We start from the raw sequence: 144,179 nt of genomic DNA, 5'->3' as shown, positions 1-144,179 counted from the left end.
TTCTATCCAAAATGTTGAATTATCTAACACTTACAATTAGTCCTTCAAAATATATTTTTTTTTTACTAACATTTCAAGACTATAAAGTATGGGATCAACACCTAGAAAAGCCACCAAAATAAAACTTAACCATTACAGAGAGTTCTTTTTTCTTTAATAAATTTACAGAGTTATTCACATTCCCATGTCAAAAAAGCACAGCAATAGGAGCACGTCCAAACAGGCAGCATTTTGTTGATTACCTACAGAAAGGAAATTTTGAATTGGTAGCAGAAGTGATTTTAATCAGTAAAGTTTTATTCTAGATATAATGACTGCAGTATATTTGCATCTTGAAACTTCAGGCAAGTGGACAAAACTGCCACAGTTGCACTGATGAATGGTACTTTTAGAGATTTTCTATCCCTTTTTCTTAATTTGAAAATTAATGAAAAATGAAAATAGCTTTTTAGGGGACGAGTTCCTTAACTTTATTATCTTCCTATCCTGCAGACATCAAAAGGCAGGGAAAAACCTGCACTATTTGGTACACTATTGAATAACTAACTAGTGTACACAATAAAAAGAAAAATGGGTTGACCTAACTTAATTATTCCCTAAAATGTCTTCCAGCTATATTTTGAGTATGACAAATCATGTTTAAAACTACATAATAAGTATCTTCAGAAGAGACGCTGGGAAATAAATTCAATAGACTTTGCCAAAAGTTTAGATTTACATGTCCTCTTGGATGATTTACAAAAAAAATCTCAAATGAAAGAGCATTTGTATAAAATAATTACAGAAAAACATATAGGAGTTTTGTGTTCTGTTCTCTATTACATCTGCATTTTAAACTTCCATACACCATTTTAGTAATGTCTGGTAGAAACCAAAATCCTCTAATGAGGTAGTCAAATCCCATGGCTGGGACATTTTAGGTTATCCATAATTAATGATAATGACATAAAAACTAGTATGACTTTTATTCATTAATTATTTAAAATAAAATTCCTTAACCTAATGACACTTTGAATCAAGCAGCTGATCCAAAAAATACAAGTCCTGTGATTTCATAAAACATTGAGAGGAATTATAAGGAGTATGGAAGATGTTTTCACATCCTTATAAGCCAACATATGTTGTCTTTTCCAGCTGTAATTGTAAATGCGAAAAATAATAACTTTCAGTTAACGCAGACTTACATAAGATGGCAAAATTATTTCCATTAATCACCTTGGTAATAAATGCATAACAGTGGGAATGGTTATGAATAGCTTATCTTTTCTTTTTAAATTTGTTTAATATAGAAAGCAACTACTGATTGAATTTTCAGTTCATGGAGGAGTAGGTGGTTCTTTGATCCAAACAGATCATCACATCCCATTATTCTGACCTGTTCATAAAAAACACAAAAGTCAGTCTGAGAAGCAAAAAAAATTGGTAAATCAAGTTTTTCAAATGAGGAATAATGCAAGATGTGTAAAGCTCTAAAGAAAAGCCTTACAAAGTTTTCACTTGCAAACAGATTCCTCTCAATAATTGTTTCTCTGGTAAACTGAAATATAATTCTCTAAAGCTGAATTTCTCTCCTGTTCTGCTGATCCAGACAAAGAAATTTTGTTGCTACAACTTATCCAGTTTTTACATTGATATGTTTAGATCAGTAGTGACATCTGAAATAACTTCACTGGTCTGAGACTACCAAATATAATGTAGTTTGCTTTGTTGTATGGTTAAATTATACCTAATTAATTTATTGTTATTTCTGAGCTATTGAAGTTGCACCAGATTACAGATTACAAGATGACTTGTCAGGCATTTCCACATAGTGTATTCCAGACATAGCTTTTCCTATTCACTTTTCCTATCTGCTTTTCCTGTTAATTATTGTAGTGAGCAGAAACTGGCACTGGTGAAGACTCACTATGCTTAAATCACCCTTTAAGACCTTGCTCCCACCTAGTTCCTGTGGTGAATTAGTTATTTTTACCTCCAATGCAGTGTAGTGATAAATGAAGATTTGTTTCACCCCTAAATGTTCAATTTAAGTTTCACCAGAGATATCTGCATATTTCTGCTCTTTTGGTTTTTGACACTGCTATATGTTTACAAAACCAGTAATGGTCAAGTGAATTCTCCCAGCTGAAGACTTTAGTCTCTAAGGATGTCAATCAAGACCCTTTCATGAGCTCTGAATTCTCATACACACAAAATTTTCTGCTGACTAAAAACCTATGTCGATAATCTTTAGCGACTGCATTGCTATAGAGGTTAGTTCCCTGTGTTATTCCAGTTTTAAAGTTAAATAATTTCCATTTCAAAGTGGAACTAAATCTATAAACCCTGTTCTTCTCTGTAGCAGGTATGTTATTTTTTGAATAGTATTGTCCATCACAAGAAATCTTGAGATACATTATTGATAGCTGAAAACAATACTGCTGCCAAATGGTGTATTCTAACACTAGGAGAGGTTTTTTGGCCATCAAACATATATAATTAGTATTTGTTTGTCCTCATTAAACACTATTGCTCTTAAAAGCTATTTCTAGTATTAATACAATGTGATTGAAAATACTTTTAAATTTAGCACCTTTTGCTGATATAGTGTTTCAGATAAGTGGATTTCGACTAACAATAGTTGAATGGAAAATTTCTGAAATCTCTTATTGTAAACCTCTTATTTGAAGGACTGTAATAGTCACATATTTTCTGCTACACTCTGTATAAACACTAGCAGTGCTACAAAAAGAATACTGTTTTGAGGCCCATTCTTGGACCATACTTTTGACTCAGTTGAAACGTATGCTTTTAAAGATACATTTTAAAAATCAGACTATCTTCAAAATACTGAGTAAGTCAGCTAAATTGTAGAACATTTAATAAAACTTCTCGATTAAGTGACCAAAACAGTAGAAACATTTCTTTCCTAATTTCTTAACACTAACTCAACCTTTTTGCTGACATTTTATTTTTGTTCATTACTGAAATTTCAAATTCAGCAGCTTTCCTGCAAATTCATGCATAGGCAAGAAAATAATTAAAACGTAAATGGGATGGAGAATGAAAAAATATAGCCGTTCTCAGATTTTCAAAGTTCTTTTTTCAAAGTTTCTTTTTTTGAATGCTTCACCAAAAGCTGTTGTATTAACTAGTACCATGCTGCTCATAATACTCAGTAAAACTCAGTAGTAGCACTTCCCAAATACATTGGAAGAATTACAAGTCAGTCATGAATCAGCATATGTAAGTATGCTGTTGCCCTAGTCATAATAAATTACTCTACCAAAAACAATTGATAAGACACAGAATTATTATCTTAAATCAAGATTAAGCATCACTACAAAGCATCTCAGTTAAATGGACAGTCAGATTAGGTCTCACTCTATTTGAATCCGTTGTGTTTCTGACAGTTTCTGTTCTTTTCATCAGCATGTTTTGTGATGGAAATGGGTACGATATTTAAACCCCATCTCAGTGGCATAAATGCAGCAATTACTTTAATTGAGTTGAATCTATATATATTTATTATATCCCTTATCTAAGAGCAGCAGTAAAACTAGTGACAGAACCTTCTCTGGTGCATCAGAATTCAGACCAATTCAGACCATCCTTTACTTTGGCACTGCATGTTCAAGGGATATACATCCGAACATGTTTTCCAGTTTTTCATTTTTCTGCATAGGTAATAATAAATATCATGACCAAATATGAAAATTAATAAATAAAATAAAAGCTACAAAGGAAAATGAAGGAAAAATGAAATATGTTATCCATAACTGTAGTGTAATGCAATTGATCTTAGGAATCCATTTGATATACATTTCTCTTCCATCAGCTCAGAAAATGTGAGGCCTTTTGGATGACATTTATTGTTTTGGTAGAAGCTGCTTTGATTGTGCTCTTGCTTCTTTCAGACACACCAGATGGGAGAATTTCCTTTTATTAAACCTCATGACCTGGTTCAATACCTTAAATCTCTTTAACACATAAGCAGACGCATGATAACACTGTATTTAACTAGTTACGCTATTATAACTTTTCTTTGTTCTAAGTATTTTTAAGCTATATTTACTAGTTCATCATTAACTAGAGAATAAATGTTACCAACTGTTTTTAATAATTATACTGAGGCAGCTGCGCATTGAATTTTAGTAAAAGAGGTTGATGAATTAGTGTACTGTTTTTAGTGGGAATGGACTTCCCTTTTTTATAGCAGATGGTATGGGTCTGCATTTCAGAATTGCTGAAACAGTGTTGATAACACAGGGACATTTTAGCTGAGCAGTGCTCCACAGCAGCAAGGCCTTCTCACACCTCCACACTGCTGAGGAGGCTGGGGGTGCACAGGAATTTGGGAGGGGAGCCAGCTAGGACAGCTGACCCTGACTGACCCAAGGGATATTCCAGATCATATAGTGTGCTGCTCATCATGTTATGCTGGGGGAACGAGAGGGAAGGGTGGGGGGTTTCAGAGTGATGGCATTTATCTTCCCAAGTAACCAATAGACATGATGAAACCCTGCTTTCTTGGAGATGGCTGCCCATGGGAAGTGGTGAAAGAACTCCTGAAACTTCTTTCCTTGCTCACACAGGAGAAGGGAGTGGCTCTGTGGGTTCAGCTGCCTATTGGAATTAAACCACCACTCCACATCTCTCAACTTCAGATGATTAAATCAACTGGAGAATACATTTACTATCTTTCTATATACATTCATTGCTTTCTACTTTCAATATATTTTGCAAAGAAATTACAAAAAAACAAAATTGTTTTTAAAGTTTCAAACCAGGAAAAAGCTAAAATATATGGTTTGAATATAACTACATAGTCCAACTTCTGCAGTGTATGGTGTCATCAAAATACTACTGGACAGATTGCTCTAGTTATTCCGAGGTCTTGAACAGAAAAAATTATGTGTTCTTCTTTTCCCAATGTGACTTTCTGTCAATGATAATCATAGAACACATAATAATATGAAACATCAGGGTAAATTGAAGCTAAATGGCAAAATCACACACAGAACGTGGATTTTTAGTGTTTTGATAGTCTGCATTCAACAGAAACATTGCAGTGCTGGAGACAGAAGCTATACAGAAAGTGAGATTACATGAGGGGAGAAATCCCACATTATGCAGGTGAACTGTAGTGACTGTCTTTATTCAAGCTCTTGATATTGGTCCCCTAAGCACTCATCAGTCCAGCCACATGTGTCATCTGGGTGGCATTTATTCTTCATTGGCCTCTTCAGAACCTTTGGGCCTGGTTTGCTGGATGAAAGAATGGAAAATACTCTTGTTTTTTGAGAACTAACTTCCTTACAGCTTACAGATGTCCATGGGCCACCTCTTGTACTTACTAATGTAAAACTTTGGTACTGTATTGCATGAGTCACTTCAGTGCAGTCAGCAAATGCCTCCCTGTCTTTGAGAATGGTTCCAGAAACTATCTTACACTGAATACAGAAAAAGGACTGAATATCCAATTCTAGGTAGTAAAACTTCTTTTTTTATTTCTAGCACTTCATTTAAATTTAGATGATGCAAAAGATAATCCTTTCCTTGCACAGCAAACTTTTCCATGACAACTTGAATATTTTTTCAGCAGATTAATCTAATCTGTTTTTTAACTGAAATATCTACTTGCAAAGGCTCCTTGCTCTTGGTTGCCTCTATACTGAGTACAAGGCACACTGATTTGGAGAGAGGAAACGCTGAACCTCTGCTCAAACCTGAACAGACTGGTCTGGCCTCTGCAAGTGCAGCTGCATGGCCATAGTCGCTACATGAAAAGGAGCAAGCTGGCTGCCCAAACCACTGCACACCTTGCCTGCAGCACACAGGACAGTGTCACTAAGCTGGGAAAACCCACACATTTCTTATGGGAGGATGGGAAGCCTGGTTAAAAACATGGTAGGCAACTGAGGCTTCCAACACCTATGGATTTTGGAAACTGACAGTTACGCATTTTCATGCTAATCTTCACCTATCTTCTAGCCCCTAAATTAAACCTCTACAGATTTTCTTCATTTATTTACAGGATGAGATTGTTACCACTGAAGATCAATAGATCACACGGACACAGGTCGAGGTGTGGTGAAAAGAAGAGGGGGTTTATTTTTCCTCCCAGGATTTATAGGCTTGTGACCATGGCCAGGGATTGGATGGTCAGGATAACACTTTCTCACTACACTGGCCATGAGAGATGCCCATCACAAGACATGTAACAGAAAGAATGCACACATATCTATGTTTACAGTTACTGGCCTGGGAAAGTCCTTAGAAAACCATGTCAGCAAGCTCAGAAGTTGAGTTTTCAGGGCGACAGATGAGATAACATCTATAAGTTGATAGAATTAGAAACTAAGCTCTGAAAAAGAAGTTGCCTGGTTAAAATTGATGCTGTAGTTTCATGGTATGGAAGCAATAGTACAGATTCAAGGTGATTGATTATCATCTTTACAAAGCAATAGAAAAAAACTGATTTTGTTGATTTGTCAAAGTCATGTTGTGGGTGCTATTATCACAATAGACAATACAAATCCTGTCCTATACTCAATATCCACAGCAGCTCTGGGAAGTGCCAGAGACAATGAATGAACCAAAACAGGGAAGACACTGGCTTAGGCCAGGAGATAAGAACACTGGCTGCATGTAGGTCATGGCTGCTCTAGTCAAGGGAAAAAAACTAAAAGAAAGAAAAAGTTACAGCAAAGTTTATTTCTAGTCATATCAGTGAGAAAGAAATTGAATTTTGTTCAAGTAAATCATATTTAATCATATTTAAATTTAGTATTTTAATATAAATTTAAAATAAATGTAATCACTGTTTTAGTGAATGGAGGCATAAGATTTGATTCATCTTATAAATAATTCTGAACAACTTTGCTTGCTAGCTTGACACTTTATTTTTACTTTTTGTTTTTCTGCTAAAATAGTCTTCCTTCTAATCTTTCAAATGCTACTCATGGAACTCATAAAAAATTTGAATACCATAATGATGAAGGGGGAAGGAAATAATTTTCAAAGACCTAAGTTCATTTTTTATTGCTCCAGATCCAAGGAGACAGGTAAACATTTGCTACAGTTTTGGAGTTTCCAAAGTTTTTTAATGTTAACCACATGCCTGAATTGTTTGTTGGATCCCATGCCTACAAGAGAACTACCATCATGTGTAATTTGGTTATAAGACAAATGCAGCAATTTGAACAGAAAATTATTGTGTCTTCATGCAGTTAGGTACTACTTTCAAATATTTGACTTTATAAATTTGCAAAATATCTATTGTCTTACAATGTATTGGACTAATAGTATTTGAGATTTGAATTTCCTTTGTTCTACTTTTAGATGAGTTTGGTCAGGATTGGAAATTTCTTTTTTCACACTAATATTTTTTTCCAAAATTTAGACAGAATTTTCTTTATTCTTCATGCTTCATTTGTCTTATGGTTTTGGTTCAAGTCTTCTGATTCCTAAAAGGTCCAACAACCCAATATTCATGCATATGAGAAACTTCAGGTGGGAAAAAGCCTCATAGAAGTCACTTCCAATCCTACTGCCCAACACTTGTCTGTTTCCTGTCTGCTATCACATCAAAAGTTCTTTGTTTTATGTTCTCTATTTATTTTGCAGGTCTCTTGGGTCAATGACTATATTTTAGCATTATCTTGTTATAATGCTTAGTGTAATAAAGTTTTACTCAAATTAAGTTCAAATTAAATATAAATAATTTTTTTTTCCTGTTCTCTCTGGTCAGTATCTTTGATACAGTGATTTCTGAGAGCTATTCTGAGATAAAATTGAGTTCCTTAAATTCAATTTACAGATTAACTTAAAGAGAGTATGAGAGAAATAGCCCCTATGCACATACAGTGAAAGAAAAAATGTAATTTTTAGTAATTTAATATGGGGACTTTTTAGCAAGCCTCTTCTGACAGTGCTTACAATGTATAAAAAAATAGTAAATTGAGTATTTTTTTGTTGTGACTAGCTTGTGACAGCTCTGAGAATCTATTGTAAATACTTGTGCTGTCATAAAGCATAGCTGCAAGCAATCCCCATATATATTCATTAGTAGGTGAATGAATTGACATAATAGCTTTCACTCACTTTCTGCTTCACTTTGCATTATTTTTTCCCAGACAAATGAAAAAATATTGATTGCTACAGCCATTTTTAGAGTGTTACACTACTTTGTATTCTTAGTTAATGTGTTAGTATGCAATGAGCCATGCAAGAAAATGAATACTCTCATCATAATCTTGTTCAAATCTAATTTCCTCTTGAACAGTTTGAGGAAAATCCTTAGCTGGTGTAACTACTGCAAGTGTACTGGGTTCAGCGTGTGTTTATTCATTTATAAATACATAGAATATCCAGATTCGCTTGCATGTGTGGTATTACTGAATATTTTCTTAGCTGTTTGAAGACGATGCATTTGAGTGACCCAATACAAACCTAAGACTAAAATAATAAAAAAAAATAATAAATATAAACACAGTCTAACAGTTTCCAGGGCTAATGTTTCTTAATGCGTATTTTACTCACTCTGAAATACCAATGCTGAAATTTACTGTGACTCATTGAAATGCTTTCCTGTGAACAATGCCTTTGATTTGTTTTATTTTTGCATGAAGATATAATTTATTTTTAAAAAATATTTCAGACTGGCAGATTTTCAATTGTGATGGCATAATAGAGATATATCTAAGGTGCAACCTAAAGGTCTCCTTCAAAGTTTGGAACTAGCGGATGCAGTTTGCCTATTACATCAGCAGATTAATGGTCATGAATTTTCAACTTGCTGACAGGAACTCTTTGACACACCCCAACTACTTCCCTCAAGATCCAGGGAAAACAAGTAGTGGAATGTGTGAACAGCCTAATTCATCTGCTTTTCCAGAGCTGGAGAGAGGCTGGATTCTCTCTTACACAGTGGATATGTCTACCCTTAAAACTGTTTCAGAATTACATAAACCCCACTTATTTTTTAACTCTTTGTAATACTTCTCATAAAACTCTTAATATAACTTCTGACATGTGCACATAGGCATGCAACCATAGGGTGAAAGTAGGTAAAGTGAAAAAGCTAAGAAAACATCCTATTACCATATCCTCTCTACACTTTTGAAAGAGTGTGACAGAAAATGGAAAGTTGCCCAAGATCTTTTCTGTATAATGCTCGATATGAAATCAGACTTATGGCTCTAAGTGCATTGAGTACATTAAATAGGCAGTAAAGTAACTGTAGAATACTGACAGGTTGCTCAGAGCCTAATCCTGCAAACACAAACAGGCACATAGAGCTTTATGAGAGCTAATTTTCCCATGGAGGTAAATGAAATGATGTGGAAAATAATTTACTCCCGTGTGTATATGCCTATATGACTGGATCTTTCATTTTGTAACTTCTGAAGTCATGAACCAATAAACACAAAAGCACTGAAACAGACTGATTTGCCCTATAAAGCAGGAGAAAGTAGCTAATTATAGATTGCCACAGTGGATGTGAAATATAGAATATAGGTCTGTTGAATGGATCAATTGGCTTCTGGCTTTCAAGAGTACTGGCAGGGGTCATTTCCTGGTGACAGAGAAATAATCTGCCCCTGGCAAGGAGAATTACAAACAGTTGTGCACAGGATGTTTTGTGACTCTGTTGCATAACTGCAGGTTACCAGTAGTCACACTTTTGAGCAAAGCTGTATGTGGGTTTTTGGATAATCATTGCATTCCCCTGGCCATGGCCATGCACTGTCCGGCTTGAACTGCTGACTGGTGTAATACAATGGATGGAGCAGAGGCTGAGTAGGCTATACAACATCAATGGTGAGCTACAGCCAGCATCTTCTCAGTCTTCCTTTATGATGTTAACCTAGAAACCCCAGTGTAGGCAGGCTGGCATCAAGGACACACAACATGAACCGCTTCATTTCTTAGAGGGAAAGACTTAAAAAACATATTAATCTCAAGCAGATCAGGCCAAAGGGCTTTCACCCTTTCTTTTGCAAGCACCATATTTCCTCTGTAGCTCCCTGCCTTGTCCTACATGTGCCAGCCCATGATCAAAGTCTGTCTCTTCTGAGGCTGTAACACTGCTCTAACCCCATCATTAGGAGTGCTTGAGAATGCACACTGCCGGCAATTTCATGACAAATTCTGTACCTGCAGAAGCAGACTAAATGATGAGCTCTCAGACTCTTGCATTTTGCACTTACTTTATTATTTTTTTATCTGCTGGTAATAGTTCCTGAGTCTACTCTCCATTAACTACAACTTTTGACAGGATCATTTGCTGTTCTCAATAAATGATGACTGACAAGATCTCCGCTTTCCTTTCCCAGTCAGTTATAGAGTGAACAGAATTTAATGAATAAGAATTAATGAATAGTGGAATGTGTGAACAATATTTTGACCTCACTGGCCAAAATATTGTGCCATTAAAAAAATTAATTGAAAGTTTTACTAAACAGTAGCAAATAAGGCCTATTTCAAGTAGCAAAGACAGCTGGTAGAAAGTTTAATAATTTCATAAGTAAAATTTCCTTGTAAAAATGGCAAATATTTAACATCATGGAGAAAAACTCTGAGCTAAATCTAGAAACTACTGCAGATTTCAACAATTTTTCTTCAATCAGCAGAATAAACTACATTTAACTAGTTCTTAGTCACGAAACAGCACAACACAAAGAAGAAAACTAAAATCAGAACATACAAATATAGTATCCTTTCTAAAAAAATGCTTCCAAAGCATGCATCACAGAATTGTTAAGTTCATATATTTTAAAACTAGAAAATAACCTAAACAAGAATGAGTAGTAACTGAAATATTTATTATTTACCCATCATTTAAAAATAATAAACACATTTTTCAGAATTCATCCATAAGAAAAAGATAAAATACATAATAAAATACATAAAATACATCATCTGTGTTTTTTAAATGGTGAGATACTAGTTATAATTAGTATAAACAAACCCTGAGGTCATTGGAATTTTTTTTTTTCACTGAGCAGTTATTTAGATTTTAAAAGACAAAACCAGTCTACCATATCCTATTCATCAATGTTAATTTTAATGAAATTGCAGAAAGAGGAAAGACTGCTTCAAATCATTAGGAGTCAACTAGATGCAACTTTTGAATTGAACAAGAGCAAGAGATAAGGTAGTCAAGTAGGGTGCACCACAATAATATCAAAAACACAGAAAAAAATTACTTGAGAAGGAAATATTATTCTGTGAAGTTGAAGACAGCTGTTTTTTTTAACTTGAATTTGTGGTAGATATATATCCCTGTACAAAAAATATCTGTAGTTTATAGCACTTAGAACATAATCAACTTAGTTACAAGGAGAAAAAATAATAATTTAGTTCAACAAAAATTTCTGCAAAGTAAATATCACTTATGCTGCAGCATGCTATAAAAGAGAAAATAAAAATTACCAGCAATAATGGAGTAATTTAGTCAAGAGTAAAAAAAGTAAAAATCCATCATGGTTTTATAACTTTACATATGGTTCTGAATATTTCTTATAATGAAACTTGCTTCTGTATTTGTTTTCAAAGATACATGTAGTGCTACAGTGCTGTTTTAAAAACATGCCTTTTCATGCTGATTTTTATGTTATCTTCAAGTTCCTTGATAATCTTATCCTACAGTCTCTCTCAGTGGCTTTAGTACTGACTTTCAAAATTTTATTCACCAGTAATTACTGTCTGTGTATCATTGCTGCATATGAGTGATAAAATACTGTGAGCAAAAAGAATTAATCTCAGACCCTTTGATCCTTCTTACTCGCTGTGTGTCATGAAAGATTTATTACAATAATACAAACTCTGGTTACTTATAATCACCCAGGACACTTTCTTTTTCTCCATTTAAGTGTGCAATTTCTTCTTCTTCAGAAAGCATCTGCTAATGCCCACTGATGGAAGGATGTCAGTGAGTTATGAACAGACACTCTAGCCATTTCAAAACTAGTTGCACTTCTGCCCTGAAAAGCCATGGAGAGAACATTATAATATTAAGAAAGGTAGCTTCTTGCATTTGTCAGCAGTCTTACACCTTAAGATCCAGAGCTTTAGCAAATGAGAGGTGTTACAAGTAAGAACTGAAATGACAGGTTCTCTTTGCAGAAGGATTATCTACAAAATACTTCATAAGATTAGGGTCTGACATTAACTCTGTTGCTACATTCAGCAGAAAATATCTGCAAAAGGATAAAAAATATATTTAGTACCTATCTCAATATTAGAAAACTGAGAAATGATGACCTGACATATTCACTGACAAATCAGTCCTTCCCATCTAAATTGTCACACAGTGAAGTATTGTCCTCTGAAATGTCAATGGGGTCAGAAGACACATGGCTTCATCAGTGTCATGGGTTTGTGTAAGTACACAGGCTAAAGGGTGGCTGGGACTTAACTTCTAAATTTCCCTTTTGTATACTAATTGTTGCCTGATGTGATTTAAAAAATCCTGTCTTGGAGGCCAAAATTAATTTTTGGAATTGATTACTGTGTTTTAAAATTAGTCTATTTATAATTTCTTTTAAGTGCTAAGTTAAATATGAACATGTAGAAGTATGAAAGCCTTCTATCCTTTGTAACAGACATTGCAACTTGTTATCCAAATCACTTGATATTTTGTTTTCTTAGTTTGCAAATCTTAAGAGTCACTGAATGCAGGCTTTACAAACGCTGTTTTATTGGATTTTTATTAAATTTATGTCATATACAATTGTATATTGCACAAAGCTAAAAAAATGTATCTAAAATGAAAAATGTAAAATAAAATGAAGATACAAATCTGTAATATTTCTTGACTGCTGGCCCAGCGCTCATGTTTGTATTGCTTTTTACACAGCAAGAGCAGTAATTGGACAATATAAGAGAACATAGGACAACATGTGCAATTAAATGAGAAATACTTTAGAATTTTCATATGAAGGTACACATTATCAAATATCTTTAGTTGACATACTGATAACCTTGTCTCTTAAATATTTTTAGGCTGCCTCCTATAAACCATTGGAAAGTATTTATCAGACACTGTCCACAGCAGCAAGTTCATGTTGTTGATCTCCCCCAACATGTTTTAATGTTTTGCTATGTGTTAAATTGATTTCATCTGTATAAGACCTCTTTCAATTCCTTTAGTTACAAGTGTTGCAAGCATGTCTGATATCAATATAAAATGTGCAGCAGCCAAAAAAAGCATTGTCAATATGCAGGATATTATAGTCTGACTGAAGCTACAATCATAGGCAGTGATTTCAGTAAGAGAATATCTCCTGGGTTTTTTTCTCACTATTGTCTACAAAACATTTTGATGTTTAAAATTCAAATTGATATACTAAAACATGTATCTTGTTTCCTGCTGCCTCCAATGTCTCAGTTTTTTTTTTTTTCTGGTTTTGTTTGTTTGTTTGTTTGTTTGTTTCTTTCTTTCTTTCTTTCTTTCTTTGTTCTGGGGTTTTTGTTTGGGTTCTTTTTGGTTCTGTTTTTAGGAAGAAAATAAGAATTCTGCAGTACCAACTTAAACATATGAAGGGCTCAACAGCAGAAATAATGCAGTTCTCAGCTAAACACTCAATTTAGCTATTTTCATCTTTAAAGGTGACTTGGGCTTTAGTTGCAAAATCAGCTGGGCTCTTTGTATCCAGCTATTATCACCAGATCAACATGATACAATTTAAACTGAGACTGCAAACAGATACCATCTTTTTGCTCTGTCCTAGTTTATAACAAATCCCAATAGGAATAAAGCTCTTTATGTCATCAAATGAAAAATACTTTCCCATTTATGAAGGATCCTGAATAGCCAAGAGTGTGACCAGTGGGAAATGACCATCTTCAAGTACAACACACACACTTTTCCAAATCTTGCAAAATAAGCTTTCTGAATTTAATTCAATACTTTAAGTCTTCCTATAAAGCCCCAGTGCACTTTGGCATGCAATACAATGCAAGTCTGTGGTTTACAAAAGCATGCCATCATTCAAGGTAAAGGAATTTGTATATTTATAGTAGAAAATATGCTAAGAAGTATTTCCTTTGTACTAATTTTTCATGTAGAAAGCCTTTTCATTCTTAAAGAAGACAATGGAATTTACTTATGATAAGCTGTTAACTAAAACAAATAAATTTAAACTTTCAATGGCTTCTTTCATTGTGTCTTAATAATTTGTTTTGAATTATATGTATCCATTTAAAAATTACCTTGCTCAGCTATGTTTTTTTTTTAAAGGATAACTTTCATGTTCAGATATACCTATTTAGACATTAGTTTATCTAGCTCCAAATTTATTTTATTTTTTTCAAGAATGCTCAGCCCAATTTCCTGCCTAGGATGGCCTAAAGATCGAATTTGAATCTGCTCAATATTTTCTAGCATATTTTATGGAACTAGAAAATTCAGATGGCCTTAAAGTTGTGTAATTCCTGAATTATATGCCTGGTTTCTTTGCAGTGTAATAGTTGTTCATAATGTTCTTGGTTTTCCCCAGTGGTATTTCGTGTATAGCAGCATCCCCTCGGATGGTCTCTTATTCTGATCATCTGCAGTGCCTAAGGAAAGAAAAGAGCAAAGAAAATATTTGCTGGATCACCAGGAACATTTGGCTGCACTTTTCAATTTGCTGTCACAAGCACTCTCAGCTGCATCCTGCCAAAGACTATCAGCCAAGGAACATAACATCATTTTGGAATATGATGTACATGCTTGCAAAGGAAGGAGGAAAAACAGCCTCTTAAGGAGTTTATGCCTTGGAAGAGTATGTCTTGTTATGTTAGTTGGTGTAGTGGGTCACTGCAGAAGGTATTGAAAGAGGATGGTGTCATTGAGCAGAATTTTCACAGAGTATAACCAAAGACATTGATTGTCAAGATGTGTGTTAGCATGAAGAACCACATATACCCTGTCTCAAACTTGTTCCTATATCAGTGTGTGGTAACATGCTCAAAGCAACACCCAGTGACTGCTGGATGAATTTGGCTGATTATCTGTAATGGCAAAGCCCATTCATGTGCATGACACCACCTACAAATCTTATCTAATGCTGAGATTAAGCAACATACCTTATGTTTAACAGTCCTTTACCTGACAGTGGAAATGATTCATAGATTTGCTAATGTCTAAGAAAACCCTGCTAAACTGTAAAGACTACAAGGACAATGCACCTCACTCTGGATGAGATCTGTTTAGTGTGCAAAGTTCAGCCAGAGACTGGAAAATATCCTTAAGATCATTGAGTCCAACAATAAACCTAACATGCAAGGACTTGTCTGATGCTGCAGCAACCAGTTTTCCCAGCATCACCAGGAATGTCAGATTACTATTACCTCTTATATTGTTTCTGTCAACATCAGAAAGGTCATAAGATTATTATTAACTTCTTTACCATTTTATTTCTATCATATTTTCTACTATTTCCATGCTTTGCCCAACAAACTATTTGATTAGCCCTGGGTGTCCATGTCTTCTGGTGATCCAAATAGAACCAGTATATTCTCAGTGCAAAGGAAGGTGTGTTATAAGCAAATTATATAAGCAAACTCCTATATCTCTATGTCAGAAAAATCAGTATTAAATCACAATTTTTCCTTTGTGAAACTAATATTTTCTTCCCTTTAGATTTGAAACTAATTATTCATTTCTGTGTAGACAAACTGACATATACCAATTGTATGAGTTTTCTATACAGCACAAATGAGCGTTAACAAGTAATGATGAAAGAAAAAACAGTAAAGGAAAACTGTATTTTCAAGCAGCACTAATAAGACTTTTTAACTATGTTCTCTGTGATGTCGACAAAATAGATCAGATTGATTATGAGTCAATTGCTAAGAGGTCCTCAGGCAAAAACTGTATCAAAAAGACACTTTGCCATGAAAAGCTTCTACATATAAATTTAAGGGGAAATAGGAATACATGTGAACAAGATGTAGATTAACATTGGATTTTTTTAACTTTTTTTTTCCCCTACAGCTGTAAACACATCTATAGAACAGTTTCTGGATTTTACTCATGATGGTTATTTTGTAGTATGGTTGTTATTACCTAGGAACTGACTACAGTGCTAGCATAGAGAGAAAGTTTAACAAACAATTGCACCACAACAGAGGTTTTGGCACCAGTTTACTTAATCTAAAATTAGCACTTCTACTCAAACTGCAACATTTCTTTATTTGGAAATGTCAGGTAGCTAAAAATGTAGGTTTGCTTTATAAATGACTTGGCCCATTTCAAGAATTAGTACAAATTTTCTGAAGTAACCTGGAGAGAGAAAGTTGAGATTTGGATCACTAGTCTAGAAAACATTTCAGCTGAACATGAGTTCTCTTTTTTTGTTTTTTTAATTTTTTGATCAATAATATTAAAGTATAAGGTTGCACAAAGCAGATTACATGGAAAATGAGAATGAAATCCAAAGTCTTACCAAGAAGAAAAAAAATCAAATATAAACATTTACAGTTTTATTCTACTTTGGTAGACTGGATATGTAAGTTTATATATAAAAGTAATATATAAATATATATATATATACTTATATAAATAGATTTTGAAGTACCATCAGTAAATTTACTGGCCATGAGTCTAAAAATCTCAGACGTGTGCTAGCTTAAGTTATAAAGTCAGTTATCACCAGGAGAAATCTCAGTTTCTGTTGCTTTCCTTATTTCCCTGACCAGCAAATGAACAAATACAGTTACTATAGAGCAGAAGATATGAAGCCACTGTGGAGAAACAACTTCATGAACTGGAGCCCTAAGAAGTGCTTACAAAAAAAAGTAGATCTGTAAATAGCTGTTAAAGTTTTTTTTTTTTCTAACTAGATCTATGAAGCCCTGTATCTTGAAAGAAATAAGTTGGGTTTCATTGTTTAATAAATTTGAATCCATTACCACCAACTCAATCTTATTACCTCCCAGTGTGTTAAGGCTTCTCTACGTGGGAGGTTACTCTGATACATATGTTTTTCATCTGATTTTCCTGCTTCACTCATTGTGTGAAACCTTCAGTTTTTGGAATAAGAGATAACTGGAATAAGACATTTTCCTGAATTAGAGAAATTGCAGATAAATCTAATCAAGATGAGTTTGGTCAGTTTAAATTGACATCTTACCTTACTCTAAGTTTTCATGCATAGGAATTATGAACTTTAAGTGGCAATTTGAAAGCAATACACTGAACTTGGGTGAAGAATTTCCTCCCTCATAAGAACGTTTGATTTTTTTTGTTAATATTTTTCTCTACTTTAATTATTCAGTCTTCCCCCAAAGGAAAAAGAAAACCCAAAATCTTCAACTAGAAAATATAACAATAAAACAGGGCCAGTGGAAACTTGTGCTAAAGGGTGATGACCTATAAAACAGAGTAATTTCCAATTAATTGTTTCCACTAAAAATTCCCATCTGTGTCAAAGGTTGATTATACTACAGCAGAAGTTCATTATCTGAGAAGAAACATGTTACTATGCTTACCTCCAACATTTAGTATTCCAAGCTACTACCAGAGAATATTAGGAGTTTTTATATGTATAACAAAATTACAGATGTTAAAAAAGTTACAAAACCTTTATTCCAAAACAGATCACTTATTTCAGCTACCTCTGTGATATCTAAAGTTTTGGCATTAGAATGGGCTGCCCAGGAAGGTGGTGGGGTCACCATCCCTGGAAGAGATGGCGAGTCAACTGGATGTGTCACTGAGTGCTATGTTCTAATTGACATGGTGGAGTTTGGTCAACAGTTGGGCTCGATGGTCTTGGAGGTCTTTTTCAAACTTAATAAGTATGATTCTATGATCTATAGAATGTTTTATTCTAAATTCACAGAATCACAAAATGGGTTAGGTTGGCAGGGACCTCCATGTGTCGTCTGATCCAACCTCTCCTAGAGCACATCACTCAGGACTGTATCCAAACAACTTCTGAATATTTCTGGTGAGGGGGACTACACAGCTTCTCTGGGAAATCTGTTCCAGTGCTCTGCCACCTGCACAGTAAAGCTCATATTCAGGTGGAACTTCCTGAACATCAGTTTCTGCCCACTTCCTTTTGTCTTTTCTCTCTGTACCACTGAGAAGAGCCATTCTCTTGACCCTCCCTTCATATCCTTATAGACTTTGTCTCAGTCATCCCTTCTCCAGGTTAAAGAGGCCCAGATACCTCAGCCTTTCCTCCTAAGTGAGGTGCTCCAGTTCCTCAATCATCTTCATAGCCCTCTTCTGGGCTCTTTCCGGTACTTTCAGCTATCTCTTGTGCTGAAGCCAGAACTGGACACAGCATTCCTGCTGAGGCATCATCAGGGCTGAACAGAGGACCAGGATCGTCTCCCTTGCCTGTTGACAATGCTTTTCCTAATGCAGTCCAGGATTAGAGGCTTTATTCCAGTATAACCTACCTTCATGATATTTTTATAGGTAATCAACTTTCTAAATATTCAACATGGTATACAAGAACTAGAACTTGCCCTTTCATTACATTGGGTACATTTTCCATCATTAGTTAATTCATAACCTTGTACAATCTCCTCAATTAAACCTGTGTTTACCTCTTGGTATTGCTGACTAAAGAGACTGCTTAGATTATTACTTTCCTGTGAAAAGTTTATTTTATGAAAATACAGTTTGTGTTTACAGAAAGCTGAATGTTTAATAAAGAGGTTTAAAAATAAACTAAATATGTTAAAAATTTACTTTGAAAATAATGTGTACAATGCCGACTGGGAGAAATGAAACTACAATGAACTGGATGGATTGTGAAATGAGGACCCAAGCTAGTTCCCAGAATGTTTTTATTAATGTCCATGGCTTTTGAATCAAACCTCCTTTTCAAATAGCTTTGTGTATAAAGAAGAATTCTAGTGGATCCACCTCTTCAGATTTGCAAAGACAGAGTTCCCTGCCTTCCTTCCCAAATTTTTCTTGAAAAATATGCAAACTGATACTCAGGATGCTTCTACTTTGTTTTACATGTGAAAGCAGTTGTCAAAATGTGGATCTCTCCTACTCTCTATCATATTTATTTAAAGGAAATAAGAGAGAGAAGAAGAAGGGAAAGGGAGAAGAGACAAGAAGTCAATGAGTGCTGAGTCTTAAATGAAGCAAAACCACAGTAGCTTTGAAAAATTATGAAAAAGCTGTTAGGATGAGAAAAGGAAAGAGTGTAATGTCCATCCTGTTATCTATCTTTGATCTATTTTTACAGACAATTTAGCTGAGCTAGTGCTGAACACAATATAACTGTAAAAACCAGTAATAATAACCCATGGTCAGCAGGCATTCAATTGTCTGAGGTTAATTCCAGACCAGCTCACATAAACTGATTTCTGAAGTCTGTTTGCTGAAGTAGTGAATTTCAAGTGTGCATATAAATCTTGTCTGGTATTTAGCATTAGATTTTCAAAGGAGCTCAGCTATCATATAGGATCCTCAAAGGAATTTTTGAGAAATGCTGAGTGTTATGAAGGATTGAAATTTATGTAGTAAGCACCAAAGCAGAAGACTTCTTTTAAAAAAAGGTATCTTTACATTAAAGAAAAAAAAAAAAAGGAATTGTAAACTTAACATTAATTCTTTACTTATACTTGACTCAATCTTTGAAATGGAAAGCTAAAAAGATGCAATAAAAATTACTTGTTTCTTTTCTGTCTGATAATTTATATAGTCATTTAATTTTCTCAAAGTGTAACAAAACACTCTGTCTCAGAGTATTAGCATTCTTAAAGGCTTTAATGAGTAAGAAATGTATATGCTAGCTACAAATCACTAGAGGATTAGAACTCAAACTTCTGATATTGATAAAACAGGAGAATTACAGGAAAATATCACAAAAAGACATTGAACAACTCTAGGGAGGAGCTTGGAAAATAAAGTGTAACAAGTGTGCGGAAACCAGAAATTTCTAGGACTTATATAATAAATGTAACAATGTCCTGAAATAATCAATGAAAATTCTAGAAACATGAAAATGTTTAGTAGCTTAAATCTAACTTAAAATAGCACAACACTGATTCCTATTTTCCTGTTCAAAATAAATGCCATTTGTACAATTGTCAGTTTTATAGTGAATAAAATTTTAGAACCCCTTTTGAGGCATTTTTTGCATGCTTCATTCCATGTACAATTGTAGGGGAAATTGAAACTTTTTTCTGCACAAAGTTAAGAAAAAACTACTAAAGGATATTTTGAAATAACCTTTCTTCATAAACACATTTTCTCCTGGCTGTCTGCTCCTTGAAACTTTGAGGGACCTGAGAGATTTGCTGTGGCAAAAGGTTATTCAGGAACCTTAGGAAAGATGTAAACATTTTTTCATTTTTCAGGCACTACATACAGTCACATAATTCTCTATCACAACAAGTAAATCTCCTTTATTTGTCACTGGACAAGACAGCTATATTTAATAAGAATCTGTTTTCCCAAAGACCTCCTGGGATCCTGGGAAAGGAAAGACTTTTCCTTATGGAAAAGTACACAATAATCTCTTAAGTTTCTCTTTTGAAAATGGCCTGAAATTACAAAAGGTATGGGATTTTTTCCACCCATCTTTGTATTCTATATAGTTAGAGTATACCTGCACAGCTAGGGAGCAATAGAACCACATCATGTTACAACAGCTTTATGCAGTCAATATAATTATCCAGCTTAATAATGCTGGCAGCTGCAATGACAGTTAAAAAAAAACCGAAACAACAAAAACTCTGTATCTTTGTGCAACAGAACCATTACAGCACTCATTGATTTCAGTAAATAGCTTTCAGAGACTTACATTGTCAAGGGATATTGTTTTTCTTCTTCCTTTATAAAACATTTCACTTTGATTTCTCAGGCTAAAACTGACATTGGGTTTTAGGTAGATGGCAACATTTTGCACTTATCTTCAAGGTGGGGTTCCAGCTATTGCAGCTTCTCTTTGCAGGTGCAGAAAAATCAGTCTTATATAAAACTTTGCCTGTTTCACACTGCCACCCTTGTGCTGTTTCAAATGCTACAAAAACATATACCAAATGCTATTAACTCTGCAGTACAACCTTTGAAATAAATAAACAAGATTGTAGTGGCATAGGAAAGAAAATCTGAAATTATTCTTTTCAAACAGTTAAAATGCCATTTTAAAATGCAGAACGCTAATTAAGGGTTTTGTGGAAGTTTAATTTGCTCTTCCAAGGCAATGCAAGGAAACTGTAACAAGCAATGTTGATTCAAGGCTTTCAATAAAGTAATAAAAATAAGGCTAGTTATTAGTAAGTAGTCCAAGGCCATAAGCCGTATTTTGGTAATCTGCAAGTGCTCAGGCCCTTTAATAACTGGTAACTAAAGATTATTACTCTGCGATAAATCTGTAAAAAAAGGTTTAATTTTTTCCTGTTCATGCAAACATAATTTTCTGGTTATTTTCCTAAGGAAAGACTCTGAAAAGAGATTTTTTTTTTTTTAACATGTTGAAAAAAGGTTGATTTACTAGATCTTAGGGAAAAAAAAGAAACAGATTACCTTATACTTAATGATTGTTCATTCAATTTATTGTAAAGGAAATAACAGTTTCATATGTGGGTCCCACCACTTTAGATGAAAAGCCAATACAAGAATATAATGAGTCAGTACTCTCTGGGTAAATACAAATTGTTTACGACAAGTTGATAAGTGTTTTCATTACAGGCAAGATCTAGTTGTTAGTTTCATTTTCCATGATTGCAGAAAGGTAAAACAACTTTTAAAATAAATTATTGCTATTAAAATATAATGATTTTCTGATATTCTCATATTACTATCTTAATTTTTAATATTTAATCACTAATTTAACAGTGGTAACTAAATATTGAAATAAACTATACAGTTTTGGGAACATTCTCAGTATATAAATTAACATAAGTCAAAGATTTTTATAATCAAAAATATTATTGTTAATAAATCAACAAATTTTACTTATATACGTGCTTGTTATATACATATAAGAGCAGACTGTTCCACAGCTATTTTTGGAAGAGTCTCCTTCCTTGTTAATTGAGGAATATAAGGTCATACAGAAAGCTTAGTCCATTAAATTTTATTCAATAATACAACCAGATTTTGTTATTAAAATGTCCTTGTTGGTGATCCTAGACTTTAAAAGATGATGACTAAATTATAACACTTGCAAGTACAAATATTGTAAGTGAAATGTACAAATTCATAGGTGCATAGGGCTCCTGACAGATGTGACTGCATCGACTGCCCTGAATCTCTCTTTATATATTTTCCTAGTTATTTAGTGTAAGAAGTATTTAATCCAATTCAATGTATTAGGTATTTCTATGAAAAGCAAGAAGCTGGACTAAGAAACAGAAATCAGTTGTTTGTAACCACATATAAATAGATTTTTCATTTCAGAGGGCAAACAAGCCAAAACAAAACATCCCCCTTTCCTCGTAATTGAGGGAAATAAACTGCTTTTATTTATAAATCTTTTGCCAAAAGAAACAAATCATTTCACTGCTATTTCCCCCCACAATTAAACAAATATAAGTAAAGTGAAACAGTCAACTCATTCAGATACAAAACACTATGTTTCTTTTCAGGTTTTCTGAGTAATTTAGAAAAAAATATAAGGCCGTATTCACAAAGCAGCCAGAAGAGGATGAAAAGAAATTTTACACTCCTTTTTTATCAACAGCTTAGAAGTAAGAGTACTCAAACTGAATTTTCATACTCTAGTGTTTGAACTCTAACTCTCACTTCTCAGGTGGCCCAACAGGTTAAAAACACATTGGGAAACCAAGGGAGAAAGTCTCCTTCATCTCCCATCTCCTTCATCTCCCATCTAATCTCTTCTGTCTTGTATAAATAGTTGAATATTCATTATGTTTAGGAACAGAGGCTTCTTCTTTCCAAAAAGCATCAGCCTGGACTGATTCTCACTTTCTCAATCTTTATCCCAGTGACTATTTAGGTATTTTATCTGAAAGACAAAACAGTCAGAAAGAACAAAATAAGAGAGTTATTGGTTACCATAACTTATATAAGAAATTGACAAACAATGGACAGATTTAAGAGTTAATAAAACAAAATTCAAGTCTTTATTATGCCAAAAAAAAATGGAAATCTATGTTTCAATTCAATCAAACCCTATAGAGTTCAGTACTCCACATAAATCTATTCTTTATCTGAAGGTAATGACTGTATAAATTGCAAGTTAAAACTGAGTTATTTTAAAGTAAATAATACATTTACTTAGTGAAGTAATACTTTCATACTTAGTATACTTAGTAATTAGTTAGTACTTAGGAGAAATGTGAGGAAATCCAAAGTTATCTAAGAATCCTGGATTCAGAATAGCCTCATATCTCTAGCCCATAACATAAAATAAGAAGGGAAATAACAATATAATTAATCTATCAGACATATGGCAAAACATCTGATAGATAACCTATGGGAATTTCCAAGTGGGAGAACATAAGAGCAAGAATTGCTCCGTAAATAGTAAACTGACTGAAAAGCAGCTGGCAACTGCCAGATCTGAGAAGGGAATAATCAAGCCAGGATAAACTACTGAAAGAGTTAGTCAAGGATTAGTCATGGTAGAGATCTTGTTTCACATTTACATTACATTTCATGCAGACACTAAAAGTAAATTCAAGCTGATAAAATTTAGTAAAACAATATCAAACAAACCACAGCATAGCACAGAAATGGGTAATATGGGATTGCATACCACTAAAGGTGGAACAAACATAGAAGGAACAAAAGTAAGTTCTGATCTCAACAGCTGGAGGAGACAAAACAATGTGGAGCAGCTGGGTGATTGTTGATAATAATGTGTCACATCCATCAATTAGCAAATGCAATTCTAAGATGTATGTGATGAGAACCACAGAGTATCCAAAGCAATATGAAATAAGACAAAAAGGTCTTGTCTTGTTTAATTTAGCAAAATGAACTGAGATGTGATAAGATTATTCTGCATAAATATATAGAGTAGTTAGGCAGAAACATGAAAGAAGAGGAAAAGGTATTTAAAATAAACAAATATGTTGACCTAATAAAAATACTTCTAGATGGGTAATAAATACATTTGGGTTGGAAATTCGAAGTTGAAATCATCAGAGCCACAATACTCTGTAAAAACTTTCCAAAAGGAGTAGCAAGGGCAATAAACCAAACTAGTTTTAAGATGAAGCATGTTTCAGAAATAAAAATGTTACATATAAACATCTGTTTCAACTAATGTTTGCCAAAACACAGACAAGTATCCAATAAAACCTTGCCTAGTAATCTTGCCAAATTGCCCAGTATGTTGCAGGAGAAAAGAGATTTTTAGGATCTGTGAATGATATGACTCCTCTCTGACAACAGTTTTGTAACTGGGGACTTCAGAAGCTAGAGATGTTTATCTGCTTTTCAAAATTCAAGAGCATCCTGGTAGTCTTTAATAGTCAGTTGTGAGAAAGAAGACCATAATTGTTTTAAGCATCAGAACCTAAAAGTTACCCTCTTCTGCCTTAACAGAAGCTGAGAGTTTCTGTTACGATGTGAGATAAGATTCCTCCCCTTGGCTGCCACTCTAAGTGTGATAGAAAAGGTTGCAGCAGTTTAGATTTGGCAACTGAAGGTAATCCCTACACAAAGCAATAGCATTTGGCCAAATTTTCAGTGCGTGACAGAAATGACATCAGTTGATAGGCCTACGACAGTTTGCAGGTAGAAAAAAAATACAAACATTGAGCAGAACTTTAAATGTTTTTCAGCAAAGCCATTGCAGGGCTGATCGTGGTCCCAAGGGACAACAGGAACAAAACACTTCTGGAATCAGGTCTGGATATTTTGGCAGTCTAGATCTCCTCTCAAGGAAAAGCAGCAGAATTTTGTTACCTTGAAATTAGGTCTTCACTGACATAAGACACTGATCAGACTTAGTTTTGTTATTATCTGAGATGACCTGGTTTTCCAGAGAACTGGATGAGGTGGCTTTGCCAATCATAAAGTCAACTTCTATACCAGCTTAATTCTGCAATGGAGACCATAGCATTCAGGAATGGTCCTAAGATGTGTTCGTACAGAATGTTTCAGGAACAGCTTCAAAAGAGACAAAGAATTGCTGAGAAGTCCATACAGCTTAACAATGTGCATCCAGAGCAACACCTTGTCCATTGCTCAAGTTTTAGATGAACTGGCAAGAACTGGACCACATTTCAAGTATGTTTCCCTATGTAATATGCACATCATTGTGAAAAGAGTGCCCAAATTAATCTGTTCTGCTTCAGGCATGAACACAGCTCATTTTTTTTGAATGCAAGCAGCACTGTCTTGCCCAGATAGATCTCCATCCCTGGAGGTGTTCAAGGACACATTGGATGAGGCCCAGAACAACCTGCTTGAGTGAAAGCTGTCCCTGCCCATGGCAGGGGGCTTGGAACTGGATGATGTTTGAATGTTTATGGTCCCTCTCAGCCCTAACCATCCCATAATTCTATGATTTTTTTTGGCTTCTCATATCGTTATTTTAGATGGCAGTTTTCTAACCATTAATTTGGCTTTATTACATTGGTGTAGCACTGTGTACTCATGACATTAAAGAACATGCTCCAAAGTATGTTGTCTGAAGTTAAAAGCTAATAATATATTCAAACATAATCTCTTGAACTTTTGCCTACCATGGTCTTTCTTTTCCTGCCATAGAAAGACATTGCTAAGCTTGTTCATATTGAGGGAATTTATGACTTTCCAACACCATGTTTTTACTCATTTACATTTATTGGGGTTGCCAAAAATTAGGGCTAATTTTACATGACAAATTCAATGAAGGCTAAGTACTTGTACAATTTATGTGCAAGTCCTCAATATAATACCTCATTAAAGAATTGTTTGCAAATGATGTTTATAATAAGACATATTAAATATGAGACCAACTAAAACAGGTTAGAAGCAATTGGATCATAGTAATCAAAAATTAGTGCTTAAAATTTTGTCCCTTATATCAAAGGTGAACTAAAGGCTCAGTTTGATGATGTTTTGTGATTAGTGAATTTCAGTGCCTTAAGCAGACTTGTTTTAGCTCTCATATCAAGTAGGAGTGCTCATATGGTCAGCTGCTGCATTTCAGCTGTCTAGTAACTTGAAAAAAAAATAATCATGGACACTTTTTTGGTCTCTGCCTACAGCAAAAACACATTTTCAGAAAAAAATGGAGATGACAAAAAAATGAAGCAATAATCAACAATCTATTGCAAATGTCACATCAGAAACAGACTGCCAGTGTCCTTCGCTATGAATTCTGATTTTTTAATTCAAACCAAGGAAAACAGTGATTTAAAATGTCCAGGTGAAACAATAAGGTTTCTAATAGCAAAACAAAATAACTACACTGTATAAAGTCTAGTGCATGGAATCTCTGTTGTCAAAAGCAAGCTTTTATTTCAACATCCAATTCTAAATAATTATAGAAGATTCAACTAATAAGAGAAATATTCAACCAATTCTGTAAAGATTCAATTCCAGAGAGCATGTAAAGTATCATAATTTACAAAAAGATGTAGATAACAAGCAGGAAATAGAATATAAAAATCAAGTAACACCTAATGTAAGATCAGCAGCCATAATATACTATTTACTCACCTATCAAAAACTCAGCACATTTAAGAGGGAAAGAAAAGTGTCTTCATTCAAGAGAGCTTGAGCAGCATTTCAGCATTTGGTGGTTTACCACTGGCCAGCAGCCAGATTCCCACCCAGCAGCTCTGTAACTCTCCCTCCTGAACTGGAAGATGGAAATAAGATGGAAGAGACTGGTCAGAGATGAAGACAGTGAGATCACATACCCATTACCTTCATGGGAAAAACAGGGTTAAGTGAATTCCTTCATTCCCAGTTCCTCTACCCACTGTCCTTCATCCTGAGTAGCAAAAGAGGACGGTGAATGGGGTTTTCAGACAGTCTGTAAAAGTTCCTTCTCTGTCACTCCTTTCTTCTCACACTTTTCCTCTGTGCTAGTGTGGGTAACCTCCAAGGGTTGTATTTAAGTATTTAAGATGAACCAGCTCTGGTGTGTGTCATCCACAGGCCATCACTTCCTAAGGTAGTATCCACTTGCTCTTGCACAATCTGCTCCATAAACTGCAGGGAATTATCTGTTTCCCTGTGGCTGGCTGCAGGGGCTGCAGGGGAACCTGATCCAGCTCAGGAGCAACTCATCCTCTTCCTTCCTCTCTGACCCCGATGCCTGCAGGGCACAATTACATTGAAAGAAAGTGTATCTATATATTGCTATGATAAAACACAAAATGAAGTCCAAGAATCATTCCTTTTTCAGGATCTTTTTATTAACTATGTAATGTGCAACAGTACACTAGAGAAAAGGGTGAGCCCAGTAGGACTTGAAATTTGAAATCTGAACAGGTTTAAATTCTGATCAAGCCTATTAGGCTGATGAATCTGCCAGATGGTCTAGAAGATGGTAACGTACACTTAGAAGAACCTTCATGTGTGAAATGTTAATTTTATATAAAACAGCCCAATATGTATTTGTCTTGCATCAGTTAATCTAATTAGTATGGAGAAAAAAAAAAAGTATTATAGAAAGCATTATCAGTACAATGGTAAATAAAAGTCAATACTCTAAAAATTGCAGTAATATTCAAGTATTCTTCTCTTTCTGTGAATTAACAAGAAAAAAATTGTTAGAGCATTTATCATATTTTCATAAGAAACCATCATTTGTGTCTGATGATGAGAACATGAAATTAGGGATATAAAGAATATCATGAATCATAAAATAAATTGAGGTTGTTTTCTACAGTGGAGAGAAACACAGAAAAGCTAATTTTGTATTATCTTCACTTCTATATTCACTCACTTTCTGTAAGTGAAATTAACCGTATGTTAGACACTATTTACATTCTTTTAATCAGATGTAGATGAAAACCTCAATGGAGTGAGGAACATCAGAGCCCAGTATGCCTTATTCCATGTCACATGAGATGGTGTGTGTGTGATATCAGTCAGTATTGAGACAGGGGAAAGAGAGAGTGCTCCCTCTACTCTTAGTTTTTCTTTCCAGTAAATCTTCTGAAAACATTCAAAGTAAAGCCTCAGTGTCCCACAGATTTTGGGTAAAACTTCAGCAGAGAGACAGGTGAATGTCACATATCATGGAGAAAGTCCTCATAGAACTATTTGATGAGAAAAGCTTTCAAGGTTTAACCATTAATTATTAGGCCTAACCACCTTTAAGAAAACTGGCCTATTAGTCTTCATCCACTGCTGCTTTGAGATCTCTTTCTAGGACTCCAAACAAATCTGAAATTTCCTACATTGAAAAGAAGACACACTATGTAATAAAACTCAGAAAAATATAAATCCGGGACTATTTATATTAAAGATAGGAAGAATGTAAAGGAAGACTTGTCTTTTTTTGTCTTTTCCCCTTGTCTTCCATAACCTTGAGAAGAGGAAGGACTAGGTTAAACTGTTTGATTGAAGTCAGCTATGTGAAGTGAGAAAAATCATCTCTTTCAGGCTTCTCCCACCTGTGTGAATGAATGGGCATGTCAAGAATGAAAGCCTCACTGCACACGAAGAGTGTCATCAGCATCACTATCCTCATTTTGACAGCTGTTGCAGTGGCAGCTGCAAATGTTTCTGTTCCACAAGAAAATAGGTCATGAATTTCTGGTTTAGTGCCTGAGAATATTCAAATGTTAATTTACTTCCAAATTTTGAGCTATAAGTACAAGAAATCCATTAATCTTATAAATCTTATTATTTTTCTTGGAAATTTAATTTCATGTGTTCAAAAAAGGGCACCAACGATGCATTAAATCTTGATAGTTTTACTTTTAATTCAGATTTTTATATATTTTCTTATTTGACTTTAAGCATTACTTTTCTTGATGATAAATCCTATGAATATTATTATAATAGGAGCACAAATTACTTTGAGAAAAGATGTGATTGTGCCTTCTGAATAGTGCAGGATATTGCTGCAGTATTTTTTATTTTTTTTTGGAGGGGGACAAATTCACTTCATTTGCACTGTGTAGCAGTATGTGGATCCACCTCTGATGTAATGAAACCAGAGGACAGAAATCAACATTAAAAATCATACCTTCTGTTAAGAAACATGCCTTGTCTGACTGTCAGATCATACAAGTGCAACAAAGTACAATTTTTAGAAATGCTAAATTTTATTAAACAAAGTGTCATATTGCAGTTCTGTATCCCATCTTGATTCATTGAAAAACTCACCCATGTGCTGATCCACACCTTATATGTGAGAATGGAACCGAAAAGCAAGAGTTTAAAAGAAAAGATCACCTGCATATGAGACAGCAGGGCATATGGGAAGTGCTCTGAGGCACTACCCCCAAGCAGAGTACAATTCCCACTCTGCAATTAGTGTTATTGAATCTGACCTGACTGCATAGAGCATTATAAAATTTAAATTCCACATCTAAATTACAGAGCAGTAGTGGCCTACAGGCTTAGTTTGAAATTAAATTTACCAACTGTCAACTTTGCTTAGCAAGTAGTGCCTCCTAAAAGCTGGCTCTGGATAATCTATACTGAACAACCCAGTAAGAAGAAGGAAAAGGGAGATTGTATGGCTTATATTTCAGAATACCCTCTTGTATACATACACATCTAGAATACACAGGAAGCCCAGAATTCCATCTGACCATGCTGTCTCATGAGCCATATACCTTGTACTATTTGTTTGTAACAAGGCTGCATGACTCTCAGTAAAGAGCCCTGGAGTGTTTCCTAAAAAGTGAAAGACAATCAGGACATTAAGATAGTCAGGCATTCTTATATTAAGTATTTTAAGTTTTTCAAAATATTTTAAAATGTGTTTTGATTCCCTACAGAAATTTTTCTTTTTTTTCCCCCCTATTATTTTGGTCCAAAACAGAACCACTTATTCACAGAAATTATGAGATTTTGTTAGCTGCTATAATGGCCCCTAAAACATATCACGTTTCAGAAGGAGCCTGTTCCTCCTACCCACCCTTATCATTCATACCTAGATGTTTCCAGATGAGCTTACAGTTTGGAGCAATTCAGCAGTCACAGAGTGCCTCTAGCTCAGACAGGCTCTTCAATTACTGTGTGTTTGTGTGGCATTTCTAGGATCCACAAGGAGATCTTATTATCCCAGTGTGAAGTAAACAGCATTCAGCTTCTGCACCCATCTCATCCTCCCAGCTCCGTGTTTCATCCAGCTACAGAAATGTGCCCCTTTTTTTGGAGATGTCTTTTTTTTGGAGATGTTGTTTTTGGTTGGTTCTTTTTTTTTTTTCCTGTTGGTAGGATTCCTTTTGTTGCCATTTTCACTGCTGTCTTCTCAGGCCTTACTTGTTTTATGAGAGGTGATGTGGGTGCCATATGCTACGGCTATTCATATGGACCATGCTTCTCTTGCAAAGTTCTAGCAAATTCCAGGCCCAGAATTTCAAATGCTGGAAACAGATAAGAACATATCTTTCATGCAAAAAGATGATGAGCCTTATTATACCAAGTCCTCAGCTTCTGCTCGGTCTGTAGCACATCTTTCATAAAATTATACAGTCCTGATATGAACAGGCCAGCTCTTGTATATTATGCAATTCACTAAGTCTCTGAAAAAATTGCTCCAATTTACTTATCTTTGTAACCTGTTTAATTTTGACCCCATATTTTAGATTTAATTTTCAATATTTGAATCAAGCCTTCCCTGAATTATGTTTTTGTGACCGGTTAAGGTAATATCTTCAGTCACAAATCTGTTTTTTCATGCAAGCACTTAATTGGTCAAGTGGTTTGATATTTGAATAAACTCACTAGTTTAAAATTCCTAACACCTGATATAAGGCATATAAGGCCAGAATGTAGGAGTGTTTGCACTGGCTGACCATGCAAATAGGTTACACTGGTTGTTAGAATTTTTAGGGGCTTTTTCAGGATGTGGGAGTGGGGGAGACTCCTTATAATCTATTAACAATCTCTTGAAACTCCTAGTTCCCCAAATGACAAAAAAAAATGTGAATCATCAATAATTTTTATAATTGCACAGTATTTTAGGTATTTCTGTGATTATTCTTTTGTTTGTTCAGTCAAGGACTGGTATCCCAGCTGTCATCTGATATGTCTGGGGTTCCCAAATAATTGTAACTATTTCTATTTACCAGAATACACTCTTTCATTTAATGTTCAATGCTCTTTACAACAGACACATTGGCTTCCACTCAGGGATTATAAAACATATAAACTCACTGCAATGCAAAATACAGTCTGGTTTTTATTATTGATTTATGTCCTGCCTCGTTAATTATTCCTTCAATATATGGTATCTTAAAGTTGAAAAAAGAAAATATTTTCTTTTTTTCCTTTTGGTAGACAATAAGTGTCTGGGTAAACTCATCTGGAAATTTCTGGTAAAAGGAGTAAAAAAAAACCTCAACAAGAAAACAGCTGATTTTCCAAAATTTTATTGAATTTATCCTTTTCCCCAACAGTAGTGTCACAGGTGCTTTGACTTCTCAGGCAAATATTATGTAATCCAGAATTAATAAGTCCTACAACGTTCTTATTTCACCTAGTTTTACTTACTTTGTAACTAAACACACAAAAGCATATTGTAAGAAGTTTTCTAAAATAAAAGAAATTATAGAAGAAACTTATAATGCATTATAAAAATACATTTCATTTATACACTTCACTTAAATCATTAATTCACTGTTAAGCCTTTTTCAGCTACACTGCCTACTGTCATGAAGCTACAGTATCTATGGGGATACTAAAATAAAGTTATAACAATAGTAAACAGTGATATCAACCAACTACTGTGAAATTATGATGTGTTTAAGTGTAAACCTTTTTTTGAGAAAAGTAAAGGGATGTTCCTAACAGAAAAAAAAATACAAAAAAAGTAACATTTTCAACAGTACTGAGAATTTTTCTCTTGGAGGTAGGAACATTTTATTAACAATACACAAATCTTGAATTCTAAAGCTTTCCAAATTCTTTTCCTGCTTCCCACCACAACTCTTAATGTCCACAGTGACAAAGACTGTTAAACCCATTGTAATCCACAAACAAGCCTCTAGCCTGGCATAAGGTTGTTTGACTCATTTCAGGTTAATTTAAACCTGTGACATAAAAAGACCTGCTCCAATACTTTCAATACATTTTAGGTTCCCTTTTTTATGAGCATTGTTTATAAGTATTTGCCTATCAATATAATTCTGATTCATTCCATCACATTTTTATGTCATTGGAAAAGTAGTCATTGCATAATTCTGCCGGAAATACTTGCAATTCTCTACTTTTTTACTCATTTTACTGATTAAACAAGGCTATCACTACTTCTACTACTAATTTTTATTAGATCACTACTTATAAAACTCATTGAACAGACATACAAAAAACTAGGAATATATTATATCATTACAATCTCTCTAATTCAAACTCTAAAGCTGTGAAAATAAATGATGTTCTAATGAACCTATGCTAAGCTACAGTAGCTGTACCCTAAATTTCACAATATTTTTTTTTTTTTTCCCATTGAAGGAAGAAATAAAACCTGACAAAATTATTTGACACAGATCAAAATGAATTGCTGGTCTAGTTTTGCTATACAGTGAGGTAAAGCAGCCATCAAACCAGTTTAAAGAACAACCTAACCTAGGTTTAGTACACTTTCTCTACAGCAAAAACAGTTTTGTCTTTTTGGCTACTACAAAATAAAAAAATAAGAAAAAATAATAAACTATTATTTAAGTCCTCAAGTTTCACAGGATAACAATGTTTTCTGTTTAGAAAAGGATGACACCTTTTCTAAAATGTCTTGGAAGAGTAAGAGAGAAAAAAGACAAAATTGTAATTGCTTTTCACAGAATGAAAGCCTTTAGCTTACCACTATTTTTGTTCTTCTAAAATAAGGGAGAGTTTATCATTGTCTTTAATGGGAGAAGAGATGAGAAAAGGCTTAGCAAGTCTGAAAACTCAACCTATAATCTTGTTTGATGGTCTAAATTACATTCTAACAGATGGTACAGAGAGAAAATATTCAGGCTGAAGTAAATGTGATGACGCCAATAAAGAGGAATAATTTTGAGAATCAATAGAGGAAACCCTCTGAAGGACCAGGGAAACCATGAAGTTTGGGATAGAAATGGCTGGGAAAGATACAAAACTTATGAAAAAAAACATTCAAGAATATACAAACTGTCAGAAAAAAAACCACAAAAAAACATGTTAAAGAATAAAATACAACATGTTTGTGAAAATTATATGCAAATTAAAGCAAAAGTTGATAGGATGGAGACCTAAAGAGAGTACTTTAAGCCTTCATTTCATAAATCTTGAGTGAATAAGCTAACAAACACTCTGAAGTAAAGTAGAAAATAACATTGAATGCCACAGTCAGAATTAATTTTTTTAGATAAAAACAATTACATTTTGGTCTCTTGCTGAGGAGGTGTCTCAAACCAAAACCAGAATTTTCTAAACAAGTATAATTTGTCTCATCTAAAGTAGTAGTGTAGCTACTTCATGCTCATTGTTTCTGCTCTTCTTATAGTCAATATCTAGAAGTGAGCCCTGTGAAGAAGTGATTCATTCATCTCACCCATAACTAAGTAGCTTTCCTTGGACTAAGGATGTTCTTGACTCTGCCCCCCAGTCTGATGCCTCTGAGCAATAAAGATGATCTTGACAACAGCAACAATTCAAAATATACTTTGACTAAGTGAAGGGTAGGTGAGATGAGCCTAATTTCTTTCCAAATTTTTACTTTCATGAAATTTAGATCAAATCTCCAGATATGACATTTTAGAAATCAAACTAGTAGACAACTAAAAAGAGGGAATAGAAATTCATGGTCAGAGCTAAAATTCAAAACCACATTTTAAATTACCCTGGTTGTAAAGCAGGTACTAGATCTGTTATTTTTAATCTGTGATATGTAAGAATTCCCAGTTTAACTTGTCTTTTGTTTTGTCCAGTTAAAAACAAACCTGAGTTTAATGTCAAATGAAGATTTCCAGAACAAAAAGTAACTAGTTATCCCAGATATAAAGTAAAAAAAAAAAAAAAAAAAGAATATAGAAAAAGAACATTTTATTTTCCTTACTGGCTTACAGAACTTTTTCCAGCACTTCCATGAAAATCTATCTCATCAACAAATGATCATTTCTCTTTACTGTATTTACAGGTGGCTTATCTTCTAGGTGATCAAAAAATAAAAATAATAAAATTTATATCTCCTTATAGTTAATTTTACATACCTCTATACCTCTATTTGCCTGGATGTTTATGCAGTTATAATAAAGGAGTTTTCACTGACCTTTGAAGAATATCTTAAAACAATAATAGACTACATGTATTTAACAAATTATTCACATTAAATATCTGAAATTTATAGCTATCCTCTATTCATTAAAAAATTAGTTTAAGCCACATAAAAATGGTGCAAATTGTCTTCTGCCTGCTTATATTATAGATTTTCCCATACTACAGATTTTTTTTTTTCATCCAACTTAGTGTGTAGCTCTAGAGTTTTGGAAGGAATGAGCAGCATCAAGAACAGTGACCAAGGGATTTGCTATTTTAAATACACTAAAAAATTACTGCAAAGAAGATAATATGGGAAATGAGGTATGTATAAATATTACTATGTATTTCTTACATATCCTGTATATTTTAACACATTATGCCTGATAAAATACCTCCAAAAATAATTTACTTCAAAATATATAACATCAAAAATGTAAGAGATGATCATAAGACAAATCACAGAATCATTGAATAAACTGGAAGGGACCCATTAGGATCATCCAGCACAACTCGTGGTCCTGCACATGACAGGCCAAGAATCACACAAGGGGTTCCAGAGTGTTGTCCAAATACTTAAAAAATACTTTTACCAGAGTGTTTCCTAGGACACTTCATATAATTTACCTTCCTTTCAAGTTTACATGGATAAAAAGCTGTGTAAGTTATATATATGTATTTATGGACATGCACACATTCCACAAATATCAGAAAATCTTTATTAGTTCCCAAAGCTTTACATAAATGTTCTGCTAATATATAAACCAGTTATATTCTGCCCATGTGGCTATGACTAAGCTTGACTCATGACAATGACAAATATTTCCATAAAAACTGACACAGTCTGAAATGGGAAAATGATAAAACGATGAAAAAAATTTATCCAATCCAGCAACTTGACAAAATAAACAACAACGTGACAGAATGTTCATTTGCTTCAAATAATTCACCGAGTCCTGATTTGGCAGCTGCTGTCAACCTAGCAGAAATGGCACACAAACATTCCCAAGCTTCTTTATCAGTGAGATTTAAGCAGTCAGAGTAGGATTTTTTCACTGTTGTCTGGACATTAGTTGGTGTTTCTCACATCACATTATATTCTGGGGCAAAATAGGCTGGATGTTGAAATTCAAACAATGAAGCACACTGACTCGTCCTTTTCAAATATTTTAGACCTACCAGAAGGTTTCTAGAACAAAGCAAAACAAAACCAGTAAACATAACCTGAATTAGTATGTGGTTTGGAGGATGAAATAAACATCAGGATAAGACCTAAACACAGAAAGTTTTCTATGCTTACAGCATAGACCTTTCAAGGTCTCAGCCAAAGTCAGATTTCCCAGAGCCCGCTCTCGATGCCTCACTCTGAGATCCCAGTGCCATGTTCCTCCAGATGAGACTCGAGTCTAGGAGTGCAGTGCAATATCTTCTCATACCTTATTGTCTTTGCTTCATTCACTCTCAAGAAGAGACAAGAGGATGACACACATCCAGAGAAAATCGGGTCCAGTCACGACCACAGATCCATCCTGCACCTCTGGTTCAGGTATAGCCATAAGGACCCTTCTGCTCCCTGTCAGTTTTCCAAGCAGAGCAAGACCTCATTCACTTGGAATGCAGTGACCTCTGAGCAGTTGTGTGCATTGGGAAAGCAAGCAGATGACTGGTGAGCCTCTCAGAACTTTTTATTTGTAGTTATGAATGTGTTGAGATGCTTCTGAAGAGTCCGTGTTGTCCTTCCATCTGGAGGAAAAGGTGGCTGTATTAACAAGTTCTCATTTTGGAAAAGGAGACACCATGGCAATTGAATTTATTTTATACTTAGATATTTTCAGTGAAAATATTTCTCACAAAGTAAAGGCTGCCTGACATTTCCTCCAGTAATCCTTTCTAAGCCTGTCTAAATATCAAGATCTGGTATCTGTTCAGGGAAAATTTTGTGGACATGAGAAGGGGGAGTCAAAGCATTTCAGACTGAATGAAATTACAATTACTGAACAAAACTCTTCAATATCATGTATTTCAATGCCATTTTTTGCAAACATCTAGCACAGAATTAGCTGCATCTAGGAAGCTGAAATCTGGCAGAGACAAGCTACTTTGTAGGGGTGCTTTTCATCATGCTAGTAAAGAAGGTCTGATTTAGTCATAAAAACTGTCTAAATAGCAACTGGCATATGCAAAATAGATTTAAAACTGGAATTCTTTATAATAGCTTCTCTTGGATATCAAAGTGAAGATTTGTCCCAATAAATGTCAAATACAGCAGGAGCTTATACATGAGAAGTGTCAGACTGACTGTTGCATGAAACCATGTACAGAAAGTGTCTGCTAAATCTGTCACATTCCATTTAATAATCTGGACTGCAGTCTTGTATATAAATAACAGAAGATAACATTGATTAATATTTTAAGATCTTAAAATATGCTATGGCAAAATAGCAGTTCTTTCAAATAATATATCTTTCAACTAATATAGTAATTCTCATCTCTAGTGGCAGAAAAGATTTCCTGAAGTGTAACTACTGACTCTGGTGTGGACACTGACAGCAGCTGGTATGTCCCCAGATCCTTTCTTCTCTCCATTTACAGATGTGCATTTGTTGCCATTGCCCAGTGAGCAACACATGTTGCCTGGGAACGTTGAGAAGAAATAGGAAGATGATTCCAACAACAAATGTAATTTATCATTTAATCACAGAAAGATTGAGATTGGAAGAGGCCTCTGGAGGTTATCTTGTCCACCCCATCTGCTGACTCAGGATCATTTAGAGCAGAGTGCCCAGAGCATTGTTTAGACGGTTTTTGAGAATCTGCAAGGATGAAAACTGTACAATATGTATCTGTGCTCAGTCACCCTCACAGGAAAAAAAGAAAAAAGACATTAAATACATTTAATATATTTCTATTTTGAAAGGGAGGGAAGTTTACTTCTTTATGGTGAAGTGTTTTATCTCTGTGAGGGTTAGAGGATTGGTTGCTTTTGGAAAGAGATCAAGGACAATCTCTAGTTTCAGAGACTGAGTCAACAGACAGCACTTTAAAATAGCAGTTCAACAATTGTTTCTGGAATTTCTTGGAAATTTATTTTGGTGGTAAAATGTACTCAGTTTTCATACACATATAATGAATACAGGGTTTCAGTTATAGTTTAGCCTAAATTTAATGTATCATTATTTTACCTCCACTGATAATTATATAATACTAAATTGTATTAACATATACAGCCTGTCATTGGTATTAGATCCCAGATAAAAAATCTCTGAGGAACCTATAAAGAATTCCGAGTTTCTCACCATGATCTATCTGTATTCTGCTCTTCTGACAGGTGCTCCCAGCTCATACTTGCCAAAACACAGTTCTTGTGCCATATAATAATACTCAGCCTAAATCTGTACACAAGTGAGATGCTCAACCATTACAGAGACATTAACCATTAAAATACCTACATTAGAATTTCATGGGAATTTCTTTTATTCCCCATGCTTATTGACAAAGAAATGTAAGAAAGACATGATCTCCTGCTGACCTTATTATGTCTTGAATAATAATAACAACACACTTTTTAGGTCTGTGTCATAACACGTACAATGTCATCTTCATAAAAGGATGACATGATATAAATTTTCTCATGAAATGTATATAACCCAGAAATATTTCATTATTCACAGCACCACATCAACTGAAATCCTGTCATGAAATTCCCATGTATTTCAGTGAACTTATGTCCACACTCTTAGCGAATTGCTGCGTGATGGACTCTTAAAAGCTTTAGTTGTATCTAACCTACTTAGTTACCTGCCCATGTTCTGTGATACCAAAAACATCACATTAATGCCTAGCCAATAAATATTAGGTTAATTTTTACCATTGAAAGGTCTTGAGAATGTAATTTGTTATCTAGTTGGTACTGAAATTACACTTTGAAATATTGGTATCAATTAAGTATGGAGATAGACATAGACAGGTCTTACAATGGAATAAAAAATTCTTGCTCTGTGCCATGTTTATAAGACTGTAAATGTTAGTTTTGGGATACATAATTTCTAATAACTTCACAGATTTCTACTACCTAGGTGAAAGTCTTATCTTCAAAGCTAATTTAATACATATAGATGTATGAAGTAATTATGTGTGAAACACAAACTGCAGTGTATTTTATTCAAGCTGTCAACAAGTATCATTGTGTATAAGAAGCTAATGCTGCTTTTCAGGATTGCAATCAAAGATCAGCATAGCACAGAGCCCAAAAATGTTAGGTCTTTTTCTTGGGGAAATACAGGGGATTTCTTTCTAAAAGGGCTCTGAGCTAAAATAATTGAAACACAGGAAGGCAGAAGGAAAAAACAGACACAACAAATTATATGATGACTAGCAACAGTGTTTTAATTCACAATTCTAATAGGGTGAAGGGCACTTAGAGCTAGCTGAAGATAGACTGAAAAAAAAGGAAAAAAGAAGGGATAATTATAACAATGAAAAGGGGTAAAAGGAAAAATGTGGAAAATAAATTCTGATTGGCATTGAACATTAGAACAATCAGACAAATAAGAGTAAATGACAAGTCTAGTCAGAACTATACAGGATTTTGACTGAATAAAAGTCCAAGCTTTGTTTGAATCTGCAGATAATACTAATAAAGTTCCTTAGTGATCTTCTCAGCTGCCATCAAGATCAGTGATAATACACTATTTTGGTATATTAAGACCTGGACAATCTTCAAGATTCATCTTTATTTAGCAGTTTTTCAATTATTAGGTGTCTGTGCTTTCATTTAGTTTAAAGTTGTCATGAATTCAAATATAATAGAGTATTGAAAAATTAAATTAAGATGTCTACAGCTTCATTGTACTACATGGCACATTTTTATTGATAGTAATGTGGCCTTTCACAGATGAACAATCAGAAATTTAACAGGTAAGCATTACATGAGAGATTGTCTTAATTATCTTTTTTTTTTTCCCAGAGTACATAACAGAATATATTTGCTCTTTTGTACTACCAAATATGTAATTAAGGTTGAAACAGATTAAGTTATCAGTTGTGAAAAATTTATCACTGCATTGTCACATGCTTGAATTCTACCTGCTATGTAAGGAATAATCTTTTACTTGAATAAGCAGAATGTATTTTTATTTTTATTGTTGTTGTTGTTATTATTGTTATTTTATTACTATTTTTGTTCTTAAAATACAAGAAACAAAATATTAACTGAACAAACAGCAATGTTTGAAATGCTACAAGCTGAAACACATACACATATTTGTCAGAAGGAAAAAATGTGTTACATGGGATACCTATAACTTCTGAAAGCTGCTGAACTGAGGCTGGCAGCTCTTTGTTTTTCCCAGACAGAAGGTTGAGAACAGGATTCAGTTTGCACTTAGACAAACATCATCCTTTAGATCCCATGGTAGAGGTGAATACTGGATTGCAGAATGCCCTGTACCCTGATGTTGGTATTTTCAAGAATTACTCTGTATTCATTGCAGCACAAACAGCTCTTCCTCTTAAATGATTCTCTTAGCTGAGAAAGATTAGAAACATGCACCCTCTTCCACAAAATATATCTTGTTGTTTTTGTAGAATGTTTTAAAAGACTATTTCCTTTAAATTGCCTCACTATTTATTTATATATACACTGCTAGTACTAAAAGTTTATCCCTTTTTTATCAAACCAAATAATTGTTTCAAGCCTCCCCAAGCTCTTTGGATTCAATCACTGGTTTCAAATAGTCTGTAAATATTTTCTTCAACTTCTTTAAAAAATAATCTTATTCTCTGCCAGAAGTTTTAGAATAGTACTATTAAAAAACATATACAGAGGCAGGAGAGAACAGTTGCTTTCTCATATTGAAATTGGTTCTGAAAGTTTTCAGTCAAAGTATTTATATAAGATGTGTTATGCTGGGAATTTTTTCAAATTCCTGTAAATTGCTATATACCAAGTGCTAAGGAGTTTCCAAAATGCTGCTTCAGCCGCACCTTCTGCATAGCTGCCAGATAAAAACTCAAGCCTCTGTGGTTCTTTGTTCCCAAAGATGTTGATGAATGAGAGCTTTTCTGCAAGGAGACTGATGGGGTGCTTCTGGGAATACAGGAAAGAGTCTGGGAGGGAAAAATGTTACCTGTCTATTATTTCTTTTTATAGGCCATTTAAATAAATTGGAACACTAATAGATGTATACAATAAACAGACACCAAAAAGTATGCTGAAGCAAAATATTATTTTTTAAAATATGATTTTATTCAGCTTCTATTTTCTTAGGAGAGCACTAAAGCCTTGCAGAATAGATTTTGATTCATGAGAAACTGAATTAAGCAATGGGTCTATTTCATTAAATTGGCCTGGTTTTACTACATTTTTTATTTTTATATACTGAAAAAGATATTACTATTTTGATTCCTCAAAAATATATTCCATCCTTATATGTATCATTTCGTGACTTAGTCAATTTCAGTATGCTATATACAGAATAAGCTTAATCTGTCTAGTAATTTTGAGTTCCTTATGTTCAAATACTCATCAAAAATGTGTACCATTTTCAATGTATTCAACCTTTGCTCTCCCTAGTGTTCCTTTAAGTCTCAACTAATGACTAGAACTATTTTATGTGGTGCTAACAAAAAATTACAAGGGAAATTAAAATAATATTCAAGTAATAAATATGTAAATATTTTTAAAACTCAATTTAACAACCACAGAGAAGACCCCACTGAAAATTAGGTCTCTTTCCTGAGAAATTTTGAGACTTCAGTAAGGTTTCTTTCTGTTAAAGATCAAAATGAAAAGGAAAAAGAAACAGGTGAATTCACTTCAAGTATTTAATCTCCCTAGCTGCAAAAATTTCATGATCTTATTTTAAAATTTTATATATAACTAGACAGTACTTAAAAGTTTTATTGTGACAGGGGAGTCTTTTCAATGAAATAAGTCTGAAAAATGTAACCTAGCTGGAACATTTTGAAAGAGGATCTGCTGCTTGCCAAGGCCAAGACCATCAGCAAAGGTGATGGTACCTCTGAGGTAACAGATTTAAGAAAGGGAGGAAGTTGCTGCATTTCAATTTCCATAGCATTGGCAGGTGGAGAAAGGAGTGAGAATATGTGAGAGCAACAATTTTGCAGACACCAAGATCAGTTAAGGAGGGAGAGAAAGTCCTCCAGGCACTGGAGCTGAGGTTGCCCTGCAGCCCCTGGTGCAGCCCATGGTGAGGCAGCTCTGCCCCTGGAGCACGTGGAGGTCCACACTGGAGGAGAGATCCACCTGCAACCCTTGGAGAGCCCCACTCCAGAGGGGGTGGATGCCCAAACGAGGCTGTGGCACTGTGGAAAGCCCACACGGGAGCAGGTTCCTGACAGGAATTGTTTCCCAATGGAAAGAGGAGCCCACACTGGAGCGGGTTCGCTGGCAGGACTTGTGAGCTCATGGGTGCTCACACAAGGGCAGCCTGTTCCTGAAGGAGTGCACCTTGTGCAAGTGACCCCACAATGGAACAGTAGATGAAAAACACCAGTCTGTGAGAAGGACTCACCTTGGAGAAGTTCATGGATCACTGTCTCCCATGGTGGGGAGGGACAGTGGAGCAGGGGCAGAGTGTGAGGAGCTCTCTTCCAGAAGAGAAAGGAGAAGCAGAGACAACTTTTCATGGATGAACTGACTGCATCTTCCAATCCACACACTCCTGTGCCACTGTCAGGGAGGAGGTAGTGGAGTTGAACCCCAGAAGAAGGAAGGTGGAGTTGAGAGAAGAAGAATGTACTTTTAAGATTTGGTTTTGTTTTTCATTATCCTTCTCTGATTTAATTGATAATAAATTAAAATAATTTTCCCAAGTAGAGTCTGTTTTGCCCACAATGGCAACTGGTGAGTGAACTCTCCTTGCTGTTAACTCAATCCATGAGCCTTTCATTCTATTTACTCTCCCCTGTCCAGCTGAGGAAGGCAGTGCTAGTATCTTTAGTGGGGCTTTAGCTCCTGGCTTCCAGCCAGGGTCAACCTACCACAATATCTTATCAAAAACATATAAGAAAACTTATCAAATATTACAATTCTGGTGATAAGAACCAGAATTCCCAATGAAAGATCCAAGACAAATATGCTGAGCTTCACTAAAATCAAAGTCCTTACCTTGCTGCTTAAGGTCAGAAACATGACATCAGTGTCTTCCCGAAATAAAAATAAAAGGAAAAACCCTACTTTTTACCTAGAACCTTTACTTCTGAGACATTGGCACCAACCCAGTATTCACTGGTCTCATTTTTCTTACTGCAGACCCATTCATTTTGTTCAATGTTCACTTCATCTAATCTGACAATCAAACTTCTCTCCAAGGGACAGAAGAGAATTAACTTTCTAACTCAGTAAGTGCTCACATTCTGAGCTGTAAGAAAAACAATAAGTGCTAGTTAGGGGATGTGTCATAAAAACTTCCCAAAAAAAAATGAGACAGGCAATATTCCCATGGCCTGCTATCACAGGAAGACTAAAAGCAGTGTTTTGTCAAATAGAGCAGTAAGTGTAATAAAATATCACAGAATCACAGAACAAGCTGAATTGAAAGGGACCCATAATGATCACTGAGTCCAGCTCTTGGCCCTGCACGGCACCATTGCCAAGAGTCACACCATGTGCCTGAGAGAATTATCCAAATGTCGCTTTCAGCTCTGTCAGGCTTGGTGCTGTGGTCACTTCCCAGGGGACCCTGTTCCAGTGCCCACCCTCTGGGTGAAGAACCTTTTTCTGATATCCAACCTAAACCTCCCCTGACACAGCTTCAGGCTTTATCCTCATGTCCTGTCCCTGGTCACCTAAGATGGATCACTGTGGTACCCCACTGGTGTCAGGTCCCCAGTCTGATGTCGCCCCTTTCCCTGTCAGCCTTTGTGCCTGACCCATGAGCCAGCTGTTCATCCATCACATGATGTGTTTATCCAGCTGTGAGCTGGACAGGAGGGTTCTGTGGCAGCTGGCACTGAAAGCTTTAATGAAATCCAAAAGGATCAATTGGACTCCTTGATCAGCAAGGTGGGTTATCTTGTCATAAAAGGAAATAAAGTTTGACAAGCATCACTTTTTTCCGTGTTTAGATTGATTATATTTATCAAACTGTGCTGGTTGTGGCCAATGATTGTGTTCTCTTTTAGGTGTTTTTCAATACCTCCAAGAATAATCTTCTCTACAACTTTACCAGGCTCTGAAGGCAAACTGACAGGCCTGGAGTGTCCAGGGTCCTCCTTGTTGCTGTTCTTGAAAATCAGCCCAATATTTGTCAGGTTCCAATCAGCTGAGACCTCTCTAAATTTCTAAGACCACTCAAAAATCATCAAGAGAGGTTTTGTGATGATATCAGCCAGCTGTTTGAGGATTCTTGGATTAATCCCATCAGGCCCCATAGATTTGTAACAATTCAGATGGAGCAGCAGATTCTGCACAATTTCAGGGTTGACTGTGAGTTGATCGTATGCCACAAGATGTACACAAAAAGATCTATGTGATGAATGGCTCCTGCCATTCACTATTTAAACACAACTAGAATTTCATCTCTATGTCTGTGATGATAGATTTAATTATTTTCCAGAATAAACATTACATTTTGAAGCCCCTGTCCTGTGCTCATTTTTTTCTTTCAGTATTTTAACACATGACACACACCTCTGAATGCTTCAAAGGATATTAATATCTCCTTTATCACCTTTCCCTTCTCTCCAGATAAAATCAGCTGAATCTAACCATGAGGAGACCGGCAAATGTAAATATAATCTGTGGCCTCTTAAGTAGTTTTTTATTTCTCAGCTGTTAGTAAGTATCTCTTAAGTAGGGATCCATTGGAAACAGACTGTGTTAGTGGTACTGCTCTGAGCAGCTCCAACATAAAAATCAAGATCAGAATCTCTGGGAAGACTCTTTGCACCATCTGTCATCAGCTTCAGTCCAAAGAAAACCACGACTTTATTCTATGATCCCTATGTGGACATTAGTGTGTTTGTCAGCCTCCTCTAACTTCATCCATTCCTGGTTGGTGCCACAAAGGTGAGGAGGGAATGCACAGCACTATCCCAACACAAACCCTACCAAGAAGCTCTGGACAATTCTAAAAAGCAGCAGCTGCTGGTGCCCACAGAATCACAGTGGGAATGGGCATCTGATCTCAGGGATACTCCTCTGCTGAAGCAGCTTGAGCTGGAACAAGAAAGGGGTCATTTATGCTGTTATAGAATCAAGGACATGTTCTCACACAATTAGAAACTGTCTCAATTACCCAGTACCAGCTAGCAGCTGAGAAGCAGTAAGATCTCTCTTAGCTCTAAGTGACTGTTTCAAAGCTTAGTAAAAGCATGTTGTCTCAAACTACCTACAGGGGTGGTTTGAACTAATGTTTAATTTTGCCATGAAATGGACTGTGAGTGCTCAAAGAGCCAGGAAACAGCTGAGAAGCAGTTCTAAGAACTGCTGAGAAGCTGTTCAGGCCATTCATCCTCTGTGCCTCTGTGCCTTCAGTAGTCAGTTACTGTCTGCTGATTCAGAAGTGGTGTGCGAGTGCTACCCATATAAATGAATTTAATATGGGTAAACATGTCAAGTCTATGACAAGTTTGGGATTAAGCTAATTATGTAAGCACTGAAGATCAAGCCAAATTTTCACTGGAAAAATCCAGTTCACTCAACCTTTAATAATCAGTCTGAAATAATTTATATTCAGGAAACTTTCACAAAAAAGCATGTGAATAAGGTCTATAACAGAACACAACCTAGTAAGGCATAGAGTAACTAATATTACATGAAAGTTTTCAACAGCATTGAAAAAGTCAGCATATCGATCTCCCCAGACTTTTTTATTTTATGCAGTTATGTCTGTCACATTCAGCAAAGAGAAATGTATTTGCCAAAAAGCAAATAAATAAATACATTCCAAAAGGAAAACCAAAATGTATTGGCCCTAAAGTTTCTCAAAAGCAAACAACTTTGTATAAGTACTCTGTAGAGCTGTGTATGAAACCTTTTGACAAAAATTACTTAATATTCTGTAATGGGTTTACCTGGGCTGGCTTCCAAATGTTCACCTACCTGCTCTTTCTCTCCACCTTCTCAAAAGGAAAGGAGGAAAAACTAAGATGGAAAAGGTTAAGATAAAGAAAAGAAGATAATTTTCTACTGATTACCAACACAAACAAATCAGCCTTTCCTTGGGGAAAAATTAATTTGATTTATAGCCAATTAAAAATATATCTCAATGGTGAGAACCAAACCTTAAAACAACATTCTTTCAATCCCTATCTCCCTCCTTTCCAGGCTCTATTAATTTCTTCATTTCTGACTCCTTCAACGCTACTTGGAGGGAGATGGGAAATGGGATCAACCCCTAAAAGCTCTGTGTTGCTCCTTCCCCTGCTCTAGAATGGGCTGCAATCATTTAGGACAAACCAAGACCAGCAAGACATCTGGTCTCATTTGCTCTATAAAAATAATATTAGGCAGTGAGACAATTTTTTTTACTTATATGTCATGCACTAAATGTGCTCTCAGTGGACCTATATATGTTTGGTCCTTGAACTTTTCTCAATCTCAATACGTTGACTGCATTAGACCCCCACCACTGACTCTCTCAAGTTCTCACTAAAAAAAAATAAAAGCTCAAAAAACCTCACAAACCTAAACAAACAAAATACATCCAACAAACAACAAAAAAACCTAAAGCAGAGCAAAATAAAACAAAACACACACACACACACACACACACCAAATACATTTTTAGCTAAAATCCTTTAAAAATTGAAAGTTTTAAGGCTGGAATACACCATGTTGGTGTAAGTGGGATATTTGTAGGTCCATTATATATATCATTTGAAGACTGTGATAGCCTGCCAAGCAAATTAATTTGTTTCTAAAAACAGCAGGAAAAAGGCTCCTGTATTTCCAGTTCATTTATGGGAGTCTAGCAAGAAGATATAAAAAGAGAACAACAACAACAAAAGTAATAATAGTGCGAGTGCCAGCTTTTTCACAGGAAAGAAATTATAGTTTTATTTAAAAAATGTCTAGTTTTCTATAAATATAATCAATCCAAAAGCAAGAGAGTAGATATTCTGTACATGCAATATATGTTTTATAAGTGAGCAAAGAAATAATCAGTTGTTTGGTATAGCTGGTTTTGTGTTTTTTTTAAACTCATTGTATTACACATATTTAGAAAATGAAACACACTTTTTTACTTGGATCAACACCAAATGTCAATACCAAAAAAAAAAAAAAGGGAAGAATGAGTTTTTAATGCTTGCTTGCTATTTCTTGGAAAGGTTGCTAATCAGATTAATAATGCCCTTAACAGAAAGCAGCAATGCACTACATCATTACTGACAGAAGTTTTTTTTAAATCTTAGAACAGTGAGAAAGCAAAATTCTAATATTGGTCGTTTTTCAGTTTTGTGACAACCAGTTGAAATCTATGCTGCCATTTGTTTGATTTCTCTGGCAACCACAATCTGATATATTATTACAACTAAAATCCTACTCTTTATAATTCCCAGTGGCATTACACTAATATTCTCTTTCAAAGTAATGGAAATTCTTTGCATATGGATCTAGCAGGCAACAGTTTAGCTGAAAGTAGAGGAATCTGAAATTAAATATGTGAATTTTAAAATTTAATTAAAATAGAGAGACCAATCTGACACTGAAACTAACTTGTTAAAGGGTACAAAAAGTGACTTACCACTATAGAGGAAGACTGAAATGTCGTTAATAGAAAATATGTTTGGTGCAACCACTTGTTCTTGGCCTTGATACTGAAATAGTAAGAAAAAAATACTGAGAGTGTTTTACATAGGAAGCTAGCCAAACATACTTAGGCTTAAGTAGCTCTCAAACAGAAATTACTCATCGTTACAGTTTCCATGGGGTTAATATTTGCCCACAAATATTCAATCAAAAAAGTAGATCACCACATTTAACTTAGGATTTTGTCATTATTCACAGAACAAACTACTGTGGCTTTTGCTCTCATAAGTGAACCTCTGTATGAGAGAAATTGTGCTTTATGTTCTCATGGAAACCAGGATACTCCATGTAAATTTACAAGCTACAATTTGCATAATGAATGTGCAGGATCAGTTTTTTGATGAGAGTTTTTTTTGCTCTTTTTCTTTACCATTTAATCACACTGATGTGAACTGAGAAGATGAGATTAATTCTAAGTGAAATCAATAAATTTGTTTGAGGCATAAGATATTGACAAATTCTCTAAGATATCCTCTATGGTCCAGTATGTCCATTCTCTTCACAATATTGACTAAAGGAAAAACAGGCTCCCCACACATAAAAATATAAACTTAATCCTGTTACGGGTTGAGGAAGACAAAATTGTCAAAATGTCCAACAAAAATTTGCAACCGCTTTTCACTGATGATCAAATTCAGCAGAATAGTTGCATTTTGGTAGTTGTCTAATGCATCAAAATTATCCTATTTTTTTATATCAAACCTTTTATATACCAATATGTTGTACATAATCTTCCAATATAGTAAATTATTAGTCAACTAAACCAACAGAAAAGGAAGTATTATTGTAATGAGAACATTTATATGATAAGAATGATGCTAGAGGAAATTATTATAGTTTTTTATATACTGGGCTGGCAGAGATTCCATGCCTGTTGTTACATATTTCAACAGCTCCTTTTCTAAAAAAGGAGAGGACCACTTCCACATTCCTTACCATAACAAGGTGATCTAACACGGTATCAAAGGTAGAAAAGCTATTGAAAGAAATATCTGATCAGAAAAGAATAGAAATGAAAGATGAACACTGGAACTGATAAAAAACCCTTTATTTCTTTTTTTCCTCCAATTGAGAGAGTCCCATTAAATTCTCATTTCCAACCATTATGGAGATGAAAGAGGAGAAAAAAACACCTGATATTTCAAATGGTTACCCACAGGAAAACTCAAAAAAATTCAAGTGAATTAGAATGGCACTAGTAGTGTCCTGGCCACATCTCCCATACCAAGAATTTAGGGGTACTATGTCACATAAATAATGATCTAGACAATAGAAAAGGTAGGGAAAACAATTCCACTCTGCTTTTCCTGTGAATTTATAACCTGAGCAAAAAATAAGACAAATATTTCTTACTGAATATCCAAGACAGATGAAAGCACCTCAGCTTAAAACACAGAGACCCAAAGATCTTCAAATGCTTAATAATTAAGTTACCAACAATCAGGTCTTCAGTTATGTTTATGGACATTAAATTTATTTTCCCTGGCATCTACAGGTGGATTTTTTAGCTTTAGCATCACAGGACAAATAAATGCAAATTTCAGCCATAAACACCTTCATGATTTGCAAATTACCATTACCTTTCATCTACACTGTGAATCTTAAATACAGTAGATGACCTCAAACCACAGCAACTTGACTCCATTCCACACAAAATACCATTGCAGTTGCTTTCTTCAGCCATTCACCACTATCATTGCCAAGTTGATTGCCTATAAAAAATGTCCTTTAATTCCATCCAGGTAATCCTGAACCTGATAAAATACATCAATTTACAATACACTTCCAGAATAAAAGTCTCCAGACTTGAATAGGGAAAAGAATAAGTAAGATTTTTCCTTTAATATCGTGTCTTTTCATTTATTCTTTGTGTTTAAAAAGAAAGAGAAAGTATTTTATTCATCATTACAATTTGTCTGGCTTCTGCTTCTGGCTCTTTTGCTTTCTACAGTTGATTAATGCATCTTTTTTGTTCAATTCTTGTACGTGGACACAAAGATACAAAAACTCATATGCTTCTGATCCTTTCTAAAATCAAGGATAAAGAAAGTTACAGAAAAACGTATTCTGCCAATAAGCAGGGTGACAATAATTATTTCTTCAATTCCTAGCTCTCAGTTTGAAATTATCAGAAACTCTGTCTTGTTTCATTTCCCAAGTGCTGGTACAAAAGCCTGAAAGAAGACACAAAGAATCACATTATTGATGTGGCTCTAAGGATCACCTCCATTTACATAGAGACTGGTAAAATTACCAGAGAAAAAGAAGCAAAAAAAGCAACAAAGAATGGAATGTGAAAAAAAAAAATCAGAAAAAGGCAGACAAACATGTAGAAATTCATTAATTTTGTAAAGAGAATAATTTGAAATACTGACAAGAAGGCCAATCATGTCCTTTACATTGAAAAAAATAGTCTTACTACTGTCAAAATTACATAATTCATCTCCAGTAACACAGACAGGTGAGGGAAAATAAAGTCTCAATCTGGGTAGAATAGAGATTAAATTCAAATGAAATCTATAAATTTGTCATTGTTCAAGGTCCCGCAGAATCCAACTTATTCTGCAATACTTTTAAGAGATATTTAACTAAATATGTTAAAAATCTGCATGCACAGAAACCTAGACTACCTTAAGACCTTGAGAGGCAATAATAATTGCTTAAAAAGAGAAGGTAAGGAGAAGCATCAGATAGATAAGATTCAAATTCAACTGTATTGTATGTGAAAGTGTGGGCTTGTGATTTTTTTTTGGAATAAAGTAACTTCCTAGCCAGAAAATGTTTGCTTCCTGATCAAAAAAAAATTGAAGCTTAATTAATAAAAAGAGTAGTCTATGGCTTCTCTGTGTGCTGAGCTGGTTCGATATGACAGAAATATGTATACAATAAAAAATAATGTGGTGGTAAAACTGCCTTCAGAGTAATGAATACAATTCTATTTTACATTTCTTGTAAGACCATTTTTCCTCTATAAATGTATTATTATCAAACCACTCAGTATTTAAATTTCATCTTAGCTGCAGAAGCACTTCACAGTGGAGATAAACCTAAATACCCAATACTTCAAAACTGTTGACTTGAGGATTTTTCTCAGTTATCTTTATCTGTATTATGAATCCCAATCATCAAAGGAAACCAGAACATGCCTGAAGAAGTACATGTATTTGTAAATAGAATTTGATAAGAAAATCTTGTTTATAATGTATAACTTACTGTGTTAATTTTGCCATTATGCATTTACATCCAAACTAACATAATGGGAAGGGGACCAAATAAATAAAAATGTGAATGGATCAGAGATGGCTTTTCAAAGAGGTCAGTTCTGATAACTGTCATTTAGCTATCAAATATGTGACCATCTTTTCAGACAAACCTGTCTCCAACACTTCTTCTGCCCTTTCCCAGTCAGAAGCTCCCTGGGGGAGCCATTAAGGAGCTGTGATTTTTGAGAAAGACTCCACTCTCCGTTGCTGACAATATCCACAATGGGCTCATTTTTCCACACAAAGGTGTGGTCCTCGCCCTGAAAAAGTCACATGCCCAGAGCAGATGCATGTCAAAAGTAGGCAGAAATTGGGGAAAAGACAAGATGTGGAAGATGTTTACATCACCTGATGGCAATTTGTTTGGACACTGGAACTGACAATCTAGGGTTCAGCTCAGGCTTTGATCAGACTGGTTTAAAGTCTAAAATTTGACTATTCTAGACTTCTGATTTTCCAGTCATGCAATCATTGAAGGAGGTGTCACACAACACATGGCAGTTAACCCCAAAGGTAATTCTTCCCTCCTACCAGAGACTTTCATGAGCTATGAAAATTTTGTTTTCAGTGGAAAATATATGCTGTTAACCCTCTCTTAGATGGAAATGGAGAAGAAAGCTTTAATTAGTCCTGTCCTAAAATCCTGCTTCCAGCTGACTACAGAGCCCAAATTATAGCAGTGTGTGTTAGTTTTATTTGGCTTTCCTAGAAGGCAGAAACAATCAATAGTCACCATAGCAGTTCCATGTGTCTCCATTTAATAATTCGTTCTAATCTCATCCATAAACTGATAACTAGCATCAAGGACTGCTCAGAAGCAGTTTACTCTTTAGTTCTTCAGTCTACTGATTTTGAGAACAAAGCCTTCTAAAAGTGCATATGCCTGAACTGGGATTCATCATCAGACCAGCTGTGTCAATACAACACTTATGAGACTCTAGGGATGGTGACTGGATTAATCCTTATTACAAGCTATTCCTTTTGCAGATTTCTTTAAACTTCAATAATTTCAGTAACCTTGCTTACTGAATTGTACGGGATCCATACACAATTATACCAGCACAACTGAGTGAACAATGAAATGCAGTATGTGACAAGAGCTTTTTAAATCAGCTTTGTCATCCAGCTAGCACACTGAGAAACTCAGCTGTGACTCATCTTCTTTATGAACAGCATATTAATGCTCAGCAGCTTAGCACTTCTGATTGCAGGTCCCCCCTACAGATCTGAAGTTCTACCTGAAGAGGCATTGTTAAGGATGGAAGTGTTACTACAGTGAGTGAACCTAGGGTGCCTGATGAATTTAAGTCAGGAAAAAAACACCTAACGTCTTCATCTTATACCAATCAGTAAATGTGAAACTGCAACTGTGTAAATATTTGTGATCTTCAGTTAGACTTTTCCAGAAAACAGCATCCCATATGCCCTATAAATGATCTTCCCATCTTAACTTGAGAAAGAGATGCTCAGAAATTATGGTAAAAATATTGGTCATCACAGCATGATTCATCACTTTTTTAAAGGGTACAGTATTCCACCCCATCTCCTGAAAGTTCATTTTTTGTCAAGATACTATTTAATTACATGTCATATGTACATGTAGCTATTCTGCAGAATATGTGCCAACATCAACCAATTGAAAAGAAGTCATTACAGTCTATCACTAGGTTAAATTAGTTACTAGTGAGGAATTCAATAAAAATCTTACTCCAAATAAGTAAAGTATACTGCAATAATATTTTACATTTATACAGCACTTTACATTTGGCGTTTGACCAATTAGTCTGAGCGAGCCATGCTAAATCACAGCAGGCCCCTTGGAAAAAGGGCAGCAGCTAACTGCCAAGTTATTCTACTTCACAGTGGGGAACTTCTCACAACAACAGTGGGCAAAGTCCTATTCCCACATCATGTAACACACATTTTTTCAGATTTTGGAGGAAAACAACATGACTCCAGAATTATATTGATATCAATTCTCTTCAACAGCCTCAGTATTTTATGCATTGTGGTATTTCTTTTGTCTAAATACATCTTAGAGTGCCTACAATGGGGCTAAAATATAAACTGTATGGCTCAAATTTGAAGGGACCCTAAATACTTTAAACTTGGTTTTTAAACTAGTTACACATCTGCAATAGAATACAAAGATTTTGTGCCTGGACTCTGTCACAGTTTTGTTTTTCTTTAATCCTTTTAAAAGGCTGTGTCTGCAAAAAAATATATCCCCTCCCACTTTTTATTTATAAATCTTTGATGCTTTTCCATAGGACTCAGTAAAAGTAACAAAGTTTAATTTTTTTTAAATTAATCCTTCAATCTCAATCTGTAGATATGTGTGCTCACTTTATGTCTATTTAACTGAGAAATAATAACAGTCATGATTTTAAGATGTGTCATTGCACAAAATAATGTGTCTTAACCTGTTATGGAATGGTTAAACAGTATTTGAGAAATTGTTTAGTCAACAAAGCACATTGTCTACCAGGAATATATGGAAGAAAATAAAAGAACAACCCCATTTTATTTTCCTTTTTTCTTTTTATTTCTACATCGCACAAATACTCAATGAACTCAGCTAAATTGGAAAGGGTTAATTGCTATGGTCAGTAAATTGAAGCCACTGCAGGTGTGAGGTTTAATTGAAAGGCAGATGCACAAAGACAGCAGGTAGAGATGGAAATTAGGTTAGGAAAGGAACAGGACAAGGTGAATGCAAAATTCTGAAACCTAAATGAAACCATACACATTTAAACAATGTTTTCCTGTGGTCCATTCATTGTAAATTATGTTTGGTGGTTTGTATTTGGGAAGAAGGTCGTGATTTTGCAGTACCTATTCCCTAATAAGTGAAATTATTCTTCTCCAGATACTCACCATTTTGCAAAAAAAATAAAAAATAAAAAAGTTACTTTTTCTTATGAGTATATTCTCCTTTAAAGCTTCTGTTCAGCATACATAAGGGGATGTTTGTACTTGCACCCTAGATGGATTAATGATTTTATATGTTAGTAACTAAGCTTCTAGCAGAAATGTATCCTATTGCTCACATATTGGTAAAATTAATCATCTAAAAGGAAAGGCCAAGTGCTTCAATCACAACTACTTCTAAAAGTAATTCTACAGTGTATGTTTTCAGTGTAAAAAAAATTATTATGTTAATAGGAAGATCTTCAATCATAACATGATGGGATGCCTGGGGTTAAGACTATTGTTGCAGCACTGCTGAGCCCTAGTGGTGGGACACACTTGTACTGGGAGCCACAAGACAACATTCGGCCAAGGTTTTCACAGAATGTGCTGAGTTGTAAAGGATTCACAAGGATCATTGAATCCAACTCCCTGCCCTGCACAGAAGACCCTAAGAGTCACATCATTGTGGCTGACATTAGTGTCCAAACACTCCTTAAACTCGGTTGGGCTTGTGCAGCACCAAAAGGTTTGCTTTAAATCAATGCCCTTTCTGCTTAGCTAGAAAGCTTTAGTGAATGCTACTGCGGAGCACTAAAAGTATGCATACCAAATGAAAAGCAAAAATGTTTCTTAAAATATATATATACTAAGAAGTTATTTTGTCTGCTTGTCTAGTTCTTCAAATCTTTTTTTCAGCTGATCTTCTATTAAGGGTAGACATCCATGACAATCTTTCCCTGCATTTTCAAAGTTGAAAAGGCACGGAGATAAAAAAATTCCTGAAATGCTGCTCACTGTAGCATGATGTTATGTGTTTGTTTGACCCTGAAAATATTATTAGATTCTGTGATAAAAGTCTTGCACTGCACATGTTAAGGGCTCCAAAACAGCAAAAGAGCAGGTGGGGAAAACCCCAGTTATCCAGTTGTAGAAATAACCCTTTGCCTCAGTTGCTCCCAGGTCCATCAAAGGAGAGTCACCAGCTCTGTGGGGTGGAGATCACACCCTCAGTGAGAAGATTTCTATTTTGTGAACGTGTTTGTGTGCCTGAGTACTGCAGTCATGGCTCATAGGGTGTGAGTGAGTGTCTCTCTGGCCTGCCAGCAACCAAAGCAAGGGGTGACATGCACCCAGACCAGCTGGAGTGGGATAAGCATCATGGAAACCAAGTGTCCAAGTGGCTGTAGGTCTGGGAAGAATACATCTGTGAGTGTCTGTGACTGCTGTGGGATGCGTCATTGAATTGCCCTGCATCATGCATCATCCTTGGGTAGAGAAACATGATCTTTAAGGAAGCTTGAAAATGCTTTGGGAGCCAGGAGAAAAAACAGGGAGTGCTGGAGTAATGTGCTCTCCTCCAGCTACCCTGCAAATTAAAATTTTATTCTCCTTTTTTCACCGTGATTATTAATAATGTATTACTGATTGTAATCAGAAACCAAAATTAATGACTTACCTTCCTGCTATAAAAAGAGTACCTGATGGATAGGACTAACACAGGAATGCTATTATGAACACTTTTCATTCCTAAAAGTTATGTGCAGCTGAGAACCTGACAAATAACCACAAGCATTCTTTGTAGAGCTTACTTCTCTGTGATATAAAGCATGTGTGTGTGGAAATCCTATAACTGTAATATAAAAAAGTTTTCTTTGATCAGTGAGGCTGATCATGAATATCTACGTCTAACTCAGTTTCACTGACTCATTTGAACAATCCTATGTCCCAAAACTACAGAAGCCTTTGTAAAACATTATATTGAACTCACCCAATAAAGTAATTGTAGAGATCAAATTAGGAGTGGAAATGATGATGATTTCTAATAAGGTTATATTGCATATCCTTTATAGAAATTATAAGACATTTATTAAATCATATTTTCTTACCTAATCATTCAGACTCTGAGTGTACACACATATAAGGAATTTGATGACCATGCTGAGCAACATTTAAAACTATGCATAGGAGAATAGGCATTCTAATAGCAAATTTATCAAAATCTTCTGATAAGGTTGCTGCTTTTCCATTTTGGTGCAGATTATAAATATAATTCATTCCAGCACCAGCTAGCTGATTAAAAGCTTCTTTCAATTTTCATATGAACTTAATGGATTCCAATCTTACTTAATTACGTCTATATTGCACTCTTAAACAGTTAGAAATAATTGACAAATAGTGTAAGAGAACAAACACTTACATGAATCCTTCATTAATTATGTATAACCTATTATTTTACTCTAGATGTTCACAAAACCGACTTTGTTCTGTGAATTTACAGCCTATCCAAAAAATAAAATGGGACTAACTAACCATGGCTTGCAGGAAACTGTCTCCATTGCAAATGAGGTGTGAACTGGAGTATATACAGCTGTGCTTGGCCCTGATATCATGAGAAATTCTGAATTAATTCTTCCTTAGCAACTCCTGAATTCTTAGCAGTTTCCTGAAAAATGTTCAAACAACAACATTAGACAACATTAAAGAAACTTATAAAAGACAACATGTAAAAGAAACAGAAAAGAGCTAGGATACCAAAAAAAAAAAACAAAATACATTTTTTAAAACTTCTATGTGACAAAGAAAGTTTTCATAAACATTAATTTTATTTAAAAAAGTTTACTAGAGCACAGTTAAATCTACTAAGTGTAAGTAAATACAACCTGAGGAGTGCCTATTTGATATTAATTTTCCTAATTGTGATATTCTTTGGGACCATTTTTCTTGGTGAATAAAAGAATATTCTCAAATCCCGTTTGTGCTGCAGAAATTAAATACAAAAGCCAATTTCTGTCATTTTCAGCACAGAGCTCCTGATCCTTTGAAGTATTAAGGTTTTGTTTAGCAAATCAAATACATCTGACCTATGAAGTTACAAGATGATACTTAAAAGGTAGCAACAAAATGTCTTACTGTGCTCTTTAGATAATTTCTCACCACAGAAGATGTCTCACACATCTGAAGATGTCTCTCTTTTTCTGAGCATTTTCAAGTATCCTAGTGGAGACATAGAGCCTTGTGGAAAATAACATACTTTTACACACAAACCCAAGATACATAATGTGTTCTTGAACAGAATTTCCCATGTTAGCAATTGGTATTTTCTGGTTATTGGCCTCATATTTGAACATGGTGAACATTTTGACTGTGCAATAATTCCTTTTATTGCTAAGAGGAATATATTCCTGTTAATAATTTAAAGGGCTACAATGACACATAGATTTTTTTGTGGTTTTAACAGCTTTTATTTCCCAAAAGGCTTTCATTTGTGAGGATTCTGAAGGGCTTTGAACCTTGATCTTAAAGCCCGGAACTTTTGTTCTGTATTGTGGTATACCAGGTTAAATCCCAAATAAAATGTCACTGTAAACATATTTCAAATTCCTGGACAAAATTTTTCCTGGATGTTTTCCCTCTAGCATCTCATTTCAGAAATTCCTATTTTCTCCTAACTCTTCCTGCTTGACTGCAACTTCATGCCATGTACACCTTCTTCTGGCACTGGTGGCAGCACAAATGTTTATGGAACGTTACAGATACACAGTTAATTAATGGAAGAAAAAAAAAAAGAGGAAGGAAAAAGAGGAAGGGGAAAAAGGGGAAGAGGTAAACATGAGAGGAAAGAAGGAGAAGGGTCTCTAACCTTGCTGCCAAGGTGCAGGGAACTATATTCTAAATCAAAAAGTTCACAAGTTCAAACTTTGCTGGGGAATGAAGAACTAGAAAAACTTTTCAGCCAGCCTTTTTTAGCACTCAATAAAAATTAATTTTTCATGTCATTTGATTAGCCACAGGTAGGCACATTGCTACTAATTTTCAGTTTAGGTTAAAACTCCACAGAGACCTCTGGTTTTCAGTGCCTGAACTGGCATCTGACAATTTGTGAGGTGTCAGGTGAGTACTGATGAGGTTGAGAACTAGGTGTTGTCTTGTTAATGCGCTTGGCAGGGAAGCAGAACAAATTCACAGCAGGAAAAGCCTGCAGTAACTCGTGATTGAGGATACACCTCGGACTGGATGATGTATTTTGGAGGTCTGAATGCAGCAGTTTAAAACTGCATCTGGACTTTTAACATGAAGAAGGAAAGTTATGATTGCAATTTCAGAACTGGGTTTAAACAGTACACAGTGTAATGTAATTACAAGCTACTTCTTTTACACACTTAAGATAGGTGGCTTAAGTCTGAGACTATAACTTGAAACATAAAAAATTAAAATATAAGCTATGTGACAGATATTTCAGCTTACAAATAAACTGCTATGTGACAGATATTTCAGCTTACAAATAAACTGTAAAAAAGAAAAAAAAATTACTAAGAGGCTTTAAACTCATAGTATTGCTAGAGTTTAGTATCTTTCACTCTCAGGTAATCTTAGCAGAAAATTTAAGAATTTTCCAGTTCTCTGTAATGCTTGATTACTGGATACTATGCACTTTTGACAGGAGCATTTCCAGAGTTCCAAAACAGCTTCCTTGTACAAGTCACCAGAAATCAACAAATAAAACTATAAATATAGCAAAGGTAAATTTTCTCCTTCCTTATTTAATAAACGAATAGATTTTTTGTGTGTGCCACCACTTGCATGGATTATTTTGTATGCAGCCAAATATTTTAATGCAGTTGTCTGTGCTGAGTCTTGATGTATTTTAATTTTGCAAAACACAGACAAATTGTGCTCTTTGTCAATGACTGATATTTTATGCATTAAACATGTAATCATGTGGCAATTAAGGATGGTGAAATTAGAATAGTATTATAATGAAGTTCACTTTGAAACAGTGTTTGATAAACAACCTCTGTTCAGGATCTCATAGCAAATATTTTTGAATCTCTCTTTTGTTTAAAAGAAATTCATTGCTGGAAGATCATAGGAAAGTATTTGTGAAAGACAGACATTATCAAAGACACCAGAGAAGACATGTCCAAGGGTCATGTATATCACAGAATTTTGTCAGTTTATATCTAGAATCATAAAATCATTTAGTTTGTAAAGGACCCTTAAGATCATCAGGCCCAACCATCAAACCTAAAACTGTGAAGCCCACCGTTAGATCATGTTCTTAAATCCCACATCTACATATCATTTGAATACATTTAAGGATCTTGACTATATCATTTATATGGACAGTCAGTGGCAATGCTTTAGCATTGTTTTAATGAAAAAAATTGTTCTAATATCCAATCTAAACCTGCTCTGGAACAACCTGAGACTGTTTTGTCTCATCCCTTTATTTGGTACATGGTGCAAGAGATGACCATCATCTCACTCCATTCTCTTGTCAGGTAGATGGTGAGAGTGATAATGTCCCCCCCGAGCATCTTTTTCTTCAGTCTAAACACCTCCAGCTCTGACTCTTCATAGAACTTTTACTTCAGAACCTTTACCAGCTCCATTGGCCTTCTCTGGGCAGTGCTCCAGCACCTCAATGTCCTTCTTGAACTGATGGTCCCGAAACTGAACACAGGATTCAAGGTGCTGGGTGCAGAGGGATAATCACTGCCCTGGTCCTGCTGATCACCATATTTCTAGCCCAGGCCATCATGTCATTGGCCACCTTGTCCACCTAGGCACATGCTGGCTCATGTCCAGCTGCTGTTGTTGACTAGCCACTCTTCTCCCAGCCTGTAATGCTGCAAGGGATTCTTGTGACCAAAGTACAGAGCTTGGTTCGTAGCCTTGCTGAATCTCACACTATTGGGCTCAGCCCATCAATCCAGCCTGTCCAAATCCCTCTGCAGAGCCTTTCTTCCTTCTAGCTGTTCAACACTCCCTCCCAGCATGGAGTCATATACAAACTGACTGAGGGTGCACTAGATCCATTTGTACAGGTCACAGATTAAGGTGCTAAACATGACTGGCCCCAACACACAGCCCTGTGAAACAACATTCATGAACTGGTTCCAGTTGGATGTAACTCCATTCACCACCAATATCTGGGCCTGGATCTTCAATCAAATTTTTTATCCAGGGAACATTACACCTGTTCAAGCCATGAGCAGCTTATTTCTCCAGAGGATACTGTGGGAAATGCTAAAGGCTTTACTAATGTCCAGGTAGACAACATCCACAGCCTTTCCTTCATTCACTGGCTGGGTCACTTTACCATGAAAAGGGATCAGGTTGGTCAAGCAGGACCTGCCTTTTTAAACCCATGTTGACTGGATTTGATCCTCTGGTTTTCCTACACATGGCACTCAAGATGATCTGCTCCATGACCTTCCATGGCATTGAGGTCAGGCTAACAGGCCCATAGTTCCTTGGATCCTCCTTTGGTCCTTCTTGTAGATGGGTGTCACTTTTTGCTAATTTCCAGGCAGCTGGGACCTCCACAGTTTACCAGGACTACTGATAAATGATTGAAAGTGGCTTTGTATGCACTATCATTTGAATTTATCTGCAAAGAACTAATATAAGGAAGGTGATAACTACCACTTAGCAGTCTAACAAAACCTAAAGGGGGTTCACATGACAGCTTGTATTCAAGGAATTTGAGACAGTTTTGAAAACCTACTCTAGGGAAAGATGTCCCTGCTCATGCCAGGGTGGATGGAAGTAGATGAGCTTTAAGGTCTCTTCCAACCCAAGCTATTTTATGATTCTATGATTCTACAATTCTATGGTTCTGTGATTCTGTGATTCCATGATTCCATGATTCCATGATTCTGTGATTCTGTGATTTCTGTTTAATAAAAAAATAAATAAGTACACACTAAGAATCAGTCAGCAAATGTTCAAAAATAGTATAGCAAAGTATTCTAACTTCTACTGAATTTTTCTGATTCTTCCTTGAAGCATCAGACCTTGTCTCCTCTACAGATTTCATGCATGTGGGGGAACATGCTGTTGAAGATACTCTCCTGGAGATATTCCCCATATACCACAATTCAGTTTGCAGAGTAGAGTAGTCTTGAAGAAGTTCCACCCTTTTAGATGAAGTTACGCTGCTAATGGTCACCTGCTCATCAGACCTAACACAAGTTAGGGTTTTCAGTTCATTCACTGCACTGATTGGGTTGCATTATGTGCTCTTACATAGCTGGCCAAAATAAGATAAATTAAATTGTGCCTGGAAATTTCTGAGAGGCAAATGTACTGATTAACTTCACTCCAGAAATGTTATCCAATTCTATAGCTATCAAAACTTTTAGAAAACTCAGCACTGGCAAGGATAGGAATTTCCATTTATCTTTGTTAGACTTGTCAGATTCTTCTGATGCCAAGATTCTCCAATACATAATCCTTTTAAGCTTAACCTTTACAAGCAGCTGTAACATTGAAGCATAACACAGACAACTTCTCTTAAAATCTTTGTTCAATTGTTTCTAACAGCATTCTTTGTAGTGCCAACTCAGTGAGACAGCACCTCATCATATATTCATGATTCCAGAAATCAGAAATGTCAGTGCTGTCAGTGTTCTTACACTGCTGTGATATAAGAGGAAAAAGCTGGTTGTGAGTTACTGATCTCATTATTCCCTTATTCCATTTGCTCTATTATCAACAATAATGTTCAATTAACAAATAATGTTCAATTAACAAATAATTTCAGCAATCAATATTCAATAATTTTCTCTGAAACTGAAGGTTCTGTTCCCAGTGCTGCTTTCACAAGAACCTGACACTATTACATCTTCCTCTAAATATGAAGATATTTAAATCTATTGAGAATGAGGAATATTAAAAACCAGAACTGAATTAATAACAACTTTTTTCTAATTCTGCTTTCTTTCCTTCATATTTCTAAATGCAGATAAAATTCAAAGCAACAACAAAAAACCCCACAAACCACTCTCCAAATTTTTATTTGAAACATTTTTCTTCTTAAACTATTTTCTTTATATTTCCCAATTTATTTTATAACTTCATTTAAAAATAAAAAAATATTGATAACTTTAAAAATAGTTTCAAAATAAGTTTCATAATAATGGTGTAAATTAATCCTAATTATAAATTATGTTTTAAACATCTCTAGTCAGCTATTTTTTTCTCAGAAATTCAAAATACATACTTTAAAAATATAAATTTTTTAGAAAAATATATTTTACTTGTTTCTTCTGTAGAAAAAGACTTACCATAGAAAAATAACTTAAAAATATGCAGAAGTCACTTCCTTATGCTATGAATTAAGTACTAAATATCAACATTATTAATTTAAAGTTATGTAAATAAGGTAGCTAGTTATGTTTTACTTCCTATTTCACATCTGTTGACCCAATAACAATGCAGCAAAATATGAAGGAAGCAATTCCAAACTCATCTATTTTGATATTTGTCTAAGATAGGTAAATTTCAGATATGACAGGACATTGCTTACAAATTTAGCAGGAGACCACAGTTCACAAACTGTTCTTCAGATGTCCAGTATAAAAGCAATAAAGCCTCAAATGCTTCTCCAATTAATGCCAATAGGAGATCTCCACACTATGAATCAGACTAAGCATGCATGGGAAATTATTTGACCACAAAACCTGCAGTCAGAAATGCAATTGAGCGTGTGTCAACTACATGTGAGAGTCAGAGGAAAATTAAATTTGAATTATAGATTTGGTCTAAGAATTTCTTAGCAAGCTAATGGTTTATGTTTACTGGTTTGGAGAAACAAAACTAAAATCATTATCTAAAAAATGTGTCTTCTCATCTCTCTGTCTCTCTGTCTCATTATGACCAAAGTCTCTTTTCCTCACCAAAAAAAAAACCAAAAAACAAATCTTTGGTACTTTCTTCAATTATTTCTGACTATAAGTGAATTTGAATTTTAAAAATTGTATTAATATATTTATATAATATATATATATATGTGCTTATATATATATATATGTATATATATACATGTATATATATATATAAAATAACATGATCAGTTCAGCATAACTTTTGTGTGGAATGCTGAGCATCAAATATTTACTGTAAATAGCACACAATAAAGCCAAAATCAAAAACACTTTAAAAAATATTAATGAAAAATCACTCAGAAGACAAATGTTTTCTCCCTGCCCACACTGCTAGGACCATTATTACTGCTTACAATTACTTCACCACATTCTCTGATTTATTCTCAGGAGGGAATGTAGCTGGAAATAGGTTGTGTGAATTTTTTGTTCTGTGGGAATGTGCACTATTTTCTGCGACAAGCCAGGGAAGACTTTATGCCATACAATTATGCCACTTGCAGTGCCATCAACTCAGGCATGTGCAGCAAGTCTGTCACTTCCCTGAAGCACCAGTCCTACTGTGTCTTTGCAGATGAATTGTAAAAAATCTGGCCAAGCTGGTCAAAAATGTTACAGTAGATACCATATCATTACAGAAATCGATATAATTTTCATCTGCAGTTAAACTTAGCTGTTTTCTTGATAGATCTTTATGTTCTGCTTCAGAACTTTGGCCCAGTACTCAGAAAATACAATTTATTGTGCAGAGATTTATATTTGGGGTTTTGCTAATGGGAATTTATGTAAAAAGTTTTTTCATCTCCCAGTAAAGGTGTTTTGTTACTCAGTTTTTGCTTGGTTATTTTTCTGCATATTGACCCTTAATTTAGTCTTATTTTTGTTTCACTTTGGAGTTTTCAATAATTCAAAGGCCTTTTTTAATATCAAAATCCCCTCAGGAGCCCTTCTCTAACACAAGAGGTTATGCTGTCTCCAAAATGTCTTAAAAACTACCAACTATTCTCTGAAACAAAAACATAATCATGTATATTTATATTTACATGTCCCTTTCAGTACAGAGAATTAAATCTTGTGATTTCAGTGAGAATCAATTGAGCAAGCTTGAGTCCATTTCCCTGCACTTCATGTCATCCCTGTCACTTTTATTGTTTTCATGTTGTTTCAGAATTTTCTATTTTCTTTTTGCATCACATTTCTTCAGTATATTCTCCTGTCTCATTGTTTACTGTTTTTAACCTGATTTTGGGATTTCCAGGGGAATAATTTGCTCAAGTTTCTGTGATTTTCACTGCACCTCCTTTCAGCTCATCACATTTGGCAGTAGTCAGTCCTTTTGTAATTTGCAAATTTTATGGTTTATTCCATTGCATTTTATTTGATCACGTATCCTTGCTAGAGTGTTTGTCCCACTTTCCTCTCTGATTTAAAAATTTCATTCCCTTTCCTAAAAGGGAATATGAATATAAATATAAGCATATATATATATATGTATATATATATACACCTATATATATGAAATAAGAAGAGAAAGCTGTGATAAACTAATATTTTAGTGGCAAAATTTATTTAGAAAGTAAATGTGAAACAAAGTGCAAAAGCATTTGTTTTGTGAACCTGGACATAGGACAACTGTACTGGCGCACAAGACACCCACATTTGGTCAAAGCAGAATCTTTCACATTCCAGATGCCGCATTCTTTCTTAGAGTTAAGTATTATCCATCCATGTAAGCAGAAAAATTAAATATGCATCTTAAAATGTCCAGTATCCCAGTGTCTGCTGCCTTCAGTTTGACTGCAAAAACTCTTGACCTCAACCTCTGTTTCAAGGTATTTTAAAGACGGGTTGAAACCGTTCCCCCAACATCTCAGATGTGTCAAATGATGATAATGACTGAACTACAAGCAGCAAATAAGTGAGCATACTTCCCTGTCTCAACTACCTGCTGTGCTAAAGGAATTTGAATGTGCCCTGTCTGATTGGCTCATGGTTCCAGACTGGCAACAATGAAATTCCAAGATTCTTTGTTTTTTACAGAGTCATCGTTCTCAAGTCATCCCATTCCTGACACCAGTGGCTTGTGATAAACTCAACCAAAACATCTGCTTTCCAAACCTGAACCTTGTTTCAGAAATGAGTTCTTTTGGTTGATCTGACCCTTTCTGAGGTGCCATATCACCACACACCTTGTTTTTCAAGACCTGGGATAGAATTCTGAAGGGTAAGATGGGCTATAGGATGTTTCCAGCCACTGATGGTCAGGTCCACTGTGATACACGATTCTTGCCTTGGTGATCTTGCAGCAATGTGACATACTGATGTCCAACAGCCACTATCCTCTATAACATTTAGAATTTCATTATCTGGCTTACTTATCATGGCATGTTTTGCATTTATGTGTAATTCCTGCAATGCTTTCAACAGCCAGGTCCACTCTCAGCCATAGCCCCATTGCATTTCTCTGTAGGGCCCACTGAACTATGTATAGCTCACCCTTATATTTCCAGTCTAGGTTTCCCTGAGACACTTTCATTCTTTTTCTCAGTCATATTTATGATTCCTTATTCTTCAAGCAGTGCTGTTAATTTCCTCAAGGCCGTTGGAGGAACTAGACAATATTCAGTATAATTAAAGAATTAGATACCATAAGAATATATGGCAAGAAAACGCCAGTTTAATTTACCTTGCTCCTTCAGATCAGATATTAATTGTTTGTATACTATAACATCTTTTAAAATATTCTGCTATCACTGAATTTACTAAAACTGAAATGGAATTCTTTCACTATCAAACACATGTTCTGTACCTGAAGAATGTAACAGGTGAAAATAGAAACATGGTTCTCATGCATAGCAGTTGTCTTGCCATTTGTGTTAATGCCTTAGTCAACTGCTATTCAAGAGAAATGTTTCTTAGTTTTTCTGATCACAGACATAGGAAGATTGAAGAAATAATGTAAAGAAGCACAATTAAAATATACTGGCAATTTTGAAAAAATCTGCTCTACATATTTTTTGCAGCATGGGTCAGTAAGCTCAAGATAACTCCCCTGCAGCCTTATAAAATACCAAAAGCAAAGCCCCAGGGATAAGATTAATAACCCAGACCTTGCAAACTTACTTCAGTTTGTAAGATTTTGCCTCCAAGGTTATCCTATGCCAATAATGTTTTTTCTTGCTGCTAGTATTTTACCTAAAGAAATGAAAGCTATGGCACTCACAGACGTATAACTTGCAATACTATCCTGCCACTATAGCATACACCTGAACCCACTACCAAGAGGAAATACAGAAGGCATATACTCATGAGTATTTCACAACAAACCCCTTGTACCATGACATGGACTTTAATTTTTTTCTTCATCTAATAGTCTGAGAGTATCAATTAAATAATTAACAAGTTTTTATCTTACAACTATGGAAGTTAGTACAGTCCAAAGCCACAAAGCACAAAGTACTGCTCATGAATTGCAGCTGGCATGCGTAACAATACCAAAGGCAAAATACATTACTGTTTTGGGAAGGACCACACATCTCATGCAGCAATATATTAAGGCTGCTAAGTACATCATTGCAATCATAATTTGACTTCATCAGGGATTTTAGTGTTTTGATAGAAATAGTCAAGCTAGCTATAGGCTAGCTTGATAGCTCTCATAGGCTTCAGGAAGAATGCTATTTAAGCAGAGTTTTACATAATTAATTAAATAATTAACTTGCCTCCTTATCCTCAAGAGTTTCTCACTAAATGGGACTGCTATAGATGCAACATTCCTTGAATATAACCCTCTGCAGGGGAACTGCAGACCTGTCAGTATCACTTCTGGGCCTGTTGAGAGCATCGAGAGCATTATCCTGCAAACTGTTAAGACACATGGAAAATAAGGAGGTGACTGATAACAGCCACCTGCTTTCATTAAGGGTAAATGGAACCTGAAAAAGTGGATTCCTCCTACAAGGAGGTTACAGCATTGGTCTATGAAGAAAGAGCAACCAACATCTTTCCAAAGATGGACAAGGTATTTGACACTGCTCCACATAACATCGTTGCTCTAAACTGGAGAGAGACATAGATTTGATGACAGACCACCCAGTGGATAAGGAAAAGGCTAGATGGCCACACTCAAAGGGTTGCAGTCAACAGCCTGATATCCAAATAGAAATCAGTGACAAGTGGCATTCCTCAGGGCTTGGTACTGGGACTGACACTCGTTAACATCTTTGTCATCAACTTGGAAGTGGGATTGAGCTCACCCTCAGAAAGTTTGCTGACAGCACCAAGCTGTGTGGTGTGTTCAACATGCCAGAGGCAAGAGAAGTCATCCACAAGGACCTTAACAGCCTTGAAATGTGGGACTCTGCAACCCTCAACAGGGCAAAGTACAAGGTACTGCACCTGGGCCAGGGCAATTTGAAGTACAAATGCAAGATGGATGAAGAAGGAATTGAGAGCAGTCCTGATAAAATGGATTGGGGGTGTAGAAACTCAGCATTACCTGTCCAGGTGCTCTCACAGCCAAATGTATCCTGGGCTGCAAAAGAAACCTGACCAACAAGTTGAGGGAGGCAATTCTTTCTCTCTGCCCATATCTCGTGTGACTCCAACTAGGATATTGTGTCCAGCTCTTGGGTTCCCCATGGATTTCTTGTAGTGAGTCCAGAGAACAGTCACAGATGATCAGAGGGCTGGAGCACCTCTCCTATGAGAAAAGGCGAAGCAAATTGTGATTGTTCAGCCTGGAGAAGGGAACGCTCTAGGAGACCTTCCACCTGTCTTCCAGTATCTAAAAGGAGCCTACAGGAGAAAGATGAAGAGGGACCTTTTACAAGGACAGGTAGTGATAGGACAATGGGTTATGGCTTTAGTCTCAAAGAGTGTAGGTTTATTTTAGATATTAAGATGAAATTCTTTACTGTGAGGGAGGTGAGGCCCTGGAACAGGTTGCCCAGAGAAGTGGTGGATTCCCATGACCCTGGAAGTGCTCAAGACCAGGCTGCAAGGGGCTCTGAGCAACCTCGTCTAATGAAAAGTGTCCCTGCCCAAGTCAGGGGGACTGGAGCTGTATGTTATTTAAAGTCCCTTTCAATCCAAATCATTTTCTGAGTCTATGATTTAAGAAAATATGTTGAAAGAAAATGAAATGCACATTATGTATCACTGAAAACATAATAAAAATGGTTGATATTTCTCTTTAGCAAACACCAGCTTCTTTTTTTAAATCTTACGTGATTTTATTATCTGTAGACAAGAAAATAAGTTAATTATACACTATTTTTTTCTTTTTGCATTGTAAAATATCACAAAACATATGGTGAAACAGAAGAAACAAGAGAAATTCCCACAATGAAAATAATCCCTTAGGAATAGAAGACCCTCTTTTAATAGGATAAGATATAAACAAGACATTTGAAAAAATCTTCAAATTGAAATTACGTAGTGATCACAGGTTTTGGTTCCTGCATTGGCCTTTCACTGATGTGGTAGTAACAAAATGGAGTTGATGAACTAGGTACAAAAGAAATTCTCCCTTTATTGTTTCAGTAGAGAACATCAGTAAACAGGTTTAATACATGCTAATTAAATTTAACATTTTCATGTATTTAACACTGGGACTGGTAAGTAGATTCAATACACAGTAATGTTTTCAGCCTCCCTTAAAAAATATATGTGAACAGTTCCATGCTTGTTTACACTCTAATGGAGGAAAATTGCAAAGACTTTCAGAATATTTGGCAACACGCACTCACACTTTACAGGCTATAGAGGAGTTCTAAACCAAATGGATCCAGATGGTTATTCTGTTTCCTCCACCCTCTGGGAATATAGAAACTGGACATGGTAAATATGCCTGGAAGAGTCACCCTCACAGACTGCCTTGCAGCTATTACCAGGGCGAATGAAACAGTCATTCTTGTGTAGCTACCTTTCCCTTGTAAATGGAGAGTAAGAAAGTATATGTATATAATTATCTATCTAGATCTCAGACATTTATTTCTTAAATTATTAATTTCTGCTTAACATGTTATGATTCAACTTTTTTTGTGGGGAAAAAACGATGCTACAGGCTTGGGCAAGAGTGTCTGGAAATCTGCTTGGCAGAACATGACTTGGAAGTGCTGGTTGACAGCAGATGAACATGAGCCAGTGTGTGCCCAGGTGGCCAAGAAGGCCAGTAGCATCCTGGCCTGTGACAGCAGTAGTGTGGCCAGCAGGAGCAGGGCAGGGATTGTCCCCATGTACTCGCCACTGGCAAGGACTCAGTCAAATCCTCTGCTGTTTTGGACCTTTCTCAACAAGACAGACATTGAAGGGCTGGAACATGATCAGAGAAGGGCAGTGGAACTGGTAAATGCTCTGGAGCAAAGTTCTTATGAGGAGGATTGAATGAGCAGCAGTTGTCTGAAGGTTGTTACAACTTTCTCATCTGGGCCAGCCATGGTTCTGGGGACCTCTACCATTCAGGTCATTCAGGTTAGGATTCAGATGGCCCCTCTTTATACACATTCATGTAAACTAAAAGAAAATCTATCTTTAGAAGCCTGAAATATAGCAGGAGAAATAAAAATTATTCTTGCTGAAGAACAGATTATCACTTTCCTATCTTTTGACAGCTTTAAAAGGTAGAGGAAAATAAAACTGCAAACACATCAATGCTACTGCTCCCTCTCAATAGTTTACAAAATATACATTATTTTCAAATTTCTAAGTGTATTTTCATTTTTAAATGTGATTTACATAGCTTCAGAATACAATGACAAAGGTAAATTTGGGATTATCAGAGTTCACCCAATGACAGAACCACTTATATGTAATGCTTTAAGATCTTCTCTCCTACATCTAATAAATTTATTGTTTAGTTTTATTTCTGAATTTCCAGTGTCTAGTGGACTTAGAGTACTTCACAAAAATTTTTCTGCTCTTTTCTTTCTAATATTTACTTATAGGACACATATTTAGGCACCAGGTAGCAGGTGAGCTTGTGCCACCATATAATTAATGTGCATAATAAATCAAAGAATGCAACCAGAGGAAAAGTGCAGTTCTTAATAATGTAATAATGATTTTGTATCCTATCTCCTTCAACAGGGAGAACTAAAATTGACTGTGTATAATGTTGCCTTAATTTCTATATAAAAACCCTATTCACTTAAAGACACATACCCTCCAAGTCACCTAGAAGGGAATGTACCCCCTTTTTCAAACCTGAAGTACATTGGACTTTATGGAAAGGAATTATTAGAGTCCCAGGTAATGGAATTCAGCTACCTCCTCCAAGCTATTGGTGTAGAACTAATTTTGTTTCTCCACAGAGACTTTCTTTCCTGAAGGCTAGAGCAGATGTCAAATCTAACTTCCTGGCTCTCTGAGTCCTCTGGACTCTGCGGCTCACCTTGCCCAGACCCAGCACATCAGAGAAAGTCCGCGGTGCCGTGCCTGCGTACCATGTAGCACGAGGCAAGTGAACCGCTAAGGTTTTGATGCTCCAGACGTCTCTGAACCCTTGAGGCTAGAATACATTTCTCCCTCTTATGTGGGAATAGTTTTCCAACTGGTCAGCAGGTGCATAAATTTTTACTATGGCATTCAGCCCACAGCCATAATACAGACACAGCTTCGATTTACTGTTTATCTTGGCTGATGCATTAAAATTATATCCTTAATCACCCTTCATGCACTTCAGTTTCATTCAAGTAGATAAGTTTATAATATGGCAGTGAAATTACAAATTTATCCACAATGTATACGAGTGTTGCCAGTGCTGAGTGTGCAGACATCAGATAGAAGAAATTCATGCTTGGATTTCTCAATAATTTTGCTTGAAGCATGCAACCTGCTCAAACTGAAGAGCTCCAAAGAGATACAAAGTTTATTAAATACACATACTGTTGTGTTGAATCATTGCTTAAATTTAGGAAATAGCCAAGTGTCTATCTGCACTTCATATTATAAGAATTGGAAAACTAAAATATTAGCAGTTAAATAGCTTGAACTTCTTCCATGTGATTTCATAAATATGAAATTTATTTCATCGCATATCCTGATTTTAAAATATTCACAGCTGGAAATAGCATCTATAACATCCATTTCCAGCCAGAAAAATCCAATTAGTTGCATGTGGTTAAATCTTTTAAACCCAAAATATGATGGAAAGTCCCTAAAAGAGTGAATATTTAAGAATTGGACTCAATAATCTTTTGGATCCCTTCCAACTCACAATATTCTGTGATTCTATGAATGATTTTTCCTGATTGTTATATGTGTGATGCATACGAGCACTAGGAGATTTATATTAATTTTATACTCCCCATATAAATTATCTCCCAATATTGGCATATAAATTTAAATAATCCTTAGAATAACCAATATTTCTGCTTCATGAGATTTTCTGTAGATTCAAAAATAAAATTTGTATCCCCTGTTTTTTTTGTCATTCCCCTATGTAGAAGATCTTTTGTCTAATCACTGTGCTTGTTTGGAATGTGTTCCTAAAAATAGAAGCAAATTAAATGATTTTTCTTCACAGCTCATCAGCTTTTATCTAATCAGAGTGCCTTTGATATTGATTTCCATTTTAGTTCATCTATTTATATTTAATTTGCCTTTTTTTCTTTTTCCTTGTTTGTTTTTTTTTTCTTGGCCACATGCTTTCTATTACCAGTGCTGGTTTTATTTTAGCAGAAATTGTCCTTTTCTTTCTCATGGCTCTCCTTGATAGATGAGCCAAACATACCATAGAAGAAAGAGCCATACATTACAGAAATACATCCCCCATTCAGTTCCTGAAGACAACTGGAATTAAGGCATCTAGGAATTGATCAGATCAATACCTAGACCTACAAAAAGTAATAATGCTAGATTTATGAATCCTCACAATTTTTAATTTCTTTAAACAAGCTATAACACAGAGCTCCCTTTTTTCTGCAGGATGTGGAGAGTGGGAAGGAGAGAAGTTTCATTCAAAGATTGTCTTAACAGCACAGAGAACACAGAATATTGCAAGGAAAACAAATTGCTTCTGTGTCAATGTATTTCTGTAGAATATTGTCCTTTAAAGATTTGTAAGAATTTTTTCTACAAGCATCCATTATTAGAAGGTCATAACAAGAATAAAAGAATTTTCTTGAGGACAAAACACAATAGACTAGATACTACCAAACTTAGGACTGCATCAGGGGAGCAATTTCTGATGAGAACATGGAAATATGAATGCCATTAGAGTATAACTGCATGGCACAATTGTATTACCCAGCAATTCCAGTTGAAGCAATCTGAAAGGGAAGGACAGGATTCTGAAGAGACTGCTCTAAAGAGAATGCTAGAAAAAACTTAATTGTTTAATGCAGTTTAAGGAGAAAAATGCTGACAGAGATATTTTTGCTGTTTATAAAGTCCTTGGGGTACAACAAAAGAAAACCAAGCAATATCATAGTGTGGTGGGTTGACCTTGTCTGGCCTCCAGGTATCCATCAAGCCTCCCCTTTCTCAACAGGACAGAAAGAATCATTAGGAAAATCTTGTAGGTCAAGATAAGGACAGGGAGAGATCACTTATCAATTACTGTCATGAACAAAATGAACTCATGAATATTAACTGAATTTAGTGCCAATAAAGAATATTGTGGTATAGTAAAGAAAAAAACTAAAACCTCACACATATATTCCCCCTGCCTCTTCTTTCCCAACTCAGGTCACTCTTAACTGTTCTGCCTCCTCCCCTCAGGTGGAGGAAAGGGTGAGAAATGTGGGTTGTGATTTGCCTATTAGCCTAAATCTCTTCTGTGCTTTCTTTCTCACACTCTTCCCTGGTTCCAGCCTGGGGTCCTTCACACAGGAGATCTGTATGATGCAGTGCAATGTGGCCTGGAATTCATTAACTGCTCCAGCATGAGTCTTTTCCATGGGGTGTAGCCCTTCGGGAACAGATTTCTTCAGTGTCAGATTTTTTAAGAATTTAAGAACTGAAAAGGTAAGGAAATTGTTCCTTTTATTTTCTATAACCCAGTGTTCATTCTAGCAGGAAATTAACACATTTCTTTATTGTCATTTATTTTAAGGTTCTCAGTTGAGGAGTTTATGATTTTACTTGACATCAGTCAAATAATGTTTCTTTTAAGTAAGTAATCTTACGATTACTTAAGGGCCAATCCTAAAATAAATATGTTCAGAAAACCAGCGGTCATCGTCAACAAAGTAACATACATCTAATGTTTGCTGGAGGGAGAGGACTGCACAACATTTCACACTGAATTAAAAACCAAAAATATCAAAATTATCATCATCATACAAAGAAAGGGTTTAAAAGAAAGATCCCAAGAGATAATTTGGATAGGGCCTCTAATCTGCAAAAATAATCTAATTTTGAATGGAACGGGTAAAAAAAAGAAAAAGGTAATTGATCCTGTCTCCTTGTCATTCTCCTCAAGGTGAACTGTGTTATTTTGGTGAGAAGGCATCAGGAAATTTGAATGTACCCTTTTGTGAGACACTAAATCTCAGTCCTGAAGGCAATTAGAATTCATTTATTGTTTGCTTTGATGAGACAAGATATGTTAGTGACAATAATGCTTAACATGTTTGAAGGAAAGATTAACAGCATCAGTTCCAGCAGGTTGATGTAAGCTCACTGTAACTGACAAAAATCGAATTACCTCCCAAACCTCCAAATGTCAGTAAGAGCTATTCAGAATACACAACAGCAGGGACAGGCAATTCCAATTCTCACAAATCATCTTATATTACCCAGTCAGTAATTGTTGGGTGTTCAATTAATCATCCATGTTAGTGCTTATAAGCAGCCTACAACCACTTGTTTAGTGGGAAGCAGATTATTTCCCAAAATGAACAGGCTACAATATAGTAGTATTCTTTCCTAAGTGATAAACAGAGTTTAAGGTTAAACATGCAGATACATGCATTTTGTAAAACATTATAATAAGTAACTACATAAGTAAATATCATTTGCCTTAATTTTTTTCTATTGAGAATTAAATAGAAAAGGCAGAAAAAGGAAACGTGAAATTATTGGATTAGGTTTATAGTGAAATACTAGATCCTTTAATTAAGGTTGTAAAAAGATAAAATTTATGAATAACTTCAAAAAATTAAAATAAGCCTTTTTTATTTCTGTCTAAAAAGGGTTAACATAAAGACTTATTTGCTATTACCAAGGTATGGCAGCTAAATATTTGAGGATTAATTTTAAAGGAAATTTAAAATTTAATTTTGATTTAATTTTAAAGGAAAAGCTTTTATATCAAAATTTGTTCTCAGAGATTTCAAAGTTGGCAATATTATGTACAATTTTTACAGATGGAAAGTTCTTTAAACATGGCTGAAAAAACTACAAGTTTAAAGTACCCTCATTATGTGAAGCTTTGATTTTTTTCTACTTTTCAAGGGCTGATAAGAAGCATTAACAAAATCTCCATTTGATTCTATAAATAGTCTATATTAAGTTAATAAGGAATAAGATTTTTATGTTGCAGACAACGGGAGCAAGTGTATATAGCATTACATCCTTTATAATTCCCATTAAAACAATAGTTATTATGTAATTGTGTTTATATAGCTGTATATCACCACATACTTCAGATCAAAGGAAGGTTCTCAATATCTAAGTGGATGACTTGAAATCATACAAACAAGTTAAATATCAACCTGATGTAGTGCAGTTGCTTTTTAACCAAGATTTAAGGCTAAAATATTTTCATCGTCTTGCATTGGATGATTGGACACAGGATTTTAAGTGAAGTAATAACTGATCTTCAATAGGTTTTCAATATATTTTGATATATATGTATATCAAAGGTTTTGCTATAACTCATACCTAACAAGAGAAATCATTTGAGTCCTGAGCAGACTGAGGAGATGTTTCCACAGGAATCAAAGTTTTCTCTCAATTATTCTTCTATAAAGTCTTCTTTAATATTTATAGAAGAGTTCAAATATTTCATAAAAACATTAGCTTTCAACTGCTGGAATAAAAAAGAGATTAGTTCCTCAAGGTGTTATAGGCAGACTTATTAGGTACTTTCTTAAATCATTTAACATCAATTAATAGTTCTGCAGTGTAATCACAGGAAAAATTTATACATAAATTGATGTTATTTTTTTATGGTTTAAATACTTATTATAGACAAAAGTGAAAGCAAAAAAATTGAATGTTACAATCTAAGCACTTAATGTGACAAATATGCCTGTTTTGTTTTTTCTTTTTTAAGAAAAGCTGATTTCAGATAATTTATTATAGCTGGTAAATCATATGAAGAGCATTTATAAATGATGTGGGTGTGATAAAATTTAGGAACACTTTAAAAAGTACATTTAAAACAGATTTTACTTTTATCTAGTTTGTGCCACAAAGCTAAAGTGCACAGTCTAGTGTTACTTGAACATACACATGCTGAATTTAGGTAATTTCAAATGTGCATGACCAAGCAGTAAGCATTCCAGGATTTGAGATAACTTTCTGTGATGTCTTTCCTATCACAGAGGTTTGAAAGTCCCTTCTTTAATTCTGAATGACTCAAGGCAGAACGACCTTCCAAAATCTTTGCAATCCGTGTCTTTACCAAATGGTGTGATAAATAGTATTTAAGGTTGTCCCTCAGATGATCTTCAAAGGATTCTTTAGATTTTGTTCCCATTTTCAATTCCAAGAGCTAAAACTTGCCTCAGTAGCAGAGAGCATTTTTACAAGCTCATAGCCTGATAGGCTGGCAATGACATCTGAAAATATATATATAAAATACTCATCCTCACTACTATCTTCTTGACTCCATTAATGTGTCCTGGAGTTTTTCTCCTTTGGTTTTTCACTGCGCCAAGTCCTACAAGACCATGGACCATACACATTGGGTCATGTACATACATATAGGGACCATACACAAGGCCATACACTTTGGGTTTTTAAACAGCTGTGCTTATTAAGGAGCATTGACCACTGAATGTGATGATAGAAAAGATAATTTCTGAACATAAACCAGCCTGAATTTTTTGTTTTTATAAAAGTGACTGTTCCTCCTGGCAGTGTAAATTACAGGTACAATTATGGCATGGGTTAGTGCCAGGAGCATTTTAGCTCTTCACTTTATCTCAGTTCCACTCAGTGCAGTAGTTTCAATCCCTTGTGCCATACTTTGTCCTCTTTATCATTCTAGTTCACCAAAAAGTTTCTATTCATTAATCTTACATTTATTCATTCATTAATCATTTCTCAGGGATTAAAATCCTCACTTTTTCACCCAAGCTATTCCCATCAGAATCTGGATTCACTAATTTTTTCTCAAAAATTTCCATTGTTTTCTCAGCATTTTTGACAGTGTAATCACCCAGCTGAAATTATCTGAGGATTTCTGGTGGGGTTTCTGGGCGTTAGATAAAGAATTACATAATAATTTATGTAAAATTAATAGCCTATGGTCCAAAGCTACAGCTCACAATTAGCCCTGAGAGACATAAATTACTGGCTGCTTCATCACTGACAATTCTAGGTATTTTTACTGCACTGTATTTGCACAGATCTTTTGGGACCTTATCACTTTATCTATTGAAGTCAAGGGAATATCTGTATTTCATTTAGTGCTCACAAAAATAATCCTCTGAATTGAAAATATCAGATCTAATTGTCTCAAAGGTAGCTGGAGGTAAGTGAATGTTGAAACCATTTTTACAGAATATATATTGTGGTGCATAAGACAAATAATATGTCACTTTTCTAATCTGTCCTCTGGAAGATAGTCCTTAGAGACAAAAAATTTACTTGATATGTATTATTTGAAAAAGTCTATTTTACTTAGTATGAAATTAATTTATTGGTTTTTTTCCGGTCATAGCATCATATTTGACTAAAAATGAAAATTGCATTTAGTGAGAAAGCCAAAATCTGCAACGCATAATGTAGCAGAGTCATAGAAATCAACTTTTTCTGTCTCGTTTCTTCATGATCAGCAGTTTTTGTTTCCATGTTACACCATTTAATAATTCTGAATTAACTATTATAAAAATCAATAAACCACCCTGTCTAACATAACATGGATGTCCTAGTGCCCGAGATTTATAAGGTAATTCTCAACTAAGTTTTTCATTATTTCTCAGATGTGAATGCTGCATCAAGAAGCTGATTTTCATGATTATCTCTTGAATTATGAGTTATGGCTTTACATCTGTGCTTCTTATTATCAATATAACATTATGCAAATGTAGTACATGATGGCTCACACCTTAGTCTGCCTGACAATTACACTGCAGTGCTGTAATGTAAGCACCTCCACCTCAAAGTATCACATTTTGATTTGTGTAACTTTAAACAAGTTATTGCAAGCATATAGAAAAATATTCCATGTGAAAGCTAAATGCATATGTATATAAAGTAATAAGGTTCCATGGCTGAAACTCTAAATCCCTCAAGCCATCACTAACATTTAGCCCCCATGGCTCACATTTTAATTCATGGGCTAGTAGAGTCATAGAGGACAACTAAAGACCTGCTACATCCTACATATTGTCACAATGAAATATCTTCTGTAATTAGACCAGCAGTGTCAGAAGCATGATTTTGTCTACAGAAACCATGATTAATTTGCATATTCCAGACAGTGCTTCATTTTGGAATCACAGGAAGCAGGTTTATTAACAATGGTACTGATTTTTTACAGCTCTATTGTCTCAGGGAAGCTTGCTTTCAAAATCAGAACAAAACCAAGAAACATGGGTTAACTTTTCTCATTTAAACCTTATTTTATGTAGTAAAATAGTATAGTGACCACATCTGTAAAGAGATTCCATTTCATTTTATGTCCTGTCAGACCAATGCTAGCAATAGAGTATATAGCACTGGCAACTATTGTTGTGATGATAGATAACCCCAAGAAACTTGCTCTTATTATATATTTTACATCACAATTGTCCCCTCACTAGAATACATCATCAGAGCAATAGCTCTTTATGTCATCCATCACTTCAGCAATGCTGTCTGGTATTATTATTCATCATAAGAAAGGGACACTTATAAGGCATACATCATCAAAACGATGGTCCTCCATGTACAAGGCAAAATAGCTTTTCTTGATATTGCAGGTGTGGTAGAAAATATATGGGAAGCCTTCTCCTGGTTTGTAAAGAAAATAATTTTTCTAAAATAACTGCCCTGCCTAATGATATACAATATGCAGAGATTTGATAGCACAGTATTAATTTATGAAATAAACCAAAATGGCTCCTCTAAGTTTCTTTGTAAATAACAGGACACTTCTAAGGGTAAAATATAAAAAATATTTTTATAACATAGTTAGGAGTGCAAACCACATCCCAAAATAAAAAAGGAAAAGGAAACTATGAAGCTAAGCTTCCAACACTAAGTCAACCATCTTCACTTGTCAGAATTCAGAACTCTGAATTCAGTGTTTCCTATTGTTAGTCTTTAACTGAGCCTCTGAATTAGCTGCTATTCTGAAAGAACATTTCTTGAATAAGGACTGTGCAAATATCTTTTATTCAGTGTAACAGAACTATCTTCCACTGCAAAGACATTTTTTTCCAGAATTCTTATCTATGATGAACCTCTTAAGAATATGAATATGAAATTTTTCCTCTTAAAGAATACGAAATTTGCCTTTGATATTATCTTCATCTCCACTTTTGGAGAGAAGAATACTTTTTTTCCCTCAGAACATAACTTTAACAAAAGAATCATACACAAATCAGACAGAGCAGAACTCTTTAAACACCAGCAAAATCTTCATACTGTTCTTTTGTAACCTGATAACTGTGCTGCTACCTCAGTGATAGGTATGCTGCTACCTTTGCTTCCCTTTCTTGGTATTAGTTGATGGAATGCATGCTCAGGTCTTTCCCTCTTCCATTAGAAAGTTGAACTATTATGTCAGGAATAAATTTCATTATCTTGTACATTAACTTATTCCTTTTGGATATTATTTGAATAGATTTGCAAAATAAATTATTAACACCTATGGATACATGCACCATTTGAAAAGTTTGGATTTATTTTATTTTGCCACTATTAGTGACAGTGATTTCTAATAAGTTCATTTACTCTTCTGGAGCCATATTCAACTTTGAAGAACCATTACTTCAACCTTAGGGTTTAATGCCATTTTAACTAGCTTTTTCAAGTTAACAACACTACATTTTGCACTACATCTAGCAAGTACAATTTACATGAGCTCTACCTTGCAAGTCTGTGGCCATGAACCATATAATTTATACTATCCTACAAACTTAATATAAAGTTCCTGTATGTTACACAAGCCACACAGCTTACTTACTTAGCACAGTAATTAAAGTGTCTCAAAGCTTTTCTGTCAAATCTAATGTTTAAATCATGGGTCATTCTTGGACTGTTATCTATATATTTGTAATCACTAGATTCACTATTGGCTTTGCCACCTTTAAGTTCTAGAAACACTCAGCTGAAGCAGTTCCACAGTGATAACAAGCTCTGTAAAACTGATCACAGTTTTACCTTGGGCAGTTTCCAGATTCTTAAAAGAACAATGCTCTTCTTTAATGCACAATCCAAATAAAGTTTAGTGCTTTTAAGACACAAATATTTAATGTCCTGGGAAGTAAAATAATTTTAGATATTTAAACTGAGAAGTTATTTCAGATGTTTTTAATGTTATTCAGCAGGAACTCAGACATTTTCTTGGGAGAAGGTTGTATAAAATGGGTTATAGAATTCGAAGCGTACATTTAAGTGCCTACCATGAGAGACATTATCAAGGCTCTTTATAGAAAAAGAAACCCATTTGTTTTCATTATTATTTAACTCCCAGCACAACAAGAGACCAGCAACTATTGTAACAATCTTTAGTTATATCATCTTTATTAGGGAATTGGAACATAAAACTTGTGGTTTTGTATGTGTTGGCGCCTAGTGACCAGTGCCTGCTCTGAAATTTCTGCCTGAAATTTCCATCATGTTCTGATTTTTAGGGTTTATTTTGCTTTGTTTTATTTTGTTGAGGTTTTTGTTAGTTTGTTTGGTGGGTTTTTTCTTTTTTTTCTTTTTTTTTTTTTGTGTGTGTGTTTTTTGAGGGGTTTTGTTTGTTTGTTTGCTTGTTTTTTTAATAAAAATCAGAAATCAAATTTCACAGAATTAAAGAGTCTTAGAAACAGAGAATGGTTGGGGTTGGAAGGAACCTCTGGAGATTATTTAGTCCAGTTTAATCTTCCTGTTAAAGCATTTTCACCTAGAGCAGGTTGCACAGGATTGCATCCAGGAGGGTGTAAGGTACATCCTTAGGAAAAGGGATTCAGGGAAGATGCCATCACTCTTTACAACAGCCTGAAAGGAAGTTGTGGTAAGGCAGGAGTCAGTCTGACTTCTCACAAGTAGCAGTTGGTAGGAAAAGATAAAATAGCCTCAAGTTGCACCAAGAGAGGTTTAGATATTAGGAGAAATTTCTGAAAAGATGCTCAGGCTGCTTGGGAAAGGGGTGGAATCATCATCTCTGGAAGTGTTCTAAAGGAGTGTGGATGCAGCTCCTGGGAACAGGGTTTAGTGGTGAACATCGTGGGGCTGAGTTAATGGTTAGATTCACTGATCTTAGAGGTCTTTTCCAAATGAAATGATTCTATGATTCTATGAGTGTCATTTGCTTAACCCAAACCTCCTTGATCAAGGGAGTCTTTTATCTGCAGACTTTCTCTAATTACCTCAAGTGTCTGGGGCACCTAGGGCTGGCCTTAGCAATAAAGACTGAAGCAAAGAAGAAATTCAGTAATTCTGTCTTTTCTGTATTCTTTGTCACTCACCTCATTCATCATCAGGCCCACATTTTCCTTAATCATATTTTTGATACTGTTATACTTGTGTTGTCCTTGACACCCCTTGCAACATTTAATTCCACATGGACCTTAGCCTTCCTCATCACATCTCTGCATAGGCTCATGATGTTCCCATATTCGTTCTAAGTGGTCCATCCCTTTTTCCACATTCTTTAAGCTTTCTTCTTCTCTTGATTCTTGCCAGAAGCTCCTTGCTTCATGCAGTCCTCCTGGCCCTTTTTCTGGATTCCTTACTCCTGGGGATACATTGCTCTTGAGCCTGAAGGAGAAAACCCTTGCATGGCGGTTGGCTTTCTTGGCACCTCTTCCCTCCAGGGTTTATTTTCATGGTATTCACCCAAGCAGATCACTGAAGAGGATGAAGTCTGGTTTCCTGAAGTCCAGGATAGTGAGCTTGCTGTGGGAACCTCCTCACTGCCCTAAAGATCTTTTCAAGGTCCCTGCAGCCCAGGCTGCCCTTGAGCTTCACATTCCCACCAGAGCTTCTTTGTTGATGAGAACAAGGTCCAGCATAGCTTCTCACCTTGTTAGGTCCTCTATCACTTGGAGAAGGAAGTTACAAGCAATGCATTTCAGGAACCTCATGGATTTCTTATGCCTTTCTGTATTTCTCCTCCAGCAGATATTGAGGTGTTTGAAGTCCTCCAGGAGAACCAGTGAGTGTGAGGCTGCCTCTGTCTGGCTACAAAGGGCCTCATCCACCTGGTCCACCTGGTCAGGCAGCCTGTAACAGACCCCTGCTATAATGTCAGCTGTCCCTGTCCTCTCTACGTTTACTTTGTAAGAATGAATAGTGTAATGTGAAAAGGATGTTCAGAGTATACTGCTTGCTCATTAGTTGTGAAAAAAACTAAGAATAAACCACAAGATAATACTTGGCTACAGCTTGTTTCCAGCTATATGCAACTTGGATTGTCAAGATAAAAATTCAGACGCATTTCCTCTGATACTCCATTAGGCACCAGAAGTAGACCTATGCAATGTATGAAACACAAATAATATGTTTCCTTAGACTGTCTTATACTTTAATTCAATACCTACGTAATGTCATTTAAACATTCAGGAAGTGGAATTTTATATGAAGTAGATAAGGAATATAAAATAGATACATTCTAAAGTAGAACTACTATATTAATCAGGAAATATTTACTCATTCAGAACAATGTCCTTAAAAGATGTGAGGGAAGGAAACAGTGTTTTTAAAGTTACATTAATGTTTTTATAGCTTTAGTGGGCCTAGAAGAATTAACCCTTATTTTCAGGTATCAAAATTGTGGGAAAATTCAGGTATAGCCATTATTGGTATTCAGCTATTGTTCCAATTCCCCCATGTGCAACACTTACTTAGATAGCAAGAGAACTTTCCTGGCTAGGAACCAGCAATTATTTTTGCTTAAAAATCATAGTTCTACTGTCACTAACTAAGATACGACTCTTGTGCAGATATCTATCCCACATGAAGCAAATTACAAATCTCAGTTCTGGATTCAGTATTTAATCTATATTCAGTATTTAAATTTTAAGTAAAGATTTAAGAATAAAAGATCTAAAGTAAACCAGGCAGCTAAAATTTATTTAGACATTTTTAAAGCTCTTAATAGAAGTTCCTTACTAAATATGAGACACTGAGAAATAAATTATTAATACTGCAAACTGTTATAATGAATAAAGACTAGGAAATAAAGAAATGAAAATAAATAAGAAAAAGTCTGCTACTTTCCCTTGGAATGAAGAGTATCCTGCTTCAAGAACAGTTTGTCAAGGTTTATAATGTGTAACTCTCAGAATGAAAGTAATTTAATAGTACATTGGTATCAGGGATCAAGACTGTTAAGTTTCAACAGTCATTTGAAAGAAGTAAATAAAAAAAAGTTGTAAAAGAGACTGTTAGTAATTACCTATTCCTGGTGTTGAATGCTGCAGGCCCTAAAATTGCAAAAAAATTAGCAGAATTGCCCAGTACAATAACAAAATCATGTATCAAGAAAGGGAAAGAAAATTACATGGCAGTGATTATTTTGGTCTCCTTATACACCCTGGTAGCTTCTCAGCAGCTGAAAACACTGCGGAAAGAAAATTAAACATTTTTAAGTAGAAACCAATTAATAGTCTGATGAAACATGGAACAGTCATAACCATAAATAGCACACTATGATAGATAAAATTAGAAAGGGACTAACAGACATTACATGTAATTGCCTTCAGTGCAATTGTGGGCTGACAATATTAAGGCTAAAAGACTTCTTTTCACACTTAACAATCAAATATTTTCTCATCCTATACTGTCCATGGATCTACTTTAATTTCAGAACCTTCCTTGTGTGAGTGATGGTCAAGCAAGAATGTACTGGAATAGAAGAGGCATTTAGGTGATATTAGGTCCCTGACTTTGAGAACATGTCTGTGGCTGAGTATGAAGTCCAGCAACCCAGCTATCCTGAAGGGCCCTCAGTACTATGATCAGCAAATCTGATGACTTCCAAGATATTTATGATGCTTTTGGGAAAAACATCTTGGCCCTTATACATGTTGGGAGGAGTAAAACAGTGTAATATCTGTTCTCTAGGTTACCTGGCAGCAGAGGTAGAAATATTTTATTTTTGGTCTGTTGATTTTAACTGGCATTAAAAAAATGCTGAAGGATTGAAATGAACTTTACAATCTGGCTCTGAATAACATTTTCCTTCAAATGGAACTAGTCATGAAATTTGGACATTTCCAGCCATATTTTCCTGAACAGTTCTTTTCTACATGAATAATCTTAGGATAGTAACAATAAATCAAATTGTAGACATACAAAAACTTATGGTATGCTGAATTAAGGGTGGTGGGAGCAATATCTTGTATTGAAATACCTAGCTAATAATGTCATGAAAGCTAATGGAAAAAAAAAAATAAAAGCAGCAAAAATGTAGCTTCTCTGTAGTAAATAATGTAATAATTTTAAGTATAATTATTTTCCAGGACTAAAAGTTACATGAAATATTTTTCAAAACTGGTGTCCCCTTTTTTGTTTTCTTTGACTGGATTGTCATGTGTAATTTCTTAATTTATTTCATATCTTTACCAAATTAATTTTGGCAATAAAAAGTCTAAGAAGACATCTTTTAGAGAAGGTGTCACTAGCTACATGGATGTCTTAGAAGTTCCTGCTTAGAAAAGTCCTTATTTTCACACAAATTACTTGCAAAGCTGTAGATGAGTACACATAGTACACATCATCAGTGCTGGATATTATATCACAAGGCAGTGCTTCCTTTTGCATAATAAATCTGCATGTTTACCTTAAGGAATGTCAATCATTCTATATTTAGCCTGCCTGTTAGTTTGACAGCTGCAATGAAAGACTGCTTAAATACTTCACAGCAATTATTGCAGACTAGAAATGTTGCTCTTTCTTTTAACATACTCCACAAATAAGAAAAAGTAAATGATCCTCCCTTCTTTATGAGGAACTGCCAAGCTCACTGACTTTTCCACAAAGTCAGATTTCCAAATTGCTGGCAGTGCAAGTTAAAATAACCAAACTTCACACTTGAAGTCTATGCAAGCACAGACTACATTATCTCCTATATCCTGGCCATGCCAGGGAGAACCATGTGAGCAATATTCACTTGCATGCAGTAGTACTGTTGTTCTGGGGTCCTGTCTGCCAAGCTGGGTGTGTACAGTTCAGTTTTGCTAGCTTTTGTTTCTCTGTCTTGCTGAGTACTCTGAAAGGGTTCAGAACTGTAGGATCACAGCCTCAAGGTATGCCAGCTTGGTTCTATTTAATAGTGGCTTACAGTTTCTAACTCACATAAAATAATCCATAGTATTTGTTTACTTCTATCAAAAACTACACAGAAGTTGCATTTATACTTTAGAAACTTCCCTGTATATGAGCAAGGCTCTGCATCAATGTCTTTTTGATTTCTGTTGCCCAGTAGAAGATAATTTCTCTCCTAAATTTCTGTGGCTTTACCAAGATTCTACAATTGTTTTCCTGAACCCATTCCCTCTTGCTCCCTAAGCTAACTATTGTGAAGCTTTATGCTGTGGCAAGCATGAACAGCAGCAAGTGTGCAGTTTGTGAACCTGCTTATGCAATTCACTATTGTCTTTTCAGCCTTTCTTTATTTATTTTGGTAACTGGTTTCCTAGCATTCTCTAAACTTCTACCTTAATCCTACAGTTAAGACAGGCTTTTCTTGTCTACTTCCTTTTCAACATTTAGAATTTTTGGAGCAAAAAGGTTTATAAAGTTTTTTCTATATTCATAGCTATTGTATATTGACCTAATCCTAATACTACAGCTGCATGACCGTATCCTGTTCTTTTCTTAGGAGATGTCTCAACAATTTGATACCAAAATAATACATAGCACAAAATATTTTTGTTTTCTATAAGCAAAATAATATTTCACACATTCAAGAGCAGTCTACAACAATAAGAGATACACCCCATATAAAAAACAACACCAAGCTTTCTGAATCTCTAAAATGAGAGAGTATTTTCACTCTGCAGCCTATCTTCAAGAAAACATCAGCCAAATCTTCACACTAAGCACATACTAAGTATTGTGCATTGCTGTAACCATTGCTACCAAATGACACAGATTCAACACTTAGTCAAGACAATCAGATTTTCTCTTCAGATTAATCTTACCATGGCCATTTAGTTATGCAAAACTACAGGAAGGAACACTCTGACTTAAGGAATTAGTTTGAATAACATTGTGTACATTGATACATGTGAGCTATCCTATTACCTGGCTACGATGACAGTGGCTTGTTCATAAAGGGAAGTAAGATAACTTCACTGAATTAGAATGTTCAAATCAATTGCTATAATTACTCTTGGTTAGTAACTAAGTAAAGGTTATTCTATAATAATAATGCATCATGGTAATATGATAATAAGAAGAGATGTAATTTTGTTAATAGTGATCTGTTCATAGTGCTGCCAATACTAATTATATTCTCCAGTGCTAACCACTGTGATTAAGAAATTATTAGAAAATGAATATTTAAAGTAGAATGTAAAATTCATGCACACAGAGTATTTCCTTGGAGCTTCCCTTATTAGTATTGGACATCATGCTAAGCTTCTTCTGCTAAACAATCTTAAGCTAAACAATATAAATAACACAAACAAAATAATATATAAATATAAATATAAATATAAATATAAATATAAATATAAATATAAATATAAATATAAATATAAATATAAATATAAATATNAAATAATATATAAATATAAATATAAATATAAATATAAATATAAATATAAATATAAATATAAATATAAATATAAATATAAAATATATTAAATAAATAATAAATAATAAGTAAATAATAAATAAATAGAAATGAATAAAATAAACAGTTTTGATTTTAATTACAAAGGGTGGTCCATGACTTCCTCCTTATCCTATGTCTGGCATGAAATTAACCTCGAAAAATTTTTCCTAATTAATGTTAAGCCTTCCATGATGTTGGATTTTTCAAATGTGGTTCACAGATCATGACAGACCTGTGTCACTGACAAATCTGCTCCTCAAAGCATCTGTCCATCTCCCATGTAAATACCTGCCTACCTTTAAGAGCCAGTGCCTGTTACTCTGAAGCAGATCTCCTGTAGTCGGATGTGTTCACATCTGAATTCTAAAGAATTTTTGACTAAATGAAAGTGAACATAGCATTTTACAATGTTTATGGTATAAGACTTAAAATTTGTCCAGCCTTACATGTTTCCCCACCTGTGATACAAACTCCTTCTTCATGTGAAATGATAAATCTTGGAAATGCTGAAGAGTGGTACAGCTATGACACGCGCACTCAAATCTTGCTTTATCTGTTTTCATAGTAAGTCACTATGGGCCACAGGCTGAATTGGTTTATACAGGATACAGATCAAAGGGCTGTTCAGAAACAAGGTTTACAGCCAGCACTGGAAGCACTGAAATACAACCTGCTGTGAAATCAGACACTAGATGTTCCTAATCCTTTTCCAATAAACAAGACCAGCGATTCAGGAAAGACATGTAATAATTTCACTTTCAGAGTGAGGATTAGCTAATTCACAGATTGTTAAAGGAAAACTATCATAACAAACTAAGGAATAAAATGAATGCTGTGTATCCATTTCTAGACAGTGCTGGAATCCCATTAATAGCTTGGTCCTGTCAGCAGTTTTGTCAGACCCTGCAATTTGAATATGCAAATGACTCACAGCTTTCTCTCATTTCTCTCCCAGTGCTAAGACTCCATAGATGATTTTGCATTAAATGTGATGCCAACTGTACATCAAAGAATTAAATCTGGCTCTCAGATTACTTTGTATTTTATATGGCTCTACACAAAGCTGCCTTCCTCTCAGCAGCAAGATTTACAAGGTACAGGACTTACAGGTTATCAAGGACTGCATACCTCACCTGATTTATAAACTGCCCATTCTTGGATGAGAGGAGGGATTCAAGAATAACCCAGGGGACTGTGAGGACACATGAAACATAGACATCTATCTTCAGGAACACAAGGCCACTTTGAAGTCACTCAAACCTTGCTGGATTATAGTGAAGAGAACTGGCTTTTGGTTCTTATACTCCAGACCATGTGACAAACTGACAAGGAATTGCAGGTGACAGGGAAGGAAGAAAAAAATAAAGAGTGCTGCTGGGCTTTCAGGGGCAGGAGTTTATTAACATACAGCCAGGCAAAAGTAAGCCCTAAATATTATAAAGATGAATGAACAAATGACAAATTCACACTCATCATAGATCTCTTGCTGCTTAATCACTGGGTTATTCCTAATTGTCTCCTCAAACCCTCAAGATTCCTTTCACAGACTGGACTTTAAAAGGCCACTTGGGTCAAGAAGAGAGACAAAAGCAATTCAAAAATCTGCCCATCATTTTGTTTTATCTAGCTCTGAGACTCCAGGTCACTGTTAAGAAAAACCATTACGAAACAGATTCTCAGATGTTTCACTTCTTCACTTAACAGTTAAAGGTAAATAATTTTCTCTACAATGGAATATAGTAATGTGTCTTAGCCTTTTACCATTTTATCTTTCAGCTAGCAACTACACTTTCTCCTCCAAATTAACAAGGTCATCAACAGTTAAAGAACAAAAGAACCAGCCAGTCACTTGTAAAATGTGGAAATGTCAAAGCAGAATGCCACACACTACTAAATTTTTGGGAATAATTGTGACATTAATATCATGGAACATCATTTTTGTGGCAAAACTTGCAGACACTAAGTTTACGTTGTTCTTTATTTTATTTAAGGGACAATTTTATTTTTGGCACAACTTCTTTCTATAGGGATATTGCTATGGTAAAGCCATGGTAAACTACTGCCCTTTCGGAGGCAATAGTTCCAAAGCTTTATTTCAGTACAAAGCCCTGTAAATAATGTGTCTTTATGGGGAATTCAAAAGTGTATTTTCTATTGAAACCTTCAAATCTTCAGTGAATTAAAAAATTAAGACTTCTTTTTACAGAAGAATGATATTTATAAAGATACCAATAACACTAAACCTGTATAATATGGGGAGAACTTATCCCAGATGTGCCCAAAATGAGAAAGGTTTGGGCCCCTCAGTTTACTGTATATTGAAGGCACCAAATTTTATTCGGTTTGGGTCTTCTTGTAGTAGCACATTTTGGAATTTCAATTCTCTGGTACTGTATTTTCCATTAGTGAAAGTAAAACTAAACAATAATCCCTAACTTTACTTATAACAAAGTGATGAAGAAAAGATATGACAGAAGAATTGGTAAATTTTAATTGTAAGTGCATGGGAGAAAACTAATATTTATAGACTCTTTTGGTGTTCATCTTTAAACACACTTCTAATGCCATATTTAGGTATAATCACATTTTTTAAAAATTATCATAATTTTCCTTGCAAGGAGAAAACAGCAATGTCTTCCTAAAAACCTGATGGAAAAAACAATCATGTCAGTCAGTCAAATTTAATCAGTCATTAGAAAAGAAAAATGCAAAACAGACGTTACTTAGTAAATAAGAATAAAATCATTGCAAAAAATATGTTCCATTTTTTCAGGGGGGATATAAACTGTTTGAACAATACAAAGGTAAAGGATTTGGACTCTTTTGTGACTCACCCATGATCTCAAACAGAAAATGAGTGCCTGTTTCTTAGCAGTTTTTAGTGCAAGAGGCTTGGCATGCCTCTAAAAATGTGATTTTTCCAATTTAAAGTGATCTTCAAACTTGGAATATTTTCAATGGCATTTAAACAAGAATAAAAATGCTTGTCATCTTAGAGCTATGCCAGCTGTTGCTGTGTTCTCTGACTGCATAGGTAAAAATGGCAGAAATTATTGGAGCTGTAGAAGTGAAAATATATATTCAAGTGCTTTAGGTTCTGAGACAGACAATTCACAACCAATTTTTAGATATCAGATGTCTACCAGTTTTTTATGTCTTAATAGCTAGAAGAAAAAAGGTGCCTTTTTTTCTTGGTAAGAGTGAATTATGGAGCCTGAAGAAGAAATACCTTATGTTCTTTGAAGCAAAGTTAATCTGAAGAGATTTCTAGAGAGAAATTGCAATGAGAAACTTATTTTCAGGAATCTCAGAACACAAATGGGGTGCAAACCTTATCAGTTTCTGTTGAATACCATAGCTTTTGATTCTGGATGCAGCTCAAGTCTGGATGCTTCTCTGATAGTGAAATTTAGTTGCAGTAAAACCCTAAGCTATCCATTTACCCAATTAAAGCTTTTTATAATGATTGAAGAGGCACAGAGCCCAGGTACAGGGGATGCTTATGAGTTTAAACCTTACTTACAATCTGATAAAACTGCAGAGAAAATGCCTCACAGTCCTTGTGTTACAGACTGAAGTTACATATCTTTCTTTTGGATATAGCATTTTCACCTGTTACTCAGAAATAACAGCTGACAACATAAATACATATGTTTTTCCTGTCCACTTTCAGATGTCATTACTTTTCAAAAGATATGAATCAAAAAGCTTAGCAGAAATTACATGGCCTTGCTCAAGTCCTCTTTGGAGCCCATGGTACCACTCAGATTTCATGGCCTGTCTGCTTGCTTCTTGCAGAACTCCTCTGCAGTCCCTCCCAAGGCTCTAAAGGCTAACAGCATGGTCTGAATCTTTTTCAGTTCATCTGTCTTAAGGTTCTAGACAGTATTTCAAGTTCCTTTCAAAATATGTACTGTGTTGCTTTATTTTTGAAAAGTACTTTCATAAAGAGGTAACTTGATCCTAAAAGATGAAGTACCTCAGACTCTCAATTCAAATTCAAATTGAGTCAAAGCCTTTCTGAGAGCTGTAAAGAGACTGACTCACAAATTATTCCCCAACACACATATACTTCCCTGCCTTTCCCAGCTTATTCTCTTTTGATGACATTCAAAAGGAAAGAAAATCTATTATCAGAGAATACCAGTCTAATGGTAGAAACATTGAAAATCCTAACAGCTTCCTCAGGTGACATTTGCCACCAGACTCACAGTATAAAAACACTGTGAATAGGAGAATATAGATTCCATTACTCTCTGAAGGTCACTCTTAAGACACACTACGTAGAATATTCATTTATTTCATTAATGTTATGTTTCTCTTGCTGATGATATCATGCTAGCTACATTACCTACATTTGCAAAGAGACTTGCAATCATCCTTAATGTTAAGAGACACACCTCAGTTTGAATAAATATAGAATTCTCAGTTTCCATCAATTTTAATTTACTAGAAGCTTGTTCAGTTGCTACTGGAAACTGGACAACACGCAGAAGTAAAAAAATGCAGAATAATATTGGGGCATGGCACATACTGCATCACCCAGTGAGCCAAAGAATTAGAAAAAAACAATAATTATTCATTACATATATTAGATTTTTTTACTGGAATTCTTTAAGTATTTTTTAACAGAAAGAATTTAAATATATAGTTGGACTTACTGACTTACCTGTTTTAGTTCTGGTGTCCTACTCATTTACTATCTTCCCTTGGATAACTAGAACCATCACTAAGAAATATTTAGATAGCTCTCCAGGACAAATATAGCAAAACTGAATAAGGTGAATAGGTGATGTGGAAGAATTGTCAATTTAGAAAATAAGAATTTCTCTTTCTCAAAGATGAAAACAGATACCTTTCAACAGAGTTATGTTCATATTATGATGGTGTTCTACATTCAAATAATTCTTTTCAGTTCCCAGATAAATGAAATGTCAATCAAACATCTACTTATCTGTATCTTTTAATAAAGAGCTAGTGGTCAAAATGCATTTAAAAGGTCAAGGAACTTTAGGCATTTGGGAAGCAGGGAAAGAGCTTTGCTGTCTGCTGTGCTGGAATATGCACTAACAAAATCACCTCCATTCTCTCTGTGCACAACTGTACCACCCTATTTAATTACTTAATAAAAAAAAAATAAAAAGCATTCAAGAACAAACATCACTTTTTAAGTTGGGTCAGAACATGTATGCTGCCTTCATTGTTTGCTCCTGTCTCTGTAATTCCAGCTGGTGAGCAGTGTACCAAGCACTGTGCTCTCTAATGTCAGAACACCCGAGGGAGATACCAAGAAAGATGCATATGTCAGATATGCAATAACCAAAACTGTTTTATGAGCTCAGAAACAGAGACTACCACATTTTGGACCCATTCAAGTATTAAATGGCTTTTTTATTTGGATCCTCATAAGTTAGATTCTGTTTCAAAAATTATAGAAATATAATTAAAATTTTAAAACCCCATTCCCTCTGAGCAGCTTTTTTGAATGTGTCATTCCCAATGATTAAAAACAGAGGAAGGACTTTAATGTGCTTCAAAACTTGTGTGTCATGCTGCTTAAATAAAAGGTAGGTGATCCCCAAAGCTGGGGCAGGTGTGGAGTGGAATGGGCATAGGGAGGGCTAGAATCAACCAGCTATCACTGACTTTCAAATGGAAATTGGAAACTAATTGTACCTCTCTGTATGCCTTTCTGACTACAATTCACTACTATACCATATGCTGCCTCAAATTATATGCATTCCAAACCCACTTTCTTATAAAGGAGAGAAACCTGGAACAGCAATGCATCTTAAACTTCTGAAAAGAAAAATGTCCAAAGACAGAAACTTAATGAAAATAGAATTAAAAGTTTGGAGTGAAAAGACAAAATATTTATATAGAAAATTATGACTGCTAAAAATAGAAGTAAACAGATTTCAGAAATAAAATTATAAAAAAATTAGTTTGCATTCAAAATAGCACAAAGCAAAATTATTTATTGGAAAATTAAAAAGAAAAGATTAATAGAAAAACAACCTTAAAAACAAATAGTTGTTAAGTGGACAGAATAAGCATATTGCTGTCTTGATATCCTTATATATCAAAATAAAAAAATAAAGTATCTTGTTTCAATTTTTTTTTAATTTTTTTTTAATTGTTTTTCAGAAACAACAGGGCCAGTATCTTGCCCCCAGGCAGAGATGCACTGGTAGGCTGCAGTTTGGATCAAGAGTGCAGCTTCTCTGTACAGTCCCTGCTCTCAGTGGGCACGATGCCCTTGTGCAGCTCATGGCCTTCTGGTACAGCTCAGGAGCTTGACCTTCCCCTGCATCCACCTCTCTGCTCTTCCAGTCAAGCTGTTGTGATACTGTTTTCCAGAGATTCTGGGCAGTAATTTTCCCAATGGAGCTCATGTTGTCGTTGTTATGGCCTTAACTCTTAAATCCAAATATTATTCCTACACCTAGCTCTCAGGGCACTCACACAAGAATCACTTCTTCCTTCTCCTCTTTTCTGCCCTTGGATTACATCTTTTGCATTAGGGTTTACATTTTGTTCACTTTACCCAATAAAATGCATGCAAAAAATTTAAAACCCAATCATCATTTAACTGTCCCTAATAAAATGTGCTCTAATCAGTGTTGAAAACACTATAGACAGCCCTCCTCCCCACCTAAAAAACCAACCTCCCCCAAAAAATCTAAACAAATCTATACAAAACTAAAACAAACAAACAAATCAAACCAGACTAAAAACCCCATTCTCCCCCCTGCAAAAAAAAAAAAGCAAACAAAACAAACCTAATAGGGAGTGAGTTTGAGTGAGTTCTGACAAAAACTCTATAGTTACCACGGCCAAAGAATTATTGGATGATGCTGCTGCACTGGAGAGGATACCCAGGAAATATGTTCACCTTGGGGACCCTCCACCACTTTCTTTCCTAGACATCCACTTAGAAGAGTTATCTCTTTCCCCCCCTCTCTCTCTCTGTCACTTTGTCTCCTTTTGCTCAATTGATCTCCAGGACTTTGTCTGTTTGAATCAATGTGTGACATCAGCTGTGTACACCATGGAGGAATCTTCATGAACATGAACATTTTCCACCATCCCTTTTTCCAGGCTGAGCGCGATCGTGGAGTGCATGAACTAGATTACTTTCAAAAGAAACTAATCTGGAAGGGGAGTGTACCTAATACATGCCAGGTGGCTGTTCAGTCCATGGGACTAGAATCAGAATTAGACCTATAAATTTATCTATTTATTTACAAAAAACAAGGATACTGAAAAATGGGTAGTGGAGTAGCAGGACCTCAGCAAGAGTTGCATCAGTACACAGATTGGTCTGAACTTCTTGCCAGTCCAGACATAACCACTAATTCTAATTGCCAACCATAATATAAAGGAAGGGTTCAAGAAAGGCAAGGACTCATGAAGCCTGGAGCTGAGGTTTCCAACTGAGTCATTCTTTACAAAAGGGGAGACTGAGGAATTGTCTCTAACTGCTTTAACACTGTAAGAGGATTTAGAACAAGCTGAATAGTGACAAACTGCCAGGAGCAGATGGTATTCACTCAAGAGCTCTAAAAGAACTCAGATGTGAAATTGCTGCAGTGTACAGCTTATCATTTAAGTCATTCTCTATACCAAGAGGTAGCAAATGTGACAATATGATTAAAAGCTCCATGGGGATATCAAAGAAAGATAGCCCAGAAAGGCTAACCTTCATACCAGGCAGATCAATGTCTAAAGAATAAAATTAGGAGATATGTGTATAAACAAGGTATTCTGGGAAATATTTCCCTAAGAAAAAAATAGTCCTCCTCATATATTTTAACTCTGAGAATAGTTGTATGAAGATGTTATGATCTATTAAATGTACTTGGGTTTCAAAGAGATTTCAAAAATTTGTTTCACTAAAAGCTCATAAGAAATTAAACCGTGGCTAGATAAGAATAAAGTAATTTTGAATTCACAGTACTGGGGGAAAAAAAAGAAAATTGCAGTTTGAAGTTAGACCAATGAAAGGTGTCCCAAAGGGACACGTCCCAATGGGACAAATGAGGTTTGTGGCACTCAAAAAATGAGGGAGTGATCTTTTAGAAGGAGTAAAAAGTGAAATAACAAAGTTTGCTGATGATGTGAATGTACTCAGAGTATATTCTATACCTCTAAATAGAAAATAATGCAGACAAAAAATAAGTCTGATTATTCTACCACAATAACTCTGAATAAATAGACAACTAACATTTAGGAATGAGATTTTAAAGACCTCATGACCATAAATATTCCAAGAACTGCTTACCAGAAGTATAACTGCTGATGATAAAACCTTTACAAAACCAAGAGCGGTATGAAACTGCTTAGAACTTTGGAAGTATTAGGAAAGAATCATAGAGAAAATATCTTCTCTGCAAGCCACAGTTGTGAGCTAGGCAATGGCTAAAACACAAATAAGAAACTAACAATTTTTAGAATAGCCATTGAAAATAAGGCAGGAAATATTACAGCACCACTGTACAATGGCCTGGTTTATCCACATCCTGAATGCGGTGACCAGTTTTACCAGGAAGACCAAAAAAAGATAAAGCAGTAAATATAACATAAAGGAGACAAAGCAAATAGAGGAATGAATAGATTTCTGACATGTATTTAGAAGGCTAGGTATTTAATTTGGGCAAATATTTACATATATATAAAATAAGGCACTATTAGAGTGTATTCATTGGGGATCACTTATCTACTCACTACTCACTAGTCAGTATATAGAAAGAACAGAAGTGAAATGAAAAAGGATTTTTTACAATGTTGTTAAGTTGTGGAATTAATCTCTACAGAAAAGAACAGAGAGCAAAAATATCAGTTCCAAGAAGAATTAGATTAAATAATGTGGGGTAGGTCCATAATTTTCAAAAATTACATTGTACAACCAAACAAGAACGGGACCTACAAAACCAGAGCTTTCAGTTATCTTTCAAGAATAAGATAAGATAAATAGGTATTTGTATCAGACGTTGTCTTAGGGTGAATTTATGGTGCTTGTATCCCAAATCATCTGTTCTGTTTATGCTGGATATTAAGTTCTGTGCCTTCAGAACGGTTCCAAAGGCAAAGTGGTGAGATATGAGGGCCCCAGTTTGTTTTCAGAAACTGCATTTTCTCCCTGCATTCCTGCTCCCAGACTGTGTTGTCTGCAGCACAGACATTGTGACAGAGCTCTCCTTTGGTTTCTGATAGTTTTTTACCTAGCTGAGGCAGATAAGATCCCTGGATGGTGATTTTTCTTTTTCTTGGAACTGTTCAGCCCTGTCCTGGACCGAAAGCCCAGAAAAGCCCTGGGAGCTCACACCTGTGGCCCACCAGGGCCAGGATGCGGTAATTTCAGTGCAGAGGAGACTGGTAAGGGACTGAGTGAGCTGAGTAACACCCACAAGGACTCTCTGAATTTGCCACCTCTTCAGAACAACGAGAGGTTACATTGTTTTATACTATTTAATTTTTCATGTTTTTCAGTACTTTGCTTGCTAAGTAAACAGTTTTTTTCATGTTTCTCAAAAAAAAAATCTTTTTCAGTGGGGTGGGGAGGGGCCACATGAATTCGCTTTCTAGAAGAACCCTAGTCAGAAGTTTCCTCCCAGATTTTCCCTAAACCAGGACAGACATCTAAATTGCACAAAACGTCACCATAGGCAAGGAATCTGTTCTCCAAGGACCATCTTGAATGAAACAATTTCCTCAGTGAAAATGTTGCCAGATATCCAACTCTTCTACTACAAAAAGGAACAAAACGACAATAACAACAACATATTATATCGACACTGAACTCTGTAAAATGACCAACTTTTTAGTAGGTTGTACATTTAATTTTAAACATAGTATATTGTTGTCTTCTCTACCCAATTGACATAAATTCAAAAGAGCAATTTTTATACCTTGAGTATAATTAACAGTGGAAAAATCACTAAATTTTTATGATCTTTCAATCAGCTGTAGCTCCCTAAGGTAAATAATTTGCTTTACAGTTTTTCAAGTCTATAAAGGAGGTAACAGAGATGCCCCATATCATCTGGTGTCAGATGGTGATTACACAACACAGGTGAGCAATGAATCCTTAAATTAAGTAGATGAAAACAGTAAGTGGAAAGCTTCTCAATAGACATGAAAGAAACTTAGAAAAGAGAAAGATATAAATATACAAATAGCTGCACCAAGATTTAAAACAACTAGAGAAAAAGTGGCAGACCCCTGTATTGTACTAGGGATTGTGAAGATCAAAGCATGCTGAGAAGCCTATGGAAATAAGAGCAAGAAAAAACACTATAACACTTTTTAAATTATTTTTTTTCTAGACCTGAAAGTGTCTTTTGCTGGCCAAAATAACAAGTGATTACAAAACTCTTACATAGTCCGTGTGTTTCTTAGCTGCTACATGAAGAGACAAACTTCTACCTAAGCTTAAGTTTCTACAAAGGGGTTGAAGATAAAACACACAACCAGCTGAAACAGACGAAAAGGACAGGGCTCTAAATGAAAACTGAGACCTAGAAGAGCAAATGATTGGACACCTCAAAGGGAGATTAGACAATTCAGATGGAGACTTGCCAGGGTTCTAGCAGACAGCAAAAGTATATTTGATCACCAGGTAACTAATGGTAATTGGTCTTCAGGTAACTAAGAAATACCAATTATGCTGGGTAAAGGCTTTCTAAAATTCCCTTGATGGATAAAAGCCATTAAACCCTTGTCAGCACCCATTAAACCTAAGCTCTCTTAAAAAACAATACATTGTGTTTAAATACTAACATATAATGTAGTCTATAGAGGAAAAAAAAGTCCCCTGTGAAAGAGATATTCAAAATACCAGATTCTACTCTTGGAAATTCCCTATGGAAATTGCAGACAGATTTCATGAAAGATATTTTATTCAATTTATTAGTTTATCTTGATGTTATTACTAAGGGCAATGGCATGAAAGTATAACATTTTATTAATAAAACATATTTATCTTGGTTCTCACTTGTGACAACATATACATTCACAAAACAAAGGTTTCCAATGCCACAGTAGAGGTGATTTTCCATTAGAATTAAGTTTTCAAGGGTAAATGTGAGACCTGTCCTGTATCTCTGTTTGTTTAGTAATTTCTTACACATCCACAAGTTCTTCTGAAACAAATTCTTGAAGCATTGTGTGAATTTGTCTTAACTATGGCTGGACGTCAAATGCCCACCAAAACTGCTCTATCACTTCCATCTCAGGGGCCCTGAAAGTCTTTCAGGGGTCAAAGAAAAAGATGAAAATTTTATTCTATCTAGTTATATATAAAACAGCCCCAAGAATAGAGGCTGTTGCCTCTTCAGACAGTGCTTGGTCACCCTCACAGAGTGTTTACCAATGTTCAGATGGAGGCTTGCTTGTTTCAGTTCATGCCATTGCTTTTCACTGGGAATTGCTGAAAAGAACCTGGTTCCATCCTCTTTGCACCCTCCCTTTAGGTATTGATATGCTCCCAAGCCTTCTCTTCTCCAGTTAAACACTCCCACCTCTCAGCCTTTCCTCACAGCAGAGATGCTCCAGTCCTGGTGATCCACAGTGAAATCAGAGACCACAATGCAGTAACGTAGGCATACATGTTTTCTCAGACAATATCTACTCAAGCTAGGGAAAACTGTAAAAACCACAAGCAACAGATTAATGCAAACCCACATGTAATTTTGGGAACTTTAGTAACTGAGAATAATACCTCTCCAATATTGGTGGAGGAAAGATAAAACATTTTCAGAATAAAAAATTCCATATATTACAATGTTCGTTCAAGGTCAGTTTTGTTTTTTCTGGGGCTTAAGATGTTATGAGACTTCAGTAGGGTCACTATTATAACTAGAAAAGGGGGCAGAACTCAATTCTACAGAGAAGCCCCTGAGCTATATAAGTTTATCGAAACCTCTCCTTTTGGAGACCAAGTCTCCAAAATGAAATGAATGCAATACTTATAAACCCCTCCATACAGATGCCATGGTTTCACTCAGCCATGAGAGGGAAGATATTAATAGTAATTTCAGCATGCTCCTGAGACTTGAATTTTATAAAGAAAGAAAACTTAATGACAGCACTTCCATAGTACATAGAAATACTCAGGGATCACTAAACATTTTTCACAGAATAATGAACTAAATGTTAATCTCTGTGTGAACTACAGAAAATAGCTTCTTGCCCCAAAATTTTCAGCAAATGGGGGGAAGAGGAGGGAACCATAACTGCAAATGCCAAAATTTCTGCACAGAGCAAAACTAAATAAGGATTGTGTATAAAAAGTATGGAATTTATACAGTCAGACCACATCCAAGAACTCTTAAAGCCTAATAACATGTTTGAAAAATAGTTTTGCAACATAAAATGAACATAAAAATAGGTCAATCCATTTTTGAGATTTCAAAAGTCACATATTATAATAGAGTGGCAAGAAAAGGCTTGATTTATGAAGTATATTTCAATCATGCTTTGAATTTTATATAAATTTCTGAGCCCCTACTGTGACACAAGTCAACTAAAACAAAAATAGAATAAAGACAGCTTACACTTTAGATCAGAGCAGAACTTACCATTTTGCAATAATACTATCTTAGTTAATGTATAGCCCATTTCATCAATCAATCTCTAAGCCCTTTACCAAAGTGTAGTTCTCATGCTGTTTATGATTAAAACAAAGACCAGTGGTATAATCCTAATTTTATGGGTCTTGCTGGGCTGATTTGATACTTAAAGACAATCTTCTGTGGGAAAAATATTCCATATGGAACTCAAGATGCAAACCAGTGAAAACTACACAAAGCTGCAAAAGAGTAATAGCTTGCTTTCCTTTTTTTTTTTTTTTTTTCCTGGAATTAGAAAAGCTAAGCTTTGCTTATGCACACACAGATGATCCTCTTCTATCTTCAGGTAGATAATTACTATTAACTATTATTTTCAGTGGCAAACTGAGCCTTGTCCCAACCTTTCTGTGTGCTCAATAGGGATTTTCTCATAGAACAATCACAGCTGATGCAAACCTCATGATGAGGCCCAGACTGCAGGCACACACAGTATCTTTTAGCAATATCTGCTCAGGCCTTTAAAAAGTATAAATAAGGAGGCAATAAGTGGATAACTACTATTTCTATAAGTTAAGGCAATCACTGTGATTGCTTCATATAATGAGAAAATGCTTCCCTCTCTGTTTTTAGAGTGCCTGGGTTAAAGATTCCGTGAGACTTTATTCTGGAAGTCAGTCTGCAACAATGTGGGTGTGTACACATACACACCTACACAGAGATAGATTAGATTGATAGCTAGCTAGTTAGATGTACAGATAGATAGACATAAAATAAAAATTAAGAAAAAAGGTCCAAAAATGTTAAGTGGAAAAACAGAAGTGGCTATATAAAAATGGTAATCAGCTGAGGCCAGAAATGAGATTTTTAAAAAAATCAGCAACAGAGTGTGTTAGAGTTTTTTTATCCCATCAAATACTGGAATGTGAGAAAACTGCATAATAAGTATTAAAATATAAGTGCCTTTGGCTGGTAAAAGAAATTGCATTTCAGGTTCATGGTTGATAGAGCTAGACCTTTCAAGTTGTTCAGAGCTGTAATATGCCAACTATGTAGCAAGTTCAAATGAAAACTAGGATGGCTTCACTTGGATGTATATAAGCCAATAGTAATGACAAAAAAAAAAGAAACTTAAATTTCATGACTGTTTTATAAGATGTAGCATGAGTTCAATATAAAGAAAATTTTAGGTAATTCTGTAAGTATTGACAATTAATTTTTATTATTATATGATATCATATGAAATGTGGTCAATAGCATGTAACTGATTCTCTTTTATTTTCCTGTTCACACTTCTTGAGTTAGACAGAAGCTAGGCTATATTATAAGGTCCTAAGATTACTGACATCTAGAATATTCATTGAGTTGAAGTTTTTTGTGGAAATTTAACACATCTCTGCTTTGAGGACAAACATGCGTTTGAGCAGCTGAAAAGTGTCTGACCTCTGAGACTTAAATGGGGAATTCTCTGGGTGCTAGAAAGGCTGTCTTATCACACTGTGCCCACCTTGAGCCCAGTGTCAGGATCTATATGCCAGTTATTTTCAGGTTGAAAATATTCATCATATAAATCTCATTGCTTGATGGGAACTTACCTTTTGATTCAGTTCACAAACATTGAGGAAAGTAGATTATCTTCGATGGCTTAATCACATTATCTGAAACCTGTATTTTCTACAGTATATAACTCTTCTTCTTTTTGTGTACTTATTGGAAAAGAATAAAAAATTTGCTTTAATCTTACCTTGCATATAGTCAGCAAAGGCTCACTAGGGATTCACTGCTCTTGATTGCTGAAACACAGATGTGACCTGCTCACACTGCAAATCAATCTAAATTGCACCTGATAATATAGGACTATTCACAAATTTAATTTTCCAACACTGTTTGGAATTAAGACAGAAAGCTGTCGTCAGCAACATTTTGGCTTCTGCTGTCTTGGATTCATTAACTCTAAGGCCATCCTTTGACAGGTACAGAGCGGAAGAGGGAGCCTGGGAAATAGCAAACCTCTCTCTATTCCAAAGGGAGGAATGATCTGCATTAAACAATTTAACTGAGGGCTAAGTTACATCTAGTTATAAGAAAATATGAGAAAAAGAGCAGCTTTATCGACTGAAGCAAAGTGGAGGTGAAGTAAGTTTAGTTTTGCTAAGGAAGAACACAAGAGAACTATAGAAACTAAATACAATAAAAATTCAGTTCTCATTTGATATGTGTATATCACAGCCACAATTCAGAAGGAATTACGTACATATTCACAGATGTACACCTGCTTAAGAAATCAAGTTGCAGTATTGAATCTACAAGAAGTAAAGGCCTGAATAAAAGTCCACTGGGACCCATGGGATCCATGGAAATAGTCTGTTGACATTACAGGCCCAGAGTGCAATTCTGCTTGATATAGGTAGGGAATGATAGAATTGTAAAATATGCTGAGTTGAAAGGGACCCACAAGGATCATAAAAGTTCAATTCCTGCCCCTGCTCAGGATACCCCAAGAGTATTTCACACCATTTCCCAAAGAGCATTGTCAAGAAACTTCCTGAACTCTGCCAGCCTTGAGGCTTTGACCACTTCCTGGAGAGCCTGTTCCAGCTGCCAGCCACCCTCTGGGTGAGGAATCTTTTCTGTACATCTCACCCATATTTCCCCTAACTCAGCATCATGCCTCAGATCCTGTCACTGAGAAGAGAGATCTGTGCTGCCCCTCCACGTACCCTCATAAGGAAGTTGCTTATGACTTCTGGGAGGTCTCCCTGCATCCTCTTCTATTATTACACTCAGTCCAAAAAATTATAGCTATATACAGTTTTCATAAGTGAGACAGAAATATTCAAGTATTCATCCTTTTCGTTGTATCTATTTCAAAAATGGTTTTGGAAACTGAAGTTTATAGTACTGTTTGTCTCATCCCAGAAGTTTAGAAGTTTTTGCATGTTTTTCCTTGCAGTCAAATTGCTCTTGGAATCAATCACCTTTCCTTTCTACTTTACCAAAGGTAAAGTGAGGTATTTCAAATTAAAAGCATCTCACAAAAATCTTCCCAGCATGAAAAATTTATAATCAGTTAAGTGATTTTCAGAACCTCAGATATTCAAAAGTACTCAGCACATTCACACAGAAATTTTAACAATCATTAGGGCAGACACTTAGTCTCATACATGCTCTGGAGCCTGGGAACTGTTGAATGAGGAGTTTATGAACCTTGTTAGACTTCAGCACATTCTTCTTCTTGAGATTTCCATAACCTTAGAAAGAGCCTGAAAACTAGCTCAACTGGACTATGATTAACCTTGTAAAAGATGAAGCCTGTATTTGGACTTAATTTTTCTCAGGTATTCTTACAGATTTTAAATCTGCTTAGCATGTATTTCTTAAAGGAACATGCTTTCTTCAAATAATTTGAGGGACTTGGTTGTACTACATGACATTAGAGGTTTCTTTCTCAATAAAATTCCTATATTGTAAATAATTTACAAGTAGACACCGTATTGTTATCAAAAAATATTTTATCTTACTCTATATTCATTACTGCTGTAATAATGTACTTTTACACATATGCTTTGGCTTTGATAGCTGCTTTTTATATTTAGCCCAATAAAATCCTGTATCAAGCATTCTGTTTAAGACTGCACAATAAATGTCATCTTTTCTTTCAGATTCTAATTTCATCAACTTAAAGAAATTTTTTTCAGAGTAATTAAGGAAAGCAGTTGCTTACAAACCATGTAAAGAATAATTATCAAATAGCTGGAAAGATACAACTTTTTTTTCATAATGATTAACAAATATTTTCTAAGGAGAACTTTCATCATCAAGGGAGCTAATCGACAACTATAGATTACTGTGGTTTTCTTTAATGTGATTGACAAAGGTTCCTAGTTCTGTTCTTCTTGAAACTTGGTTTTTCAGTAATTTTTCATCACAAAATTCTAACTAATGAAATACTTAAGCACACTAATTCACTTTTGAATCCTTACCCATACTCAAGAAATGAAAAGACTGTTTGCATAAACATCTGGTGCACCTGACTTTTATGCTCTGTCACATACATTATTGTCTTCCTTGAGAGGTGGTTGGTATTTGGTGGTTTGGTGGTTGGTGGTTGGTATCCCATTGACTCTTCTGTCAGTGTTTAAGAAACACTTAAAGAACAATGCTCTTAGTAACATGCTTTAACTTTTGGTCAGCCCTAGATTGGTCAGTCTGTTGGACTAAATGATCACTGTAGGTCCATTCCAGCTGGAATTATTCTGTTCTATGCTATTCTATCCCAATTTAGCACTAACTGAAAGTCTTCCACTCTGGTATCTCATTAATACAACAAATAGGGAGGGGAAAACTGTAACAGTTTGGCTCTTTCTAAATGAAGTATCAGATAGTTATTTTATTTACAGAAAAAACATATTTTGCACAAAAAAATAGTGATTGAGATTATTTTTAAATCAACCTAACTCCATTTTCACAAGCTTTAGTTCCCAGACAGACCTGATAATAAATGTCAGAGACTCAGAATTGTTTAGCATCCAGTGGCATTAATCTCCAGATTTTCAACAACTCACTAGCTAATGCAGAGAGCTCTCTGAGAATTTAAGCACTTATCTGTCACCCAAATGGGAATAGAACATGTTAAAAAAAGTGGCCTTTGCTGAGTGCATTGAATGCTTCTGCCCTCTTGTCATTATTTCTTTTATCAGGATCAGGGCTTTGAACTCAACTTTGAAGAGAGTGCAAAGCCAACACGGCCTCAAAGCAAATGTTCGCGCCAGTCTTTGTTGCTAATGAGGTGTGTTTTGTATGCTAAGACAGCTTGAGATTTTTTTGTAGCTATTGCCTCCAAACACAGGTAGATTAAATTAAAGGAGTGGAGGCTGAAACTGGGACATACAAAAACCAACAACAGCAAAACCCACTAAAAAAACCATTAAAAAACCCCAAAATGAAGCAAAAATCCCCAAACAAAACAAACAAAAAACCCAACCAAACAAACAAAACCTTCAATGATTAAAACCAAACAGAAAAACAATATTCACCCTTGCTGAAAATAGCTGTCTCCCAATAATGTGTTAATACTGGGTAATTGTTTCCACAAAACTATTTATTTTTCAAGTCAATGTACTAAATTAATTGACTTAAAAAATAAATTATTTTGTAAAACTTGGTAGGAACAATTTTTGTTATACCCAGAAAAAGATTCTTCTAAATCACACTCCTTCCCTCTTACACTAGGGAGGGAGATATATGAAGCAATGTTACCACTTAAAGTGGTCTATACTCAGTAGAGGGAGGAAATATTCTATTTTGTTCTGAGCTGAAGTGTCCTGGTAGTACCCTAGACAACAATCAGTAGTAGTGTATAATTTGTAATCTTGAAAAACAAAGTTGCTTCAGGCTTTTTAATGTGGCTCAGTGTAGGAAAATATTTGAAAAGAAAAACACTATTTTGCCAACTTTTGACAAGACCTATTATTGAACAAAACTATTATTAAATTAGAGCAAACAAAATGTTGGAATATTTTATATAAGAGCTGTAGTAGACAAAGCATAACTTTTTAAAGATAAAGAGTAAATCTATCATCCTGACACAAACAATCCTGTGTTTAGTTGCCACCACTGACAAAGTGTTTTGAGGTCTCTAAGAAACTGTAGAGGTATTTCTGATATTAACAAACCACTAACCTAGCAGTTAGAAAATTGACAATGTACTTAACATTTTTTGTGTGCCAAGGAACTTCTTTTTCCAGAAGAAAATGTGCACAATATAAGGAATTACTAGTTTTGTAATACAAGATTATATTAATTAATATTGTTTTAGTTCATATAGCATCTGTCTGATCATACTGTTTCCATTTGCAAATTTTACTTTTTGTTAATTCTGTTGAACCCTACAATAATTAATCATACAATTATGATACTTCAGAAGTGTGGAAGTTTTATCATATAAATCATGTAAAGTATAATTTATATTTCATGATATTTCATCCTGGTTGAAAAGTGGGAGAACATCAGAACTCTTTCTTTTTTTCCAAGTTACATGAGCAAAGAAATTTGCATTCTGAAATTGCAGCAATGAGCCCAATAAGTTGTTATTAATACATACAAAACGAAACATGTGGAACACAATGGAGAAGGTCTGAGTTGGGCTCTGTAATTATCAAGATTATGTATCCTGTAATGTCTTCTATGTGTATGTATAACTGTATACTAATAGAGGTGATAGCTAAATAAATCCTATTTTTGGAATGATATAAAATCAATGAATCAATGATAATCAATTATGAAACAATACATTTCTTTGATTGATGTACAAGAATTTTTAAGGTTAATATGTTGAGTTGACATGGCTTTCCTGCTTTAACTGTGACAATAATCCCCACTGTGGTGTCACAATTCTCATAGAATCATAAAGGAATAGAGGAAAAAAAATAATAAATCCAAGTCTCTGACAAAGTCCTGTTTCTTCAAAATCTAAACTTTCTCTGTTAGATTGTCAGAACTTGTTGCTTGAAAAATTCAGAAGAGGAATTTCTTTCATCAGTCTCCACAGAAAAATATGTGCATCCTCTTCTGTCAATGTAAAGTTTTTCTACAATGTGTAACCTAAATCATTCTTGCTGCAGTTAAAGTTTATTATATGTTATTATAAGAACTATAGCCATGGATAATTAACTATTTCCTCCATCTGTGAAGTTCCATTTTACATGTTTTAAGACACATCATATGTCTTTCCACATTTCTTTTCTAAGGGGTAAACAAAACATATTCACTGGGTCATTTTTCAAAAAAATTCAATTCCATTCGACCTTTTTTCAGTCTAGTTTATCTGGCACCCAAACCAAGTGTCTCTGACCCACTGAAGGAGATGATCAATCATTATCCCGAAGGTACAAACTGCCCTGGGCAGAACTCATCAAGTCAACTTTGCTGTAAAAGAATAAAACACTAACAGCAATGAAATCCGCCCCCAGCTGATTTACAGATGTTTAAATGCCTAGTCTGACCTCAGCAACATGGTCACAACCATCTCAATGCTACTATTTCCAGTAGGAAATGGAAAATATATTTACTATGAGATAATGTTTGATGTATTATGTAATAAAATGCATTTAGAGAAAACAGAAAATTAAGTTCATTGAGGAAAAAAAAACCACAAAACGATATTGGATTGATACTTCAAAGCTGAGAATACAAAAAATCAGGATAATACCTATTATCATGTTATAGCAATGATACCTATATATATATATAGCATATTATATGCATAATATATAGCATATTATACCTATTATAATGTTGTAGCAAGATACAATTCTAAAACTGGAAACATTCACTTCAAAATGTCACATAGACTATCGAGAATATCGGCTCTAGAGTGGGTCTGTTTCTGAGGCTGGTGCATGATAGCAATATTTCCTGTTTATGGGAAAATCAGTGAGGTTTATGATCTATTATGAGATATAGACCAATCAGAACAAATATCTTGCATCAGTGAATGTTGTGTACAGTAGATAAAAGTGCCTGTATTGCCCAGCACCAGGAAATGAATTCTTAAAACAGAGTTTGGTACCTAAATGACAAAAGTTAATTTAAATGTACTGCCATTAAATTAAACTTCCCTTTCACAAGAAACTACTGTTTCTCTCATCTAATATGTTAGGTTAAATTGGTGTCACAGCTAAATCTTAACTCATGGTAAGGAATCACTGAGTAAAACACTACTACCCTAAGGCTGATCTGTTAGCTTCCATCTCTGGTCATTATCTGCAGTTAGAAGAGAGATGCATTTATTGTTCTGCTGTGGAGGGTATAAAGAAGTACAGAAATTATATGTTATAAAGCACTTAAAGTCCATATTGAGCAAAGAGAAGTAACTGTTGCTTCTAAATGTGCTGGGGTACATTTCTATTCACATGTGTTCACACACAGTCATCTGAACTGGAAGGCTTTCTGAGTCCATTAGGGAGAGATACCACTCCCAGGGCATTCATTCATAGGAGATCCTAAAAAACAGGTGTAGGTTCAACAGAAACTGCACTGAGACAGACTTTCATAAAAGAAAACTCACTTAAGCTAAGGCAATTCCACATAGCTGCCTTCAGTCTTGACTCAGACAGATCTTGAGAAGTTCATCCTCGAAAACCTCTTGTTCCAGTACCTGTCACAAAATTCACTGCCTCACTTTGCCAATATAACAATTCGGGGAGCTGTGTCGTAAGCTGAACTGACTTTGGGTTAAAACTGTCTACAAATGGTTTCCCAATGACCAAGAATAATCCAACACTTCCTATTTAATAAGATTCTTGATACAAATATTCTTTAAAACAGTTTGTTGTTTTTTTTTAGAAATTCTCTGGATAGGACCTCTCAGTGTTCTCATATATGGTATGATATTTTACCTAAGTTTTTGAAGTGTCTTGATGAAGAAAAAATCTGTTTCTATATGAAGAAAATAAAAATTAAATCAATTATATATAATTATTGACTTCAGATTCTACTGAGATTAATTAAAAAGTCTTTGTGATATCTTAGAGTTTCCTATTAAAATCTGTTTTAATGATATGTAAAACTAAATTGCTTCATTTGAATATTTGACCCCATCTCTATACATCCATGGAAGATCTACTAAAGGATGATTCCATTAATTATAAATTTGGTTAATTTTTTGTGTATTTCAGTGGGAAAAATTCTATTCCAAAATTGTCTAGGGCTGAAGTTGTCTTTCTTGGTTGCAGGACTTCTTCTGTCATTGTAAAGGTTAGTCAGGTTACAGTTTGTCACATTCTTCGGTCTTGTCAAGGTCCTTTAAATTGCAGCCCTGGTGTCAAGTGTATGCTCCTTGTGTGGCCTCACCTGCATTTTGACAGGCATGCTTTCTTTCTCCTCTACAGGATGATATTGATAATAAGGCTAAAGAGAAAATGAGGAACTGGTTTCTATCAAGAGATTCTGACTTTTTCTTCTTCCACCTCTGGTAATTCCTCATTTTCTTGAACCCTATCTCTGGGCATAAAAGGATAAAAACCTTTGCTGGTGAAAACTCAGGTTAAAGGACATCTGCTAGTTCAGCCACTATTGTGATTGCTGTGACTAATGCACCTGCCTCGTCATGAGTATCCCCCATTTCCCCTATGTTTTTGATAATAATATAGCTCTTCTTGTGACCCTGATTGCCTTTCCTAGCTTTATGTGCAGTTAGTCTTTGATTTTCCAGCACTTTTCGTATATGACAATGTTCTTTTATTCTTCATTCAAAGCCCATTCTCACTTGCATCTCATATATGCATATATGTATGTATATATTTGTATCATATATGCATATATATGTATGTATATATGTATATATGTGCATATATATAATATATATATATATAAAAATTCTGAATTAATCTCTCTTGAGGATTGCCTGCTTAGGCAAGATTTTTTTCCTTACATCATCTTATTTTCCTTTCTACAGGATAGGCCTATACTCATTCTGCTTAGAGGAAGTTGTCCATAAAAGACCTTCTGAGATTTTTTTCCCTTTAGAACTGCTTCCTGACAAGGCCTAACCTAACTCCCTTGATAAGCCAAAATCTGTTTTCCAGAAGTCTGAAGTACATACTCTTCTAATTTATTTTCTGATTTACTTCAGGACCCTGAAATCACCAATTTATATGTTGTTACCTTCAAAAGTAACCTATATTCTGTGGAGATAGAAGACATTAAATACAGAAAACCATACAGAAGATTTAACTTATCCAACTACATTTCCTTAGTAGTAAATTGCATGTTCACCACCAAGATAAATATTTCAAAACCAGACTCAATTTGAACACAAATTCACAGTCCATAAAGATACTCAGATTCACTTGGTAGTCAACCATGAAGATGAATGGAAGTTGGATGATCATCTTAATTTTTAATGATAAGAAAGCTCACATCTTCATCTGTGGAAGTTTAACACACCTTGTCTGTCCCAATTTAATGGGGCACCTGCATTTTAAAATCTTGGAGCAAGACTCAATGAGAAAAAGAGAGCATGTGGAGGTTTGCTTATAGGTCAAGAAATGTAAGTATAATTGTTTTATAACTGCTCAGTTTGCTGAAAACTGAAGAAGAAAATGTTATGCATAGCTTAACTCTTTGTTATTGGTTATGAAAAAGAAAGAAAACTTTTTTCTTTCTTTATTTGAACCACTTCACACACTTGCTGAGGAGAAATGCTTTTCAGTCAGACAAGTGGGATTTAGCGTTGAGAAAAAGCTTACGGGTACCTAAAGTTTCACCAGTCCCAATAAGAATCAGTCAAAGTGGTCATCAGGTGTGTGTGGTTGTGGAGTCCTTCAGAAGACTAGACAGTTAGTGCCTGTCTTAGGGTGACCTGCAATCATCATCTTGGCCCTGAAGTGGATGGCTAAAAGCTGAGCCATATGCAAATGCCTGAACCGAGTGTTTTAATTGCAGTGTGAATCCCACAAAAGTAAATATACTTTGTAGAGGTCCTTGCTAAGGAAAATGTGCATTAGCTGTGTAAGGAAAATGAAGGGAAATGTCTTCTGTTGTAAAGTGTCACTTCAGTACACTTTCTCATCATATATATCAATACAGCTTCTATTCTCTCTTCTCAGAGAAAAAAACAAAAACGACACAAACAAAAAACCCCAAATCAAACAAAAAAACACAACCCCTAAAAAACCCCAGAAAAATAGCCTACTTCAAGCAAATTAGTGAGATGCCTTTGTTAATTCCAGATTAAACTGCCTCAGTTTAATCCTTCCACATGAAGGAATGAGAACAAATATCACAAAAAGACATCTGCATTCAAGACAATCAAGAGAAAAGGAAGGAAGCAGCACCTGTGGTTCACTTATATGGAGAATCACTCAGGATGATACACACATAACTGCTGAGGCTGGTAGGGATTTCTGGCAGTTGCCTAGTCTGCCTCAGGCTGCTCAAAGCAGGAGCAGCCATATCAGATAACACAGAGCCATATCCAATCAAGTTTGGAAAATTTCCAACGATAAGGACTCTACAAAATCTCTTGGTAAAGGCTCAGGTGTTTGGCCATCTTCATTTACTTAAATTTAAATGTCATCTCCTGTTTTCAGTTTGTGCTCATTGCCACTTGTCCTGTACCTGGATACCATTGAGAGGCATATGACTCCAATCTTCTTTACTTCCTCACATGAAGTACTTACACACATCGATAAAATCCCTGCCCAACTTTTCTCTTCTCCAGACTGAATGCAGCTGGGATCAAGAGAGCTTGAGAGATCCCAATTCTCTCACCCTCTTTTCACATAAAAGATGCTTCAGTCAATTAATCATATTTGTACCCTACACTGGACTTGCTTCAGTAAGTCCATGACTTTCTTGCAGTGGATAGCCCATAACTGATTGCAATACCTTAGATGTGATGTGCCCAGTGCTGAGGAGAGAGGAGATACCACCTCCAATGACCTACTGCTCCCCCTAACACAGCACAGGATATTGTTGGATTTTTTTACCTCAAGGGCACACTCCTGGTTCATGCTTAACTTCTTGTCCACTCAGATCCCCAGGTCCTCTTCTGCAAAGTTGCTTTGCAGTCATTTGGCTCCCAGCCTGTACTGTTGCATGGGGTTATTTCTTACATTTCCTGTATTAAACCTCATGCAGTTCCCATTTCTCCAGCCTGTCAAAATCCCTCCAAATGGCAATGTAGCCATTTGGTAAATCAGTCACTTTTCCAGGTTTTGTATCATCTGCAAATTTGCTGAGGATGCACTCTGCCCCACCATCCAGGTCACTAATGAAGATGTTAAAAAGTGTTGATACAGTATTGATCCTTGAGGTACACCATTAGCAATTGGCCTCCATCTGAATTTCACTCTGCTGATCGCAGCAGTTCAGTCAGTTTGCATTCCACATCACTGTTGATTTGTTTAGTCCAAACTTCACCAGATTGCCAAGGAGGATGTTATAGGAGACAGGATCAAAAGCCTTACTCATTTTGAATTACTAGTTGAAAAATCTAATTATTTAAATAGAAAAAAAATTAATGCAAAAATTAAAAAAGTACAAAGATTTATTTTTTTTAATTTCCACTTGTTCATCAGGGTGTTCTCTCTTAGTTCTGAAGGAAAATATCTGAGAGTAACTTACACATTATAGTGCATGTGTACACAATATTTTGTTTGCTACCCGTCACACAGTACAAAAAATTTCCTAAGTTATTAAAGATCCATTGTATCAATGGACAATGAAAAGAAAGAAATTCAACAATGCCCATAAATTTGTCTCAGTAAAAAGCCTACAGTAAAATGTGTAAATTTCTGTTATCCTGGGATTACCTAAAATTTCTGTCAAGCAAGAAAAATTATACACTTAAAGAGAAAAGGCATTTGTGACAGCAGAAAAAAATTCAATATTCAATATCAATATGAAGAAACTATCCCACCTAGGACTTCTTTTCAGATTGACACACAAAAATGCAGTATCTCAATTCTATTGATGGAAGACATGGAGAAAAAAGAGAAATTCTCAAACAGAAAAGAGAATTGAAAACATAATATTGAAAAAATCTGAATGCTGTGATTTTAAGTAATATTCTCAAACAATCATTCAAGGAAACCATCTTGAAAGATCCAAAGGCAGATTCTCACCTAGAGAAGAGTAGTTAGTGCAGCATCAACAGAGTAACTATAGTCAGCATATAAGATTCCAGGGGTTTTGTCTAAGTTATCCCAATATCTAAGATTTCCCAATATCCTATCTGTCCAATACTAGTACAAAGAAGAGCTTTTTGTATGTATCCAAAACCTAATCAATAAGCCTAAAAAACTAAGAATCAGATTATTAAACCTGACGACATGCAGATAAATGAGGAAAACTGTTATTAAATATTTAAGTACATTCATTCATATCAAGGAAGGTAACACCCTTTTCCAAGCTTATGTCCTCTTCAGTTGTGGATTTTAAGATGTCTTATGATCACAGTAACTTAAAATGACATTGTATATGACATTGATAACTAATATGCAAAGCCCTATTCAAAAATCACTGCATTTATGGGTCATCTTAATCACAGAATCACAGAACATGTTGAGTTGGATGGGATCCACACAGATCATCATGTCCAGCTCCTGTTTGCTTAGGAACTTCCCCGAGAGTCACATGATGTGCTTGAGATATTGTCCAAATGCTTAAACCATTCAGGCTTGGATCTATGACCACCTCCTTTGTGCCTGACCCATGAGCCAGCTGCTCACCTGTCACAGCATGTGTTTATCCAGCTGTGTGCTGGATATTTTGTCCAGAAGGATTCTGTGAGACACATTATTGAAAGCTTTGCTGAAATCCAAAAACATCCCATCAATTGGTCTCCCTTGATAACTGGGTGGGATACCTTGCCACTAAAGGAAATCAGGTTTGACAAGCAGGATGTTTCCTCTCATGAAGCCGTGCTGGCTGTGACCAGTGACTGCATTGTCATTCAGGTGTTTTTCAATACTTGACAGAATAATCTTCTCCATAACTTTACCAAGCACAGAAGTGAAATCCACAGGCTTGTAGTTTCCAGGGTTCTCCTTCTTGCTGTCTTTGAAACCCAGGACATTAGCCAGTTCCCAGTCATCTGGGACTTTTCCAGATTCCCAAGACCACTCAAAAATAACTGAGAGAGGTTTTTAGATGACATCAGATTCTTGAGGATTCTTGGATGAATCCCATCAGGTCTCATGTATTTGTAGAGATACAGATGAAGCAGCAGATCCTTCACAATTTCAGGGCTGACTGGGAGTCTTGTGCATTTGTCTTACATATGCCTCTACCCAGAATTAATATATTGATCATTTGGTACTTGCCTCCTTCCCATGCATCTGCAGCAGCATTGGCACACACTTTTGAACTGATTATTATACATACTATTCTGTGCAAACCCAGCTTGGGCAAATCTAACAATGGTCCCTAGTTTTGTTGCCTTCATCTGCATCAGCACCACCAGTGTTACCAAACATTGCTCTGCACAACAGTAGCCCTCCAGCAGAGGAGCACTTACCTGATAGTTACCTTGATTTTATAACTGGTCTGTCATAGGCCTAGAAAAAGATCTCAGACAAGGCCAACAAGTTTGACTTTCTTATATTTGATGAAGAAAAATTAGCCACATCTTTAAAACGTGATCAATTAGATTACAGTAAAATTGCATCCAATTAACTCTTAGAAGGTGTGAGCTATTTACCAGCAGTTGGAATGGCATTCAAAATAAATCACTCTCTGCTTTCAAAAAAATGTAACAAGCATTGGCAGTAATAGATGCATTTCTAAACTTGTACCTATATATTAAAGCCCTGTTGATCAGTTTAAGTTCAGAGACATTAGCTTTCAGATAAAGGAATGTGTACCTAGAGGTCAAATGAGATCTCAGGTCCCAACCAAAGCTACCAAATATTTAACACATCTGATACAAATATATAATATTAAGCAAATTTCACCCCTACATTATACAGGTGGTTTCAAACATTCATTAACCCCTTTTCCTTTTTTTTTTTCCCTCATCAGCTAGTTAATTTTCTAAGCTGCAAATTAGCCAACATTCCAATTCAAAATTCCTCCAATCTAGGTCCCATGTGTGACTGAGTATGCCCAAAAGGCAAGACCAGCAGTTGTGGATTTTCACAGCAATTGAAGGGACCTAGAGGCTCCTGTAGGGCAACCAAGCACAACAAATTGATCATCTCCCTGGCATATTCCACTGCAAATTGAACTGTTTTCAAGAAAGTGCATTGGAAAACAAAAATTCTGTTCTTCACAATAATTGAGAAAGCATATTTAATTAACTCAACTTTTATTTACTGCCATTTCCTGAAGAAAAGTTAATTGTATTGGTTAGCAGCCTGGGGCAGCAAAAAGGCACTACCAAAAATGATTACATAAGGACTAATAGAAGCTTGGACAGTACCCAGGGTTTATTACATTGCCTATCCCTACCCTCTCTCACTTAAGCAAGCCATCCTTTGAGTTTTCCTTGTTTAGCCTTTGCATAACTTTTCCTTTCTTTAATGGCCCAATACCAACCGACAGAGAGAATGGATAAACTTTTCTCCTTAGCATCTCTTCCAGGCTAGTGGTTTCTGACTGTTCTGGTGATCTGGAAACTGTTGTCCAGACCTCCTCAGCCTAAATGTAATAAATGTGTGCTTCTATTCCAACTGAGTGTTCAAGTCACGAGGCATCCCCTAATCACAACTCTTCTCACATTCCAAATGAAGAGTAGTCAGAGTCCATACACTGGAGAGACAGCTTGAGCACTCAAATCTAGGACTGGCATTTCAGTCAAGAATCCAGCCCTGAAGAAAGACTTTTATTGCTAAATGTATTTCAGAGCTTACTTTAGAAAAGATGCTTTTGTGTTACTTGTTGGCTTATGTGTGCTCGTAGTCATACATCTGATTTGAAGAGTTAAAGTAAAAATTCCTAATATTCTAAGTTGATTGTTTTCATGTTTTATGCAGTCCAATGTTGATATATTTCATAAAATGGAAAAACAGAGGGTTTGAGTAAGAACATAACTCACCTATAACAGTGTGGTTGATTATATAAAGTGCAAAAAAACCTTAGTCCCAAACCAGCTTTTTTCACTGAGATGCATCATGATCCTGTGCATATCACTTAACACCTGAGACTGAATTTCTTTACTGATGAAGTGGAAGCTGCTGTATTTGCATGCTAAACTGCAATCACCGTGAGTAATTTTGATTGGAACACTCTTTTACTGTACAGCATTTCAAAATATAAACCTTTTATTCAAGAGAAGATAACTTGAAAAGAAAAAAAGAAAAATCAAATTTGATGAAAGAGAAGGGAAGAACAGACTTATTATTAAAGGAACTAGAGGTAAAATCCTTAGCCTGCTTGATTCAACATGTTCTAGCAGGAGAAAATCTGTTTTGGTTCACATAGAACAATGTAATTGAAGCTGGATTTCCCGTGTGCCAGGCCAGTTCTCTAATCACATCCACATGTTTTGATACATAAACATTGATTTTGATAATTCCATTTCTGCTGAAGTGCTCCAAAAGGTTTTGGTCTTGTTCCAAAGTGGAATGAAAACAAATGTTATAGTTTCTATGGTGTGGAATAGCTCTAACTGTGACAAACAGCATAATACATGTTAACAGAATATATTATACATAAACATTAGTTAAGGGCACTTGTGTACTGTAATATGTGGGTGCTCTACATAGTTGTAAATGACAATATAGACCAAAATACAAATGTAGAAAATAGCTTAAAGTGATGTCTGTGACAAGGGACAAAAGATCAAAAAACCAAAAAAAAACAAAACAAAACAACCAAAAAAAAAAAAACCTAACAAAACCAAGACCGCTTTGATAACTCTACAATTTTGTTAAAATCTACTTTGCATTCTATTTAGCAGACATGTCAGTTGTCAGTGGTGTTCTCCAGCAAATATAATGACAACCAGGATTCAAAGAATCTTGTCTGTTAATTAGATCATCAGTATACTAAACAAACATCAGCTAGGTACATCTGTACCTGGATATACCTGAATAGGAATATTTTCCAGAGTAATAAAATATTGTAATTGTTAAGTATGGCAATGGGTGATGGTATTGGAAAAGGGCAAAATAGTCGGAATTATAGCTGGGAGCTGTGATTGTTGCCCCATTGTCTGGATGTTGTATGGAGACATATGTCTCCACCTACAAGACCAGTCCAGGAAAAGGGGAAAAATTTCCAAATATTTTGGAGGAATAATTAAGATGTTCACACAGTTGAACAGAAATATATTGCAGAGTGTCCTGGTTTTAGGTCCCAGTGATGTTTTTTTCCAGTCCCTGACGCCTCAAATTATGCTGCTCTGTTAAATGCCATTTTTCTCCATCTAGCAGTTTTTATCAACCTGGATGCATTCTCTTTCAGGTTTTTCTGCAGAAAATCTTGGTCTCAGACCATACTCATAGCGGGTTGCATATAATCTCAGTCTGAACAGTGCATTGAGAAATGGAACTTAGGGCAGACATAGCATTTCTGGATGTGCCTGTAATGAACTATAAATTTTGGTAGAATGACAGCTCATGTCAAAGCTTGCAGTAAAGCAGGTCTCATTCAGCTATCTCCATGAGGTTCTACTCTGAGACATGGTGACAGTCTCTTGCAAAAAAAATGGCTTTTAGGGAAATTAAATGAGTTGTGACATTTGTCCATATGAAATATCTAATGACAAAGTAAGAAAAAACATTACATATATACATGATTCATTACTATTTAAAGTATTTGAGAACTACCTACCCATTTATAAGTACAGGGGTGGGCATATGAGCTTGCTTTCTCGTATAAGAAAGGATTTTCTTTTAATTTTAGAGCTTTGTGTAAAATCATAGTTCACACCATCTTTAAATTTGTCTTTGAATGAATAACATCTTTACTTTTGTGTCACATATGTTTTCACTGTTCTTAAAGTTGCTTTGTGTTTTTCTTCTAGAGAAAAACCAAAATTATTGAGAAGTAATGTTCTTGTACATTAAACTATATACCCCACACTCAACAGCTCAGAGCATAAAATCTTAAACTTAGTAAAGACAGTTAAACAAATATGTATTTTGCCTATATATGCTGTAATTTTTACTGTAGTCTCACATAGAAACTGGATCTTCTTGAGAGCAGAGGGGAGCAAATGGCAAGTGAGGAAAATGAGAAATGATAAATAGAGGAAGTTTTATATTTTTATAAGTACCCTACCCTACTTTTAGGGCCATTTGTTAAAAAAAAATATAAAAACCCTGTCTATCGGGACATTTGATTTTAGCAAAAGAATTTTGAAAATGTTTCTACATTCTTCATTAAATAAAAAAGATCTGTGAATTTAACAAATTACTATCCAGGAAATTATCTGGTTTTTTTCTGTAAACTCTTCAGTACTTAGTAAACCACCACCCTGAATTTCTAAATGTGCATGAGGAACAGATCAGAATCATTGAAAACTGGCCTGAAACACATTTATATCTATTTTTTCCACTGATGATTAACACATAAGCATCTACATTTATTTTCCTTTCCCATCAATAAGCATTAATATTCTGTAGGTTCTGAACAGATAATCAGTATCTGAAGTGGAACATTGGTGATAACATTCAGTGACATGTATGTCACTGAATGTTATCACCCTTCCAAAACAAATATTATTCTATTCATTTTTTAGCTAAAAACTTCATAGGCGGGAAAGATTTCACTTTGGAAAGAAGCAGTATTACTTCTTTTTTACAGGCAGGAACAGTAGAAGACACCGTTTCTAATCCAAGAAGGATTAACGTCTTCTAATCCAAGAAGGATTTTCACAGAGCCACCAAGTAGACCAGAATTAGAGCTGGTGACAAAAAGTGATTCTCCTCAACAGGAATGGTTAAGTGCTGTACCCATAAAGTCACACTGAATTTGAAGAGTCTGCTGTTTGTAAACTGTGACTATCAGACCAAATTTGGAGGGTTTGTGCTTGCCACCCCCGAAACAGAAAGTTCAGAGGAGAAGCCTAGAAGATTGGGAGGATTTGTCTTTCTTTGTCTGAACTAGGCACATTTTATTTGTCTGAACTATGCACAGTTATTTAAATCCAAATTAATCTTAAATTAACTTTGTACTGTAGTTGGTAGGAAATGTGACTTCTACAGGATACTCATGAGAAAGAACATTCCTGCTATTCTGGTTTCCACTCTGTCTTTATCAGGAAATAGCTCATCATTGCTGGAGTAACTACATAAAAGACAACATACCTTTCAGGAACTAGAAAAGAAGTGGTTAAGTTTCAAACATTTCCTTAATTTTGCAAAAAAAAATTGCTTAAAGAATGCCATCAGGTCTCCTATGCAGAAATGCTTTGGAAAGCAATACTAAATATTATTGCTGTGTTGAGATTGGTAGAAATTCCTTCAGTTAGACATTTATACCAAAATCAGTCTCAAGACATAAGAAAACTTTCATTGCCCACAGACAGCTTTCAATCAAATCTGTACTCTGAGTTTTAGTCAAATATCTAACTACAAAAGGCATTTATCAAGATGACCTGGAGTTTGTTTCTAGCATCAGAATGTCATGTCAGGAACACAACTTCATATTTATGAAAAGTAACCAAACCCTAAAAATGTTTCTTTTGGTGGAAGAGAATTAATTTTCTGTTTAGCTTTGTATATAGGTGTGCTTGTTTGTACCTGTACATAGCTATATGCACATATACCTGTAACATACAGTGGCCAGTGAAATATAACGCTGGTAGCATTTGCCAGAACATCAAACATGCATACTGACATTTTTTCTGAAGCAAGCTGCAAGTAATTTAACAGAGTTTTTCACTAGGAATGTTATATTTGTATAAGTAGACTCCTAAATTTCAAATTTGGACCACTTTTTATATTCATACAGAATATTACAATACATAATATTACTCAGATTCCAAATTCCATATGCTATTAACTCTTAACTATTAAGAGTTATTAATTCCATATGCTATTAACTTTTATCAACAGTCTTACACTATTTGCCATAAATAGGTAGAAACTCAGCTCTCAGAAGGCAAGTGAATAAGTTTGTTCTTTTAGTCAGGAAGGACACTCACGAAACCCCTAGTTCACCAATTTCAGTGAAAGCTTACAAATGAAACATAAATGACAAAATGTGTTGTGATAGGAGCAGATGTGTAAATAGAGAAGTCTAAATTATATTTAAGACTTATTAATGTCACCAATGAGAGCTTTAAAAATCTGGGACTGACAAATCAGAGCATTCCAAAATTCCTACCGTTTTTATTTTTACAGCTTCATTGGAAATCTGTGTTATAACTTGATCATAATTACATTATTATGAGTACTGTTTATATCGATACTTGAAGCAGTAATCCCACTTTTAGAGCTGAGAGAATTTCTCTTATCTGAACAATCAGATTTTATAAGTTTTATCTTTTCCATATGCTCATGGACAGGAAAAACATGAAGTCAGTTGTGAAAAGATTTCTTAATCCTTTGCCTTTCTGATTTCTCTTACATTAAATCTTGATATTTTAATACTCTTGAGCTTATAATCTAATTTCATATTCTAAATACATCATTAAGTTTCTTATAGTGTAATGCATCCCCATGAAGATTAAGGCCTAATATGTAGTATAGAAATTGTTGGTCAACCTTTGTCAACACCCAGAAAATTCTCACAGGAAAGGTTCATAGGTTCATGCCTAGGCCATACAGCTATGAAATGGTTATTTCAGACTGAATTTGTATCCAGAGGCATCTTTCTTGCCAACCATTTGCCAAGTGAAAGTCAAACAAAAACAAGGCTGTTTCTGCCACAAAATGAGTAGTTGGTGACATAAATATTACTCATCTTTTTGAAATTAGAGTGTAATAGTACATACCTTTTTTTTAAATGTAGTTATTAGACAATTTTTTTCAAATTTATAATTGAAGAAATATTCATTTTAAAAATGTAACACCATTAAATGTATTCTACTCACAGAAACACATTTCTGTCTAAAAGCAAAAGAGAGAAGAGAATATGTAATAACTTCCCGAAGGCTACATGAATCTGGCTTTAGATTTTAAAAGTGAAAAAAATTAAACCATCAAACCAGAAGAAAAATAACAAAACCAACAAAAAAGCATCCATCTGTATGTACTAATCAAGATATGTTCAGGTATCATTGTCAATCTCCTCTGACAGCATTGAAATGCAAATCTGCTCTTCTAGATAAAAGATCAGGGAGGAAGCTCAGATACTGAGGCCCTAAACACCTATTTGCCCAGGACATTAACCCACCCCTGACTCTGGTCTGGACAATTGCAGGCAACAATTTCCAATGAAATTTTTCTACAGCCACCAACTATCAAGCTAAGAGCTAATCAGTGCAGATATTAGCTCATGGTCCTCATATTTTGTTTAGAATACGGATGTAGGCAGGGTCTTCAGCTGCAGGCCTGTTACAGTTCTGATCAGGAACACATACTCTGAGTGCATACAGGATGAAGGGCCGTTTTTCTGGTCATAAATTATTTGAATACTACAATAGTAAGCACTAGAAGACACAAAGAGACACTAAAATCTACACCATTCCTCAAAGTGTCTGGGCCATGCACTCCACTCTAGAATTCACATTTGTGAAATACAGTCCTTTAAAACCAGCATTTTGAAGAGTGTCTCAGTCAGCCCCTGAGACATCAATGGGTTTTCTATACATAATAAATTACCAGAAAAGGGGGACTATTTTTTTATTTGATGTGTGTACAGAATGAAAAGCGGTCTTGAGCAGTGATGAACAAGATGAAGTTCCTCAGCCACTGGAGATGGCAGTACCTAGCACTACATAGGCCATTCAGAGCTGAGCTCAATCCACTTACACTGCTTAACCTACATTATAGCCTTTATCACAGCTACAGCTCACTCCTGGTTTTGTATCACAACATATTCCTACAAGTGCAAAAAAAGTTATAGGATACCTTAAGCCATATTTGCAGGTGCACTTTTAGGCCCAGTGCCCCATCTGGGGTGCAGATGAAACAAAACTCTGGTGCAGTTTAATATATAGTAACCTGCTGCTAATTTTGTAAGGCTTCTAACCAGTCACATCAGCAAGTCTTTGTGTATCAAAGACTACAGATCATCTATACCCTCCAGCATTCACTTGCTTGTAACTTTGGGTGACAGAACATTTGTATCTAGAGACCTGTCAGATGAAAAGCATCCTCTCATCTGACTCAGTTGCTAGCTGGAAAATGTAAAGCCTTTTTACTCTTGTCATTTAAATAGGAAGTATCATCATCCATTTTCATTAACTGTATAGCAGTCAAATATCTTAGCTTGATATAAGTTCCTCCTTTCATATATAAAAATGTTCTTTCCCATCAGTGCAATTCAGTTGTGTCGAAACTTGGTGGCATGCTAAACCCTAGAACAGTAGATATTTCTTTTTGTAAATCAAATACAATATGAAACCAAAAATTTCAAAAGCTGCTGTGTTGATTTTATTGCTCATTCTCTAGGCAGTAAGTATAAAAGGAACAGTCTTAATACAATCTAGACAACATTCATGTTTCTATTCATAGTTTGATAAATAGATTATGTAGCACAAGTCACCTAAGATATCCACCTCTCTTTCAAAAATTGTTTTTGTTTGTTAAGCTTTTTATTTTGTTGTTGCTTTTTTTTAATGTCCTGATATCACCAAATTGCTTCTCTACCCTTAGAAGCACTGATGATAATGAGGGTCTCATGCAGAAATAATTGCCAGAATTCAGTAAAATATGAAGTATATGAATAAGAGGGCAAGAATGATTTCATGTATTTATATATAAATTAACAAAAGTTATTGCAATGAATGTAGAAGAATATTACAATGAGACATGGTTTTATCTGAAACTGTGTGTTACCTGTCTCTACATGCAGAGCAATGGGAATGACAGATCTTCCTGCTCTAGAATGCACTCACAGCCCTTTCCTGACAAAAGTCTCAAGTTCTCTTCGCTATAAAATAATAGACCTATTTTGCATACATTTAGAGTGGACCACTATTATGTTTTTTTCCACTTAATTTCTTTAGATGCATTCTGCCAAATAGTCACATACCTAGTATTTGTAAAGTGAAGAGAGAGGGAGAGAGTGGGTAAGAGAAAGGGAGAGCTCATGGCTTCTTTCCACAGCAGAAAAACGGTTTCATGTGCACATGGGAACAACAGATGTAGAAATATTTAATATTCCAGCACTATGCAAATGAGTTCATCTAATATCCTTATTATTGGAAACTATGAAGCTGTGAAAATGCTTCATATGCAAGCACACCCAATCCTAAACAGTATAGGGTCCTGGCTGTGCCAAAACCTACCACGATAAATTAGAAGAGATGTGAAATCTCTTGAAAACAGATAAGCTGAAGAGATTTTAGGCTTTCTGTGGGCACTGATTAAAAAAATAAATGATACTTCATAATGAAGCTGAACTGTCAAAATGTTAAGAATAAATTTAAAAAAAAGAAATATTTGCAGTTTGCTGCAATTCTGCCTGTACACAAAGGGATGGCAAGCCTTTTGTGTGCTGTAGTGTCAAATATGAAATAAGATTTTCTCTGGTGAAGCTTTAAAACCCAACAGAGTTAGCAATTTGCTCAAGGGCCCACACTTGTAAATCCAATTGTAGTGTCAGGAGTTATTCTTGCTCTCATGTTACCCACCCCAACAATTTGTGCTGCTAAGCAAAAGGTTAATTGTAGCTTTTTATCAAAGATAGACCTGAGTTGCATTAGACAATATTATAGTGATGCTACACAGTACATTAAACTAATTTTATGTGCTGGCAAGGGTCAGTAGAACAATAGCATTATATATAATCAAGATACTTCATAAGAAAACTGTTTACAAGAGGTAATTACTAAAATTTGAGAAAATGCTCAGCTCTCAGCCCAATGAATTGTGATTTTACAATGCAGTATTGATTCTGCATTAATATAAGTCGCCAGTCCCACTTGCTGCTGTGAGCTTTTTATCTCTCTCCACTGAACAAGTCACAACCTTAGCAAAAAAGAAAAAAAAAGAAGCACTGAACTCTGTTACTTGTCCCAGTTCCTCTGCTGGAAACTAATTCCACAAGAGACCATAACTACCGATTAAAATGACAACCAATTTTAGCTGCCTTGCTTCTGTTCCTGTTACTTTTCATACATAAGCAGTAAATATTCTAGATAATGTTACAAGTAATGGCTTCTTGGTTTCATATATAGTAAAAGCCCAAAGCATTATTTAATTAATATGCAATCAGAGCACTTAGGCAGCTACATATTTATTACAGCCATTCTTACACAAGAACACTGAGTTAAGAATAATTTAGAAATTACTTTTATTTTTATGCATTTTTCACTGAAGAATCCCTTTATAAATTTGAGGTACCATTTTCCAAAGTTGGCAGCTTTAGCTCTGGTTTTAACATAGATACAGATTAAACTTTCAAGTATAATAAAGCACGTTCCTGTCCTTGCAATAGAAGGCAGTTCAAACATCAAGCCATTAGAAAACAAAAAACTATGTGGCCTCAATTCAAGGTCTTTTATGCAAAATCTTGTTTAAATATAACTAATGTAATGAAATTTTCAATTTGGATATAACATTATTTTCACAGAATATTTTGTTTCTTTCAGTAATTAGTAGGCAGGCTGCTTAAAATACCTTGTTTTATGGCCACTCAGTGATGGCCCACCCATTTTCAACACATGACAGCCACTTTCTGCAAAATAGTACAGGATTATGATTTCTTTTTAAGAATTGCCATAATACATTTATTATGTATACAACTTCATAAATATTAATTATCTTCTGAAAACTGGTCTCAGAAATTTCTGTCTCTGTAACTGCTGAGGATAATCTGTTTATCTGTTTATCTGAAACTTTTTGGTATGGAATGGTCTTCATCAGTTCTTCATTCTGCCTCATCACCCACTATTTCATATTCCACGGTCATGAATTTGACTCTTTTAGAGGACAGACACCAAAACAACATTTTTTCATTTATTCTTTTATTTATAATTTATTATTCATTTATTCTTTTATTATTTGTTATTTTATTTATTAATTTTTTCTTTAAATTAATTTATTAATTTAACCTTAATTATTTTCACTTCTTTTGCAGCTGTAGTTCATTATAAAATACCATTGCTTGTTAATCAGTGTCCACGGGTAGGTCATATAAATGAGTCAAGTATTTTCTTACTTGAACTTATACAGTCAAGCACCTGTCTTCTGTTTATGGGTAACACAGGTCAGAGATGGAAAATTAAAATATGTACACACACACTGCAGTTCAACACCAGCTTCAAAACAAATGCACCCATATCTTCATTATTACTTGCTTTTTTTCCATTCCAATGAAGAGTTTTTTCTGCTTCTTCCCTTTCCACTGCTAGGAATCATAATTCAAAGTGGGGGACCAGGAGGGAGTGAGGCTCTCAAGGAGATAAGGTAGAAGGGAAAAAACAACTCCCTTTTCTCTGTTTGCTCTCCCAAAGGAGACGATGACATGCACTCTCTAGTTTGAAAAGAAAATCGAGGATTTTACTAAATGAACATCAGAATTTTTGTTCAGTCACACCTCTTTTAGTTACAATTGGAAATGTATCCTGTCTAAACTATCTTTCACCTGGAAAGAAAATCATATTACATGCATTTGTAAGGGATCCAGCAGCCATGGTTTCCATCCCCATTCAAACCAGCAGAAAGCCATCTTTGAACTCCCTAACAGCTTATCACCATGAAAACTATGTGACCTTCAAAAAATAAAAGTTAAATTAAATTAAATTAAAAAAAAAAAAGTTGATTTAGAGTAGCTGTTAGGAAAAAATTATTTATTGTGATTGTGATGAGACAGTGGCATATGCTTCCCAGAGAAGTTGTGGTGCTCCATTTCTGGAAGGGTTCAGTGTAAGGTTGGATGGGCTTAGAGCAGCCTCGTCAAGTGAAAGATGGGCCCTGCCCAAAGCAAGGGGTTGGAATAGGTGATCTTTAAGGTTCCTTCCAACCCAAACCATTCTGTGATTCGATTTCTGTATTGATTCTTTAAATTCAGTAAGAAAAAGGCAGAGAAAATTGAATGATTGAGCACTGGATATAATCAACCAATAAAGAAGTGGACAGGTTTCCATGAAATGGCAGAATTATTTAAATAATGAACTAAGAGTAACAAATTTTTCAAATAAAAGACAAAGGGAGACTTCCTTTTCATTATTTCATAAACTCATAAGGGCCTGCTTTTATTAGAGTGGAAGAGTGTATACACACACACACACACACATATATATATATATATATACATATATATATAAATCCTTTGCCATTTTCTTTTCTTTAAGAAACCAATAAAAAGGTCATGCATAGTATAGCAAAAATACATCATTTCTGGTTGTTGACCTATGTTTTCTACAGCTGAAAGCATTTAAATATATTATTTTCTGCTTCTTAGAACACCAACAGATTTCACTCTGGATGAAGAGATGTGTCAGTGGACATGAGAAAAAGAATCTCCATAAACAGAGAAGTAAAGCTTTAAAAATTTTAGAAAAACATCATATGGCATTAAAAAAGGAGAGGCCAAATCTGTGTCTAGTATTTGCTTGCTTTTCTCCTTGACATATTCTCACACCAGGGAAGAAATGAAATACCATAGAGCTGATTGACTCAGACAGACTAAAAGTGAGTCTGCTACTGTTTAAGAGTTTTATGGAAAAGAAGGATGCACATTGGGTCAAACTGTGCTGACTTGTAGCGAGGGTAATGACACCTAAATATTCTTTCATTTGCCACCTCTGAAATTCTGCTTCTGTCTGTGACATTTTGACATACCCTGCTGAATTGTTTGATCTGATATGAGGCAGTGAATTGTGATCCTCTGCTCTCTTAGGAAGAAAGATGCTCTACCAAGGAGCAGTACAATCACAGCAACCAAACTTAATTTCCTTATATGTAGGAACAGAACAGTTATCACATAACTTGCCTTTAAATAACATTTCTCTCATGTTGAACACAAGCTGGGAAAAATTGTCTCTGTGTTATGTGTATACAAAATTACTTGAATAACATGCACAGAAACTATCATCAACATTTGTCAGCACTCCTTTAAAGTACTACAGATTCTTTGAGGTTAAACAGGGATATATAAGGAGAAATTTGATTAATCAGTACAAGTTCAAATTTGGATATTTCCTTCACTGAAGAAGACAGCATCAAAATGAGAAGAATGTAAAGGAGAGTTCCTTCTCTTTGACAGGCATAGTGAGAATCCTTCTCTGGGATACTTTTTAGGATATGGTTTGTTCTTTTTCCCCTTATAATAATAAATTGTGCATACACCGTGTAAGAGTTATTAGGTGAAATGATGTGATTTCCACCAGGTTCAATTTTAATAAAGTTAATAGAACTGTGACACACTCTCATTTCTTCCTTCACTAAAAAATACACATAGACTGGTAAAGATGATGTCTAAAAATTTTTAATCATTCAGTTACAATCCTAGTTCTACTAAAGTCAAGAAAATACTGAAAAAAAAAAGAACACTGTGAAAACCAAGTTTAGATTCTGTAAGGAAGCTGATTGAATGCTGCTAATATTTTAGAATAAGAAATTCACAGTTTTAAATTAAGTAATTCCATTTATTCAAAACTGAAGAAGAAATAAAAATGACGAAATTAAAATTAAACAAAATTAAGAGAATTGTTAGTAAATTAATACTAAATTAATACTAAATTAAAGTTTTTAATAGCTGAGGTTTTTAATCCAGCTTTGGAACTTAAAATGGACAAAAAGTGAATTGGAAAGATTCCGTGATAGAGGTTACAAGAATAATTAAGTGTTTAGAAGAATAATCTCTTAAGGAAGTTGAAGGACTTTGTTTAGTCTAGAAAAGAGAAGACTGAGGAAGGAAGGACATTGATAGCAATCTTCTAATAACTAAGTTGCCATTAAGAGAGACACAATCAATTGTTTTCCAGGTGTCTGGAAGCAGAATGAGAAAGAATCAGCACAATTTGTAGTAAAAACGATTTATCTTAGATAGCTTGGACATTTTTCCCTCCCTGAAATATACCAATAGGTATTCTAGAGACACTGTGAAATCTCACTTTTGAGATTTTAGGAGAAAGCTGCCACATACTGTGGTACAATCTAAGTATTATTTAATCCTGCCATTTGCAATAAACTTCATCACCTCTTCAGGTTTTTCCCTGGCTTACTTTTTTATCATTCTTCAAAAGGCTAGCACAGAAACAGAAACTACATACTCACCCCAAATTTTCAAGTTGTTAGGGACAAGGTAAGTGTCACAACAAACAACCACTGATTTCTCCTACAAATAACAACCTAGGGTCTCCTGCTAGGCTGAATATATTTTCAACTATAAGTTTAAACAGAAACATGGCTCTTTCTATCTCAGAAAGCACTCAGAGGAAGACCAAAGTGGGATTTAAATATTCACAGTAGGCCTTCTGGCTCTTCTACACTAAAATAAATTTCCACCAGTTCATAAAATCATAGCATTCTTTCTTAATTAGAAAACATATTAAAAACAATCAAACAAATAAATAAAACCCACAAAAAAAAAAAAAAAAGGAAAGATGGGAACTAGAAATATTGACACTTGCCTTAACTTTGAATAAATAAATGTTTGCTGAAAGCAACCTTTATGCTTAGCTCTTCCAAAAGAGCTTTTACTGGGAAGTCATTAGTACACAGTTGCCTGAAACTTCATTATAGCTTTGTTTTTGATAGAAATTATTTTGAGAGTGACCACAAATGCGCAACAAAGCACATTGACTCCTTGTGTTTTAAATTTTTTATGCAGTAATTACTTTGACTGTGTTTAAGAATAGAGCCAACAAACTAAGAGCAGAAAGCAAAACAATTAAAAAATAATACAATCAAAGATTTGCTTTCATGTTTTTTAGGAGTATCAGACATCAAGTAAATCTAACAAAGCACATTCACTAATTAAGGCAGCTGTTAAGTATTCCAACTTACTGTGCTACTATAAACTGCTTGCTATTCCTTACTGTAACAAATAATGGTTAAAATGTTAATGTGATTCTTGAACACACATTTGACTAAAAAAATTTTGGTTTTGGCTAAGATATTTTCATAAATACATACAAGATCTTTTAAGGACTGAAACTGTGAATTCATCTAAGTGAAATACAGTATTTTGACATATGGACGTCAACTAAAAAATTAACTTCAACTCAATGAATATAAAAATTCTCAGCATTAGTCACAAAATTATTGCCAGCTTATTTAAAAATGCATGCTTTTCAACTCATCCAAAGCAGAAAACTAAGCAAGAATCTTCTTCCCAGCCCATAACCATGTGAGTTGGTCAGTGTTGTATGGGGACTCGACAGGTATTTGTATTTTTGCTTCTCAAAAAAACCACTAAATTCAGACTATACCATATTCCCTTTAATTAACAGATTAGAGAAAATATAACAGATTATAAAAAACTCTAGAGCAAGACCTGTTACCCCTAGTATATGTAGGTGCATAACAAAATGTATACCTGAGGACATGTGAGATGCCATCACTCACAGAAGGATGCAGGCACATGAGAATTCTGAACTACGGACCTTGGCATAGGGAGGTTGTGCTGGAAGATGCCTGTTAGTTTTACTTATTAGGAGAGGACTAAGGTGTAAGGACTAAAATGTGTTTTAATGTGTTATCAGTAGTTTACACTATAAGCACTATAAGCAATGTAGTAGCATGTTTTATTTAGGAAAAAAAAATGAAGGTTTGGATTATGGCTTTGATTTTTTTTCTTGGGCTTTTTTTTTAATTTTACAAAATATGCTCTTCTGTGATATTTTAGAAGAGTATTTGAAAATATGAGTCAAACAAGCATTATTCAACACTGAAGTTCATTATAAAAAGAGTTCAAGAGGCACCCAGATTTAGCACTTGCAGATATGATTTAAGGGTGATAAAGAGGGTGCTGGGTTGATTATTGAACTAGAGGATCTTGAAGGTCTTCCAGTCTTGATGATTCTGTAATTTTGTGAAGTGCAAAAATGTCATGCATTGAGAAATAGGTGAATAACAGAACATGAACAACTCTAAGGAAAAAACGAATCAAAGTCCTGAGTGCCCAGTGACAATAAAGATATTCCCCAAGCCATGAAGAAGTACAGAGTTGAGGAACATGACTAGGACAAAACACAAAAAATGACCAAGCTTGGACAGAACAACCAGCCTTAAAACTACAGACATGGATATGCCTTTCAAAGAGAGCAGTGCTGCGGATCAAAACCTTTAAACCCCTGGACTGTGCTGTTAGTCTAAATTTAAGAAAAAGAACAAATCTATGCATAGGAAGGAAATTTTTTATTGCTTTAAGTAAATTTTAATGAGATATATATATATTTTTAAATGGCAAAATCCGGTCTTCTTTAGCTGTCAAAATGAAAGTCATACTCACATAGCTGTGAGATTTATCAGGCTGCATCTCTAATAGATCACTGTTTCTTTCTCTATGATTCATTGTTGTTTTCATGTTCCTTTGCTTTTTGTCCCTTCAAGACAAAATCCCCAAACATTCATGAACTTGTGAGATCATAGACTTAGATCTGATCTGCCTTTTATGAATTTCATTTAGTGAAGTGCCATTATTCAGTTTCCAACATAATTTTGTGAAAGCATCAGATAAATTATCAAGATGTTGGCTAGGCATCCTTTGCTGCAGCTAGCCCTCATTCTTGTAAAGAATCAGCTACTCCATCAAATATTACTAATTCTGTGCACTATATAAACCATTCCTCTAATATAGCTTAGTTTATCAGTGTTAATTGGGGAAAAAAAAAATAACATGCTTAATCTTTTACTGGACCAGGCAAGAGTACTACTGAGCAGTACATTAATATGGCATGTTGGGTTTTTTTCCCTTCTTTTATCTTTGATTGCAAAACCTTTTCAAAGACAGTTTTGAAATTGAAAACTGCAACACAAATGAAATTTCTATTAATTTCTTTAGATTATACTAATCTAGAAAAATAACATCTGGCAAAAGCTTGTAAATGCAACAGTTATAAAAATAAAAAAAATACTTTAATAAGAAAAGTCTTAAACTTCTAACAGAAAGTATCTAGGATAAGGAGAGTAGTTGCATTAAAAAGACAAGATGTAGAACTAATTTCACAAATACAGAGTAAAATTATGGGTACTGATAAGATATAAAAAAACCCAATGAATTTATTCAGGAGACTATAATAGAGGTTATTAAGGACCTAATTTTGCTGTGAATAATTCCCCAGAATTTCCTATCACTAAGCAGTAAGAACCATGTAATGTTCTTGAATGTTGAATCCCATTGCTCTTATTTGCATTTCCTAAAATATTCATGAAATATAGTTATGGCAGTATAGATTTAAAAATCTAACCTAGCTTAGACTTTTGCAGTCATTCTTATCTCATGGGTTCAGGAATTTAACAGTGCAAACAGGAAAGGGAAAACAGGAGACTGAGAGAACTCATGCCTGGTAACAGCTCTGACATAGGAAAAATTGAAGACTTGCCTCACAGAAAGGTATTAGAAAATGTTACAAGGATCAATTCTATACCTTTCTATTAAAAACATATTTTTACAAATGTTAACTAAGAAGTTTGGATTGTTTCTACTCATTACAAGTGTCACATTTATTTAAGACTGGCTTCCTGAAGACTGTTATCTTCATTTTCAAAATTCTATTTTAGTTCAAATATCCCAAAATAACTAGCTATTTTCTGCAAATGTCAGTTTAGGAAGGTTATGGTAATTATAGAATATTGTGGTCATTATTTCTCTGTCCAGAAAGCTAATGATCAGATAAAATACCATGTAAATGAAATTTTTTTTCCACAAAACGTTTGCATTTTCAGACTTGGGGTATGACAACCAAAGGGAATACAAGAGAAGAGAAAGAGCAGTGTAGAAATGTTATGTCCTACTACCTGTGTAATATATTAATCTGAGATTGGCCAACAGATTTAAAACGTATCAAGAGAAACCTGAAGCACAGAACTCATTCCCACTAGCACTGGCTTTTTTTCTTGAGAATTCAGCTGAAAATAACATTTCAGTTATATTCAGTTATATATATTCAGTACAATGTGATGGTTCTAAAAGGAAAAATAATATTTAGTTAGGAGATGTAATTATTTGATTCTTAGTGGTATATTTTTCTTCTGATTTTAATAAGCTGAGTGGTTCCATACTGGTGTAGCAACCCATCTTATTCAGAAAGAAATGAAAAAGGCATTTGGGTCAAGTTGTCTTGACAAAGCATCATGATTTTCACTGCAGTATATTTTTTTTAAACACAGTGTTGTTGACAAAAACAATAGAGGCTACTTTGTCAAAATGATTTGGGCCTTCTACATCCATTGATAACTTTTGTGACACTAACTAATCTCCAAAAGCTAATCTCCAGGAAACTCATTAGTGTTCTTATTTCACGTTGTAGAGTAGGAAAACATAATGGAGAGAAAAAGTTTCACTTCCACGCATTTAAGAAAGATTATCAAAGAGCATAATCTGAATGGAAACAAATATTGCAAACACCCCCCTTTGAAGCCTTACTCAGAGACCAGACACAATACAAGGAAACAAGTGTAAGTACTACATATTCTACAACGGATCTCTCGACATGACACGGCTGGGAAGCCTTGGAAAAGAAGTTCACTTGTTGAGTGTTAACTCTTCACACAGGAATGAGAAAAGACTCTTAATGAAGAGATAACTAATGGAGTGTTCCCTCATAATAAGAGTTAACTCTCCAATTTCTGCAGCATTGAATTGCTTTTTGATTGAACCAGAACAAGAAAAATAAGGAAAGCAACTCTTACAACTTAGATGGCTGTGTTGTTAAAGAGCAAGGGTTAACTGAATCATCTGAGCAATAAGAATATACTCCAAAGAGGACTAAAACAGTGTCTGCACACAGGGAATTTTCAAAGCTTGAAGTATATTGAAAAATAACATACCTGGTAACATAAAGACAGCAAAAATGTTCTTCCAACTTCACAGGAGCTGCAGGAGATTAAATACCAAATGAAATGCATTTAGGAATGTTGCCAGAACATATCTGAGAAACAAATCTAGCTCACCCTGCTTAGATATGGTCGTGAAATAAAGGCCCTGTGTCCACAATACACATACACAAATCTAAGAACACACTGAAATGTGGGAAAAACAATGCAACACAGATGAAAAAGTAAAATTCTCAAGCATAGAAGAAGTTTCATTTAACAACAGATGTTTTGTTGGGAGTTTTTGGGGGGAGCTGTTTTTTTTCTGTAGGGTGGGAATTTCCTATCCCAAGTAGAAGCCATTGTTATAATAAAAATATTTGAGGGAGTACAAATTAAAGCAAATATCTGCCATATATAAACCCTACCACTCCTTTAATAAAGGTCATAATGACCTAAAATGCTATTGTATTAGGTGAAAAGAAAAAGGCAATGTGGAAGAAATTAGAAATATATTCATATAGAGAATGAATTGCTATCCTCGATGGAGCTGAACTTGGGGTGTGTTGTCTTTGCTCAGATGCAGGATAAAAATGACCACCACAAACTCCTGCTTCAATGGACTATGCCTTGAAGATTGTTTTTCTCCTACCAAAACATTTCCTTAAAATCATCAGTCGTTGTTCTTCATTAAGAATTTTTGATACAGTTGTCTAAATTATATTACGAAATTTCCCCTCCATTTCATATCATTTTCTCAGAGAATCACTCATTTACAGCTATTTCTGTCACTTCTGGTTGCAACCAGAAATGAAGGGGCAAACATGTGCTGCTGGATGAATACAGACTTAACCAAAAAATGCAAGAAAGAACAAGGCTGTGTCTGCCATACTTCCAACCAGTTTATCCAACACGGAATCAGAAACAAAAATATGCAGAACTCTGACATTTTTCATCTTTTTTTTTTTTTTCTGCATATCTTCACCAAATAACTGCAAAATGTTTGTTTAATACTCAAAGTATTAGTTTTGTACTTCTACAATAATTTTTGTGGCTTCTTCTAGATTCCCTGCAGCCAATCTCCCTTTCTTCAACAACAGCACTTGTAAATGGGAAAAGTATCTCAGCTTAGAAAGGTGGGAAGATCACTCATAAATATTTTTTCTACTTATGCCTTCTGTTCTCTAGCATCTTACAAAATCACAATTTGCTGACTCCTGCTTACTGTACAGTCCTCTGTATCTTTAACCACTTTCAGAGAAGCTGTTACTCATACCTGTCTCATTCTGTAATTCCATAACACTTTATGAGAGTAATTGTTTCTGTCATCTTCCAGCCAAACAATTAAACACCAGATAAAACACCTATTGGCCAGAAAATGATACTCTACTGGTTACAGGTAGAAGCATTTGGCTAAGGTGCTTGAGGGTGACAGGTATTCCATGGGTAAAAAAATAATATTAACAAAACAAAGCTTTGCGTGCTATTAATTAGTCAACTAAAGAAGAAAGGAGCACTGTTTATACTTGCCTTTTGTTTCCCTGGAGGGAAACAAACACAAAGTGTTGCAAACTGACTCATCTGTGTTTGCTACTGCTGCTGACAGTACAGGCCCAAAGACATGTGAACTGACCCAAAGAACAGAGCAAAAGTTTCTGAGAATTATGATTCCCAGATTTTTTTCTTTTAAGCTGGATTTTTTTCCTAAAAAGACTTCTGAAGTAAAACCAACCCACTTAGACTTTACCAGATTCAGCTAGCTAGAAACTGAAAGGACACAGCTTCCTCTCACTTGACCTTCCCAGATCCCCTGAACTTTGGTGTTCCATTTATTGCTCCTGTGTAGGAGGCAGGAAGTCCTCTATCTGGCTTCCTGCAGGTTATACCTCTATTATCATTCTTGAGCAAATAGACTGAAAGTTGTTTTGATGGGGCCCCAGGGATGCCAAAATCTCACTGGGTTGTACACACGCACTTTCAGGCCCAGAGTTCTGCTGGGAAAATTATCTAGGAATATTGGCATTGGAATCAACTTCCATGAGTTGCCAGAAGTATGCTGATAGTAAACAATCAAAACAAGAAAAAAAATCAAAGAAATATTTCATCCTGTGCTTCTGAAAACACAAAGAAACAAAGCTTGCAATCACTGACAATATGAATAAATTAAAAGGTATTGGTGGATAAATGAAAGTCATGCATGGGATGACAGTAGATGACCTCTTGAGAAAAGGTATTTTAAAAAGTCATAAAGATTACTTTCTGGAGCCTTGTTAGGATTTTTGTTTTGGCTTTTTTTCTGAAAAAAAAAATCACTCATGGCAAGGGGCATGTAGTCACTAAACAGAGTTTAGTGATTACACAACAGTGCCATCACATGTCCAAAGTTCATGCATTTCAAAATATTTGAGAATCAAAGTGAGACAGACTAACAGAAAATAAAATAAAATACTATGTTTTAAGTACATGAATGGCATAGTACAAAGAGATTTTATGCAATCAGAAGTTATACATTTGATGATGGAAACAGTTCTGCTGGGTCACTAATAAAACTCAATTTCTATTTAGTACAAAAAACTCATTGAAGACTCAGAACTGAAGATCTGTGTCCACAGAAACCACATGAGCACAGTCTCTGGAGAGAAAACCCCTACCCATGCAGCCTAGAAATAACAGAAACCAGTCAGACAAGGAACAAACAATCCCTCCACACATAGTTTGTACTCCTTTCTTTGTAATTGTTCCCTATGTTATTATTAGAGCTGAGAAATTTGGTAGGTGTTCTGATTCCAAGCATTCCTGAAGCAAACAATTCCACATTGGGCTCTGTTGTCCTTTTCCCTAAAGAGAATCATTTACAGCCAAACCTGTGGCCACCAAAGAAAAGCACCTGCAATGCAACTGAGACTTCCCGACTCTACAAATCTGGAAAAAAATCACAGTAATCTAAGATGTGTTAAGGAAAAGAAGATTATCTTTAAATGAGTTTGAGCATGAATAATCAAACCAGCAGATAAACCCTAAGCTCTTATTTGGTTGGTTTTAGACTCTTCCTGGCATATTCAACTTTAGATCTTCTATAAGGTTTTTATAATTGATAAAGTTTGCTGTTTCATAAAGTCTGCCAGGGGAAATTAAAGATTTTCTCAGTAAGATATTGGGTAGCTGGAATTTTTGGCACCTGAAAAAGCAAGGAAAGCAGCTTGCAATTGAGAGATAAGCATGCTAGTTGGATTTTTCTGCTCAAACATTTGGAATAGAAACTGCAAGCAAGAGTGACATTTCTCTTGTCATTATGAAGTTCCAGAACAACTACACAACACGGCAACAGACACTACTAACACATTTAATGTTTCAGGGTTGGGGTGGGTTTGGATTTTTTTCAAATTCAAGAGGTCATTTCTGGTCCAGTAATAATGGTGGTTCAGATTTTTGTTTTCATTTCTTGCTATTTTCAAAATTATACCTCTTGATCAGTTGTGCTGGAACAGTGGGATTTAAAACTAAGGGAGTCCACTGCATATGCTATGGAATACTTAAATTTTTAGGTTTTATTCAAACATAAAACCCAAGAGTCTGTTGAATACTCAATTCCCTACATTAAGTGATTCTTCAGCTGAAAATGTAAAACTAGCAACTCTAAAAAATAACACTTTATATTATTTGATATGTCATGGAAAGTAACAAATTGACAAAATTTTCCTGACAAGAATACTTTAAACTGGTGAACCTCAGAAATTTTATTAACATTTTTCTCAATCTCTACCATATACTGTACCAGCCAAATTGCACAGGGTTACTCTAATAAGAAAACATGATTTATATCAAAAGGCCAGATATATAAGTCAATATACTGCTATGATATTTTGATTTTCATTTACTCTTTAAACTGGTTTTTAGGATCAATCTATATGGCAACAATTTAATAGGCAAGGTTATCCATCATCTCAAAGCCACAGCTTCAGTAACATTACTAAAACAGTATCAAGCCTGTATTATAATTTCACACAGTGGGAATCAGTTAGATTTGTATGATTCATTGCATCAATAATTATTACTCTCAAGAATGTAAAGTATAAGCTTTTACTTCAGAAAATAAGGAAGAATTTTTAGGGGTAAAAAGATCATGACTAGCTGAACTTGTGTTGTGGGAAAAAAGCTTTGAGTGAAACACATCCAATTAGTAGAGGCCAGAAACAGACTTTGAACAAAAGATATCAAAGCAAACAAAGTAGATTACAAAAGTATTGAAGGACCACCTTCCATCTTATTTCAGAAATTAGCATGTAATTGTCTATTTCCAGAACTTTTTTCCTCAGATGACACAAATGCCTTCATCCTATCCCCACGCATGTGAGGCAGCATATGCTCAACTCATGAGAACTGCACTTACCAGAGGCCTGGATCCTCACCTGTACTAAAAAACCTACTGTGAGCAGCTAAGATTTGGTCTGAATTTGATAGAAGAAAACCACAGAAAGATTTTTTCCTTTCAAATACTTTTATTTTTTCATCATGCTTTTGGTTTTGTGCATTGAGGGTTTACGTACCTTCATAAAGACTCAAATTACAGCCCTGTAAATGAGAATCCACTCTCGGTTATGTAAGCTTTTTTTTCTGCAATGCTGTTAGATAACTTTTGAAGAAGTGAAATTTGATCTAAAGGCTCTGTTGATGTGGAAAGGTTTTGGTAATACACCCTGTGGGAACAGCTGACTACTGCCTGGGCTGTGGGAATGACTGTAATTTTTGGATGGCACTTTACAGAATTACTCCATCCTGAACATTCTGGTGTCTCAAGCTGTTAAACTAATCCAGAAAAACAATTCAGAAATGTGTAAATTTTTTTTTCCTCTTCTCATATAGCAGATGACCTAAAATCCTCAGGTTTTCCATAAGTTTTAGTGTGATTGTTTGCTGGTTTGTTTTAGGTTGTTTGTTTTGTTTTGTTTTCCCAGGGGTAAGAGCTGGATGGAGGTTAATACCATTTGGGATTTTTTTTTTTTTTAGAAGAAGAAGCTAAGTTTTCTAACCTTTGGAAAACTAGATATTAATAGCTAAGGGACTGTACACACAGATTCATGTGTGTAAATTTCTGGGTATATAAGCATGCTTGCAGAAAGTTTTAGTCAAAAATAAAAATCCTCTAGAAAATCACATCCATTTCAGAAAAAAAAAAAAAGTGTAAAAATATCAGTGTTGATGTATTGAAAGGTAGTTTTGAGCACTGGGGTGCATAAGACAGGATTTCTACAGGAAGTGAAGCACCTGGCAGTGACTGGGAAAAAGGTTCAGGGGAAAAACAAACACAGATTAAAGAAGATAGAAGAATGAAGAAGTTATTAACCACTGAAAAGATTTTCATTATTTCTTTTTCCTTACATTACTTAGAAACTTACTGAATTTACTAGGCCACTGGCAAAGTTAAAGACTATACTTTTTTTTCTAGACATGTTAATAATTCCAATGTTACAAAATTTTCACTTCAGTTATCACCAACTGTGGTAACTACTATAAATTCCTAATAACATTCTTTATCTTTAACCATAATCAGATATTTAACATATTTGAGAAGTAAATGTCAAAGCAAAGAACTGGTATTTTTTTTTTCATGATTGGAAAGGTAAATTTAGAAGACTAGGACATAACTTCAGAATAAAATATTGAAAAAACTTTTTCAAACACAATTCTGCAAAATGTTTTGAAATAGACAATTTTTCTAAGTCCTTCTGAAAAATTAATTCCCATATTAGTTCTGCAAATATCTGCACCGTTTCCAAAACAATTGTTATTAAATAAGATGTTAAGGGAAATAATTTAATAGAGACAGGGAAATAAAATACATCAATTTCAATAATTATCATGTAACACAAATAAACTCAACCTATCTTTAAACAGAACAGGGTTCAAGAGGAACAAAAAATAATTTTATTTATACTGCACTAGGTGAGGAAATACCTTTTCACAGGAACACCAGAATTATTTTATTAGCCATGCAAAGAACATTGGCCTCAATATTTGGAGAAATGCGTTGACAGAAACCTCTTGAAGGTCAACAAAGTGCAGTGCAGCGAAGCTGGGGAGGCCAACTCCTAGCACGGGTGTGTGCTCAGGGCAATCCAGCTGGAAAGCAGCTTGGCAGGGCAGGGCCTGGGGCTCCTGGAGTGCACCAAGCTGAACATGAGCCAGCAACCTGTCCTTGCACCAGAGAAGGTGAGAGGTGTCCAGAGCTGCATCACACAAAGAACTGCCGATAGAAAGTGGTCCTGCTCCTCTGCTCAGCACTGCTGAAGCCACACTGGGATACTGTGCTCACATCTGGGCTGTGCAATATGAGAGAGACATGGAGACACGGAAGGGAGCCTTACAAAGGGCTGCAGAGATGATTAATGATCTGGATTAATGATCTGAGCCTCTTTAGCCTGGAGAGGAGAAAGCTCTCATCAATGGTTACAAATACTCAAGGGATGGTCTACAGAAGACTGAGACAGGCTCTGTTGAGTGCTATTTTCAGTCAGTTTAGGAAATTTTAAATTCTGTTCTTACAGGTTTAGAAGAAAATAGGGTGGGAAAAGGGAATTATTTCTGTCACTATGGAACTGCCCTAAACACAATATCAACAATAGAACAATTTTTTTTATTTTTTTTTTATTTTAGGATAATAATGAGGAATATGCTTGAATATTCCATAACTTAATCCTTTACTTGGACTAGCCAATTTACAAAGAGATCTAGCCTCTGTTTTGAGGTGATCTCTAAATCTGGGATATTTTGTGGCCTTTATATGGACCTAATTATCTGTTGTGTAATTAGTAGGTTTGCAGCTGAGGAACTTGAAACTATAACAAGAGTCTTTTCAGAGAGATCAAGGAGAAGTCTTTTGACACTGCATTTCCACTAAAAGTTTTACTTGGGAGGTCAGAAACTGAGACAGTCTAGAACCGTGGGAGTTCAGAAGAGGCTTACTGCAGGGATGCCCACAAACATGAAAATAATTAGCTGTTTCAAGGGGATTGTTTTTTGGGGGAGAGAATGGATTTCTGTAATTCCCGTTTTACTAGTTCCACTGAAGCAATTTTTAGAAGCTCCACATATATTCATTTACCAAAGAAAGCCAGAAGAAAAAAGGATAAATATCACCAGAAAGTAATACTGTAAGATCAAAGAATAATATACACAGGGAGAAATCCTCAAGTTGTTATTCATCCTTCTGTTCAAGGAAGTCAAAAAACCACATGTTAAGCAGAATTTGCAGATGACAATTTATTTTTTTTTAATAATGAGTACAATTTTATGAAAACATTACTGTGTCAAGCTATCCTTCTGACTCCTCTGAAAGGAAGGATTTCCAGAAGCACTTAACATAATTTCTCTTTGCTTTAGCTGAAATTAGTAAAAGAGCAGAGGCAGGTCAGCAGTGAAGAACTATGAAAAATTCCTTGCTATAACTTCAAGGGATTCTATTTCACATGCTGGTCATGAATACCAATCAAAGCTGGGTGAGAAAATGTCCAGGATTCCCACAGTAAAATTAATATGCAATTCCTTTTTGTGACTAGAGGAGCACCAAAACAGCACTGGAGAGTTTTCATGCTTTGTTTGATTTAGATTTTAACAGAAGAGAACAAAACACAAAGACTATAGCTCTCAGCAAGACAATTGTATGAATTGACAAGTAAAATCAGAATAATTAATTTTAGTTGCACATTATACTGATTGTGAACTAATTGTGGAATTTTATTTTTTGTTTAGTTGTTTTAAAGGCTGCACATACAAAACCTGGTTTTACCACTCCAGAAAAAAGAGACCTGTGGCAAGATAACTAGAGAAAGAAACTGGGATAGAAATTACATTCTCACAAATCCCTACTCAAATATTTTTTCTGGGAACAAGGATGAAATAGGATGGAGACCAGCCTGCTTTTTTAGAGTTACATATCTTTGCCCCATGAATTTTATAAAGAAAGTGCAGAATACTGAAGAAAATAATAAATTTTCTGGGTAAAAAGGGAGATTCAGAGATCCCTAATTAATCATCAATTGGGGTTTAATTTAGGTAACAATTTCAGTGGTGGAAAAAATTAAATACAGGTATACTGTTATTACTATCACAGTGTTCTAAGTGAGAACAAATCTTAATTATATATATATATATATATATAAATATATATAAATATATAAAATACTTTCTTGCATGTCTTGCATCAAAGCAATATGTTTGTTTAAAATAGGAAATAAATTTAAAATAAAATTTTATCTTATAATCAAAAAATATATCATTTCAGGTAAATGGAAGAATTTCAAGTGGTATTTCTTAAATACAACTCTCTTTTTCTTTCTTTTTCTTTCTTTTTTTTTTTTTTAATGTGTATTTCTGAAAATTTATCAAAACTCTCTAAGAACAGATTTGCCCAAAAATAATTGCACAAGTTTACTAGTCAGAGGGCAGCTGGGCCAGCATAGTATATGTTCTGGAGAAACTGATCCATGCCAGGGTCCCCTAGCATCATTAAAGCAGCCTTGCCTCACAGTTTCAGGGATAAATGCAATTTTCTTACACAGGGAGATCTTTCCTATCCTTAATTTGTATTAGAACCTGAGTCTGATCTGCAGCATTGGCTCAGCCTTCAAATTACACCTGAAATGCATGTGATGGTCCATCCTCACCAAATGAGGTTGTCTGTTTCTTCCTTCTGCACAAATAGGACAGGAAAATCTCAAAAGAATATTTGAAAGAGAGAGAGAAAGGCAATAAAATGCATCAGCTTACAGCAAAACAATGATCTGCTGGCTAAAGGGAAGCCTCCCTCAGCCCCCTGGGACTGTCAGCAGCATCTGCAGCCACAGGCACATACTCTACCAAGGACATCTTGCTGTTCTCCCAGACACCAGGAACAGCTGAACCAGAGTGTCACCCATACTCCTTTCTGCATCCATCATGACCAGAGTCTGAATTCCTAACTCTTGATATTCCTGCCACTCAATCTTTGGAGGGGTTCCTTGAAAAATCCTTGTGTCGCCATGCTACAGGAAGATAACTATCTTCAGATCTGTCATCCTCATACAGAAAGTCTTAAACTGGTAGGAGTAAAAGTGAAATTTCTTATTTTCCCTCAAAGAGTCTGAAACTTCCTGGCATATTGAAAAATCAAGAGAATTTATAACCTCATGGTATGTGGAAAGCTCAGACTGAATATTTTCACAACTGATTTATGAATTCATATCCCCTCCAAAATGAGTTACAGAAATTTACCCAGAAATAATTGAAACAATTAAGAAAGAACAAAACCTCATTTTTTTAATAGAAAAATAGCTTTTCACAGCCACAAATATAGAGCCATACTTTTGATCATCTTCATTATCAGGAAACTCATTTCTATACACTGTTTGGCTGCATAAAGAAATTATACCAGAAAAATTATTTCTTCCACTAATTTAGACTCTGATCACTGATTTCTTCCACTGTGTTAAGACTTGGAAATGACAGATTAATATTGTGTGCCAGTTTTATTATCACCTATTTGCAAATCAGGGTTAGAATTCTAGGTGTAATAAAAGAGAGACACTAAACAGGAAAGAACTAGTCAAATTGTTTTTTCTCTCCAAAATTAAAATACTAAAATCATGTGGCTGTTTGCTTCTGGGGCACCAGGGAAGCTCCAAAGAAGTGTTTTTCCTTACTTGCATCAACCCACAGTAGATACGTTTAAGGATGAAATTTCCTAGCTGCCTGAACAGATTTAAAATCAGGACTATCATAATCAGAGTTTCTACTGTTTTCCTTGTTAGTCACCTGATAAAGCAATGAGGTGTTTGAGAAGTCATATGGTCAAAAAGCCTCTTTTAAAATATTTTTTTTAGAACAAATTAGTCCTCTGAATTTGGTTGGTTTCATCATCTCACAGGAACACTGGCCCAGGTGTTAGGGAAGATGCAGCATGAGTGCTGAAGTTGTGTTTTAGATTAGATTAAGATGCCTTACAGTTATATCCTAAATGCAGAGCTTTGCATTGACTTTAAACAAGCAATCCTATTGTGAAGAGCAGCCTCCCTTTAGTTCTGGCTGTTAAGCCCTGCTCTGCACTATCCTTTCCCTTATGGTAAGACAGGAGTTTGCACCACTGTTAGGTAAACTTGACCCAGACAAGGAATACCACAGGTCAGCTCTTTAGCTCCACATCACTGCCACACAGATGTTCATGCTGACAGGAAGGGAGGGAAGTGGGCTGAGGGTGAGATTGTGTCTTCCAGAACATGACAGCATGTTTGGAGAAACTGTGAGCTGTCACTGAGCAGGGTGGTCTCTTCCCCAGCCCCAGCTGCTGTTTCATTTCCGTGCATGAGCTGTAACTAATCCACAGCTGCAGGATGAGTCACTTTAGCAACCTAATCTAACGGAAAACTAATTTTTGTTTGCTTTGGGTTTATTCTTTTAGTGGTGGGCTAAGTTTCTGTCATTGGATCTGCCTCAAGGGAAATATTGGACACATGCAGCCAAAAGCAGGAGCAGAGAAGGGAAGGAGTATCTTTTAACACAGCTCACATCCACACTGCATTAGGGATAATGCACTATCTGACTCTGAAAAGCAGAAAGGATCTCTTGACTACTCCATGATGTCCAGTCAGCTCCAGACAAACTGAACTCAATGATAGTTTGCTACTGAACTTGTTATAAATATGGAATTCTGGTGTTACTGAGCACTGGCATCATCTCAAATAAATTCCATTTTCCCTTTTTGGAATGTAACAGTCTGCTTTTATCAAAGATTTAAGATATTTCAAAAATATATCAGATTATATTTCTCAGCAATAGAGAGGTTTATATCTTTATAACCTCTCACCCATTGTCAGCTGCTTGTTCCCACACTTCTCTCCTGCCAGTTATGTAGACACAACTGTTTAACCCTTCCCTAAGGCAGATCTGTGAAATTATCTAGATTAAGGGAAACAAACATTGCTTTAAAACACCTCAAAATTAAATAAATACTTGTTTCCTTCTAGACAGATTATTTGTATATTCATTTGAATAAGCAATTCAATATGTACTTCTGTCAGCAGAAGTGTGGGGATAGAAACCTCCAGCAGAGTTACAGAAATATTGAGGGAAAGAAGGCAAAGGACATCTTTGATCCCATTTGGTTTTGGTTCCAACAGAATCATTCATATGTCCTGAATGTGACTTTTATTACTAGTACTTGTAAATAATACTTGTAAAGCTGTACAAACTCCTTTTCTAACCACTTATAAAGTGACTGAGGGGTTATACCACTTATTTTTTAATGACAAAGATGAGAAGTACGACTTCGGAGGCTAGGCAGTTCTATCTAACCCACAGGGTGCTGACAGCTGTGTTGAAGTTATAGGAAAGCAAAAAACGCTATTTGCTTTGTACTTTGCTCTCCTCATCAACTGACAAGTCAAATCTACAAATATTAAATCAGTCAGATATTACAAATTTCAAGTTCCATTCACAATGCCACTAACACAATTTTCCCCATGACTCCCACCTCCTTACAAAATCACACACAAAGCTCAACACAGACACAGCCTGGTAAACAGGGGCAGAAGCACTGCCTGACATCTCTGGAGGACAGATTAATTAACATCTTGGAATAAACAGTACATCATGACTACGAGTATGAAAATAAGAACAATTTAGCTATTTAAATGGAAAATATTTTGAAAGTAAAAATAGCTATTTAAAGTGATAGAACTGTCAAATTAAGTCGAATATTTGGCTCATACTGTATAATACAGCAGGATGTCTTAGGACTCTATAGACTAAAAACAAATGGATCAACCAGAATGGGGAAAGTAAATAGCCAAATAAAGGCTTACTTTGTTTCTAGAACAAGAACAATATAGTCAAAATGTTAAATTTTATTTGAGTCAGTAGACTCGCTGTTATAAGAAAATATGTTCTAACAATAATGGTTAAAGGATCAGTTCTTCAGCTCAGAGAAAATCAATAATATTAAGTCTTATAAAAAAAAAAAAATTGTGTAAAACATTCAGTTTCTCCAGCAATGAAAGTGCTTTTTCTAAAAGTAGCAATCACTTAGAAAAATAAAATGTGCACTTTAAGTGCAATCTAAGTATCAGCTTTTCCCTTTTTTTTTATACTGGTGACACTAAAAGAGTGTGTACTGTACTGATAGGTGTGAACCCAAGATACCTCTTTCTAAATTATTTGCAGCCTAAAGACATAATCAGAGCAAGAGGAGGAACTGCTATAAAAAGGAGAGCATTGTGGTCAATTGCTGAAGATTACAGATTGTGTTCCACATGTTACTAGCATGTTTTTCTAGTGTTTGGAATTTCCCCTTAGATTAATTTAAGTATCCTTTTCTTTCTACAAAATCAATGGCAAAAGTTAATTTTGATCCCAATACTTGCAGTTTCTCAAATATTCTTATTAAGATATCTATATAGTCCTTTTCCTAAAAAGATTCATACCAGCTTTTAAACATCTCTGATCTTCTTAAGGTAAGGATCTATATCATAAATGTACATCTACATATTGACCAGATTATTTTGGTGCACTAAAACATAAAAGACAGCTCTAGAAATTAATCTCCTGCACCTAAGAAAACACAGCTGTACAAAGTTTATTCCACTAAAGGGCTTCTGTTTTAAAGTTCTATTTTCTTAACTCTTTAAACTCTTTTGTAAAACTTCAATTGAAAGTGTATAAGTAACTCTAATACTATATAAAAAAAAAGAAAGGAAAATATCATTAGTGAAAGAAAGTATGTATATTTAGAAAGGGTTGTCTGCATTTTGGTAAGAATTGTAATTTCTTTAGCTAGGAAACAATTTGAAATACAAGAAAAGGTTGTCTCTCCAATGAGTACAACAGTGGAACAAAACTGTCCAACTTTTGCCCAAAGTTACTTTCACCTTTTTCTATTCCAGAAGTAGCTCACAAGTAAGCTTTGTCCCATTTGTAAAATGTCATGGAGCTCATGCTTGCGCTTAAAAATTAAGTTAAACAATTTCAATTTAAAGTATTAATACCTTGTTTGTTAACAACGTTCTATTGCTAATTAAATCAACTATCTTATAAAAAAAGATTTTACTATTGATTCTTATTCAGAGCTTGCCTCATTGGTATTCTCCTCCAGCCACTGCAACAAAATGATACATCTGTTTTAATTTTTCTATGACTCCAATTATTTTCATTGTGGGTTATTTTCAGTTGTTTTTTTGGTGGGTTTTTTTTTTTTCCTGTTGACACTGTGTGGCAAAAGAAAAGATTTGTCTCTAAGCTATATTTGAATCACATGCCTTGCTTCACAGTGGACCTCACAGATTCTCAGCTATTCAGGGCTCCATCATCCCTTCAGGCATCCTGCAGAAAAAGACACCAATCATTTTCCATACCAGAACAACCCACCACTCAGGCAGTCTGAAAGAAGTTCTTGGTGGAGACCAGTATCTCAATTTTTTAGACACTAAAATACTTCTTTGTTGAAGTCTGTGCTTAGATCATTTATTGCATCTTTTTCATTCCTTCTATGTGCTCCTTCAAGATAAGTCTTGGAGAGCTTATAAAAAAATTTACTCACATATTGTTTGCTGGGAAGAAATTTTCAGAGCTTCTTAAATTTATAATTTAGGTTAATTTCATAGCCTAAGGGTTCATTACACCAAAGCCAACTAGTAAAAGTGGCCAGTACTGAATTGTTCATAAGGTTGATGAAGTCATGGGATTATTGGACACTGAGACCTCCATGATTTATGAACAACAGGTAACAGTAACTGTAAAATCCAGGTCTGAATTAAAGTTTCACTTACAATTTTTAGGGCTGTGAGCACTCACAACTAATTCAGCCTATTACTGAAAGCAGAAAAATGTTGCAATTTTGCACAATATATGCCAAAGTTGATAAATTTTTAGATTTAGGCGCTGCTCACCAAGGCACACAGGTCTGAATCTACACTGAATCTACATCACACTGGGTCCAGAGCTGAAAAAACCCAGTGCAATGTGCCTCCAAGCCATCATGTGGCATCCAGGTTGCACTGTATAATTGATGACAGAGGCCTCTAGGAGACAGAGTCAACCTAAGCCCCCACTCACACATTTTGTATAAATTGACTTTGAACTGAGTCCTTTCCTTGTGGTTATAATTTT

This window comes from Parus major, chromosome 2 (genome assembly GCF_001522545.3).
Source record: "Parus major isolate Abel chromosome 2, Parus_major1.1, whole genome shotgun sequence".
NCBI lineage: Eukaryota > Metazoa > Chordata > Aves > Passeriformes > Paridae > Parus > Parus major.
Note: the sequence above shows the minus strand (reverse complement) of the source record.